The 107,447-nt window shown below is 41.1% G+C and overlaps 5 protein-coding genes across 13 annotated transcripts; 3 read left to right on the forward strand and 2 right to left on the reverse strand.

Annotated features, from left to right (window-relative positions):
• Positions 1-1,881: 1,881 nt before the first annotated feature.
• slc31a2 (solute carrier family 31 member 2) lies at positions 1,882-8,968 on the forward strand. Its single transcript, XM_030742389.1, has 4 exons — positions 1,882-2,332; positions 6,074-6,140; positions 6,621-6,849; positions 7,468-8,968. Exons 1-4 carry the CDS (start codon positions 2,327-2,329, stop codon positions 7,631-7,633), a joined length of 468 nt encoding a protein of 155 aa, XP_030598249.1. The 5' UTR covers positions 1,882-2,326; the 3' UTR covers positions 7,634-8,968.
• niban2a (niban apoptosis regulator 2a) lies at positions 8,571-38,330 on the reverse strand. Its single transcript, XM_030742388.1, has 14 exons — positions 38,101-38,330; positions 30,430-30,560; positions 28,446-28,574; positions 28,250-28,355; positions 27,355-27,516; positions 17,532-17,647; positions 14,244-14,348; positions 13,972-14,134; positions 12,853-13,040; positions 12,544-12,699; positions 12,212-12,325; positions 11,774-11,881; positions 11,271-11,382; positions 8,571-11,153 (listed from the first exon to the last, which is right to left on the reverse strand). Exons 1-14 carry the CDS (start codon positions 38,153-38,155, stop codon positions 10,255-10,257), a joined length of 2,544 nt encoding a protein of 847 aa, XP_030598248.1. The 5' UTR covers positions 38,156-38,330; the 3' UTR covers positions 8,571-10,254.
• A 3,371-nt stretch (positions 38,331-41,701) lies between these two features.
• On the forward strand, positions 41,702-77,041 carry stxbp1a (syntaxin binding protein 1a). 2 transcript variants are annotated; one of them, XM_030742188.1, is made up of 20 exons: positions 41,702-41,810; positions 57,798-57,847; positions 58,551-58,632; positions 58,719-58,795; positions 59,534-59,612; positions 60,188-60,291; positions 62,804-62,952; positions 63,081-63,165; positions 63,873-64,003; positions 64,147-64,254; positions 64,375-64,435; positions 64,723-64,788; positions 64,889-64,969; positions 65,128-65,266; positions 65,568-65,677; positions 66,460-66,561; positions 67,018-67,103; positions 68,385-68,539; positions 69,727-69,884; positions 75,446-75,578. In XM_030742188.1, the coding sequence occupies exons 1-19, from the start codon at positions 41,774-41,776 to the stop codon at positions 69,834-69,836; spliced, it is 1,812 nt and encodes a 603-aa protein (XP_030598048.1). In that variant the 5' UTR covers positions 41,702-41,773; the 3' UTR covers positions 69,837-69,884; positions 75,446-75,578. The 2 variants fall into 2 exon arrangements, with proteins under 2 accessions (XP_030598048.1, XP_030598049.1); XM_030742189.1 differs by lacking the exon at positions 69,727-69,884 and having other exon boundaries at positions 75,446-77,041.
• Positions 77,042-77,486: 445 nt separating this feature from the next.
• akna (AT-hook transcription factor) lies at positions 77,487-98,566 on the reverse strand. 7 transcript variants are annotated; one of them, XM_030742785.1, is made up of 26 exons: positions 98,006-98,566; positions 95,692-95,906; positions 95,442-95,555; positions 92,162-92,749; positions 90,352-91,099; positions 89,964-90,267; positions 89,131-89,205; positions 88,246-88,308; positions 87,141-87,267; positions 86,531-86,625; positions 86,354-86,413; positions 86,144-86,262; positions 85,862-86,033; positions 85,018-85,193; positions 84,693-84,845; positions 84,285-84,525; positions 83,226-83,332; positions 82,783-83,051; positions 82,554-82,695; positions 81,804-81,956; positions 81,485-81,603; positions 80,794-80,919; positions 80,316-80,426; positions 80,051-80,149; positions 79,679-79,805; positions 77,487-78,530 (listed from the first exon to the last, which is right to left on the reverse strand). In XM_030742785.1, the coding sequence occupies exons 4-26, from the start codon at positions 92,502-92,504 to the stop codon at positions 78,281-78,283; spliced, it is 4,179 nt and encodes a 1,392-aa protein (XP_030598645.1). In that variant the 5' UTR covers positions 92,505-92,749; positions 95,442-95,555; positions 95,692-95,906; positions 98,006-98,566; the 3' UTR covers positions 77,487-78,280. The 7 variants fall into 7 exon arrangements, with proteins under 7 accessions (XP_030598645.1, XP_030598644.1, XP_030598646.1 ...); XM_030742784.1 differs by lacking the exons at positions 95,442-95,555; positions 95,692-95,906 and having other exon boundaries at positions 98,006-98,260; positions 98,366-98,566; XM_030742786.1 differs by lacking the exon at positions 95,692-95,906.
• Positions 98,567-98,996: 430 nt separating this feature from the next.
• LOC115789541 (piggyBac transposable element-derived protein 3-like) lies at positions 98,997-101,661 on the forward strand. 2 transcript variants are annotated; one of them, XM_030743000.1, is made up of 2 exons: positions 98,997-99,168; positions 99,367-99,733. In XM_030743000.1, the coding sequence occupies exons 1-2, from the start codon at positions 99,126-99,128 to the stop codon at positions 99,597-99,599; spliced, it is 276 nt and encodes a 91-aa protein (XP_030598860.1). In that variant the 5' UTR covers positions 98,997-99,125; the 3' UTR covers positions 99,600-99,733. The 2 variants fall into 2 exon arrangements, with proteins under 2 accessions (XP_030598860.1, XP_030598858.1); XM_030742998.1 differs by lacking the exon at positions 99,367-99,733 and adding an exon at positions 99,795-101,661 and having other exon boundaries at positions 99,002-99,168.
• Positions 101,662-107,447: the final 5,786 nt, after the last annotated feature.

Consider the following 107,447-nt stretch of genomic DNA (forward strand, 5'->3'; position numbering starts at 1 on the left):
CAGAACTGACAAACTGAGGTTGAAGATACTTGTTGTTTTGATGCCATGTGACGCATGTGTTTTGCATCTTGTTTTGAATCTGAATCAGGATGATTGTTTTATTTTTTTTTTCCCTTTGTTGCCTTAAATTTCTTGCAGTGATTTGAGCGTTTCAGTCAGTGCAGATGGCAACACATCTGGACAATTTAGCGTTTTTTCCACTTTGTGTGTGTGTGTGTGTGAGAGAGAGAGAGAGAGAGAAAGTAAAATATCATTTTACTTGATTTCAAGTCAATCCCTGATTCGGCTTCTGTTTTAAATTGAAAAAACTTTCTTTTTTTTTGTCTGTTTCTGTTTGCTCGTGCACAGCAGTGGGGTGGAACTTCATTGTATTTTGTGTTATTGTAACATGATATAATCTCAGCAGGCAATCATCTGCAAATTTCTGTTGTATTTATAAAGAAATTTGGTCACCAAACTTTTTGTTTTGCACATACCAAAACCCTTCTCTCATGTCATTCACAGCAATCAAACAGACTTCAGTGCTGCAGTTTCATGTGATTGCATACATTTGCCATATTGTGTCATATGTTGATGACATCTCCCAGACCTACTAACACCTAATGCCATTGAAAATCTGAAGCACAGCATCTGCACTGAATGTTTGTGTCGCTGTTTATGTGTTTGTCTTCTCATGTGTTTAGAGTAATCCCCAGTCAAACTCCACTTCAGATCACAGCGTGAGTTCCTGACTTCAAATCACGTTATCGCATTTTCAGGAGCTCCTAAGAAACAGAAATTTAGTGGCTCTGCATTATTGTGAAAGCATGCCTTAAACAATCTGGATACCTGTCAGCATTTACACGAGCCCGTGGTGGATGTTATTCTTCTCTGGAAGGACATCGGGATACGCTCCTCCTGTTTTGTCTCCAGTGGACTGTGCGAAGTGCACTTGATGTACGCAGATGTAGCTTTCAAAAACCACGAGACACTGGACTTTAAACCTGCTGAACTTTGTTTTTAACTTTTTGTTTTAGAAAAACATGTGCAATTCCTTCTATATGAAGTCATTTCACGCTGCCTTTACCAGTCCTTGTTCTGTCGAAATTCCCTTCACCAAAAGGTACCATAGCTTTATGAGTCTCCTTCATGTTGTCCCCCCCCCCCCCTACATATTGATGAGTGGTGTCCAGTTTTGTATTTTTCTACTATATGAACTGTTTACAGGTGCAGTAGGAATAAACTAATAGTAGCACCTCAACCAGTACATGTACAGTTTCAGCTTACCATGCAGAATCAAAGTTGTACTGCACAAAATAACAATAAACTTATATGACATGTCTTTTGATGTTTAGTTCTGTCTGGCGCTTTATATAACAGCATGCGTTTTAATTTGTTCTCATGTGGACAGGACTGATAGAGAGCCACACAACTACTTAGGGAATATGGTGACGGGTTCTAAGTTCTCCTCAGCCATTTGAAGCTACAATAAAGGCTGAAAAAGAGTGTGGTGGCAGTGCTGAAGATGCTCACTGGGAGTGACCAGAATGGGCCTGATTAGAAATTAGTATATCAGAGATTATAGATCAGTTTGATCACTTTGGAGACAAAGTTAGAGAGGCAAAGCTAAGGGAGCAGACAAAAGAAGAACTTGAATCTGAATGGTCACAGAAGTAGAAAATGTTACCCCAAAATGAGGTTTTTAGGAACCCCCTTCCCCTTCCCCTTTTTTTTTTTTTTTTTTAAAGTAATGGTAAGATGAAAATGACTTAACTGCAATTTTAACGTCCCCCGGACACTATTTGACACATCTGTGCTACAGAAGAAGTCGAAAATCTACGAATACTTTCGGGTGTTTCCGTCTGTCACATGACTGTAGCCTTTCTGATTTACGCATGCGCAGTGTATCAACGCTTTGAAAGGCAGCATTAGCGGCGATTTCACACTTTGTTTAAATGTGTAAACTCGGTTGTAGCCACTCTCCTTAATGTCGACGGTTACGGTTGGGTTTGCAGACAGGCGTAATGGCAGCGGGACTCACTATTTCGACTACGCAGTCGCACAGAGGATGTTTGCGTGTTTGTCCCACATGTTGAAAAACTACATTAACCGTCAGCCCGTGTTTATCGTGTGAAGTCACGGGGTAGTATAGGTTACATAGCGTCGTTCCGCTGACAGAGTAGGTGGGACACTGGTAGCTTCTATTGTGTGGTGTTTGAGAAGCGCAGGGTGATGTATAGAAATGGCTCGTACTTGAATGCCCGGACCGAGGGTCGTGTGTGATGGGAACTGCACTCAATAACCGCTGAAAGTGTGGTGTCAGCGTTTGCTCAGCAAGATCACCAAGATGCGCGTAAGTTGTGTGTGTAGTGTAGTTTGCCACTGTATGATCTGGCATACTCCATATTATGTGTTGCTTTAATAAGCTGTTTTGCATTTGGGACGTTTCTCTGTGGGTTAATGTGCGGCATTGACTCACTCGTGGTGAGGGAAACATGTCATACGCACTTCAGGGAATTGGCCACAATAAACCCAGAAAAGTGGTATAACCAGCACATAAAGGTGATGCATCTAATGCACCCTGTACGGAGAATATGAGATGATCTGCTGTAAAGGTCCTATTTAACAAACTGCTACTGTCTACAGTGAACGTCTGGGAGATATGGCTTACCTGAAAACTAAGATGACTTATTATGTGTTAACTTTAATTTGCACAGTGAGTGTTTTATAGTTAGTGTCACCCAAAGCTGGACATTATTATATCTGTAGTTATGGTTGACCTGCTGATTTCTTTAAAGTGTAGATTTCTAATAAAATTGAATTCAGGTCAGATAAATTCAGGCATTGAAATTGTCAGGTGTAAATTTATGCTCTTTGAATTCAGAATAAAATCACTCATTGCATTCAGGTCTTTTGTGCATTTATACTGTTCTGGTTATTTGTTATTTTATTTTAATTTTTTTTAATGAAAGTTCTCATTTAAACCTGAATAACTGAAGCACAGACTTTAAATTGTTCTCTGTCTGTGTAAAAGGCCAAGAACACAGTTTGGGGTAGTCCTTTTGAGTGTTTGTAGTAGCAGCACTGATTACGTTTGCAGTCTCAACTGTTACCTTGAAAACAAACACCTGGTTTTTCCGAAGTGTATATCAAAGATAAGCTCTCGCTGATCTCCAGGTCTAGCCTCCAGTTGGATTGTTGAACCAGCTCTTTCTCTTTCTAGACATTTAAATTTATTACAAATTGGATGTTGGTTTTGTGGGGTTATTCATCATCTATATGCAAAACAGTTCACTCAGTGAGTTCATTCCTGAGATCTGAGCAAAAAAAAGGTGAGCTCACTAAAGAGGCAAGCTGTAAGGCAGCTCACCAGGCAGGTTTTAAACAAACCAGATGGGTTTAGAACTAGAAAATGAAGGTGAACAGTGAAGTTAAACCCAAACTGAATAATTTTAACATTCAAGCAGATGTACAGACTGACTTCATGGTTCAGTTTTGGATGTAATTGTACTCTCACTCACTGTTTCCCTGTGGAACTGGGGATTAATACAATTGAGGTGCACTTCCTTCAGACTACCTTCATTTGGTAAAAGCCAAAGGAAGTGAAACAAAGATAGGGTAATACTGTGGTGCTTGGGTTAATGTGAAATTCATGGTTGGTTGAGACCTTCCAGTGTAGAGTGAAGTTTCCTCCCACAGTCCAGTTAGGTCAAATAGGGTAATAGGCAGCCTGTCTGCAGGAATAGGAGTGTCCCCTCTAAGTCTCTACCACTTAAGAGACCCTCAGCTAGTGGGTGAGTGGATGGATGGATGTTTCTTACCCTACTCCATATTGTCAAGCTGATATGGAGTTATCCTTTGATTTAATTTTCTTAGTCTTCTATAGCCGAGTAACTGTGTGTGGTATGAGAAGAGTCAAATGGGCTCCTTTCCTAGTGCCCATTATACCTGCAGCATTGGTCGCTTTGTGTGCTGACAGTGACATCATCATGTTTCTAATTAGCATCTGCCTCCTCTGAGATCTGCCTTGTTGTGCTTTGTCCCTTGTTAGGTACATATTCTAACATGGGGCCATTTAAATTCAGCCACCAAGTTCTTTAGGGAAGAACTTTGCATAAGTTTGATTGTCAGCGCCGCACTGTTGAGCTTAGTCATCTGGTCGAGCTGTATATTTGAGATTTTATAAGGCCGGAAAAAAGGAGGATTGAGGCATTGATTGTTTTCACGTCACGGCCACCATGCTGAACAAAACAACAGCTCTGGTTTTATGTTGGACAGATGGGCCTTTGTTCTTAAGCTTATTGATTTGACCTCCGAATAATCCGGATAATCCTTGCTCTGATAACCTTTTGTACTGCATTGTCTTTGCTGACAGTAGTTCCAAGATGGCTAGACTCATTTCCATAGTTAAGAGTGTAACTGATGTATCAGTTACACTCTTAACTATGTCTGCTGGGCATTATTTTTTCTGTTGCCGTTGAGCGTTCTTTTCCAGGATCACCAGCGGAGTCTAGATAGTGTAGAAACTGGGAAAACTGGCTCCATTGGATTCCTCAGGTTGGTGGTTGTTGCAATCCTATCAGTGGCACTCAGGAAGACATTAGAGGACAAAGTGCAGCCCTGTCCAGTGTGACACTCCACCTTTTAGGGAGCCTTTCAGATAGTTTCCCATTGACAGTATGCTGCATTCATAATGGCCTTATGCAGGGCTTATGGTCCCACATTGGTGTTCATTTGTGTAGGTCTTTGACTGAAGTATAGGTCCCTTTATGACCCTGTAAACACTACAAAAATGCACTTGTGTGCAGTCCTCCAAGAAGTTGTGCTTCGTTTGAATAATCATTGGTTGAAAATTTTGCTTGGGCAGGAAAGAGAAAGACCAGAGTTCACTCAGGAAGGGGAGAAGCATGGAAAAAAACCCCATCAAAAATCACATGAGAAGCACAAAGAATGACTGTAGTAGAGTTTAAAAAAAAAATGCTTAAACACTCAGATTTATTCGAGTACAAAGAGTGTGATTTGATGAATGAGACTTGTAGTAAGAAAGCACTTTGAGTGCTCAGCTGAGTAGACAGGAGCTACATAAGTACCAGTCAAGTTATTCTATATACATACGTGCTACATACATATATGGGATGGATTTCTGTGGCTCTCGTGGTCTTCCTCTCTTTCCTTAAGTTGCATGGGGTACTCCATTCAATGCGTTACTTGATAATCTACATACAAAAAATTTTTTACAAGCAAAACAAAGCAAGAGAAAGAGGCAGAGAGAGATTAATGAGAAAGAAAACAAACTTGGAAATGATAGAAGCAGAAGGCTGATGGTAGGCTGTCCTAAAGTTTGGGGGCATGAACGGCAAAAGCTGCATCTCCAGTTTTAGTGAGAAATATTGGCTGTCTTAGCAGTTTTGTCATTAGAAGATTGTGCAAGGAGACATAAAGTGATAGATGATCAGAAGTGGAAGAATTTCCATTTTGGCTTTATTATTTATTTATGCTCTCATTCATTTCTTAATTTTAGTTTAACACAGTGCTTCAGAATTTGGTTTTGTGTGTGATAAGGCTGCAAAGTGGTTCATCTTGTCTATGCAGACCTTTCACTTTCCCCCCCCCCTCTTGAATCCTGCCTGTTGCTCTCTCAGTTTGGACTAGCAGGTCTCAGTTAGGCTGTTTTCCAGTGTGCAGCTGGTGAGAGGCACTCGTGCCAAGACAGGTGGTGAATTATGAGGGAGAGCGCCGGGCTGCTGAACAAGCAACAGACACACACAGTGCATTCCTCTATCAGTCACACAGCCACAGCAGCAAGGCTGAACAAAGTGTGCTTTTGTGGGGCAGTGTGTCCTCTAATTGTGGGCCAAAATCAGCGGTATAAACAGCATATTTGTGTAAAATTGTCTAAATAAAATTTTTTTATGTTTTATCTATATGTATGACTGTAATCCAAGATATTTGGAGCATTACTGTACCAAAAACACAAAGCACACAGATTTAATTGAAATCTGTTCATAATTTTCCAAGTTATCCTACTAACAGACGGACTGCTTGGTTCAGTATTTGTGATGCCCTTAACCTAACCGTTCTCATCTTTCTTTAGATGACTTTTGGAACATCGAGCAGTGTGACGCTGCTGTTTGACTTCTGGGATGTGCACAGCCCTGCAGGTAAGCTGCAGAGTGTTAAACAGTCTCGTGATAAAACATAATGTTCACCTGAACTGTTGGCAGAGGAGTGTTTATGTAACACTGCCCAAATTACTGTATGAACTAAATCAAGCTTATCTTAAATATGTTTTAGCATCTCTAATTGCAAAGTGTTTATTTTTAAACTTGAAATAGCAAGCAAAAATATATTAATTAAAGTTAGATACACTATGCACCAGAGTACCTCAGGTTGAGGACTAATTTGTCAAAATATGCCAGACTTCCAGTGCGTCTATAGCGATATCTAAAGGATTTGCAGCTACATTAAGGAGAGGTTTAAGGAGCGAGAATTAGTTAGCCAATGAGACTTTGAATCAAACTTGTTTAATGTTTTTATATAGTGGTGTTCTAGTTATTCAGTGCTTGACACATCTTGGCCTGTAATGCACAAAAGTATTGGCACTACTGTGTGAGTTAACATGTGTGTTATTGTACTTACAGGGATGGTGCTGTCAGTGTTGGTGGTCTTGCTCCTGACTGTCTTTTATGAGATGCTCAAAGTATGGAGAGTGTGGCTGGGGAATAGCTCCAAGCTGGCCCAGCCTCAGTCTCCATACGCCGCCCCACCTTCCTCCCGCTGCGACAGCATCTCTGTCCTGGACAGCAGCCCCTCTGAATCCTCACTGACCCCTATAGTATCACATCCTCCAGCTCCAAGTACCAGGAGCAGGTTAGTCTAAGTGAACGTAGCCAGTTATAATAGCTTTGTACTCTTTCTGAGCTTCTTAAGGGACATCCACACAGGAAGAACTTAGGAGGGATGTAGCGACCAAAGACCATCGATGAAATTCACCATGACGCGTGCAGGCCCCAAATTAAGTTCAAAGCAACTGAAACAATTATGAGTGGGATTAAAGGATCCTGCTGATTGACATAAAAGGGGTGAAAATACAGTTGATGGTTAGCTACACAAACGCAGCCTCGAATGTCAGCTACAATAATTTTCTCGTCATCTGTTGCAGCTGTGCGTTGGGTCCTCAGTGACCTTATTATAATGTAATGCAACACCTCAATTTTTGGACCACAGTTTTGGTTCCTGCCTCTCAAAAAACAAGGTGTCCAAAGAGATTGGAGGACTGGACATTTATAATCACTAATAAATAAAACTTTAAAGTCATTGAACGTTCTTGTTCTGACATGGTAGTAACCTCTGCACCACTCTACACCCTTTTATGTTAAGTGTCCTCGATGACACCATCACACATTGGCAGACTGGCTCTGTAGTGCTTAGCGGAATGATGTATTTGAAGTATTAATCTGTTTTCACTGGCCCTCTCCTTCTCATCAGCTGGTTGCTGCATGTCATCCAGACGGTCCTCCACGTGCTGCAGGTGTCTCTGGCCTACATGCTGATGTTGTGCGTCATGTCCTACAACACCTGGATTTTTCTCGGGGTCATCGTGGGGTCTGTCCTCGGTTATTTTGTCTCATTTCCTCTCCTGGATCGGATGTGACGGTACGGATATTTAATATGGTGTAATGAAGACAAAGGACAGATTTTTTTTTCCCCCCACCACCTGAGGAGCTCACACTCTGGATAATTAATGAAAAACTAATGGCTACATGACACTAAGCTTTGCCTAAATCTCATCTGGATACGAAAACTGAAAATGTTTTAAGTTTCCAGAAAACGCTACATTTTATCATTTGTACCTAATTAATAACTCTTTTGTGTTAAAGTTACACAATGTTCAGAAAATGCTCGATTTTTCAGTCTCTGAGGATTAGTTTTACTTCGCTTTTAAAATCAACAGACTGCGTGACTAACACTGGTGGAAAAATACTTTTTAATCTCCAAGGGAAGCAGTCCTGTTCAGTTCCCTTTTTTTTTTTTAAATTATCTTGAAAATGTACACAGTTGATTTAAAACGATGAAAAGCATTGGAATCGCCCGCAGCAGGGTACCACAAAACCCAGAGACAGGAAGCCTTCACAGCTTTCCTGTACAAGTTTGATAGGCGTTTATTGATACTGCATAATTTGTTGTTTGCTATGTGAAATGAATAACATGTGTAAGGAACTTGATGTTTAATCGAGTGCTCTGGAGTGAAATCTTTAAACAGAGTTGCAGCCGGAGCAGACATTTACAGTCACAGGTCAGGAGGCGGTACTGCACTGCGCTGCGCTCAATATGAGGAACTGATTCATGTGATTCTGGCTTATGAACCCATCTGAAAGATCATCTTGGTTTGCGATGATTCACGGTCATGTGGTTCTGTGGTAATCCACCACAAATCAGACAAAACAAAGTGCCTTGCAGCTGACAGTTAAATGTTTCAGGTGTGCTGATCTTTTGGGACTGTTTTTAAACCTGATTCTGACACTAAAAACTTCTTTTTTTGTCTTTGAATAAAAATCTCTAAAGACTTGTTTAGAAAAAAAAAAAGAGAATGAAGCTGATGAAGTGTTTTTATTCAGACATTTTGATACATGTTTCAAGAAAAGGTAAAAAGTCCTACAAATACAAACAGAAGAAAGCCGTTTACACCTGAATGTTAGAATCCACACAGGCTTTATAATAAATAAAACAAGGGAAGGTAGGCCTCAGCTGCGACTCCGGGTCCTGATTAATGTGCCGTGGATGCGTTGGCAATAGTTACATTAACAATTACAACTCAACATTTAATATTAAAATACAGCCTGGGCTTTTAACTACACTACTAAAGTGGACATATTCCCAGAAAGGACTGCAAGTTTATACTCTGCATTGTAAAAATAAGGAGTTAAATTCTATGCATGTGCTTTATTTACTTGGAGTTTCATCCTGTTTTCTTGTCTAACCATAATTAAAATCCAGTGCTGTGTATGCGTGTCCTCGAATCTCTTTTGCCGCCTTCTCCTCATTTTGCCCCTTCTCAAAGGCAGTTACTGGTCTAAGGACAGAAGGTGTTGTTGTTGACAGAAAATGTGTAAATTCTGCTCTTTATAATTAAAAAAAATATATTTTGAGTGTTAAAATGTGGATTATGTGCTAGTCTAACCTTGAGTCTTTTAGTTAGTACAGAGCAGTAGCAGACAAAAATGACATTTCCCAACAACAACCATATAGTTTTGTCAATAAAGAACATAAAAATCTCCTCCTCCCCTCCCTCCTTGCCACATTTAGTACCAAATTAACAATTTGTTTTCATGAAACCACGTGCAAAACTATACCAAAATTATATTATATGGAATTAAAGCCTGTTATTCATTTACAGTGAAACTATTTGTCACATAAAACACAAGCTAAATGTACAGCTTGATCCCACTACAGCAGTCTGTATGATTTTATAATGGATGGACTTTTAAATAAAAATCATGAAGCAGGCTTCTTCCAGAGCTGTTATTGTTACTTGGTCATCTCTAGAACCCAAAGGCAAAGTCACAAGAAAACAATACATTTTTGATATATTTAAAAAATAAAGACATCTTGGTTTTAAAGTTATTGTTGCTGTATTTACCAACCGCTGCCTGTTTGTACTGAAATGCATTGAAACATAAAGTAAACAAATGGCGTGTTTGTAAAATAACATTTTATAAAAAATAGATAAATACAGTTCAGGATGAAGCAGAAAACTTTGCTCTAGCACCCCCTGCTGCCCAGATAGAGGCTAAGCTCATTAGGCAAGACTGTTTACCTGCAGTGAAGTTGCAAATATATGAGCATAAAATCGTTAGAGATATTCAAATGACCTCCCGCTGTGTAAACAAATCTCAAAAATACCAAAGACTTAGGTTTAGTTTGCTTTTCTCTCCTGCTGTGCACATTTTATAAAGTGTTGATTATCATTTAAAATTTATTAACAGTGTAACGGGCCCCAGCCTGCTGTCATGACATGGAGAGTTGATATAAATCAGACATGAATTTACTGACATACGCAAAATACGAAGAAAATCTGCGCTCACCAATCACCAAACGTGTGTTAAAAAACTGGAGGAGTGGGTTCTGGAGTTTCTAATATCAACAGCAACAAAGAAAAGGCATATTCAATCCCTTAAATACAAACCATATTCATTCAGCTTCTCAATAATTATGACATGCATGTTGCTGTTTGTCTCTGCAGTTTTCTCCAGTTTATGCAGAAGAGTGCCCTTCTTATGATAAAACAACCTCCACTTCTACAGGGTCGATGATCTTTGTCTCTCCACTCAGGCCATTTGTGATTGGCTGAGGCTCCCCATCATCCAGCCCCTCACTGGTGGGTGACTGGAACCCGCTGTCCTCATGCGAGCCAGAGTCTGTAACCAGTGGTGGTGAGGACTCGTAATCTGATTCCGCTGCAGAGATCTCGGCAATGTGTTCACTTTCGTCTCCCTGCACTGCTATCTCTAGTTCCTCGATGGCGTTCTGGATGGCTGCTTCCTCCTTATCGACTTCCTGTTTCTTGCCTGCTACCAGCTGCTGGAGGATTGCTTGTGGGGAAGTCTTCTCTCGCAGAGAATTCCTGGGAACGGTCTCCACCACAGCGGTGACATGAGTCACGTTCTCTGGGACCCCATCCTCCATGGTGATGGTGCCAGTGGTCAACTCTGTGCTGCTGGAGCTTTCAGGATGCTCCACCTTGGACACTGGCAGCACCATCTCAACCACCGGATTAATCAAGTCCCTGATTTCATTCACGCTATCAGGAGACTTGGGGTTCTCAGATGGGCCTAGGTCCTCCTCTTTCTCTAGCTGGTCCTCCTCTTTGCTCTGAGACATCTCAGCATCCTCCTCGGGGATCAGCTCCACTCCTGGGACCTCCAGGCAGGACTCATAGGGCAGAGGCACCCCTTCCACCTGTATCATTGACACCACCTGCTTGCGTCTTCTCCCAGAACTCCTTCCTTCATCTCCACTGCTGACAGAGACATCATGCTCATCACCCCCAAACTTGGTGGCCCAGTCTACTTGGGGATTTTCCCCAAGCAGGTGCAGGTTGGGGTCGCTGTTGGTCAGAATGATGCTGTCCCTGTAGAGATTATGTCTCCTCTGCACAGCTGCCTCCTTCACAGCTGGACACAGGAAGAGAGGAAAAAAAATACAAGACAAGACATGTTATTACTGCTGCTAACCTTCAATGCCATCATCATAAAGACGGTTTCTAATTCTTGGTGTTTTCAGGCCCTTACCCATCATTATGTCTTTGGAGACAGACTGCAGCACCACTTCCTCAAATATATTTTCTACCAGCACAAAACGTGAAAAGTCCTCGAAGATTAGCTCGTTGAACCGAGGCAGTTCCTAAAGAAAACAGGATTCAGATATGAAGCAGTTATCACCAGCATCAGGCCACCAGTTTGGATTTCATTTCTAGCAGCAGTCCTCGTAGTTGGTCAGCAGATGAGGCTGAAATCATGAATATCAAACATGCACTTTAAATGCATCCCTCAAACCATTTGCTACCAGATTCCTCTTAGAAACAAAGTCTCCAGGTGATCATTATGAAGCATTAAAAGCTAAATTACATTTAATTTCAATGGCCACAGGGACAAAAACTACGTGTATAGAATTATCAGTCAAATCAGATGAAAACTGCTTAAAACGTCTGTGACTTTGCTGTAAAATGTGCTTTTCCATGCAGACTTAATTTCAGGATTCATCAGGTTCCCTTGTATTTGTAAGTGTTACTCACAGGTGCACAGGATGGCGAGAGGTTCTGCAGCATGTAGGGGATGATGATCTGCAGCAGAGCCTCTCTGAAGAACTTCTTGCGAACTGTGCTGCTGTCATAGTCATATTTCTGGCAGGAAAAACCAGAAACACAAACATAGCTCAAGGACATAAATTATTTTTAATGAGTCATACCTTTCAACGCTTAATTATGTTCTGCTGTAATTTCAGCTTCTCCTTAGATATTCATCGAATATACTCATTTTGAGTTCACTTGACCTTTGACCCAAATATCTCATGAGCAATAACAGGTTTATCTTGGAAAATCTATACTGAAAACTCAGCAATATAAGAATAAATAAAAAAAAAAAAAACTTTCAAGTTAATAAGTTTATTTGACTTTCTCCTTTGACCTTTCCATCTGTTTGTCTACTTTATTGCATAACTGGTTGTGTTTTACCTTGAGAACTCTGTCCTGGCATCTCTGGATGGTCTTGCACATGTCATTGTCTCCCTGGGCCTCTAAAGACTGGTGAAGCAGCTGCTCAAATGTGTACACTGCATTGTCCATTTGCTGTCAAAACAAATAATTAGGAAAGGTTAGGTGTGCCACAGCCCAGCTTTAAATTGCCACGTTCTTCTTCTCCACCAGGTGGAGGTAGAGAGGTGGCATGGATGCAGGTTTGTCATATTTTTCTAAGGAGTAGGGAGTGTTTTCAGACATCCTGACAGGGGTGTGTGATAAATGTAATATTTCCTGTCATATTGGAGAGGCGGGCTGTAGCACCTTACCTCCCTCATAAGGATCTGAGCCCTGCTGATGAACACAGATGGACTGGAGACGTTGAACCTCTGCTGCAGCCCCTCCAGGTTGAGCTCCTCCACCTTCTCGTAACAGCTCTGCATTTTCACTGGATGGAAGGCAAGCATGGATAGCCTCTCCATGTTCTGAGGGAAGGATGAACAGAGGAAAGGAAATGATAAAGAGGGGTGGACCGAGGATGGTTGTTAATTTACCTAATTTAGGATTGTGTAGGTAACATGTCTTTTCAGCCACTTATATAGTTCAATTAAAAACCAAAAGTAACACTCATAACTAACCTCTCCGATTTTTTCTTTGCCCCCGCCATTGAGTGAGTTCTTGCTGACCTCCACCACCTCCTTAAAGAAAACGTCCCTGACCTCGGCAAACCCTCGGCTGGTGGGCTCCATCAGGGCCTCCAAGATGGAGTTGATGTAGGGCTGGATGTTGGTCCGCAAGATCTGCTCTGCCTTTGGCAACACTAGAGCTGCACACCAGAAGCAAAAGATGAAAGAAAAAAATGACTGAAGTTATTTACTGAAGCTTGTGAAAAAAAAAGAAAAAAAAAAAAAAGCTACACATGGTGATGACACGAAAACTAAAGGCTTGGCCCTGATTTCAAATGAACTGTGCTAGAAGGTCATAACAATAACAGAGAGAATATTTGATACCAAGTTGAAATGCTTGGTATGCATGTGGTGACAAGTAAATATACTTATGCTACTTCCATGGAAGCCCTGCACCTTTATTTGTACCCACTGTTAAGCTATGCAAATGCAGGTGCTAAAAGATATATATAAGAAATCATAGCTATAGTTACACCTGATAAACTTATGCATAACCCTCATAATACATAACCCTTTGTTGTTTTGCACAGTTGATTTATAAAGTCAGAAATGACCTATGCACTGCTAGTGAAGGAATCCAGTTCTTCCACTTGAGCTCAGTGGGAAACCATGAAACAAGCAGCCTGCTCTAAAGCCCGGCTACTCCGGTGCTTTAAAACCCAGCAAATCAAACAATGGGTGAGTTACAGCGGGCTAAGCGGGCTGTGATGGCAAAGTGCAAACAGCAGAACAAGAAGTGGAAAATGTCTGCTAAGGAGGGAGGGTTAGTTACAGAAGAAAAGGACCTGTTGTTACCAGATGTCCAAACAAAGTCATCAGAAATTTGAGCATGCAGTGATCAGACTAATCGCTTCCCTGAGCCAGAGAAACCACAGCCACATGTCACTGAGGCAAACAGCAGGGAGACAATGGAGTGTGCATTTAAGAGGGTTATGTTTCAAGCCAGAGCGAGTAACAAGTGAAACATTTCGGATAGCATGCTGTGTGGACTGAGGCATTGTGCGGGGGGGGGGGGGGGGCTTTTTATATCTTTGAGACATAGTTGAAACTTGAATGTCTTCTTGTTGATACCTCGTATCTTGCTGATGATGTGTTCTTTAGACGCAATGATCTGGTCCATGTCGGTTCGCAGGCTGGCATCCAGCGGGCCTCTCTGGGCCTCACAAGCTTCCACCAGAGCTGCATACTGACCGGTGGTCTGAGACAACACCTGTTTGTACACGGCATCAGAGATCTGGAGGAGGCAGAAGGGTTTAAGAGCATAAATGGTCTGAACTTGTTGACTCACGTGTGTTTTTACAGCATTTTTTATGAGTGTGCCGTACAGACTGATAGAAACTCACCAACATCCAGTTCCTCTGCCTCTGCTGCATCTTCCCCTTCAGGCGAGGTCCAATCACGTCTCTTAGCTTGGGGTAGAGGGTCTCCATCACCAGATTAGCCAAAATCTGTACACACAGACACACAGACACGTAGAATTCATGCATTTAGACATGTTATTTGTATTAGATTTACTTGTAACAGTCTTACACTGAGCTATCAAATCATCTACCTTTCCACAACTAACAGGATGTTATAATTACTACATGCCAACATGTCAGCATTTTTTTTAATATGTCATACAGTAGTAACAAAAACAAAGCGTCCACCAGTCAAAGAAAAACAAAAATGAAGCCTAAAAAAAAGGCTCCTCTTTCCTGTACAGCTACATGAACACAGCTGGACACTGAGAGGCAGGAAGGCTGCTTTTAGTGGCACTGCCCTCACAACTGACAAACACCGATGAAGCTCAGCTCCTCCACGAAGCTTTAACTAAGCTAAGCTAAATATTTGGAGATGGTGATGTTGCTTGGTCATGAACAGCCAAGACAAAAGCAGAGTAGATTTTCCACACAGAGGGCTTTACTGTACCAGTAACAGATACGTTGTAGCCTGAATTACAACAGTGTTTTCTCTGTATAATTGCGCTATTGATTGCTGATACGTTATCCTTGAGTGGATAACTTCAGTTTGTACCTAAATAAAACCGCAAGGCCATAAAAGCTGGCCCTGGTTCAGCCCATATAAAGTGGAACACCTGGTCACAGTTTGGTGCAGCTCAGAGAGGCCCATATTCCTGAAGCGTGGGTCAGATATGGCCCAAATTTCACAACACACCTGACCTCCTGCCAATTTAAGATGGGATGAGCCAGAGTCAAAATTACAAATGGGAGCTACATTTAGATGAAACATTTGTTGCTATTTGGGTATTATTCCATATTTGTCTCTATATTTAACAAATATTTAAGTAAATAAATAAGTTAGATTTGTATTTTTTTTTTAAACAATGGTGCCTAAAAACAGCACTAGCATGCTGCCAGAAAGATATTTTTAAAAAGCCACAAATAAAACCCTCCTAACTAGCCCAGACATACACCTGCAATTAGTAGCCATAGTAACTTTGGGCCTTTTGTGGAAGGCAGTCATTTTAAACCACTAAAGGTGCGCTCCTCTGATTTGATCCTTCATGCTAACCTGCTGCTGCTAAAGTTACATTTCATTGATAAGTTAGGCTGCTGCTTGGAGGTCTGTTTTGTGGGAGAACTGCTCGGATGTTTTGGTTGGATCACCTGTGGAGTTCAAATAACACCTGAAGTTTTTGGTTGGAGGTTTTCCCGGCCATCTGTGCCTCCGTGAGACTTCACTAAGGTAAGTAAATGTTTGCTTGTGAACTGTATTCTTTGCCTCTGTTGATGTTTGTGGGCCTGCAAGTAAATATAAAGCCAACAGCAGACATGACCCGTGTGAGCTTGTTTCATGCTTCATGGATTGTTGATAGTCTTCTATTATGGTGCTTCCATCTACCTGTGTGCTGCATTTCCTGTTGTTGGATTTAGGGCTACAGTATGAATAATGTGTCTGAATATTGCAGCAAACTCTGTTGTGTGTCCCCCCCCATTTTGAAACATTTCCTACTGGCTCAGTGACAACACTGGTGTTAAGTAGAAATTCAAACAGCTCATTTAGCATGAAGGTTAATCACAACCGCAGCAGTACTGATGAGTGTTTGGTCCATATTTTCCCTAATAATAAAATGTAAAAAGCCAAGATATATAATAGGAATAGAAAAATAATTAGGCCTGAAAATGTTGAACTTTGCATAATGGAACAAAGAGGAAATTTTATCTGGAGCCATCGACTGTGTTGAAAGTCTTTTACATGAATTTCACAATTTCACTTTTGCTTGTTTTCACAGCAAAGAATAAAAGTGATTGAATAAACTGGCTTTAATTCTCTCTCTAACCACTACAGAGGTTTATCTTAAAATGAAGAACTTGAGATGCACGTGTCTGTAACATTAAGAGCACAAGCCTAAATGTTGATGTGTGGAGTAAATACTGTAATGTTGAGGAAAACTAAAGATTAAATGGACATTCAGACTGAAAAGGTGGCTGCCATAAACTCGGAGCTGAGGCTGAGTCCTTGTGAGTGCTGGTATGTGGGTTGGGGTGGTGTTGGCCTCTTTGAAGGTTCTGTGTAGGTGCATTCTTGCTCTGTGGTGTGAGCTGAGCGTGTGTTTGATGTACATGCAGTGTTTCCCTGAGCATGTCATTCATCATTGAGGCCTCTCAGCCCTGACCTGCACTCTGAGCTACTCGCAAAGAATGAACGACTGCTCCTCAAAAAGTCCTTTAACTGTAACGCGCAGCAGCCTTGTTAGTTTGAGTTGGTGTCGGTGCACCGCCCAAGGAGGAAATGAAGGTGTGGCACCGGAAGGCCGTTCCTTCAGAGAGTTCAACTTCCTTATCATTAATTCTTTGTGCCCCAGCTAGAATTTTTCCATGTTTTTTAATATTAATCTGCCAGCCACAAGCAATGCCAGCCAGTTGTAACGGTTTTCATATCCAGGCTGCAGTACTGTGCAGTATGGACCAAGTTAATAATTATGGATCATGGTTTTCCCACACAGGAAAATCCCTGCAAGTAAAGTCTGACTCAGAACAGGGGGGGGTGGGGGGCGGGGGGTGAGTAAGCACATGAACACGACTAGTCTAGTCTTAGTTAAAGCTTCTGTGTTACTGGACTTAACACAAGTCATTGTGTTGCTTTTGGCCATTTATTAAACAAAATGTGTTTTAAGCTTGAATAAAAATTAAAACCCACTTATAGAAACTTGTAAAAAAAAAAAAATAATACATTGAAAAATCAGATTTCCCTTTTGTGTGGGGACAAAATCTTTGAGAAACATGTTTGAATTGGACAGGTTGCCTAGGTACATTGACAACTGCCCAAGTGTATTTTGTGACTAATTGAGAGAAGGATGTCCACGGGTAACTTATTAGTAAACTAAGCAGCTAGCCTCAGCCCATCATATTTACCTACCGCTAGTTTCTTTTGTGCCAGTCTCCCAAAAAGTCTTGGGATGAGATGGACTCCAATTCCATCCTCCAGGTTCATGTGCTGAAGTTCCCAGCACATGACCCCCCCCCCCCCCCCCCCCCCCCGTCTATCTGCTCATTAAAGAGGCAGCTGATTATCGCTCCACTACTTATTGTCACAAAGTATATAAAGTACCATACCCCCGTTACCACCACAAATGGAAACTACTCCCAAGGAAACATTGTCGGTATTGTGATTAATCTGTGATTAACCTGCGGTGGTGTTCCACACATCATATCCCAGGTCCCGTAGTGTCCTTTGGCTTGTCTGTGAAGCCTCACAGAGTCAGTGAAGGCTGGTGTCTTAACAGTGCAGTCCTCCGGCAGATCTGTTGGGGGCAAGAAAGAAACGGGCACAAGTTGAGAATTAAGACATCATCTTTAAGAGAAGACTCAGTGGACTGAAAGTGTCTTGGTAGCAAGATGGGCAGAGGATAATCTATTTGTATTGCACTATAAAGGGCGTGCCGCCACTTTATCATATTTGTTTCTGCAACCCTAACAACTGTTTCCATCACATCTGAGTCACTGTGTGTGACGGTCTGGGAGTCTAATTCTGGTCATCAGTATATTCAGTCACAGTTCCTGGAGTGTGCATAGCGGGCCCCTATCATGCACAGCTGTGTCATCTCTCAAAACAGGAAGAATCTGGGTTGCTGGGGGACAGATTTCACATGACTGCTCTGGTTACGACCCCTCCCAGTTGACAAGACAATAGATATAGCGCAGAAAGCGCTCGGCGACACGCGTGCGTTTTTAGGAAGTTTGTCCTTATCGTGTGGCTGGTGTGACGAATATACAGCAGGAGTTGAAGTCAAGAACGGCCTCTCTCACTCTCTCCCAAGGCCGGAGCATTAAAGGACTCTGAGTGCTGAAGGTCACGCATCCCACACAAAAGACTATAAACAGGTGTATGGAATAAAACAGGCCTATAATTAGCAGTTTCTCATTTAGAGCAGTTCTCCCTTAAAATAAAGGTCTCCAAGGGTTTCAGTTGTGTTTTCTCTCCTGGCAACAAGAAAGAGTCAGTTCTTTGTAATTAAGGAAGAGATTTACTGTTTTTTTCCAGCGATGCCTTCATCAAAAGTACATAATGTAAATTCCCATGTTTAAAAATACTTCCAAAAAGGAATTAAAGCCATCAGCAGAATGTGAAGAAACAACCGCTATGGCTTTGTCAAAAGCATCTGTGTATTGTGGTGGTAAAATATCAAGTAAAGTCAGACTACGGCTGGGCTGTACTTTCATGTAATACCACTTTTTAACTCATTGTAATCTTTGTTTAATCAGGCAAAAAAAACAAACAAAAAAATGACAACAACAACAAACAAACAAATGTTATTCACATCCTCGCCACTTGAGGAAATGGGTTCAGAGCTAATAATTAATCCATTTTCTTCCACTTATCCTTTTCAGGGTCGTGGGTCTAATAATCGAAATGAAAATTTAAAACACCATACCAAAAACATTCAACACACCGAATGGCTAAATGCTGCCCCTGGTGGTGAAGGTTTTAGTTAATATTCGCTGAGAGTAAGCCCTGTACTACTGTACCATTTTCTATGATGGTAAATGCAGCTTTTCACTGTGCATAAATAATTAAGTACTGTACTTGTAAGACGAGGTTCCAGCAGATCCTTAAAAATGAAGTTAACATCTAAAGTTAAAACATTACGTTTGATTAAAAAAATTTAAGGTTCTTAACTCTAACGGTGAAAGGTCTTAACTTTTGAAATGCTGCTTATAACTGAGACATGTCCCTATACATGCTCAAATATACTCTCACCAGCCACTTTAAGTGCATTCGTGCAAGTATCCAATTATCCAGTCACATGGTAGTAACTCAATTCATTTAGGCACACAGACATGGTCAGAACGACTTAGTGAATTTCAAACTGAGCATCAGAATGAAGAAGAAAGATGATTTAGGTGACTTTGAATGTAGCAGGTTTGGTGCCAGAATGGCTGGTCTGCTGGTACAAATAGCATTTTTTTTTTTTTTTTTTTTTTAAAGGAGACCTGCATGTCCCTAAAATATTTGGGACAATGGGAATAATAACAGCTGAGTCACTTTTGAAACCAGAAAATCCCCAAAGCAGCTTTTCCCCCTCCTCTCTCTCTTTTCTCAGGAGATGCGAAGCCAAAGGATTTTTTTAGTGTCTGCTGCTTCTGCATCATGAGGGCCAAGAGCAAAGGTGTGGTGGGTCAAGCTGATCCCATTCCTGCAAGGCCACGTTTCCTGACTCAGGATACATAAATTTGACTTGAGGCAGAGGTATTCTGATATATTTTAATGTATGCTGCAAGCCTGGTACTAATATTTATAACTAATACATCATTTGAAGTAGATATACTGCAATTACACAGATTCTTCTAATAAAATGATCAACTCTAAATGCTCCATGACTTTTTAAAAACTACAGATGTACTGTGAATATCTGGGTTGATACCAGAAACTTTTAATTTCACTTTGAAATGAAGAAGTCTTTATTAGAAAAAAAAATAACTATTTTAAAGTCTTTCAGTTCCTCATCACATTATTATTAGTCACTGACATATGTAAACATCAGCTTGTTTGCTGTTACCACGTTCAGCTAAAGGGTATAATAACTGAAATAATGAAGCCTCCTGCTCCACAAATGGATCAATGGTTTTTTGGCTCCAGAGTGCCTGAGTAGTGAGTTGCTGTCTGTGAAGTATATAGTGCACAAGCACCACCGTCCCCATGTGAGTGTTTCTTCTGTGACTGAAAGTCTGACTCAGAGGAGGTTGACAAAGACAGGAAGTCGGGGGGGGCAGACAGGAAGCAGTCTGTGCACCCAGCTCACAAATTCTAATGAAACGCTAAGGTCTGGGGCGGTGTTTTGTTTTGGCGCATGTTTTTATGAGAATTTACTGAGTGCAGTGGGGAAAATAAGGTGAGATTGCTGCCATGCTGACAGGCGACTAGCCGTCATTAGGATGTCAGATGTAATGAAACACCCAAGAAATGTCTTATGGATTAACATCCTTATACCAGAGGTGATGACACCGCCCTGCAATCTTTATTTAAAAAAAAAAATTCCAGAAAAAAAGTTGAAACTACTTAATTCAATGATGCTGAGCTGAACCAACAAAAATAATCAATTTTTTTTCCCCCATATGGTCAATTTGTGCTCATTGTATTTCAGCTCCTCTAACACCATTTGCATATTTTCATAGGTTTCTTTTAGCTGGACAGAATGACCGGTTGGCACAGATGCAAAGTAGCTGCCATTTTGCAGTGGGGAATATTTTACGCTGGCTTTTGAGCTGTCAGTGAATAGCCTCCCCTCATCTGCATCACACTCACAGCCCATTGCACCCAAAAGACCTTCAACATCAACACAACAGACAAAGTCTCTGAATAAGACCGTTCTCACAATGCCTACAAAAAGAAAACACGGTTCCTGGAGCCAGGAGGTTTTCCTCACTGAGCCCAGACCCAAGAAGCTCAACTGCTTCTTTTCAAATATTAACTCATTTAACTCTGGCTGAGTATATAACCGGGGGCAGCTGAGCTACTAGAAGATCTTCAAAGTCCTCGTCAGACTCTTGTCTCTCATTAACTACTACAGTAAAAAAGGGATGTGGTACAGGTCTCATTGCTGATGGCAGGTTTAGTTTTGGAACTGTATCCAGGAATATTGATTAAACAGAAGTAGCAGTTAAAAAAAAAAAAAAGAAAAAAGAAAAAAAGTGATTCTGTCCAAAATGCGAACTTACGATTTCTGTCAAAAATTTTGATGAAGCTGAAGTTGAGCCAGATTTTGCTTTTGTGTAATACCAATTGTGTGAGTCAATGTAACCTTTATTTAACCAGCAAATTTCTCTTTACAGGTGTGCCCTGGCGAAAGGCTAAGCCTCCCGCAGAAATGCGGATAACTAAGAAGAAATATTAGCAGCACACAGCTGAAAACATCTCACAACACCCACAGGTAAAACGCTGCCCCCTGTTGAGGGTAAATACAAAATGTACCTTTTTTTTAAAAAAGTTGGTTTTCTGCACTGCTGCAGTGTATGCTAACATGAGGCACAATGTCACAATGAAATTGGTAGAAGCCCATCCGAATGCGGGATGAGACACTGACTGTGGCCATTGGAGGACCTGCATCTCCACTTGCATCTCTCTAATCTCACGGTATCACAGACCATTAGGCATTTCAGTATAACAACACACACATTAGCCTGTACCTCCAGAATTCACAAGAATCACTACTCATTTAGAGTAACAGTAAGGTTTTAGTGAAACTGGACATGACTGACTATGAGACTCCGGGACTTCTCAGTGAATTAGTTTGTGCAATACAGCCAAACCATGACAACAAAACTCATAACTTTCTTCACACATTACAGCACACCCACTGAATTGTGACCGATCATGAACTGGATGAGCTACTATGTCACTGACGCTCGTGCTAACTCATCTTATCCCGCTGACAGTAACGGGAACACAGCACACGCAGGTTGAGCAGCTACGTCAACGCTAACCAGCTGATGACCTTGTGTATTTGCAAATCTCCTGTTGTGGGAAGCTGAAATAAAAGTCTGACTGCATGAATTTATGCTAATTGGCATGTATAAAACACCCAAAACCAAAATTAAGTTAGAAATAATCATTATTTTGGCCCACCAGGTTGCAACATGTGGACTTAGAAGTTGCTGTTTCTTTTTTATCTTTCTCCATATTGGTTTATTGAAGCTGAAGAATAGATGGCCGTTTTCTTCCCCCCTTAAATATTATTTGAATATTTAAAGGCACACACTGGGATCAGATCCTCAGTCTGATTTGCTTAAAAGCAAATTTGCTGCACTCTCAGTGTGTTGCCCTTTTGAAGAGAAATGTCCTCTTGGTGCCAAAAGAGAGAGAAGAAATATTTCTCGACAATCTGCCAGGCCAGTAAACCGCTACACATTCGCCATGTGTCTGAACCAAGCTAGATCAAGGAGCAGATTACAGTTTTTTTGCTCTGTGTGTGTGTGTGTGTACGTGTGTGTACACTGTGTATAAATAGCACATGTGGCAGCACTTACCACGGTCTTTTTATTTAAGGCATTTCCCCTCCCTGCCTTTCTCACCACGCTCTGGTTGATGGGAGTTCAGGAGAAGCCAGGGGGATAAGTTCCCAGGACTTCATATTCACAAATGTTTCTCTTTTTATTTATTCGACATGGCAAATATGGTCTGAGACTTCAGCTTCAGACCACCTACCTTCACAATAGATCAGTTTTCAGACATTTCTTTTAGTCAGAGTGCTGCTGCTGCTGCTTCCACTGACACGCATGAGTAGGATTTCCCCATATGGTGCAGCCCTGTGGAATCAGCCAAACCCACAGTACAGTAAACACTCGCTGAAACATACCATCAGCTGCAGACTTCACAACCATGACAGAATAGGTCCTAACATGCCATTTTAAACTCCTGTTGCCAAGAGCAGTGAATGAGCAAATGCAGATCTCCTGCTGGCACAGTGTATTGTTTGGTAACAGTGCCACATAATCCATTACGTCTCCACTTGAAATGAGATCGCACGCAGAGAAGCCCAGTCCTCTGCTGCTGGAGTTATAAACCTGGATTTATTGTTCTCTGAATTTGCCCATTGTAGGCCTCTTCTTGTTCAGTTAATTAGACTGTGGTCTGTGGATCAGAGCAGAGGATGGCTGGGTTTAGAGGCTGTGGGTGTGGAGAGCTGGCCACGATTGATGGGTCTCTAGTGGGCCAATGACAGCTCGGAGCAGTCTTTGACTATATGGCTGTATAGTTGTATAGTCAAATTCCCTGCAACCTGGACAGCTTTCTGTGGGCCAAACAGCAAAAACTGAACCAATCTTTAATTATTTGAATTATAAAGAAATATTCTGATTTGTGTTAAAATGATTAATGAGCTGTAAAGTAATGTGAAATTCTGAGCACTGAAATCCATGCCGATGACGTCAAAGTGTAGTAAAAATAAAATCTGCAATCCTTCATTTTTTTTGGCTGCTGGATTTAAATCGGTAGTCTACCAGATTCACTTTCAGTCACTGCAAAGTTTTACTCACCACAAGCTTAACTACAGTGGAACGGGGGGCAGGGACACTCAGTTCATTCCTGCGAGTCAAGCAGCCAGACTGTGGTTGTGCACTACATTTGAACACACGACTTAACACCTTATAGTGGAGCATTCACGCTCAGTTCCATTTTTATTCTTGGAGTCTCCTTGTGTAGTGAAGATTCCCATTTTACTTACCCTGTCCTCATTTTTTCCACACTTCACTTCCTGTCCTCTTTAGCTTAATCACCGCACATTATTTAAGGAACGCTCCTTTTCACTCACTTTTCCACCTCCATCAATTACGCGTCTCTTTTTTCCTGAAGTAGTTTAACTAATTATTTTACTTTAATGCAATTCAGAAATGTAATGACTAAAATCTTGTGTTAGTTTCCTTTCCAGGGTAAACAAACTCTCACAAGTAAATAGTGTCTTTAAAATAATAATTTGGATGCATTTCTTTATGCACGTCGATCGGACGCGCGTAATGATACCAAATCTCAACCTCTGAACCTTATTAACAAGTTGAGTAGCTTTGCATGATTTCCAGTTAAAAAAACAGTCCTTATTTTTCAGGCACTGGGCCTTGGCACAGCCCCTCGGTTCATCCACTGTCTGATACAAGCTCTCCCTTAAAGCCACCTGTCATCTGATTGGCTGCCCCTCATAAACAAAAATGTTTAAACAGCTAGGTGATGGTGCTGCTGTGTGCCTGAGATATTACAGATATCTGCTCTTTTTGACGTCATAAATAGATGTTAGATGTTAGATTCAACTCATTGTCATTGTGTGCACAAGGCACACAACGAAATGTTCGTTCCAGATCACCAGAGATGAGCATCTGCGGTCATGCAGCCAGAGACCGGCGCTAAAGTGTCAAAAGTAGAAAAACATTCACTCACAGGTGTCGCTGTATATTTGAAACGTTGGCCATGTTGAGCCTGAGCCTCAGTGACAGAAAATCAAGAAAAGAATCATCAATTAAGGTCCTATTTAACTTTCCAACTCTGTGATCAACATTGATTGGCTGGCATTTTATCAACCAAACGATTAATGAATTGAAAACGTGCCCGAAAGCATGCCTGGCTGCCGATCTCTTATAGTGCCTGCTCAATTATAAGGCTGAATTGCCACATCCAAACTCAGTAGAAGAGCTGGTGCGTAAAATGTGGCAGACTCTGTAGTCTTTAGCAATTTAACATGTTCAGACCAGCTTTTGGTTTTATGCATACACACATCACATCACAAGCCCCTCTGACACTGTGAGCGTGAACGTGCGGCCTTTGCAGGTCCGTCTGTCAGCAGCATCATGCGCGATGATGTCACCTGTTACCGGAGCTGATTAGCAGGGCACTTTGCAAATCATCTTGTTAAGCTGATGCAAAGCAGTGCCCAATTGTTTTATAGGAGAATTATTAAGGCTAAAGCAACAAGAACTTCAGTGCATTCAAATAGACCTCTGGCGTGTCAGCGTGAACATTTAACTTGTGGTTTCCGCTTATCAAAGCCAGCTGACTGGTGTCTGTGTTCAGTTAAGTACAGCTTTGCATGTAGCATCTGTGCTGATACCGTTTTCCTCTGTCCTGTAACTAACATGGTCTGTTTGATATAGAATTGCTAAAATCAGTCATAATTCCTCACCCGAGTGCATATGCTTACACGCTCTATCTTCATATATGTCAAAAAGAGACATTTTAACATCTATTCGTACGCATGAATGAACATACTAGGAAAGAACTGCAGAAAAGGGCAGACCAAAACCATATATCCTCCTTCCCAGGAAGAGTCTTTTATTCTTTCTGGTTTTCCTCAGAGCACTGAGGTGAGGCAGACTATGTGTACGAAAGCAGAAAAAGTATGGATTCCAGTCCACACACAAACAGCAGTTAGGTGACCTTTACCAGCCATGGAAATCCTATGCTGCTTACAACATATTCCTGGAGCCCAACCTCAGAGTTGGAATGTGTGGCCGGGACTGACATTTATTTAGCATGCCCAGACAGGCAGAGGAGTAACGGGTGAGATAATACACAGAGTTGGTCAAAAAAAAAAAAAAAAGTTAGTTTTTAGCTTCTGATTTCATCCTGAGCTACTTTAGGATAAAACACACGCAGAAACTATGATGTACTGGATGTTTTTAAACCGATGACAGCTGTGAACATTGTCCTGTGTAGTTCAGCAGAGCGCTTGAATTCATGCAACGTGGTTGGGTGGTGCAATGGTTGGCGCTTATGCCAACCAAGTGACGAACAAGACTGAATCAGGTTGAACAACTTTGTCAGCCTAGTTTTTATTTAAGAGCCAGGGCACTTTTTTTTTTTTAGTGCGTGAATGAAGTTTAGTTGCATTAATCATGAGGCAGAACTGTTTCTTTAAGTTGCATTGGAAACATTTATACAAACTATAGTGCACGGGTGATTGGCATCTTTCTGTAGGTGCTGAGTGATTTGATGCAGTTGACTTGATTACTACTATGACTCCCAATGTGATCCATCAACTTAACGCAGATTATATCTTCCTAATCTGTTTGCTAAACTTTCAGCCAACTGACTGAAACTGCACGCTCACTGGCTAATGATTGGTGATTGACAAGTCCTTTTTAAATGTGTCTGTTAATAAGACATAGGATCCACAATGCAAATGCCCTCTTGGCTGGATCCCTCTTGAAAAAGTGATTTTCAATCTCCATAAGATGTTGAAATAGATGAATGAAGGATATTATAATAGCTACATGGACAGAATATTGTTTCTGGTGTAGTCTGGTAGGTATTCATTGTGTAATTAGAAGTATCTTAGATTCAAAAGGTCCAGTTTCTCTAATACAAAAAAAAAATTACTGTCTTAATGCATAAATTATGTGTAATTAAGTACATAATCTATGCTTGAACTGCACTCTGTCAGCACCATTTGCCCTGGTCCTGGGAAAAAGGTGGGCCATTTACAGTATGTCGCAGTACTTCCAATACTTAAATCTCAAAATTGTCCTGGGAAGCCAAGAGGTGCAAGACACACAAAAGAAATGTATTACACTGTTGTTTGCTCATCCTCCAGGATGTCTCTGCTCTGTGTCTTAATAACAATCACACATGAGTCACACCGTCGCAAGAAGAAACTTTCAGATGAAGATCAGTCCTCCGCCCTGATTAAACAATTGAGCCTTTGAATGTGAAATGAAATGCACGGTCCTGTATCTTCCTGAATACTACTAATGCACAAACAAAGCTCAAACAAAAGCTATGATCTCGGGGAAAGCAGCAACTGATGCAGAAAAACAAATAAACAAAACCCCGTAATGTCTTTAACTCTGTAATAATGAGTTTCAGTTCACTGATTCACTGCAATTAGTGACAAATTGGTTGCCATGTTTAGAAACCTGACACTTCACAAAAAAAGTAAGGAGGCGGCACAGCGGTGCAGTCACCTCAAAGCAAAAAGGCTCTGGGTTCAAACCTGCCGCCCGGCTGGGACCTTTCTGTGTGGAGTTATTTAGCTCTCCCTGAATCTGAGTTTCCTCAGGCTACTCCAGCTTCCTCTGACATGCATGTTGAGACTAGAAAACTACTTTTCTCAAAAACAGAACCGAGCACTGTTTCTCTTGTATGTTGTGTTGATGCCACTGTTGTCTGTTCTCTGAGTGTTTCAGATGCCTGTCTTGACTGTAAATGATGTACCAAGTGTAGCTCTGATCCAATGGCAACAGCATTTACAAAACAAATACACCTCATTCCTGTACTCAGACCAACCAGCTCACTAAGATGGCATGTAATGGCCTCACACTATGACACACCCTCATCTGTACCGTCGACAAAGGTACAGAGGAGGAGAGGTTTACCATGGTGGAGAGAGAAACATACTGTTCATATTCAAAAGGTGTACAAATAATCCAAATTCCATTAACGTCAGCCTCACAGCCTCGCGCTCTGTTTGTTTCTGTCACTCCTGAATATGGAAAAAATATGTGAGATGCTTCGTGCTTGCAGCATTACCATTGTTGCTGTGTCTGATGCAATCCTGCAGCACAGCGTGCCACTTCTTCTGCTCCTTCTCGGTCACCACGCAGAAGTAGTGGTGGCGGGCGTACGGGTGCCACAGGATGAGAGGGAACTTGGTTGCACACTTGATGAATGTGTTATTGTCCACTTTGGCATCTGCAACAAACCAAATGACAGAATGCACTTTAGAGAGATACTCCTGCTATCAGTGGTGAGGTTTTGCAGATGTGTAATAACCTGTCTGGCATTTTGAATGTGTGACAATCATGGTCACATTGTAGAGTCAAGCGAACAAGGCCCCAGTCACACAGGCCTACAGACCTGGCAACCAGGGGAAAAATGTGTTCCCCAACCAGTTAGCAAAATCACTTGCGATTGCTTTGGTTGCTGGCAGATTGCCGCAGTCAGCCGTACTTTGCACCCCCAACCAGTTGTGGTGGATGGCTGCTCCTCCCTGAGCCTGGTTCTGCCAGAGGTTTCTTCCTATTAAAATGGGAGTTCTTCTTTCCCACTGTTGCCAAATGCTTGCTCACAGGGGGTCTTGTGACTGTTGGGGTTTCTTTCTAATATTGCAGGGTCTTTACCTATAATATAAAGCACCTTGAGGCGACTGTTGTTGTGAATTGGTCCTACATAAATAAAATTCAGAGATCATCCTCAACATAAAACTCAATTTGACACAAAACTGAAGCTGCTCTCTGAACTTCTGCTTCAGGGCAAAAAATTCAAATGGTTAGAACTGGATTTCTAAGGACTGAATGGCAGCAGTGTTAGAAGAGGTCCAAAGGTGCACAAAGAGATGACTTTGAAGGGGAGACAGGCTGGATTTTTAGCCGAAAAGTTAAAAGCGCAGTAAATTTTAACAACTCTCTGCCTGTTATTTCCCAACCTGGCGGGCTGTTGTTCATCAGCTCCATGTACTCCTCCATTGAAGTCAGGGCCTTGTACCCAGCACAGTTGATGGATACTTTCGGGTGCAGATGCCGATCGTGTGCCTGTTAAGACAAGTGGGGAAGTGGTTTTAATGCAAGTGCCCAAATTGTGTAACTGGACACAAGTCTAGTCCAATAAGTAGGCTTACTAACCGTTTTGCTGTCATGGGTGTTTATGGTGTAGTCGTTTGGCACGGATATAAAACGGTTCTTCCACTTTCGATTCTCCTCCAGGTAATGAAACAGGCTCCCCGAGAAGATGGTCCGACCTGCAAGAGGGTCCTGAAATACACACATGTAGTGTAAGATTTAATGTGTTACTGCACCTTTAGGATACAGAATATAAAAGCTTTGTATATTATGTAGTATTGAGACAAATGGGTTTTGTTAGACTCACAATTTAAAAATCTCCTATAACTAATCGAGCAGAAGCTTTACAGGTTTTTCCAAACATGCCAGGGTGGAGTTTTTACTGAAAAGTGTTTACAAAAGGATACACACCACCCACTTTGTTTTCCTGTCTTGGATTAAACAATAATTGCTCAGAGGAAGAAAATAACACCAGGAGAGACAGACCAGAGTAGCACGCCTGAAACATAATGATAACTATAAAATGTTTTGGCTACTGTTTGCTAACAGCTGCAAACTGTTATGTGGATTTCGTGGGCCATGGGGGGTGGGGGTTGGCATTTCAGAATAAAAGTGTGATCAGCTCAGAAACTATTCTAGTATGAATATAAATATTAAAAATGGGATGTGCAAGTTTCCTGCTGCGTGCTAGATCACACAGAAATAATTTTTCACGTCTCACAATCTGCAAGTGCACACACATCCTCGAGCAGCTGTCCCCCACGTGGCGACCAGAGAAGATGAACCGCAATAATAGAAACAGCATCTCTACTCGTGTGTGAAATGTGCTCCACCATCCCTCCAGCGTTAGAAAACGTGGACAAAAAAGTGAAGCCTTCAACGAGTCCAACGAGTAACAAAAAAAGATGAAAGGAATCTAAAAAAAAATGCTGAGCAATAAAGAGGAGGGCTCGCTCATTAGGCAATGTCCTGCTGCATTCCCAAACATGACCTCAATCACGCATTCTGTGCAACATCAAACTCTGCTGGCCTAACAAGGATCACATGGAGGTAGTGTGATGCAGAAATAATTTATCTTAAAAAATAGAAATCACTACTTCTTTGGTTTTAATGTCACAACATTTGATTGTTTTGGTGCCACTCTTCTTCTCTCGGATCCTCCGTTTAGGGGTTGCCACAGCGAATCATCTGCCTCCATCTCCCTCTACCCCTCCTCTGTAACACTAACACTCTGCATGTCTTCTCTCACTACATCTATGAATCTTCTCTGTGATCTTCCTCTTGCCTAGCAGCTCCACTATCCCTCCTCTGTACATGTCCAAATCATCTCAGCCTTGCCTCTCTAACCTTGTTTCCAAACTGCTTATAATCTGAGCTGTCCCTCTGATGAACTCATTTCTAATCTTGTCCATTCTGGTCACTCCCAAAGCCAAAGAAAATATGAGCATCTCCAGCTTAGCCACCTCCACCTCCTGCTCTGCCTCCTGTCTTTTTGTTAGTGCTACTGTCTCCAAACCATACATCACAGCAGGTCTCACACTTATAAACCTACCCTTTCAGTCTGGCTGCTATCCTTCTGTCACAAATCACCCCTGACACTCATCTCCACCCGCTGCACTCTGCCTGCACTCTCCTCTTCACCTCTTGTGTGCACTGACACTGTTGCTTTGGATGGTTGACCCCAGGCTTCTCTGTTACACCTGTCTTTGTTCTGTCTTGCTTCTACTGAGTTTTATTCGTCTTCTATCCAACACATACCTCCACCTCTACAGGCTCTCCTCCACCTGCTCCCTACTGATCACAATATCATCTCCTGCCTGACCACACAACCTGTCCATCACCCACAGACATCAGATTGGTGATTTTTGCTGTTGATACTATGAGTGCATCCTATTATATTGATGTTTAATGTTGGTTCATTAAATATACAAACATTATTTTTCAAAACATCAGCTGATTCTGAGGAGGTCGGGTGGAAACCACTGACTGAATTTTTTTCAATCCACCTTGTGACCCAAGCGTGGCGTTTCAGACTCACTGCACTTACCTTTCTGTGAAGCAGCTGAGACTGCGTACCTCCTCCTCCTTCTATCTCAAAGCGGATGCTGTTGAAGAGAGCGACTTTGTACTGCTGCTCGTACACTTCGCTGAACTCTGCCATTAGATCTTTGGTCCGAGCTGCAGGAGGAGACACAGGCATGCACACACACACACACACACACAAAAAAAAATTAACACAAACTGTCTTATGGTTATTGATAACGTAAAAAATATGGTGGGACAAATGATCAGTTCCACAGTTTTCTTTAACAAGGTAACTTTAGACCTTTTTAAAATCAGAAATGGACCTATTCACAGTACTTCAATGCTTAATTTTGGTTCTGGAAACCCAAGTCAAAAGGGAAAGAAATCAAACTGTTTTTATGATTGCCAACAGGGCAGACTTTCTCACTCTGTTCTCTGCATGTTTTTCAAAAGTCAGCAGTTTAAATTTCATCGTCAAATATTAACCGAGTCAGATAAAGAGCTGTTATTCTCGCCCAAAGACATACCGTCTCTTTAACTTGCTAATTTAAAGCCCTCAACCTTTACTGCTGCTATCGGTTCTTTATCAAAACTGCCATAAAATAAAATTTAAAGTGGACTTTCGAGATAGTGATTCAAGTGCAAAGCTCCACAAAGAGGTGCCTCTCGTGTATGATCAGCGCAAACAGCTCTGTGGTGAAGCTCTAACATGTAAACGACGTATTTTATATTGTTCCACGTATTCTTTGGATCTTTATTGAATTAAACTCTGAAACACTTCACCGTCATTCTATAGGCTGGATATACTGGTTTTACATACATAATCCTTCAAAAGTTGATAGAATTCAAAGTAATTAAAGAACTATATGATTACAGTTATTGTGCATTTAAAAAAACTCAAGTACTTTCAGTTAATACTATGTAGTTTTCAGTGTCTTCTACAAAAAAAGTGAGTCCAATCCTTTATGCATGCATATGTAAATATCAGTCTTGAGCCACCCCTCATTTTTTTTTTTTTTTTTTGGGGGGGGGGGGGGGGGGGGGGGGGGGGGTTGTCTCATTGCTGCCCCTCTGCTACTTAACTGATCAGATTAATATCCCAGAAGTTTAATTGACTTGATGCTGTACTCTGATTAAAAACAGCAGTATATTTTGTGAGGAAAATAGGAAACAGGTGCAGTGATTTATTGAAATTTGTACAAGCTGTAAAGTCAATATTTGCTATGATCACATTTATTCTTCAACACATCCTGAACTATCTCAGGCAACTTTCTTATAATTTCTTCAAGTAGTCTTCAGGAACAGTTCTCCAGGCTTCTTGAAGGACATTCAAAGCTCTTCTTTGGATGTTGGCTGCCTTTTGTTGATTCTACACTGCTTCAGTAATAAAGCCCGGGCTCTGGGGAGGCCAATCCATGCCTGATAGTGCTCCATTGTGTGTTTTTTCTATCCAGTATGCTTTCACTGCATTTGTAGTGTGTCTGGGATCGTTGTCATGCTGAATAATGAAGTAATTCCCAATCAGACACTTTCCAGATGGCACTGGATCAAAATCTGATGGTACATTTCTGCCTTCATTCCAACAATTTTGACAAGATGTCCAACACCACTGGCTGAAACGAAGCCCCAAACCATGACAGAGCCTCCATCATGTTTTACAGATGGCTGTAGACACTGTTGCAATTTCACATTTGGATTCCTCAGTCCATCAGACCTGTTCCCATTGTTTTTTTTTATTCCACTTCTTCCACTTCTGTGATTTGGGCATACCTTCTTGAAAGCCACCGTCCCACTGAGACCATTTCTGATGAGACTTCAGTGAACAGTAGCTGGATCAACTGAAGGGCCAGATGCATCTGTCAGGTCCTGAGTGAGTAAATGTCTTTACTGAATTGTTCCCTTATTTTTTTTAACATGACATGACTTTCAGATACTGTTCACCTGCTGTAGACTTCTGCTTCTTGGGAATTACCTTGTTGATACAAAAATACTTTTTATGCCTGTCAAACTGTGATATCTTTGATTTTTTTTGTAGATTCAACTAAATAAATTAGAATAAATTGTGGGTTTTTTTGACAGACTGCTAGTAACAAATTTGTTCTTTGCTAAGTTGTCTGTTCTGTATAGACACAACACTGTTTCATCCCTTGAGTTAGGCACCGTTTAATGCTTAAATGATTCAGTATTACTGTATGTGGGCTGGACTGAAAATGAGTGAAAAAGCAGCCAATGACCAAAGAAAAACTTTGAAAGACCTTCCTAAAGGTTGGGGAGCTTTTGCTCAAGACCACTTGAATTTACAAGAAAGTCCGACTCATTCAAAGTAAAATATAAAGAAATGAGGGGCGGATCATGACTTTTGCAAAATATTGTAAATATGACTCAACCTGAGTAACTGAAGTGCAAAATGATGCAGCAACACTGCATGTGTAATATTTTAGCCAGTGTTCATAATTTGATACCGGCACACTACAGTAGATGCACACAATAAGGAAAAAACCTCTGAAATGGTCCTTTAACTTTAAGCTTCCTTAATTTGTAAAATATTTTAAGTTTTCATAGTTGAACCCTTTTAGCCTCTCTGAGCATTTCGGTTCACAGTGCACATTTGTTCATGTAGTTTGGAGGTTCTGGACTACTGATGGGACAAACCGAAACCTTGGAGACATTAGCTTGGACTCTAGTAAATAGAAACCGGTTTCACATCACCATTTTCAGACATATATCAAATTATTATTAAATTCTGAAAATATTTGTTGGCTAAAGTCCCAGTCTGTATAGAAGCATTGCCTCCCAGTGTTGTTGGAACATTTTTCTATGGTCCACGTATCTGCATTTGTTATCTGTCTTCAATCAGCTTCCTAATAAACAGACCAAGAACCTGCTGGAGGGGACGCAGTCTTTTCCCGTGTTCTAGTGCTGGAAAAGAGTCCGTCTGCGAGCCGATCGGTGTCTTTGGCTCAATCAGCAGCAGAGAGTGTTGACTATGATGTGTTTATGGAAGGAACGACACAGGAAAGAGGGAGCTGGCCTGCAGCGGGAGAGCAGGAAGGAAAGAGCTGACAAGACAGGATAGATGGATGTGGAGGAGACTGAGGACAGGGACACATTTAAAAACACAGTGGCATACCAGGATGAGGGGGAGGACAGGTTAAGGGGCTGACAGATATTGAGACACCTGGAAAAAAAGAAACATCAGCAAGTTCTGTAAATTGTGAAGTTTTGGCCGGTGGCTTTGAATCTCTTGTCAGGTTTGTCATTCTGTTTGTTTTATTGAAGCATATTCTTCATCCCCAGGGGTTTCAGACAGCTGACATATTTCCACCTTCAGAACAGTTAGTCTGACAAAAATCCAGAGGATATCTGATTTTGGATGGAAATTCTCTTTATCCTGGGTAAATTTCCTCTAGATTAGGCTCTGGTTAATGTGGCCTCTACTGCAAACACGCAGAAACTTGGTACTTTCCACCGGTCGCCTTGCTGAGCCAAAGACAGCAGACTGTAAATGAACACTTAGATATTAAAAACAAAGAAGCCCGTATCATAAAACACATACTCAGTCCTCTGTTTCAGACTATTTAACTATAAACTATATACTGTACTTGTTAAATCCCTCCATACAGCCCATCACTTGTTTACTATTTACTTTAAATATAACAACATGGAATTGAGTAAAAATGGAAAAACCACTTCTGGCAAATTTTGTACATCATACTTGGGAATTTTCCAATGTGTGCATGCCCTTTTAGAGGACTGAATGAAACAGGAAATAGTTAGGGTTAGGTTAAGTCTCAGCTGGAATGTAATTTATCACAAATACCTTAGAGGAAAAAAAAAAAAAGGCACATATTTTAGCTTTCTTGTATGAGCATTGCAGACTTTCTATCAGTGCTCCCTATGTGCACTCTCAAACCTTAAAATGTTAAGCCCCATAACCCCGCTATTAACTTTGTCCCAGATTCACACCATCCACGTCAACCTTTCTTTCATTCTTTCACTTCTTTTAGTGCATTTGAAACAACTACTAAATAACTGTAAGCCAGGAACATGGAGCTGAGTTAACACATGGAGGAACTGATGAAATAGGAGACTGAAGACAAAAAGGCATTGTTCAGCAGACGCACACTCAAGTGATTCAAAAGGACAGCGGGGCCCATAATCTTTACAAATAGGAAAAGTGAAGAACAGCAAAGTAAAAGCAGTTTGCAGTCACACAAACCTTCTGGAGACAAGTCTTGAAACTCTGCAGCTAACTTAAAATGCACTCGTGCACTTCTACTTTGCAGCTATTTTGGTGCATTAACTGAATTAACTGAAATTTTATTTAAAAAAAAAAATGCATGTATGTGATCATGTTTAAAATATGGGTTTTGCTGACTTTGCTCCAAAATAAAGTTTTTTTTTTCTTCCCTGGATATTCTGCTTCTACCACCATCTTTGCTCTCCCCAGAGATTAAGTTCAGGATTCTTTGAATGCCATGACTCTGAGAGCAATGACCTCCTGAAGCCAAGTCTGATACTTTTGGAGTAAATAGATGATGAAGAAAGACGAGCTGTTATGAAGTCTCTCAGTGTTTAAAGAGCAAAATTAGCCATTTTTACAGAAGTGGATTTAATCAGAGGTCAGTTTTGTGAAAGGGATAAAAGGAAACAGCAGCCTGTCTCATAAGAAATACTTCTATCCCAGATTCTTCATCAGCCACCAGTCAGAATGTTTAATCATCATCAATCAATCATCACCAGTCATTGTCAATCAGTTATCACCAGTCATTGTCAATCAGTTATCACCAATCATCAATCACTAACCCTCGTCACCCACTATCTACTGTTTAACATCAGAAGGTGTGGCCGGAGATTAGTGAAATATTAATGGAACTTGGTCTACATACAAAGGCAGAAATATACACGATCATTATTTTCATCAGCTTTATAAAACCATGTGCGCAAATGATCTAAGGTGTGCCCGAGGCAGGCACGTTCTCGCTGCACCGTCTCCCTTTATAAATACCTGTTTTATGTGCACATACAACTTGTTTCTATATCCACTGACTGGGTTTGAAACTGAGCGCTCATATAGCACAGCCCATGTAGCGGTGTTCAGTCTGAATAACTGTTTAGCTTCTGGTCTCTAGCTGCACTGTTGGTCCAGTTGGCCGTCTACTGATCTCTAAAAGACAAATATCTTCTAAAGCTGAGCTTTTAAACATGTTGTTGTCATGGTGATGGTTTATCAAGTTCATTTGCACCAAATTTCAGGGCAATACTGGCAAAAAGCTGAATATATATATATATATATATATATATATATATATATATATATATATATATATATATATATATATATATATATATATAGGCCAAGGTTTCCTGTTTAGTGTGCTGATTAGATTATATTTAAAACTTTGTAAATGATAAGCTGTTGTTGGATAGTCGAGGATGGTTTCAAACTTAAATTTTTCATCTCTTGTTCGTCACATGTACTGTTTACCCGCATGTCATCACAATCTAATCACATCTCACTAGTCTCCTTATACAGCCAACAGAAACGATGATGCAATGGTGCTTCTTCATGTTAAGTCATCTTATCTGCAGCCAAAGCAGACCTTATCTATCTTAAGCTGACAAAGGCTGGATGAACGTGTGGGTCAGCCGGCAGTTATGATTTGCATGTGTGTAGCGCACACATGTGGGTCCTATAGGGGAGGTGAGCATTTGATGAGAATGTGCTTTGGCAGCAAACATGGAGAAGTCACCTCTCTGGGAGTTAGACACAACAAGAAATGCTGACTAGTCTTCTCTCTCTCTCTCTCTCTCACACACACACACACACACACACACACACACACACACACACACACAAAAGGTGCAAATGCACTACAAAGTCAGACCTGGACAAATAAGAGGTTTGTTTTCCTTTTGTTGTAAAGACATGCACAGGTGTTCGCTTGTCGTTCAAAGACGTGGGTGTTTTTTGCTTTTTTTTTTTTTTTCTCACAGTGTTTATTTGTAGAAGATACTGGCAGGAACAACACAGAGAGGGGTGTGTGTGAGAGCCAGGCAGTGGTTTCAGCTATTAAACCTGTGACATGTTTCTACCTGCTTCACATGCTCTCTTTTCCCCTCTCTCTGACTCGTCTCTGTATTGATCTTTTTCTCAGTGGACTCATAAGTAGGAAATAGAGCTTTCCCCAGTCATATTAGCCTGCATCAGAATGGCAACAACACAAAATAAGTTTGCATATTTTATCCTTAACAGCACTTAAGCCAGTTGATGATACTTGAGTGAGCACCTTTCAAGAATGAAGCTCAGCAGATGTGGCTAAAAGCTCCAAAAGTCAATGAGAGCAGGTTTCTTTGTTCCTAAGGTCCAGAGCGTTCATACTGATCACCTCGCTTGTTCTTTCTAAAGGACGACATTAACTTTGAGACCATACAAGGAAACAAAAAGCACTTTTTTTTTACTTCCATCTATCCATTTTCTTCCGCTTATCCAATTCAGGGTCACAAGCCTATCCCAGCTATCACAGAACATGAGGCAGGGTGCACCCTGGACAGGCCGCCCATCTGTCACAGGACTAAGGCGGAGAGACAGACAACCACTCGCACTCACATTCACACCTAGGGGTTAATTTAGAGTCCTCAATTAACCCCACTAACTGCATGTCTGTGAACTGTGGGAGGAAGCTGGAGTAGCCGGTGAGACCATGCATGTCAGATGGTGGATTTGAACCCAGGACCTTCTTGCTGTGAGGCAGCGGTGCTAACCACCACGCCTTCTTTTTCAGCAATTTTTCAAAATGGTTTAATCATAGTTTCCCAAAGCACTTCCCAGCAACCCAAAAGGCAACAAAACCCTCATATTTAATAAGTTTGACTTGATGTTTCTCCTTTTACAAGTGACCTGTAGTTGTTTGTTTGTTTGTTTTTTAAGACAGAGAGGAACCATACAACAGGCAGCTACTAACTTTTTTCTATTTCTGCTCACAACACAAACAACAACCAAACAAACAAACAAACAGTGTCTGGGCCTCTAGAGCATAATTCTGGGTTTCCTCACAGGAGCAGATCTGCCAGCGTATGCACACAAACACAATTACAACCCTGAAGGGACATCCCAGCTGAGGCTGACGTGACTCTGAAACAAAGGTTTTAGGAAAGGACACGTCTGGAAATTTGAAGTCTTTCCCCAGTTCCTGAAATGCTTTTGATCCTTGAATACATCAAGCTACTCCTAAGACAGGGATCGCGTTTTACCCATTGAGGTGTCTCAGTCTCTGTATTGCTCTTCTGCTGGCAGGCCTTTTAATAGATGCACACAGACCTGCTGCACAGCTCCTACTGTAGAGCAATCTGGGACTTAAACAGCAGTCAGCCAAAACTTATGCAAACACGCTCCCCCATCCGAAACCTACTTATTATCTCTAAGAAATAGGGCTGCAGTGGAGTTGGGTTTCAGGGGAAGTCTTCGGGTAAAGTTGAGCCACAAGGCGGTGGCATAAATGTATGGATTCATCGGCATTTTTGCAGTTTAGACGCTAAATATAATGTAAACGTCGTTTTTTGTTTTTTGTTTTGGTTTTTTAAGTAAGCTCGTAAAGATTGTGCAATGATGACGCAACAACACGGTAAAAAACAAACAAACTAAATAACTCAATAATAAAGTTGTTACAAAGCTCAGCGGCACTCCTCTTACCTGTAATCAACTCCCGCCTGTTCTCATCCAGGTGAGAGGAAACCACGTCCCCCATGGTTACAGGAGAGCCTCTGATATCCTCCAAGTATCCTAGTTCGTCAGGTTGTATTCCTAGGGAAAATTTCCAGCAGTCTCCGAGCAGTCCCGCTGGGAATACGTCTCAGTTTTTCCCCAGAGAGGCGCACACTTTTGGCGTTGCTGCGTGCCTGTACCTCCAGCTTTCTCTAAAACCGCGGGGGAGGAGGAGGAGTTGGTGGTGAACACTGTGGCGTTTCACAGCAGCAGGACACACCCTCTGGGAGTCATCACTGGTCCAACGTGTTCAGTCGGCCCTGCTAAGGGTGTGGCCAGAACCAGCAGCTTATGAGTATCACAGCCTAGTCAGAGCTGACTGTGCATGTGAAAGTTTCTGTTTGTTGCAGCCCACTTCACTGGTGTTTCAACATGTAAGATATTTAAAACACATCTTAGTGCGTTTAGTAGTAACGTCTTTTAAAATGTTTCGTTTACTAATTTAATTATTTGCATATTGTCAATAAAGGGCGAGAGAAATGAATTCCTCAAGGCGTTTTTGCTGAGCGCACGCTTGGCTCAGCGTTGGGGCCCATCATAAAGGCTGCGGTCTGTGGTTGGACCCAGCAGCATTTTCCCACAAAAGATAAATGCTGCCCCCTTGTGGCAAGTCTGTTTCACTGCAATGACACTGAAGCAGGCCTGTGTCCGGGCCAAGCTCCTGTATCCAAGCTAGGTCTTCCATGCCGGAGAAGAAAACCTGACAGAAATATATCCATAGACATACACATCTAGACGCCGCATTGAGCGCTGACTCTTACGTCAACGCCGCCGCCATATTGGTTGTGGCAAAGGCAGCCAACATAACTTGACAGAAATGCTTCAGTCGTGTGCTGCGTGGAGTTGTTCGAATCATTTTATAGTCGAAACCAGATCGCATGGAATTACGTGTCACAGATAAGACTGAAGAATTAATTATTTTTTAATCGTATTTGGCCATTCTAACATTTTAAAAGCAGAATTTGCAGACGCTGCAGTGATACTCTGTAGGCCCGAGGTGTACCTCCAAACAAGGAAGTCAATCTAATTTAACTATATTGGCCTGAACTAACCAGTCTGATATAAATAAAGACTGATTAAGGTCAAAGCCAGACCTTCCGTTTGCTGCTGTCTGCACGAGTCTATTTCTGCATGTTTTGTTTCTTCGCCCCTTGTTTTTGTATAATAATTATAATACATTTAATTTATGAAGCACTTTGTAAAAGTTGGATATAGCGCTTTTTTTTAATTGTTTTACCCTTTTAACCATAAAATTTTATTGTATGCAATAAAACATGCATCTATAATTTTAGTATAGTTGTTTAAAAAGGGTAGATCAGTGTCTCTTGCAGTTTCTTATTTTAATTTGTAAACTTTGTTCATTTCTTGCCTTAAAGATCGTCATTAATAATACTTAAAATTGCCGTAAACACTAATAAAAACATTAGAAATATACGCTGGTTTGATGCCTGCACCCTAACATACGTGGATTATTTAATATTTTTAATTATCAGAGAAAGTTACGTTATTTTTTGGTGCCTATCAGTTTCCCAGTGTATATTAGTGCATATTTGAATGTGTGAATGAGACTCATTAACTTATAGAACTTTATAGAAAGGCGCTTTATGAAGTTCAGTCTGTTCACTTTTATTAGTTTGCAGCGCAGGTCTGCCACATCCAATATGGCGGACGCGCTGACGTGTCACTGCAACAGGCCCACCCGCTCAATGCAGCGTCTACGTATGTATGTCTATGAATATATCACTCACAAATCATAGAGCAGATACATGTTGAATAAATCAGTAAACAAGTCAGCCCTTTTAAACATTTAAAATGTTGCATTTAAACATTTCTCCTCTGTAGGCATAGGAAGCGCAACCTAACAGCAATAAACTGCAGTTTAGGCTTTTCACATCTTTTATACTGTTTGGGGAAAAACAAAACAAGCACACAAAAAAATGTCTTGTTTCTGAAATTGGCCACTTTGTTAATAGCAGCCTGTCACAAAAACATATGTTTCCATTTCTTTAGTTGAATCTGCACACCAAAACGCCAAAGAGCACAGTTTTACCTGCAAAAAATAAATAAACCATGTCCTTAAGAATTAGGGGGAAAAAAACAGTAAGATGCATCTGACCTTTTAGTCGATCCATCTACCGTTCACTGAAGCCTCATCAGAAATGGGCTCAGTGAGAGGGTGGCTGTCAGGAAGCCATTCTTGAAATTCTTGTGAAATTTTGGTTCAAATTGTCAATATGGCAGTCAGGCGAGGGGTACAACAGTGAGTGTCTACAGCCATCTATAAAACATGATCATGATCTGGGGCTGCTCTGTTTATGGCTTATATTCTGTATTTCCATGTGTTTCAATAAATAACTGCACCTATTTCCCATTTTCAATACAGCATCAAGTCAGTTAAACTTCTGGGATATTGATCTGGTCAGGAAAGTAGCAGAGGGAGTTGTTAATCAGTTTCAGCTGCTTTGGTGTTAATGAAATTAACAACAGGTGCACTAGAGAGGCAACAATGAGACAACCCCCAATACAGGAATGGTTTTACAGGTGGAGGCCACTGACATCCCCCCCCCCTCCTCTTTTCTAACTGTTTTTCACTAGTTTTGCATTCGGCTAGGGTAGGTGTCACTTCTGGTAGTATCAGGCCATACCTGGACCCTACAGAGGTTGCACAGGTAGTCCAACTCCTCCAGGATAGCGCATTAATATGTGTCATTGCCAGGTTTCCTGGAGCCTGGCAGTTATACTAGGAGAGCTGAACAGGACTGTAGAAGGTCCTTCACCATCAGCAAGCCCGGTATCTGCTCCTTTGTTCAAGGAGGAGCAGGATGAGCGCTGCCAGAGCCCTGCAAAATGATCCCCAGCAGATCACTGATGTGAATGTCTCTGACCAAACAATCAGAAACGGACTTCATGAGGATCAGACCAGAACTGGCAGGCCCACTGGGACCTGTGCTTTTCACAGATGAGAACAGGTTCACTCTGAGCACGCGTGACGTGAAAGGGTCTGGAGAAGCCTTGAAGAACGTTATGTTGCTGATGTGTTTTAAAAGTGTTCCTTTAATTCTTTTGAGCAGTGTATAAAGAAATAAGGGGGTGACTTGGGCCTTTTGTAAAGTACATTTCTGTATAAATGCTGCAATATTAAGGATGCAAATATGGTATTTTGTACCATATTTAAAGCTTTGGTTACTTATTATTTTGCAGATTTTAAACTATAAATCTATTATCCTATCTGCTTAAGGTAAGAAGTATAAATATTTTAGTATAATTTTGTTTAAGGGTCTAAATACATTTTTTTTGTCCGTGTATTTATTTCCGATTCTTTAGGCCAGATTACCTGTAAACAAAAGATCTTTCCCAGGAATGTTAAATATTATGTGTGTTAATGAGGGGGGTAAATGTCTGTAGTAAGAATTCGATTGAGCTAATAAAACACAGCCATAGCCAAACGTCCCCACATCAGCAGCGTGGATGATGCGGAAGGATACGCGGTGACGTTTCTAAGTGGAGGCTCCTCCGCAGCGGTGTGACACGATCAGAGAGGAGGAGGAGAGAGGGAGGAAACTGAGGGTAATCAGTCTGTCCAGCACTCAGCAGCAGCATCATGGCACCTATCGGATTAAAGGCGGTGGTCGGCGAAAGTAAGACTTCTTTTTCCTAATTTATTTGCTGAGAATTTGTGTGGGAATATGGTTTTCCTGCTCCCTGACGGAGAGAGCATTTTTATTTTTATTTTTTTAAAAGCAGGATGCGGATGGCTGCTAGTGCATCTGAGTGGTGGTGATGATAATGATGAAGGTGGTGCTGTTAGTGTTGTATTGTATAACGGTGTAAACCGCAGCCGTGTAGTGAGGAAGCGGTAGATGCCCTGCGGAGGCTGCTTCGTCTCGTTGGTCTCCTGCGGTGCGGATGCGCAATTGCATTTCTAGCGACGGAGCGTAGAAAACGCCGTTGACAAGCGATGATTAGCCCACTAATCAAAAATGTTGGCATCCTTCTCCGGGGGGGTTGAGAAGCCACAGACAAATGTAGCCCGTGTAGTCCCCCTTTTAGCCACAGTCCGCTTTCAGTTGAGGAATAATCTGCGCTGCTCATGAGCTGCATCATAATCTGGTTCTGCCAGAATATTGTGCCACAACATGCTGGATACATTTAACTTCTCACACTGGCGAGCCAATACAAAGTAACGCAATGCTGTTTATTACAAAATGAATGAAGATTAGCAGTCTGCATTCGTGGGATTCCCTGATTTCAGCAGTGCCTCACCCCTGTGATGGATCATAAATCAGTTGCGTAAAACACCCTTTCTCGGCCGGAGCGCACGAGAGCTGAAACAAGCTGCTCATATGCTCCGTTTCACATTAATGGCGGAGTGTATCAGAGTCAAGAAAGTTGCCTTGAAACGGGCGCTGCGCAAGAAATTCCGCATTATTTGTTCGTTTGTCCACCGTCCAGTAACAATCAGCGGATGCCCTTTCGTCACCGTGCCCTTTTATTATCGGCGGTGCGGCACTGGCGGTCTGTGCAAATCTGCATCATTAGGACACTGATGACTGGACTGTTCAGAATCCGATTTTGTTATTTAGGCTCATTTATTCGGGCTGGTGCTCTGGCTGTAGGTGCGTGATGATGAAACAGGCCTGACTATGGAGGAGACGCAGCTCCGATTCTCCCCAGCAGGGTCACTGGGGTGCAAGTGTTAGTGGTCGTAATGGTAAAAAAAAAGCCTATAAAGGCTGACAGCGATGACTTAATGTGAAGCCAGGTGTCTAATTCATCACTAAATCAATCTGCTCATGCTCTTTATTTATTTTTTTTTAAACGTGCCCTACTCGTGCTGCAGGATTTGGTTCATTTGGTTGTTCAGTATTGATTCCGTGTCACATTTCACTAATACAAATCCACACGGCTGCTCTGTAGGAGCTAATGTGCCACTTTCTGCCCATAACATTGCCGAATCTGAAATTTCTTAAGCCAAATCAAACTATATAGCATATTATATGTGCCTCGTGTCCTGCTGCAGAACTCCGGCTGCCACCCACCCCATCTCATTAAACACGTACGGATATACATCCCATCTTCTGGGTCAGAGAGATTTCTGCTCTTCCACAGAGTAAAAGGTTTTGTGCTTTGGCGGAAAGATGAGTCTGGGTCATCAGTGATTACACATCTACTTTGTAGCCAAGTGTACAATTTCCAAAAAAAAAAAAAAGAAAGAAAGAAATATATAGATAAATGAGTTCAAATGTGTAAATTTGCTATGGTTATTCTGGCCTTATAAGAGCTTCTTGATGAGTTATTGAATTATTGCACTCCTGCTGTGAGGAAATACTGTAGCTGAGGTGAGTCCACACCTGCATTTTGTAAGCCTTGCATGGCTGGTAGATTTTTCTTTCTTTTTTCTTTTTTTTTTTTTTATTTTAAGACCACAGGACTCAGTTTTGATAGAAATCATATCATCTGTACACCCTACTACATTACACAATGCAGATTTTATCCACACATGTTCTGCATTCTTTAATTATTTAAGCACTCTAACTGGCAATTACATAACCCAGTTTGCAAAAGCTGAAGGCAGACCGAGTGAATCATCTTTTCCTGAGCAATGTAAACACTGCGTGCATGGTGCCCAGTAGGTAAAGAGGAGGACGCAGCAAGGCAACACCTGCACCATGTTTGGCTAAGGTGAAACAAGGGATGTGATTGGTGGAGGTGGCGGTGTTGGGGGCAGAGAGTAAAAGAGGGAGGGTGACACCATTGTGGGTTCTCTCTCTCTGCGCAGTGGATGTAGCAGCCAGAGGAAGGGAGGGGGGGGATGGGCAGCAAGCTGAGCCTCACCCTCCTGTTTCATGCCTGTGTATGAGCATCAGTCCCACAGAGCAACAGAAGGAGAATGAGGCTGAGCGATGAGGACCTCATCAGTCAGCAGTGACCTGAGTCACTTAGAAAGAGTTGAGCTGCTCAAACTGAGGGAACGCAGCAACAAGAGCGAGGTGGAATTCTGTATTTAATTATTCAGACGTGCACACTTTACTGTGAGATGTATCTGGGGTCAGATGCGGTGGATAGTATTGTGTTTTGCAGGTTTTTATGGAAGTCTGTGCACTCCTTCTTAGAAGGCAGATGTCACCCATTACTTATTCTGTGCTGACCCGGACAAAATCATTCAGTCATTCAAGCAGAGGCTAAAATCCTTTATCATGATGTTATTTAAATCTGTGGTTCTCAAACTGTGGGACTGGCCCCATAGGTGGAGACAGGATGACCAGGTGAAAAATGCAAGGTGAAGTTGAATGATTTAAAATGATTATTTTCTTGTTAGGGAAAGTGAACAAAGGTTTTAGGAGCTGTTACATTAACCTTTAAGTAAATGGTAAATGGACTGGTGCTTGGATAAAATCTTTGGGATGTGTGGTGTAAACTTTGGCCTTCTGAAGTGTGGCATGCCAGGAAACGTTTGAGAACTACTTTGTTAAACTGGCACTCATTCAGCCTTCAGCGTACATACTCATCATCACCATGCAGCCGTTTCAGGTTTAAGTAATGTGATTTGTCTCCTTAAAAGACAAAGTAGTGCACTGAGTTAAAGTTTGGGGGTCTTAGGAGGTAGCTTCTTATTGGACACTGACTGAATGCTAGACTCACTTTTCTTTTACCTTTTAAGAAAATTAAAGACAAAAGTCTGATTTTTATATATAAAAACAACTCGTGAATGTTTCTCATGCATGAGTTTCAGGTACAGTCCGCAATTTTGCCTGTGCTTGATTATGGTGATACTGTTTATATGCATGCTTCTATAGCGCCACATTGAGGCCTCTTGTGTCTGTGTATCAGTGGTTCCTTTTCTTGCTCACCATTGCAACTTATATGAAAAAGTGGGGCGGCACTTCCAAGCGAATCGAAGAGCCGCATTGTATGATGTTTGTTTAGATGACGGCTGCAAAGATTGCCCGCCTACCTCTGCTCCTTGATTGAATTTAAACACTTTAACATTAGCTGTACCTCTTGTTCACAGCGAACTCGGAAAACCTGGATTTAAATATTTTGATGCCTATAAAAGGAACGAGCTACAAAAAACGATGAATGATGATGCAGTCTCTGATTTCACGGGAACATTTTAAAGCAACAAATACTCCTGCACATTTGTGATCGTGTATAATGTGGTGTTTTACGTGGCTTAATTTTATTTTTCTTGTACACAGGCCTCACAAAAGAGATTTCAATCTCAATGAGGCTACCTGGTTAAATAAGGACTTTGATAATAATTTAATAATATCTTTCAATTATGTCCACGATAGCCACAAAGTACATGATTGTGGGTTTTTTCTTGCCTTTATTTGACAGAACTCACAGTAAACAAAGGTGGAAAGATAAAGTGTGTTAAAAAGTTAAGCAACACTAAAAAGTAAAAACCATACGAGATTTAAATTTGACCAGACTCCCCTTTAAGGGAGTCTGCTTGTGCATCTCCAGTTTTCAGGGCAGCTGCTGCTGCTCTGAAGGCCGGCTCTGACCACTTGCAGGTCCGTGCTAGATCTCCTCCAGTGTGCCAAAATAGTGACCTTTCAGTTTGAATATGATTTTGGGGGAGAGCACCAAATGTGGTGAGTAGGTCTGACTTACAGAGCAGCTGGCTTAAATCAGGGACTTTGCAATAACTTCTTCAGAGATCAACAGGAAGTTTGTTAGTAGTTGTGGATTTAAATCTGGTTCTTCTGAATACTGAAATCAAATCATATACAAAAAGAATATAAAGCAGAAAGTAATCGGGAAGTACTCTTGGAACAATCTTGAACAATCAGTAATAAATGTGTAGTTACTGTTTGGTGTTTGGATCAGAGGTAACCAGCAACAACTTGCAAAGAAATGTGGAGTTAAATTGATTTGCAGATAATTATGAATCTGTGATGAACTGCTTTTCAGGTTGTTCTACATCCATTCCTCTAATTCTCTTTAGTAGTGCACTTTATTGAATAGAAAATAAAAAACTGTAATATTTAATGCTGTAACAGCTCAAAATGGTGCCGGAAGGTGGCTGTTGAGGCTTTTATCTTAATGTTTTTAGCATTTCTCTGCTTTCGTGGTGAGACTTTATCAAGTAATATCATTTCTGAGATATTTTCTTTTGCCCGTTTGTTTTCTTGTACTGCTCAAACCGTTCGCTTGTCATTGATCGTGTCTCCACCTTCGTCCCTTGCGCTCACTGAAATGAAGTTGCAGTGCCTGATTTGTTTGATTAAATACAAAATGAGCCCAGATGCTGCCTTTTTTAAAAAAAATTTTAATTAAAAGATGAACTAAAAGGTAACTTAAGTGGCTGTGTGCTGTAGGGTTGCACTGACATAGTATAATGTCTTGTTGACGATGCCGACGGGAGTGGTTGATGTTTATCGGTTGTGTCACATCAATTTTGGGCCAGCTAAATGCTCAAAAAAGACTTTAAAGCAAAGCTAGGAGATGTCTTCAGCACTTAGGGCTGGAGTAATAAACACAAATATAGACACATCCCAAAATTTTTGGAAGTTTCTGGAAGCATGCTATATTTACTCTCCTCTGTTTGGGATTGTGTGAATAAGAGGAAGAAGGAAGGTGGAATGGAAAAGGCCTTACATGTACTTATTTGCACACACACGCCTTCTATTGACCTTGGAAGCATCACTGAGCCACAGCATCTCACACACACACGCGTGTCTGGATTCAGTGTCTGACGCAGTGCCTGCAGCCCCTGGGCCTCTGTAAAACACGCACTTCCAAACAAATGCATTCTGAAATGTCATGTCGCTGCGGTTACAGGGCATGAAGAGCTGGCTGAAATGGGGCTCTGTAATGCAGGGTCACAGCGACTCTTAATCTTAATGAATTCTCTTTCACTGACGAGGAGTGCTGTGTCAGAGCTGGCAGAGACCCTCTACCTCCCACTCTTCTGTGCAGCACGTGACCGCGCTCTCAGTCCTTTTCTTTCATGCATAAACACGTACAGTGGAGACATAATTAACACAGCGTTACAGAAATATCCTCTTATGGAGGATCGCCACAGCACCAGAATGTAGATGCTCTAGTCCCCTGGTGATGCAAACAAAAACAGGAAATATAGATTAAAGGGTAACGCAGATGGAACGGCATCACGGTGATGTGTCAGAGACTGCAGAACGTCCCGAGCCTCAGGCATCCGGACAGGTTGTTGTAGCATCATAATAAATATTGCTTATTTTCAGTGCCCCATCTTCTCAGATCTCTCTGGCGAGTGCAGGAAACCTAGTTTGTCTTGCTTTCTTATTACACTCCAGAAAATATTTTCTTGAATTTTCCAGCAATTGCATTTCTGTTTTAGTTTGAATATCTTATGACAGGTTGGATAAAAGTGGGTTAAATGTTTTGTGAAGTCCAAGAGGAGGCACTTGGCACTAATGGGGAGAAGAAAAAAAAAACCTCCCTTTTTACCAGCGACCATTTTGATAAGTGATTACTTTAAAGTCACAGTGAAACAGCTTTTAGATCATCTTTAGCTTCTGAATGTGAAGGATTCAGATTAAAGTGGAATATTTAGCAGAATAATAGCGGCAGGGATTTGCTGAAGTCATTCGGGATTTTATTTGATTGCTTGTAATGGGTGCGACTTACGAGCGTCAAGTCTCCGGGGAGTCGCTGCAATTTGGAGCTCGATAGCACCGCTGGGCTCCGCACATGCCGCCCTCACCCGTGTTTTTAGATCAGCTGGAGGAAGGCTGAGGGAGAAACAGGTACTTTTCACCTACGGCTGCTCAGTGTGGCCACAAAACCTAAAGGCAGTTTTGGTCAATACTGAGATCATGATTATTTGAGACGGTTTTCATAGATGTGGGAAAAGCAGTGGATTCATTAAACGTTATAAAAGAAGAATCGTGACATTTTATTGGAGCAGATTTACTCAAACTTTAATTATAATTCAAATTAAAATGAATATTAGGTGAATTAACGCGGGCGCAGTCTGGCACTGTGCATTTGGACTAAAACAAAGAAAAGGGATGTGCCAAAATTTATTTAATAAAGTTACTATGAGACATCTGTAATATTATTTTAAAATGTTCTCTTAGGGGTTGTCATTGAGAGTAGATAACTTTTTTTTTTTTTTTTTTTTTTTTTAATTTTCTCTAGGAAAACAAGCTCGGAGGTTAGCCATGAAAACAAAGAGCTGCTGCTTTTCCTGCTTTGAAAACAGTTTAATATCAGATTCTTGTTAAAGGGTGTGTAATGTTTCTTCCCCAGTCCTTCCATTTATTCCAGTCATCAGTTAACTGGTTTTCAAAGATCTGCAATACATGAAGAGGAATGTTGTGCCATATTTTAGCAGATGCGGCATTTTGTCCGTTTCACATGCAAAACGCCTTCGGTCAAGGTACCAGCTTAGAGCTGCATTCGTTCCCTGGAAGCTGCCTGCTGCTTCTCGTGCTTAGAATAGCTTCAGTGCAGATAGTGAATTTGCTGCAGGTCAGGTATCAGTGAAGAGTTCTTTATTTCTTCTTTCATGTTCTTGCTTATTGTGTTAGTAATATCTCTTGATGTTAACAGATGATGTTTGTTTTCTGCTGGGTTTCCCTCCTTGCTATCAGGGGAACAGAGGTGACAGCCAGACTCTTTGAGGTTTGTGTGTAAACTAATCAATGTACTGGCCACACACCTCATCAGAGATCAGTCCACTGAGACAGCGTTTGTGGGAGGAAGATTTCTCAGTGGATTGGAGTACCCCCCCCCCCCCCCCCCCCCCTTCCTTCCTGTTCCTGTGGATCACCTCTCATAACCTCATCAGCACAGGTCATGGAGAAGGGATTTTTCATTTTGGCTTGCACTCCTGACCTCTGACCTCTGTCTTAATGTGCAGTGGAGGTCATAAATCCCCTTCTTCTGCTTTCATTACAACCATTTTGTGCCGGTTGAGGCTAGTTAGGGTGTTATGTAACTGCAGCTAGATCTGAAGAGGCTGTGAATGGAAGCCTAGTGCTGCGTGACAACGATCTCATGGAGTGTTTTTAGGTTTTGCTGAATCTGGTTGGTATCTGTGCTGAAGAGCTGGAACAAAGAAACCATTTAAGTCTTATTTGTGAGCTTAGCCTCATCATGAAACTAAGTATTTTTGTTGATACTTAAGTTTAATATCATCTTTTAAAAATGTGTGTTTAAAAAAATACCAGAAGTTGTCTCAATTTAATAACCAATTGATGTTTAAAAAGAGCACAAAAAACAATAAAACCCAGCATATAACATGAATTTAATCAATATTTGCAACATAGGACAGTATAGTAGGTTTAATTATATTATCAATTCATTTTCTAATTGGTCAATATTTATGACACCATCTTTTTCTCCTGTGTCTTTATAAACTGGTGACGGCTTTCCTTGGCTTTCATTGCCAGTCCGGTCTGATTTGTCTGCTTGTTTCTTTAAGATCAAGCGTGTCAGATTCCCTCGGGAAGGATGCTGCTGTGAAGACGAGATCCTGAGAAAAAATGGGTCATGTACTCATAGGTGAAAGTCCCTGGGGGGGGGGGGGGCAAGGCAAAGGGAGAAACTGTAAGCTCTTCACTGCCAAAACTGTGGGAGAGTCAAAGCTTGGGGGAACAAGTGACATCAACACAATCAGCAAAATCATTGAATTTAGCTCATCATACTGCTTCTTGATGTGGCTAACTGTGGTCAGTTTGTCTGGGTTTATCCAAAAAAAAAAAGAGTATGTTTTTCCTTATTTTGTGCATAGTAAACATCTAAAGAATATTGCAGGTACACTGACCTCATTTATAAATAATCCCAGTGAGCCAAAACCAGGCTCCAGGATCTAGGTACCCAAGCATGATTAGGTTTCTCATCCAAAAATGTGCCACACTAACTAGCCAGTTGTTGCTTATTCTGAAGCTACAGACCATCAGTTTAATTCAATTCAATTTTATTTACGTAGCACCAAATCTCAACAACAGTCGCCTCCAGGGTCTTTATATTGCCAAGTAAAGACCCTACAATAATGCAGAGAGAACCCTCAGCAATCAGATGACCTCATATGAGCAAGCACGTGGTGACCGTGGGAAGGAAAAACTCCCTTTTAACAGGAAGAAACCTCTGGAAGAACCAGGCTCAGGGAGGGGCAGTCAACCTGTTGGGGGGGTGAGGGGAGGGAGACGGGACAAAAGACACACTGAGGGACCTTCAGTCTTGACAGTAATGTTTGTAGTGTGTATTTTGTGTTCTTCAGGCCATATGGGAAAACCAGTAAATGGAAGTTTTTCCGAACCAAAAAATGAGCCTTGTTTTCTTTCTTTTTCTTTGTTCTTCATGATTTTTTTTCATGTTAATGAGCAGTTGGGGGTGGGGAATAGTTATTATATAGTAATTTATTCATTTTTCTTTGTTTTTGGATGAGGAAATGGTTTATCATTTATTAAGGTACCAAACATTTGATTTCTCAGATTTTCTACATTTAGCTCTGTATGATGTCACAGAGGCTATATGGTCATTTCAGGCATTCAGCTCTGGCTGTGAGCACAGAAGCCTCACCCACCTGTTTAAACCTTCTGTTTGTGAGAGGCAGCCAATCAGAATTAAAATGGCTAAAAGGGAGAGCAGCCTTAAAGCAACTCAAGTACAGTCCAAGAATAAACCTATGGAGGTGTAAATCAGCAACAGTATATCCTGCAGTGCTTTCTAAAAAATGAACTTGCTTATTCAAAGACAGATGGGGGAGTGAAGTCAGCACATTTAAATACAGCAGGTCAAAGTGGTGGACAAAATAAGACAAAGGTTAAAAAAGAAAAAAAAAATGCAAATTAAGCCTTAAAAAGATTTTACACACAAATTACACAAAAACCATTCTGTGGATTTATTTATTTTTTTCTTAAATGTGACAGAAATATTCATTGGGGGGCCTTAGTGGTGAAGCCGGCGCCTTAGTGGTGAAGCCTGGACCCACATACACATGCCGCGTTGCGGTGCGGGCGGCGCAGGTTCGAGTCCCGGCCTGTCGCCAATTTTCCCGCGTCTTCCCCTGTATCTTTCCCCCATTTCCTGTCTCTCTCCACTGCCCATAAAAGCCGCTGTGGCCAAAAATGCAAAAGAAAAACCAAACAAAAGAAATATTCATTGGGCGTCAGAGAGGAAAAGGCTATCTTGGTGTTCTGATTAAATATCTAGTAATAATAGCAATTTTCAGACACTTTGCTTAACTGTACAAAAACTGTTCAACCTTTTTTTCCATAAGTTTCCATGATGATTAGTAATTATAATATCTTGTATGTAGTTATAATACAGTTATAATAATCTCTTTTTTGTGCCCTAGTGATTATTGCTAATAATATAAAAAATATGATGGCATTGATATCGTCTTACTGGCACTATGAATGTCCACAGGACTTCAGGGTCTCTGTGACCCTATTTTTTTGTTCATCATGTTTTGACTGAATATTTATTAAACTCTGTAAAGTCTAAACTATGTTTGACTTGTTTGACAAAGAAATTGTGAACTTTCTTCTGTGCTCTGACATGATTTTGTTGCATCTTGTTTAACTGGATATGAGATGAGGTGTGTGTTTCAGTGTCTGTGTGTTTCTGAGCCTGTTTGGTTGACACAGCTGTTGCGCTGTGTTTGTTCAGGTCCCTTCCCTTCTTTCTGACCCGTGTGTTCCTGTGCTGTGCCTCTATCAGGAAAGTGCTGCCTCCTCCCAGCGTGCTTTCAATTTTCATTCTCAGTCTTCAGTTAGTGCGCAGTCCCTACCAACTTCACTATTTTTCTTTTTCCTCAAAACACAAAATGAAAGAGGAGTGAAGGAGTAACTTTAATATATTTTATTTCCCTTTCACAAAAAGAATAAAATGACTCCTTTGGAGTTGGACTGCTCGTGTACAAGCGGTTTACCTAAGCTGCCCGCTGCTTTGATTTTCCTCAGCTCTGTTTAGCTCCGAGGAGAACTGCAGCATTGGGGGATAATAAGCTGTTGGTTTGTCAGCACAAGACAAGACACCTTGTTTAATTTGATTAGTGTAAGTTTTTTTTTTTTTTTCTCTTTTTTTCTCAAATTTAAACATTTTTTTTAAAGCTGAACAATGAAGCCAACATGCAAGTGCCAAGAACTGCACTTTCTTTAGTGGCCACTTGAGGCTGGATTCAAAAGTGATCCAGTACCCATAGAGTTCCATGTTAAACTTCTCAGCATTAAAAAGGATATTTACAACAAAAATGCTTTGGTCCCTGTGGATCATTTCCCCCTTAATAAATCTATTGGGGTCAATTCTTTTATTTATTTTTAACTCTTTCACTTGACTTGGGGATGTCAAGTGTGACGTGTATCTCGACACAGGCAGATGGAGCCAGTCAGTGTCTGCTAGGCCTTTCCTTGGCTACCTCTTTTCTGAAACTTTGACCTGAGCGTCTTCGCTGTCTCCATCTTGGCAGTAGCAAAACTAAGAAACTGACACAGCACACTTAAAGTTTAGTAACTTGTCAGTCACAAGTGGAGCAACTTTGTCCTCCTTTTTGTCTGTAATGGTACAAAATGTTGTAGGCTTATGTTTAGCCAGGCTTAAAACTCGTGACTGTGCCCATAAATTTATCAGGTAAGTGTTTACTGACATCAGAGCAGGGACAGTTTTCCCATAGACTGCTGTGTAGTAGAATCTTTTTGAAACCATAAGAGTTGCCCCCTGCTGGCTGTTAATAAGACTGCAAGTTTAACACTTTTTCACTGGCTTCGCTGTTTAGAGCTGGAAGCTTCGTGCAGCTTTTTTATACAGTCTATGGTTGTGACTACAGCCATAGACATAACTGGGATCAGCTGGTTGTTGTTTGTGGCAGGTGTTGCCCTACGGGCAAGTTGCAGAGTGCTCTCTGGTGGACAAAGTATGCAACATCAACACATGTAACATGGTTGATGGTCGTTTCTCTTGTCTATTTTTTTTTTTCATTCAATTTTTTTGTTGCGTTTAAAATTTTTATCAGCCATTATAATACTGATATATTGGCCAATAGCCAATATTTGCTGGTTTCTAGTTATACCTCACAAACAGATACTTTGTTGATCTCATGAGCAAAATTAGCAGCATAAAGAATAAAAATAAAACAATATAATCCTCAATAAAAAACCGCATATTTAAAAGTGTCACAGGCCCATATTGAAGGCCTTATTATGTGAGGTAATGCAAAATGTTATTACCACAGTGATGAAATAAGAGAATAAAAAATGAAGATACAGAAAAATTTTTAAAATAAGGCTGAAATTGTGTGAAATAGAATTTTAGCAAAGAGTATGGCAAATGGCATTAATAAATAACACGCACACTATGAATATAAGAAACAGTGGCAAGAAAGTTTGATACAGAAATGCGCTAAACAGTGAAGTTATGGTTTTGTTTTTAGTCATTAATGTTTAAGAGATTCCTGGACAAAAGCATTTGGACCCTGGGAGAAGAAGAAGAGTTAAAAATACTACTTTATACTAAAATACCTGAATAACTGGAGCTGCTGAGCTCATTCATCAGAGAAATCAGAGGAAACACATTCATTGCAGCAGAGGAAAAGGGAAGACGAGTCACGGATATCCTCAGTCCTGCTTTGTTTTTTTGAAATGTCTCATCCTGTGGCCTGGAGCCTCTGCTGGATGAAACGCAAGTCGACTTTTCAGGAATGAAAGGAAACCTGCTTTAATTTTGCAGCTGTTACTTTGAGCGTTTTGCAGATTTGTCAGCAGCTCCACAGTGACGGCCTCGGCTCTCTGGGTGTATAAAAGTCAGTTTTTTGGCTTTTTTTTTTTTTCTTTTGGTTACTGGTACTGCTGCTTGGCTGACAGAACAGGACAAAGGAGATGCTGGAAATAGACTGAAGCTGAGTTGGGGAATGTCTCATTTAGACTATATTTCCCACTGGAGGTCAAATACAGTTCGTCTGACTCACAGGAGGTTCAGGATAGGCTCTGTCTGTTTCAGTTATAGTACATATGCTGATTTATTTATTTATTTGTTTTATGCACAACATACAATCTTTCTATATTCGCATGCATTCTTTCTTTCACCCTGTCTTACATTTCTGGCATATTTCACCTATTTGCTGAAAAGAGTCAATGAACTGACTTGGAAGAGAGTACCATTTATTGTTTTTGAGGCAGCAAACACTAACATCCCCTTTGCTCAAGCCCTTTTTAATCTGTGGTAATCCATCAGTATCTGCGTGGCCGGAGGTTTTAGCTGTGGCCGGGAGGGCTTAGCGGCTTATATTCACTGCGATCTAACATGATGTTCAACAGCAATTCACCCTTAATAGATTTATCCTAATACGGCAGGCAGATGGTTGGCACATGGATCAGGCCAATATTGGTATTGCGGCACAAACACAGCCATCGTGCCATAACCTCGCAGTGGATAAAACTGCCTTTCATTTGTGGGTATTCCTTGTGCTTTTAGACTCTCTTCATTGAGAGAACTGATTCCACTGATAAAGATCTGTGATGGGTAACCTTGTTGGAGGTAAAATACACGTACTTGTTGTTGTAGGAGTTGATTACTGGATTTTGAAATGAGTAGAATTAAACAGTTCAGGGTTCAGTTGATTTGCGTTGAGTTCAGTTTAATGAAGTTAACCAAGCTAACTCAAATGTTTAGGCTTGGTTCTCTACACTAGTGATTCTCAGAGTGTAAGAGTCTGAGACCCAACGGACCTGCATAATAATTTCTATCAATCATAAAAATGGTCTGCATTATTAAAATGTTAAATTATAAAGACAGGGTCAATTAACCCTCAATTCAATTTTATTTATATAGCGCCAAATCACAACAGTCACCTCAAGGCGCTTTGTATTGTGGGTAAAGACCCTACAATAATACAGAGAAAACCTAACAGTCAAAATGACCCCCTATGAGCAGCACTTGGCGACAGTGGGAAGGAAAAACTCCCTTTTAACAGGAAGAAACCTCCAGCAGAACCAGGCTCAGGGAGGGGGGGTCATCTGCTGAGGGGGGGTCATCTGCTGAGTCCGGTTGGGGCTGAGAGGAGAGAGACAGGACAAAAGACACACTATGAAAGAGAGACAGAGATTAATAACGACAAATGATTAAATGCAGAGTGGAGTATAAACAAAGTAAATAAGGTGAATGAAAAAAAAAAGTGCATCATGAGAACCCCCCCAGCAGCCTAGTCGTATAGCAGCATAACTAAGGGAGGGTTCAGGGTCACCTGATCCAGCCCTAACTATAAGCTTTATCACAAAGGAAAGTTTTAAGCCTAATCTTAAAAATAGAGAGGGTGTCTGTCTCCTGAATCCAAGCTGGGAGCTGGTTCCACAGAAGAGGGGCCTGAAAGCTGAAGGCTCTGCCTCCCATTCTACTCTTATGTATCCTAGGAACCACAAGTAAGCCAGCAGTCTGAGAGCGAAGTGCTCTATTGGGGTGATATGGGACTATAAGGTCTTTGAGATAAGATGGTGCCTGATTATTCAAGACCTTGTATGTGAGGAGAAGGATTTTAAATTCTATTCTAGATTTAACAGGGAGCCAATGAAGAGAAGCCAATATGGGAGAAATCTGCTCTCTCTTTCTAGTCCCTGTCAGTACTCTAGCTGCAGCATTTTGGATCAGCTGAAGGCTTTTCAGGGAGCTTTTAGGACAGCCTGATAACGAATTACAATAGTCCAGCCTAGAAGTAATAAATGCATGAATTAGCTTTTCAGCATCACTCTGAGAAAGGATGTTTCTAATTTTAGAAATGTTGCGCAAATGCAAAAAAAGCGGTCCTACATATTTGTTTAATATGTGCATTGAAGGACATATCCTGGTCAAAAATGACTCCAAGATTTCTCAGTGTTACTGGAGGCCAAAGTAATGCCATCCAGAGTAAGTATCTGGTTAGACACCATCTTTCTAAGGTTTGTGGGGCCGAGTACAAGAACTTCAGTTTTATCTGAATTTAGAAGCAGGAAATTAGAGGTCATCCAGGCCTTAATGTCTTTAAGACATTCCTGCAGTTTAACTAATTGATGTGCGTCATCTGGCTTCATGGATAGATAAAGCTGAGTATCATCTGCATAACAATGAAAATTGATGCAATGCAGCCCTCATAAAACAAGCATTTTGTTTCTGTTTCTCCCTCTCATGTTAACTTTGGGCACACAGACACTGTGTGGTTAACTGAATTTAACTTAAATTTAATCATTGGCCTCCAGTGATTTATTAAGGCAAGAAAATAGTTTTTTCTTTCAGTACCCCATTTCCTCCCTGCCAGGCTGTGGCATTTTTACTTCAGAATATATTAGTTTCTGCTGAATTTTAATTAAGATGCATTAAATGTGTCTTTTGTTCAATAAATCTATTTTTTTTCCCCCAAGTCTGTGAGTTGTCTTCTTCTTTTGGCTGCTCCTTTTAGGAGTCGCCTTAATGCATCGTCTGCCTCCATCTCGCACTATTTCTTGCATCCTTCTCTCACACAGAGTCTCTGCATGTCCTCCTTCACTGCATCCATGAATCTCATCTGTGGTCTTTCTCTTTTCCTCCTGCCTGGAAGCTCCTTATTCAATATCATTTGTCCAATGTATCCACTGTCCCTCCTCTGCTCATGTCCAGACCATCTCAACCTTTCCTCTCTAACGTTCTCTAAACTGCTCAACCTGAGCTGCCCCTCTGATGTACTCGTTTCTAATCCTGTCCCTCTTGGTCACGCCCTACAAAAATCATAGCGTCTTTAAGTCTATCAGCTCCACTTCCTTTTTTTTTTTTTTTTTTTTTTTTTTTGTCAGTGCCTTCCAAAGTCTGAGTGATAGTTTTAAATAACAGTCTCAATATTGTTGTAAATAATCGTGCAGCCCTGATTAGGAGACATCTCAGTAATCTGTCCATGAAACCACTAACTTCCTTTAGGGCACCATGAACTCTTTCTGCTGCATGTTTGGTGAGAAATATTTGAGTTGCTTCACATCCTGAGATGATGTTCAACCCCAGCTTGCTAAAAGTGTGGAAATTTTAACCCCTATAAGGGTGTGTGTGTGTGTGTCCCCAACCTGTGCTTTTACTGTGTTGCAAAGTGTTTATATGCCAAGGGTCTTTTAAACTGGGGAACACTGCTTAAACATTTTTGGGTCATTCCTTCTTAGAGTTAATCATATTTTTCTAGTGTGAGCATACGTCATGCTCCACAGTTGGAATAATGAGGGACATAAAAACACAAAGACATGCGTCCATATTGTCTTTTGTTTCTTGCTATTTAATGTTTGTATGAAACAAAATGACCAAAACAATGTGGCATAAAGATATTTGTTGCCCTAAATAAGTCACAATCAAGTGTGGCTGTAGCATATGTATGTGGTGAAAGGAAATAGGGCAAATTTTTAAACAGAAATGAAAATGGTTTTCAATAAATTCAGCACAGTATACTGCAAGATACGTACCCTTGACAGACAGACCGTCTATCCCAGCTGACATAGGGCGAGAGGCAGTGTACGTACCAGACAGGTTGCCAATCTGTTGCAGAGCTGAATGTGTTTGTGTGAATATGAGAGCACTAAGGCTAACCTATGAGCTTACTGTGCAGGAATGGTGCATGACTGTGTGTGTGTGTGTGTTCCTTGTTTACAAAATGCTTTAAAACATTTTTGCTCATCAGATTTCTGATGATTCTTTTTCCTTTGCAGAGATTATGAATGATGTTATCAAGAAGGTGAAGAAGAAGGGAGAATGGAAGGTGAGAGGATGGCACTCTGTTATCATACTAAAAAGATGATTAGCACACCTTTATCTAGAACAGCGTTGTCAAACATGTGGCCTGTGGACCAGAACTGGTCCTGTTTGGTCCACTGAATGGACACTTTGTAAAGTGTGAATAAAGCAGTGAAGTAAATAACTACAAATTATGGGGATGCCTTACTGTATAGTTGTAAAAAATGCATCAAACCTGTTTCGGGGGAAAGTTCTTTGAATCATAAAGACGTCCAGTATTGTTGTTTAGCTGCATGTGAATGAAGGTGTTGCTGCTTTCTGCTGTGATCTGTAAATCCAGGGTCACCTGCAGTGACTGTAGATTCAGTGAATGTGAAAAAACTGAGGTGTATTCTTTTTATATTCCACTTACTTTTCTTAGGATACTTCAGACTTCATCTGTGTTATCTCACAGAATAAGAATAATAATTTAACAAGAAATCTCTGAACTAAATATATTTTGATAATGCAAATTGAAAAACTGTGTTTTCAATGGTGCATATTAAATAAGCCAAAGAACTAAGACACACAGAAGGCCTTCAAGCCTGGGTGTGAATAAACCTGAGTCATCACTGTGTGCACGAAGGACACACAGCGCCTGTAAGGGCTTATTTGAACCAGACCGTTTATTGTCAGCTACGTGTAATGAGAGTAATTTAAAAGTAGTTCCTGCCTTGTTGTGTTGCTAGGCTCTGATTGTGGACCAGCTGAGCATGAGGATGTTGTCGTCCTGCTGCAAGATGACCGACATCATGACAGAGGGCATCACCAGTAAGAGCTCGCCACTTTGAACCATTTCTCTGCACTGTGAGGCTTTATTTTGTGACTCTTTGACATGTCCGTGTCTGCTTCTGTAGTTGTGGAAGACATCAACAAGCGACGAGAGCCTCTGCCCAGCCTGGAGGCCATTTACCTGATTACACCTACAGAGAAGGTAAGCATACCCCTTCTCTTACATATATAGAGGCATATCTTTTGCAGCAAGTCTGATTGTAGAGAGATCAGAAAAGCTGCCGTATGTACCCTTTGTTAAATGTTGAAGACCATGAGAAAGAGAGAGGGTGAGGAGCTCGGTCATTAGGAGTGGTGGTTACTCCTCCACATTAAAAGGTGCCAATTGAGGTGAATGCCTCCTAAGGTGATTTTGGGCATGTTCGACTGGGACGAGGCCCCTTCTCCAGGACAAATCCTGCCGTCCCCTCGGAAGAGCTAGAGGAGGTGGCTGGGAGAAGAGAGATCTGGGCATCTTTTGCTTAGACTGCTGCCCCTACAACCTGGACCCCAATAAGCAGTGGTAGATGGATGGATGGATTTTTCTTGTGGAAAAAATAGTCAGTAATTTCACTGACACCAAATTTCAGAATGTAAAGGCCGGCTTGTTGTAGAGCTCTCCACCTCAGGAAGCACAGGCCAGTGCTGACTCTTTGTCTAAATGCCTTTTTGAAGCTGAAGAATGTAAACGCAGAGGAGGGTGTGAAAGAAAGAGACTTGCCCACATCAGCCTCCACTTGTAGCACGACTGGCTACCAAAATGTTGATCAGAGAAGCTCAGATTACAAAATGCACATACTGTAGGGAGTGTCTTTGCTTTACTGCATCTTTACTTTACTGTTGAAATTATTAAAATACAGAAACTTTATTTCTCACATTTTCTCCGTGCCTCTTTCTTCAGTCTGTCCACACCCTAATTGCAGACTTCAAAGACGCTCATTCATCTAAATATAAGGCAGCCCATGTTTTCTTCACTGACTGTGAGTACACACAAAGACTTTTTTCAACTTTTATTCAACCTTTTATTTGATAAGGAGTTGATGCTGCTGAACAAGAATATTTTGGATATCAATTTTTAATTTTTTTTTTTTTTTTTCATTTGTTGTAACTTTTTCTTTTGTAGATGAATATGAAGCTACTGTCATTGATGATCTAAAATATTTCCAAATCCCAGTTTCCTCACAGCTCTTATTGCCTCTTATTGTCTGTTGTTTTGAAACTCATGTGAGCCAGGTAGAAAACATTAGGTGAAGTAAGATGGGTTCTTTTTGTGCTAATGATGCTAATGATCTCTTCATAATAAGAGATCGAGTGGTTAAAGCATAAATGTCTTGGCCTTAGAGGTGCCTTTATGCTGGAAGCTGGTGTTCAAGTAAGAATCTGCAGCTGCATCATGTTAAATGAAGGATGAACTTGCTTCCATAGCAGTACTCTGTCAAACATAAAAAATAGATTATATGTTTGAGGAAGTGCAGTCAAAGATTGTCTCAGAAATGTCATAGGTTGGCTTGAACCCGAATGTGACTGAAGCCAAGCATTCCTTGATATTTTCCAGCCTGCCCCGATCCTCTCTTTAATGAACTGGTGAAGAGCCGCACTTCCAAAGTCACCAAGACTCTGACGGAGATCAACATTGCCTTCTTGCCCTACGAGTCGCAGGTAAACATACTGTGCAGCCCTGCATGGTGATGGTGCATAATGATTGCTGTACTGCTTCTGTTAAAAAAAAAAAATGTCCTCAATGCATCATTAATCTCTATAAAGTTTCTGCATATGAATATGCTGAATCGGTAGGAAAAGGACTTTCCTGATGGAACCTTTCTGATGGTGTGCCTAACATGCTTAGTGAGTGCTTGAAAATAACGGCTCTTCATTGTGTTCATTAAGCTTAAGATGAGGCTTTTTTCATAGCAAGTCATTTAAAGCTTGCAGCAACATATTAATGACTAACCTCGTGTTGACACGGGCTCATCTCAGATATTCTCTGAGATTTTATCCATTTCTGGTGTCTTCCTGCATTTGTCTGTACTTCCCTGGGACCCTCAGTGGACCTTTGAGAACCTTCATCCTACATCTCATCTGTGCTAATGTGTTTAAATGAACCTAAGCATAGTTCTGTAGCCAGCCACGATTAACTAGAAATAATCTAGTCAGAATTTGGAGTAGGAATTTGGACTCTTTCTTTGCTCTCAGTGGTCCCTCGGTGCTTATTTGCTTTTGGGAACTAAAGAAGCATTTGGTCATGAAAATGAAGTCAGACTTAACAAGCAGTCTGAGCGGTCACATTTGAGCATGCTGTGCAGGTAAAAAGTCCACGTGGAGCGCAAAAGAAAAGAGGTCTATTGTCTCATTGCAGTTTAGCTTTTTGTCAGCTTTTTAAAGCACATGCATTTGCAAACACTGACGGGTTTGCAGGGCAAAAACACCTGGATCCTGGATACCTGTCGTCTCCAATGGAAGTCTGTAAAAATGGGATGTTGTCCTTGACTGTGGTCTAAGACATCCATTCATAGCCATTTATAACTTTGTCAGGGTAGAATATTGTTGCAGAGATGATTCACCTACATTTAGGAGTGGAAATCAGGCTTGTGAAGATGCACTCATATTTACAGTGACTGAAATTTTGATCTAAGAAACCACACTCAGAATTTATGCCTACAACCCCCTTCCCATGTTGATTTTCACCACACTTTTCTACACAAAGCTGGAAATGAATGAACCCCAGATGAGTTTTATTGTCTATTAGTGACGAGAGAGAGAGAGGGAGGGAGAAAGCCTGAGCAAGTGCAGCTGCAGAGATCGATTAAGACAGGTGGGAAGAGAGAAATGCTGTTAAGGACGTGGACAGGAATAGTAACAGCAAGGTTATTGCTTGTTAGGGTCAAGGATGGCTAAAGAGAGGCAGAGCGAGAGGAGAGAGAAACGCACTCAGGTGGCCGCTTGGCACAAAGCTGCTGACTCACCAGACTCTCTGTTTACTGGCAGACTGTTCCAGAAAGGCTCACATTTATCACTGACTTCTCTCCCGCCCACCGGCTTCCCCACCCTTTGCTAAAAAAAAAAAAAAAAAAAATGCTGCCTCCATCTTGTCTTTTTCTCTGCCTCTGTTTTTATATATATATATGAAAACAGAAGCTTTTGCTTTTTTCCTCTTATTTGTATTCATCCTTTGCTCCAACCATTTTCCCATCTTCCCCACAGCAACCACGCCTCTATTTATCACATCTCTCTTTCTGTCCATCCTTTACTCTCACAATCTAAAGATGCTTCTTGGCCCACAATGCTTTGCTCTCCTCCTGTCTACTATGATTATTTCAGAGTCAGTGGTTTTCTGCTTCAGGCGAAAATGCTGCCTCATAGCCCCGCCCACAGGCTGATGCGCTTGCCCAATTGGACGAGCCACATCCACACAGTGGGCTGTAGCCAATAGTGGCCGTCCTAAGGCAGGGACCCTTCTGCAGCACAGGAGTGTGGTCATGTGACTGTGGACAGATGGGTTGGGAGATGGGAGTGGTAGTGATGCAGGAGAGGAGGAAAAAGAGGGAAGGAGAAAAAACGAGGAGCAAGAGGATAGAAAAGGGAACAGGAGGAGGAGAATAGATAAGGAAACAGGAAAAGATAATAGGGAAGGTGTAGAGAGGATATGGTGAACATAGAGTTGAGAAGAGAAAACATTAAAGCTGTGAAGCCGAAATGGCAGAGAATGGAGAAAGAGAGGAGAGAGCATGACAGCGATAACAGAGATCAAACAGTACATTTGTGTGACAGCTGAAGCAAAACACATACAGATGTTAAAGACGCTTCTACACGAATGTCTCCTTGCTTCCTTTTTCCCTTCGTGTGTGCAGCCCTTAATGCTTCTCGAGTAGTCAGGAAGAGAGGAAGCTTCTGGAGAAGCTTAGTGTGAGGAAACACAGGTGTATTTTTCCTTGCTTCTCTCTCACTCTCACGCTCTCACACACACACACACACACACACACACACACACACACACACACACCCTCACTGGGAGGAGCTTCAATGTGGGAAGAGGTGCTCGGAAGGGAAGCAAGGGAAAAATCACCTTGTGTGTATGAGGAAAAACATATATCAGACAAATCAGTTCAGAAAGGCTCAAATCAATGTAGTTTGCTGAAGCAAAAATGACATTTCCTTATATTTGTGTGCGCAGGTGTATTCTCTGGACAATCCAGATGCCTTTCACAGTTTCTACAGCCCTCATAAGACCCAGCTGAAGAACCCAGTGATGGAGAGGTTGGCCGAGCAGCTGGCCACACTCTGTGCCACCCTGAAAGAGTATCCTGCTGTCAGATACCGAGGGTGAGCAAGCAGGGGGGTGCTGCAGTATAGACTGCTTCCCCAGCTGTAAAACTAAATGTCTTTATGTCCATATTCCTCTGTTCTCCTCTTTACATTTGCCTACCCTTCTGTCTTCCAATGTCTGTCAGGGAGTACAAGGATAATGCCACCCTGGCCCAGCTGGTTCAGGACAAACTGGATGCGTACAAGGCTGATGACCCCACCATGGGAGAGGTGAGTTCATGAGAAATGTCGTCAGTCTTATTACCATCCATCCATCCACTTCCGCTTATCCTGTTCAGGGTCATGGGGGGTGGGGGTGGAGCGCGGTGCCTATCCCAGCTAACATGGGTGAGAGGCAGGGTACACCCTGTACAGGTCGCCCAGACTTCATCATCTTATCCCCACATTGTCTCTGCTCTGCTGTGCTATTTTTGACACTTTAAATATAGTATTTTATAGTGGCTTATTTGATCAATAATTGGTAGCCGCTCAGCTGCACCGGGAAGATAATAAATTTGCGCTAAGCATTAAAATATGTAGTGTATCGAACATAAAACATGCACAAACTAAACGAACGTAGCATGCGCACTCTAAACGTCAGCCAACGTGCGCACGGTAAACATGGTCGTAGTGTTGCCGTTCGGTGCTTAAATGAACTGTCAAATGTACAAGTATATAAATGACTGTGGGATTTGTATAAAATATCTGTATATGCCATATAGATGTTGGCACTCACAGCACCCTCGGCAGTGTTTATGCAAAGTTTGGTCTACTCATTTTACAAGAATGTTACTTCATTATATTATTGTTGAATTGGGTATAAAATATGCCATGCTTCTAAATGCAAGATAATCACGTACATATTTGCTGTTGCACAGTTCAGTTCTACACGAGAGCAGATGTGTGATTGACTAACTGTTGTACGTCTCTCTCTGTAGGGTCCAGATAAAGCTCGCTCACAGCTGATCATTCTGGACAGGGGATTTGATCCTGTGTCACCTGTCCTGCATGAGCTCACCTTTCAGGCTATGGGCTATGACCTGCTGCCCATTGAAAATGACGTCTACAAGTATGAGCAGAAACTAAGAAAAAAATCAAAATACGCCAAAAAAAAATAAAAATGCTGATGGAATTTTGCTTTAGCATCATTTGTTTTAATGAGAAATTTGTATGTGAATGCTTAAAATTTCTCTTTGGTTGATTCATCTTCAGGTATGAGACCAGCGGCATCGGAGACTCACGTGAGAAGGAGGTCCTTCTGCATGAAGATGATGACCTGTGGGTGAGCCTGAGACACAAACACATAGCTGAGGTGTCCCAGTGAGTACTTTTCATTATATTCCATTTATTTTCCTCAATTTTTTTTTTTTACATCAAATTAAGCAAATTACCATCCTCTCTCTCATTTCTTACTGCTGCTCATTTTCTTTTTGTCACTAGGGAAGTGACACGCCAGCTGAAAGAGTTTTCTTCAAGCAAGAGGATGAACACTGGAGAGAAGGTAAAGGGTTGATTTGTTGAGTGAATGTAAGGTTTTGTGAAAATGTTGGTGATGTTCTGTTCATATAATATCTGTGGTGTTAAACACTGCTTTGTTCACAGCTAAAGGACGTGGAATAAAAATTTGGTGGTGAAAAATGTTTTTTGTGCTAATTTAAGAGCAGTTAAAACAGATTGGTCAATTTTGACCAGGAACACTAAAGTAAGAGGCGGGAGGTGAACACGACTGGAGGGTTAATGATGACATCATTGCTGTTTTTTGGACATTAATCGTGTTTGTTTCAACAGACCACGATGAGGGATCTGTCCCAGATGCTGAAGAAGATGCCTCAGTATCAGAAGGAGCTCAGCAAGGTTTTTCTTTTCTTTTTTTTTTTTCCTTCACAAGTGTGTGTGTGTGTGTGTGTGTGTCTTCCTGTGTGTGTTATACACTGACCTGTTTTGTCTTTTTCAGTACTCCACTCACCTGCAGCTGGCTGAAGACTGCATGAAGCATTACCAGGGAACAGTGGATAAGCTGTGCCGTGTGGAACAGGTGAGACACCGGCAGAGAGTTGGAGTGGGAATGGAGAGAGAAAACCGGAGAAGATAGGAAAGGGCATGAGGACAAAAGTACAGTGCTTCATAGTGACTGGAAATGTATGTTTGGGGTTCTTCAGTAAGAAATGACAAATGAGAGGTTTCCTGTTGCAGGACCTGGCTATGGGCACAGATGCTGAGGGAGAGAAGATCAAGGACCCCATGAGGGCTATCGTGCCCATCCTGCTGGATGCCAATGTCAGCACACATGACAAGATCCGCATCATCCTGCTTTACATTTTCCTCAAGAACGGTAAGCAAGAGACTGCACAATGAAGTTTGTTTGTATTATTATTGCTTTAAATTGTTGCTTTAGCTGATGTCTGAATTGAAACTTTACTGCATGCGCTTTCCTGTGTGATTAAGTGGCTCTTGAAAATGTGGCGTTATCAAATATATTTCTTTAGCATTTACCAATAGAAAGTCTAATGTGACATTTGACAGTGATATCAAACTAAACAATATTGAGTTTTATAAATAAGATTAAATGCAAACACAACATGTATTCATTTACAGTCATAGGATGTGAGATGTGTGTATGTGTTTGTGTCCAGGCATTACGGAGGAGAACCTCAACAAGCTGATCCAGCATGCTCAGATTCCCCCTGAGGACAGTGAGATCATCACCAACATGGCTCACCTGGGCGTCCCCATCATCACAGATGTAAGCGCCTCTTTTCTGCTTGTTTCGGTCAGTCTGATGCGCCCCTTCACTCTTCACTCTGGTTAGGATGCCTCCTGGGTGCCTACCTTTTGGAGATTTTCTGGGCATGCCCAACTGGGAGAAGACCCCCTAGGGTAGGCCCAGAACACGTTGCAGGAGATTATGTATCTCGTCTGGTCTTGGAATTCCTTGGCATCCCCCAAGAGGAACTGGAAAGTGTTGGTTTGGAGAAGGACCTCTGGACATCCACTGCTTAGCCTGCTTATGCAGGATTTCAATCATACTGTGAGCTGTTGGACTTTTTTAAGGTGGCAGTGGCTAACTGCCACCTCAGTTTAGATGATTTTTTTTTCCCTTTCTACTCTTGGCTGTGTGCAGTGCCACTGAGAGCGGAAATTCTTGATGTGGTTGTGAGCACAGAAGTTCCACTTATTTGTTGTTTAAACAAGGTTATTAGGTTATTTCTATAAGATTAAGATTATTTTGACCTGTGAATCATGCAAAGCTTCTCTAATAGAGTCCAAGAATAAAAAGATTGAGCTGGAAATGAGAATAATGTTTCAGTCTTAATCTTCTAGTGCCTTAAAAGCATAAGAATGAGCCACCTTGGAGATCTGTTCACATCATCTCTGACTGAAAATGAAAGACTACTTGCGTGTTTATGCAAGTAGCATATCAGCATATAGCAGATCAGTTTGTCTCGTGTTTACTGAGGGCTCCAGCTGAACATCCTTTATTTCTACACTTTTTCTGTCTTCCACATCTCTCCTTTCTTTTATCAGTCCACCCTCCGCAGAGGGAAGAAGGTCGACAGGAAGGAGCGCGTGAGCGAGCAGACCTATCAGCTGTCCCGCTGGACACCGCTGATCAAGGACATCATGGAGGTGTGTTTATAGGCACTTTTTTTGTGCTGTTTTAACAACATAAGAGAACCATATTCAACTCGCTGTCTGGTAGGTGCATTGGGGCTTCTTTGTGTGCCAATCTCAAAAACATCTCTACTTTAGATGCTTTTCTTTTCCCCTCAAGTAATTCTAAAGGAAATATCCAAAAAAGCTGTTATTTATTTTTGACTTTACAAACACCCACAACAGCCTCAGTCAAACATCAGCTTTTCCTGCCTAGTTGTCATCTTCTATATTTAGCCCCTTCATTTGTGCAAAGCTAATTCTGTAATGGACCTCCTCAGTCGAAGTTGCTAAGAGATGTGAATCCCCCTATTTCAAGTGTGTGTGTGTGTGTGTGTGTGTGTGTGTGTGTGTGTGTGTGTGTGTGTGTGTGTGTGTGGGAGAGAGAGAGGGAGGATATTGCTGACAAGGATCTGTTTTGTTCTCCTGCAGGATGCTATTGACGATAAGCTGGATACCAAGCATTACCCTTACATCTCCACCCGCTCCTCCGCCTCCTTCAGTACCACTGCTGTCAGGTACCCACACATGAATGCATTTTCACACTGCATAGCATTTTATTTTTTGCTTGTAGCTTTTTAAATTACAAAGAGAGAAATGGTGGTATGGTATCAGTATTAATTTAGGAAGGGAGATAAGTCTGACGGGACTGAGGAGAAATAAGAAGAGGGGTTTGCGGACTGGCAGGTTAGTGAGCTACATATAGTCTTTATATGCTTTAACATCATATTGAAGAAACGACCACAGACAGTAATATCTTGCTATTACTTTCTGATTTTGGATTTTTTTTCACTGCATTGCATTCATAGAAAATGGTATAAAATTAGCAGCATTTCCTTATAAGGAAAAGCTGCTAATTTTATACCAACAGTCTGTGTGGCGTGTATCGATTCAGCATTACATCCTCTCCTGCCTTATTTACTGTCCCTCCCCAACAGTTGCGCACACACACACACACACCCAGCATGGAGTGTCTTGTTAGGATGCATGCAGGTTGTTGGTACTGTAGAAAGAATCAGATAAAACCTGCTATGTTTGGGCATAGTCTTCATCTCAGCTTATTTGATTTCTGTTGGCTATAATTTAGTGTTTTTATATTAAAGATGTGTGATATAATGTAGGATACTCACAGTAACAAAGCCACTCATAAAAGATCACCTGTCTCTGCAGCTCGCTCCCTCCCTTTAGCTCTAAAACTTCAACTCTTTGTATTTTTCTAGACACTAACAGAATGCTCTCATTGTGTTCTTTTTAGTCTAGTCAGGTTCCTCCCTCCAGTGGAAAATCTCTAAAATGTCACCTTTATGGCATGAGATGGCACACAGGAACAGGTAGCACATGGCTGGTGAACAGAAATGAGCACATAGCTGCTTTAAAAAAAAAAGAAAGAAAAGAAAGCGAGGAAGACCCAAGCTCAAGTTTGTTTATCCTGGAAAAACTCTAAGATTTTTTTTGTAACTCCAAAAACAAAACAGAGTAAAATACCTGAAACTGGGCAGTGCTAGAGAATTTGAGAGTTTGTTTCTACGAGGAGAACATTGGGTTCCCATGCTTTTTGGAGAGCACCATCTGTGCATATGACCTTCTGATTATTAAAAAAAGAAAGGAGGACAAACTAAACAATGTTTAGTTTGTCCTCCTTGAATGAACTGACTTAATATCCAGATGTAGGATTTGTCATGAAACATTTGTACAGAGGATTTCAAGGAATGATTATTCCATTGACCTGAATGGGGATTAAAAAAATTAATAAAAAAAGGCCTACACAATTACATGACTCGTGTTTTCCTTCATGACAGTGCTCGGTATGGCCACTGGCACAAGAACAAGACACCTGGAGAGTACCGCACTGGGCCACGTGTCATGGTCTTCATCATCGGCGGCGTTTCCTTCAGCGAAATGCGCTGCGCCTATGAGGTCACGCAGGCCAATGGGAAGTGGGAAGCCATCATTGGTGAGTAGTGTTGCAGAAGGTGCTACAGAACGCAGGAAAAACACGAGGCTTGGTGTGTAGGCTGTGGGCATGGCTACTTAAAGACACAGCCACCACCTTACAAACAGAGTGAGTGTGTCTCTGAGTGGACATGATTTAGTGGAAGCTGAGAAAAGCTGCGTCCTGATTTAGAGGCTCCATGTTTTAAGATTAAAGAGGCTGGACGAGAAGCTGCAGATTCAGTCTGTGATCTCTGAAGGGCGCGGGAGGCTTCTCAGTGAGGACGTGGCTAAAAAAAATTGAAGATGGGCAGGTGGAGAAACATGAAGGGAGTCAACAAGCGGAAGTGAGCTCCTGATGTACAGTAGAAGAATGCATAAAACGAAAAGCTACAATCATGTTATGATACATTTAAAATTAAAAGAATCAATTTTTCTTAAAGTATACGGGGAAATCAGACTTTGAGAGTTTATAATAGACGAATAAAAGCAGTTTTCTGAATTCTGAATATTTGGGGCTTCATTGCAATGTTTTTGCCTTGAATATTACACAATAAATTTTAAATTTTTTTTTAACCCTTTTAATTTCTAAAATTCCATTTTATTTCTAAATTTTCCAAATGGAACCCATTTCAACACACACACACACACACACACACACACACACACACACACACACACACACACACACACACACACACACACACACACACACACAGAGGACGTCAAACATCCCACGTTACACATTAGTGCCACAGCTCTTTTTTTAAAGGGTGCAATTATAGATAGCAGGTAGCCTATTGTGTGCAATGTGTTGTGTTAAAATAGCCCTCTGTGTCATGCTCCTGTGTACTGTTTATTTGATGTCTTAAAGCTTCGCCGGCCAGTCTGTGTTATAATGTTACGTTAACAGAAAGTGTCTTTTGTTGTGCTCTGCTTCTGCTGTTGTCTTTAAAAACAACTGTTGTCTTTAAATTGCAGCCACGCCATGTCTTTCTCTGTGTCTGTGCGTCCCAGTTTGTGTTTGTGCAACTAGGTGTGTGTGTGTGTGTGTGTGTCTCTCTGGGTGGGTGGGTGTGTGTGTGTGCTCTGTATGACAGTTTGCTTGTTTTTGACCCTTTTGTTTTCTGGAGAGCGCGTGTGGAGGAGGGGAGGGGGCATGGCATGTGCTGTGAGACGAGTGGTGAAGCCACTTCTGTTCCTCCACAGGTTCCACCCACATGCTCACCCCCACCAAATTCTTAAAGGACCTGCAGCACCCCGACTTCCGAGAGTCCACTAGGGTGTCCTTTGAGGACCCTGACCCCTCAGCCGAGTGAGGCAGAGACAGATTGGGAGGGAGGGAGAGAGAAATCACACAGAAAAAAGTAAAGGCAGCCGTGCAAAGAAGCCCTTTCTGAACCTTCACAGCACAAGGGCTTTCTTCCTTGTTCCTTCTTCTTTGAACACTCAGTACTGTTTTATGTAACTCCACCCTCCTCCTCCCCAAGTTCCTCAGGGATGGATGCCCCCGACATTTCCTCACTGCATGGACCGCTCCATCAGACTTCACTCCCTGTGCATCAGTAACTCAACCATGACTCCATCACGTGTTTCAGGCTCAAACCATATGTCCAAACAGGTGTATTCTCAGGAAGTCACTAAGTGTAGGGTTCATGTGGACTGCAGACTTCATGGGCTAAATTACCCACAAATCCAGTGCAATAAACATATGATTCAACTATTTCAAGTAACACAAGATTTGTTGGAGCAGTCTTTAGCTCAAAAAGTTGATGCAATGTGTGCACATTGCAGTTCCTACATCCGAAGTCTGTGCTGATTAGCGGCCATGCCTGAGGAGGTCGTGAACCCATCCCTGCTGCCTCCTCCCACCATCTCTGCAGGGTGGATTAAATCGCCCCTTGATGGCCACCCAAAGGCCCTTTTGATCTTGTTTAAAACTCACTCCAGATTTAATCTGCCCCAACATCTTTATCAGTTATTACAGTTTATTTTCTGTTATTTTCCCTTTACATTAAAAAAAAAAAAAAAAAAAAATCACCTTTATTTGTTACCCCCCACCCCCAAGGACAGGCACTTGAGTTGAGTTGTTGGGTTTCAAAGAAGCACTTTATAAGTTCTTGTGTTTTTCCCCCTTGTGCATATTTTTCTTTGTTTTGACTGCTAGTCCTTTGACTTTGTCCACTCAGCCCACCATCACATGCTCACGTGGCTCATGACCTGTCTGCAGAGGGTACTGGATATTAAGAGAATATCATCATGATGATACAGTCAGAGAAAACGGGAAATCAAGCAGCCAAAAACAATTTCATATAAATTCATATGAATATTTGCCTTCGGTATTACAGCCATCACGACCCCTCTTTGCAGACAGTCTGAGAATGTTGCATTGTTCCACCTGATATGCTTTAGCAACCCACATGAAAAAGAAATAGATGCCAAATAACCATTATTACTCCCCCTCTCTAGGTGACTATCCATTTCTTCAGAAAAATCATCCTTCATCTTAGTATTCAGCACATCACCTTTTTCATGCAGGAATATATAAATTAGTAACTGAGAATACTCTCAAAGTAGCTCCTGTTAGACAGCAGCACACTTACCTGGACCTGAGGTCCAGATCTGCATCAAAATAATCACACTGATGGATAAATTAGTGACTGAAAAGTCTTTGCTTTTGTGTCTTCTATTGATTGCTCAAAAGGAAACCTGTTACCTAAATGTGTGGAGAACCAAACAATGAATTTAAGACTCTGTAAAATTAGCAAAATCTATGACTAAGGTGTGATTTATACAGTAAATTCCTCCATAACGGTATGAGAGACTTATAAATTCATACAGAAAATTATTACTTCAAGTTATTGCTGCTAAAGGTGGTTCTACAAGCTATTGAATCACGAGGTGTACCTCACAGGACTGCAGAGCAGTGTTAATTTCGTTGACGAAATATTTTCCTCATAGTTTTCGTCAACGACCCTTTTTTTCATGACGATAACGAGACGATAACTAAATAAAAACTACCTAAAAGGATAAAAACAATAACGAAATGAATTGACACTTTAGTTAATGAATGAAAACGAGATGAAAATGCTTGGCGGGGACGAAATCCAATCAGAATTTATTTAATTTTGTGAAAGGACGGAAGAAGTTAGGAAAACATTTAATCAAACGCACAATTTGCTCTAAACCCGGGAAGAACAAACTAGCCTGTAATTTGTCGTTACTTCCAATATAACTAAGTTATGTAAACAATGTCAGCAGATAGAAAGAGAAGAGCTGATGTATGGACACATTTGTTCTTTGACGTTGTGACAAACAAAACGATGTGTAAACCTTGTAGGGCGACAATCTCGGGTAAAAACACGACAAATCTTAAAAGACATCTGCAAACCAGTCACCCAGATCTCCATGCAAAGGTCAGCATTTTAATGGTGTTTAATGATCAGAAGCAATCAAAAGGTGTGGTGATTGGCCAAGTTTTTATCAGGCATGTTTTTTTTTTTTTTAATCGGTGCAGTCGTGTGCCTTTTTCTTACACTTTGTATTGAAAAAAGGGTTCTTGAAAGAAACTAAACAATTTCCCTTTGACAAAGGGTTAAAAGGAAAACATTTTATGCTTTAACTGTTAATAAAAAGACAAAATTCCTTTAAGCACCAAAAAACATGCCTCCATGGCAGACGTAATGTTTTTCTATAAATGTCTGACTGGTTATCTCTAATTAATTAGTAAAGTGTTAATATATAATGCAACCAGTAAAGATTATTAGACTAGAATACTGTAGTCTGAACATCCATCTCACGCATGACTAATCTGCTAAAGCGATATCATTTAGAAACCAACTTTAAGGTATTCTCAGTAAGCTCTCAGAGCTCTCGCCATGAGCAGTATGACGCCTCCCTCCCTGCTTACTGCTGCATTCAAAGCTTCCTGATCAAAAATGGCCGTTAAACAAATCTTTGTTTTTGCAGTGCTGTTTTGGTGCAAACCCAGTCATATACCAGTATTTTGTGGTGTTGGAGAGCAACATCACAGTGTTGTTTCTGGGGCTAAAAAGTCTCACCAAGCTGTGTGTTTGGGGAACAGAGAGAAGCAGGCGAGGCCAGTTCGACATTCCACTCTGACCCCAACTTTAACCCACACTAAACCCCCACTCACGATCTCCGACTCCTGCAACCACCGTATCACCTTAATAACCCAATATGAAATGGGCTTGCCTCTTTCTCTTCTGTTTTTCCCCCTTTTTTTTTTTTTTTTGCCTTCAGCTACTTCCACTTCACATCCCCACGTTGGATCAGGTTTAACATTTAGGTAATTGTGTTTGAGGCAAAGATGCTAAACGAGCCAAACTGGAAGAAACATGCAGCTTTGCAACAGAAACAAACCAATGTAGGTCGATGTTGAACAGGTGTCTGGAGTAAATCAAATTCAATATCTTCACGATCAGGAATTAAGGCAGCAGTAAGTGTTTGCTTTACTCCAGACCTGCACCTTGCAAGTTTTATAATGTCTGAAATGTGTCTTCAGCTGTCCATTCCTGTGTCATTAGGTTTACTGACTTTAGCATTTCCATTCATATTTAAACTTGACAACAGACTCAAATCGCTGGATTTGGATTTCAAGACTTGACTTCTTAAAGTATTCTTAGCTTTTTCAGCTGTCTGCATGCCCTTTAAGTAAAGGTCAATACAGTCTTGCACATTTTTGGTGGTTGTGCATATTGAGGTTTCTCACATGACATCATACGCTCGAGAGTTGTCTGCCATATTGGATGTGACACAACAGTGGATTGCTAGCGAAACGTGTATCCTCCAGCTGGTTGGCAGTGGTTCCTGGAGGTTGCAGGCTCTCGCTGTGACATCGGTTGCAAAGAAGGTGCTGCACCAAAAACCTTGGTTGCCAGCAGATTGCTGCAGCCACTTGTAGTCTTTGAAGTTTGTCTGCAAATACTCGCTGAGTAGTAGTACAACCTGACCAAGTGCAACGCAAACTTAAAATAGAGGTTTGTCTTCAAACTGCAGCCAACATTTTTCATATGGTGCAACTTTTACTTTGAAGCCACCCTCCATTTTTAGGTTGCACCGTACTTTTCACAGTTTCACTGAGAGTAAGTAGGCCAGTGTTTGCAGACAAGTCTGTCACTTCTGCTGAAACTACGACCACAGTAATTTGCCAATGCCCAAAGCAATGCCAAGGTGGTTTTTGTCAGCTGGTTGGGGAATGCAGTTTTTCCCCCTTAGTGACAGGGGATTGCCAGGGGATCACTGACTAGTCTGTAGGCCTGTGTGACTAAGGCTTTAGTAATCATTTTCCCTGTGACTATCAACCTCCAGCAGCCACTTGCAACTTTTTGGGGAAAATTCATTTATCTACTCACAAACAATGGTTGCTGGATGGTCGCGGACCAGTGTGTCTGGGGCCTCATTCACTTGGTCCCGCATTGCCACCATGATTGTCACATCCAAAATGGCGGACAAGTTAACATCGCGTGGGTAGTGGTCACGTGTCTGCAGAACCTCAATACAGATTTGGTGTTGCAGGTTTTCAGCTAGCCCACCACCTGCTTTAAGCTAATAGAATCATAATAGTTGTGTGGCGCCATCTCTGATCTATGTGCTCCCATTGTGTTCAGCTGCATGTGATTTAACACTGCCTAATAACTTGGTATCCGACTGTATGTTTGTGGAGTGAGAGTGTATTAGTGTAAAGTAGTACATTACATGCTCCTGCACAAGCTAACAAAAATCCCACAAATTAAAGGGGACCTATTGTGATCAATCCCACTCCATCTTCATTCTTGGACTACACAAGTGCAGGTTCATGTAATTTACAGTTAAAAAAAAGTCTTTGTATGTTATACTGGTCCTATTTAGAGCACCCCCCCCCCCAAATCCATTTAAAGGATCCACCAGCAGGATAAATGGCGGCTCAGATAGACTACAACTGTTAAGCTAGTGAGCCTAATATTAGCCTAATGTTACCATTAACTGCGTTTCCAAATACAAAAACAAAATGGTAACAACCCTGTTATTTCAGTCATCAATACAAGACAGTCATTTCAGTGATATAATGTTACCTACAGCTTGAAGTTATGGCCCCTCAATTTTGCCCTTAATAGATAAAAATCCAGCGTCATAATGGAATTTCCACTATTAACTTTATTTCACAACCAAAAAAAAAAAAAAATCCCTTTATGTAGAGGTGCAGTGCTCAGAAAACAGCTCTTTCTGTGACCATACTAGGAAATCCCCACATCAGCTACATCCAAGATAAAAACTGAGCAGTGTGAAGCACGGGGATTAGCTGTCCAGTATTTGAAAGTTTGGCCATGTCCACAACTGTAACAGTATATGTATTTATATATATGACGGAAAATAAGGAAAAGCAAAATAGGTCCACTTTAATGTGTAAGACTTCTTATACCCAGAGAGGTTCTAGGAGATTCTGAAAATACCAGTATGCAAAATTTGAATCTGCAAAACAAAAGTGGCTTAAGTATTTTGCAATACAGTGTAACATAACCTTTAATTCATTCATTTTCTGATTTACGTGAAGTGGCTGTAACGCTTTAATTTCCCTTTTGCGATTACGATCTGTGGTGCAGTGAAGAGTAGAAAGCATCAAATTTGAAGGGTGAAAGAACAGAAACACCCAGAAGCACTTAAACTTCCACTTGAGTACAGTGAAAATACCTCCCACCCTAACATTGTTTTAAACTCTAATACATAACCCATTTTTACCTGCTGACTAACAGATTCTAATTCCATAACTTGACAATCTATCCTTACATCCAACATTACGTAAGGCTGTCCTCATCTAAAACGTAGGCATTCATAGCAAGAGCTGAAAACACATTTTTCATCAGTTGCCTTGGAGTCGTGCAGATCTAACGCGCTGTGTTTGTGTTTCTATGCGTGTGCGTGTCTCCAGGATCGACCCACATCTTCACTCCCACCAGCCTGCTGGAGCAGCTCAAGGCCATGAACAAACCAGATGAGGAAGTGACGAGCTAAAAATCCTCCACTCAGTTTCTCTCCTTTTAACCTTACCCCCACCCACCCACCCGTCCCACCCCATAGCATCCCCAACCAAATCCTACCCATTAACTGTGTATGCATCTTGCTTGAGAAGAAAAAAAAATTTAGACAATTAAAAAAAAAAAATGTTATATCAAAGAATAAAATTGTTGCAAGTATTCTCATGTTTTACAATGGATGCAACAAAATAAACTTATTTAAAATGGATTAAATATCAGAAAAGGCCATTTAAAAGGGAAATGACCAAAATGTAATATTGTATGCTATGAAACCTACTAGGTTGTGTAAAAGGTAGATATTTTCTCGTTTGTTCCTTTTGGTTACCTCCATGGTGTGAATTTAACTGTAAGCAGGTAGAGGAGGGATGTGCAGCCTGAGGGTTTCATATTGTAAAAATGCATCAGTCGCCATACTCGCTCTCTCTCGGCTCTGTCCTACCCACCCTTTCCTTACCCATTTGAGATGTTCGTGTTCAGTAGCATGCTTGGACTTGTGTGGACCGTTACTGTTTGTATCCAGTGTGGATGTTCTGAGAGCCGCATGTAAATGTTGTGGTTGAATACGCCACTGAAAAACCTCGTTTTTGAGCATCAGAAAGAATAAAAGATGCACTCGGTAACTTTTTAAACTATTTAAGACTGATTTGATAACTCGAGAGACCATCTCACTGGCCACTTCATTAGGTATACATTTTCAACTGTCCAGTCACATGGCAGCGGATTGATGCATTTAGGCATGACAATAGGAAATTGGAAAAATGTTGCTTTGTCTATGACACAAATGTCCAAGCAAGGCTGAACTAATGAAGTGGTCGCTGAGTTTGTATGCTCAAGTAAACTTGGTCCTATATACTGAGTTCACAGGCTGGCAGTGCTGCAGAAGTGGTTATTGGTAGTGTTTGGGGATGTTTTAATGGTGAGTTTTTGACACTAAAGCAAGATGATGGTTTAGAGTATTCATTTTAAGAGCTTGGTTAGTCTGTTAAAAGCCAGAACCATCCCTCCTCCGGCTGCCGAGACTCAAGTATTTTCTTTCCACAGTCTTTTTCCTTTCCTCCGCAGAGACGTTACGTTTTAATGTCAAAAAGGCCGTTGCTTGCTGATATTTAATAAATAATCCTCAAAAAGGGCCAGTTGTATTTCAGTATTGTATCCTGTCAGATTAAGTCTTATCATCGGTTAGTAATGATGTTTAATTGGGCCATGCACTGAGTAGTGTTGTGTATAATGCCATATGTTGCTGTTTTAGCGTCTCACTGTTGAATGGTGACTTTTCTGACTGTGAAGTAGTGATAACTTTTCCTTTTAAAAGAAAAAAAAAAACATGCCAACGTGAAGCCGCCGTGTTTGTGGTGTTTTAGCTGTAGCTGTTTAGTGATCCACTGGGAAAAAGAAGTAAGATCTATATTTTCTTTGTCTGTTTTCCTCCTCTGGTGCAATGTAAAACCCTCCAATGGTGAAATGGCTTTGCAAGTTAAAAAAAACAAGAACCCTGAAACCCCTCGCCACTTTTCTGTCCTCCCTCTTTTGCCTCTTTCCTGGCCAAACAGTTGTATATTGCACTCTGATGCGTTTTCTGTGATGCAAACGCTTGTTTATTTTTTTCTATTATAATTTGCTGTTGTATAGGGTTTACACTGTCAAATCAATTGAGTTATATCAAAATTATTTATCAGAGAAGATAATATTGAAACAGTAGTCTGTCCTAAAAAAAAAAACGTTTAACTTATTGGGATTGTATGTTTGCGAGTGTTGAAGCACAAACAATACTTCCATGTGTACCTAATATGTACTAAGGTTATCTAATAAATTGGCTTCCATTACACTCAAGACTGAACTGTTTTTTTTTTCTTCCATTATTTCAGTAGTTTCTTAAATTAAAAAAAAAAAAGAAAATCAAACACACCATCATTCTTTTTGAGATTTACTTGGCTCATTATGAAGCAATCAAAAATGTTAAGACACAGGTACAAAGATATAAAACAACAAAATTACCTTAAACACTGACTCTCATTCCTGTGATCTGTTAGTCCTCGGTTTTCTGTTTGTCATCCCAGCAGTATACGATGCAGGATCAACATCAGCACAAATGGGCAATGACTCATATTACAGTAGACATGCCTCATACCATCTACACATACAAAACATCTTTGAAGACATCCAGCGTCGCAGGCTCTTGTTACATAAAATGATGAGTGGTTTGAAGAATGACCGGCCGAAGCTGAGCTCATCGCAGACTGCATTTCAGTTACAGCATAAAGAGTTACTACAGCAACAGGAAATTAATTTCTACAGCAATTAAAATCCTTCATTTCAGATTTCTGAAAACTAGAGTCACATGATCAAAAGATGGCTCAAAGTGGAGCAGTAGCTCCTGAGAACTGCCACAGCTGTAAATCATCATGTACAGTAAATGTACAGGTCTCTATAGTACATCACAGGTTTGAATATTATCTACATACATGAGTGTAAACATGTTGTTCTAAAGTGTACCAGCACATCATTTAATATAAATAATCTGCATTCTATTAAAAATATATATTTGGCCACCTGGGAGTTACAGTAAAACTACCTTTAAAAACATGAGCAAAGAAAATTTACAAAGAGGAGAAAATTTTAGATTTTTATTCACTTTGGTCTGACTGCTCATTCTTCTGGCTGCTGCCTTGTTCTGCAGCTGCTTTGGAGTTAATGATTCTCAGTCTTAGTGCCTCTGATAATAGTTCACACTAGTAGCTGCAGGACTGAGCAAGCAGCTCCTGGTACTGCAGTCCAGATGCCAAAGAGCGAGCCATGTGCCTGGAGGTGTGTTTCATGTGTCGAGCTGCCCTGATGGCTTTGTTCAGTGAGCTGTCCAACGAGGGCTCCCTGCCAGCAGACAGCGAGCGTCTTTTTGTCCTCCTCGCCTCCCCCCGCCCTGTGACCCTGGAGGACGTGGGATTTCTATTAGGAGAGATGTAGATGGGGGACGAGTACAACCTGTAAAAGGTAAATGAAGATTAACTGCTGTCACTCATACAGTAGGTGTTACCACAGATATACTATTTACTACCATCAAACCATCTCAAATTGTTTCATATACAATTTAGAGAGGGGATCAACAGTGATCAAGCCCAAAGGAGCACCACGTCAGGAGCATCAACATTTACCTGTGACCTCTGTTATTCGGCCAGATTCACTGTGACGTCCTGAAATGTTTGGGAACAGCCCCAACTTCAGTGCACATCATCATGCATGGCCACAAAAAAAGCATGATCCTTGCTCGCCACACCGCCTTACTTGCCAAATTTGCCTCCCTGAGTCTTCCTTTTCTCCAAAATGATATTCATGTTTATTAATGGTTGGTGTAGCCGCTACAGGCTTCCACTAGTATTTGCGGCTCTCACTGTTTTTTCTGTTGAAACCGGGTTCAAATGGCTCTTTCCGGATTAAGGTTGCCGACCCCTGGCCTAGGCTGCAGGGGGGGTTCCCATAATGCACTGTTTCTTTTCATTCACCTTATTTACTTTGTTTATACTCCACTCTGCATTAACCACTAATCTCTGGCTCTCTTCCACAGCATGTCTTTTTTTTTCTCTCCTCTCAGCCCAACCGGTCGCAGTAGATTTCTGCCCCCCCAAGCCTGGTTCTGCTGGAGGTTTCTTCCTGTTAAAAGGAGTTTTTCCTTCCCACTGTCACCAAGTGCTGCTCATAGGGGGTCGTTTTGACTGTTGGGTTTTCTCTGTATTATTGTAGGGTCTTTACCCGCAATACAAATACAAGGTTTGTTGTGGTTTGGCGCTGAATTGAATTTGTTAGATTTTTACTTATTTAGCTGTATTGTTTTGGATTTTATTCATCAAACACTTATTATAGATAGATGGATAGATTTGTAGTTTGTTTTTGTTTTGTGTGATTTGGTTTTGTCACTATTTCATTTTTGAGCTGTTTTACTTTAAGCTATACTTATAAGCTGTCTTTATCTTCAATTCAAAAATGAAAAAAAAAAAGAGATAAATAACATCTGTTTTTACATATTAATGTCGACGTTTTGAAATTTTAGGAAATGTAAATAAGCAGAAAATGACATTTTTGGGCCTGGTTTCCACATACTGTCACATACGAGCATGTGAGGGTAGCCCACTTACAGGAGTGGTGGAGGGCACACTGGCATGCACTGCAGCAGTGCAGGTGGTGCTGCAGCTGCAAAGAATCTTCTCTCCGCTGCTCTGTCAGGGGACTCGGTTGGTTGGAGGTCTGAGAGTCTGCGACAGTCTGCGAACCACAGAGAGGGCCAGGAGCTCCATTAACACTTCAAATAATTAAACTCATTTCATTTGATGCAGACTGAATTTATGAGCCGAGAGCAGTGACGGGGCAGAAATTTGCACTGCTGACACTCAACAACCAAACTCAGGTGAAGTCATGGATTAACCGCACAAAGATAATACACCTTTCTTCAGATAAGGGTTTTAATGCTCTATAACTGTGCATCTGAAAAGCACCACAGGATCTCTAACCTGGCTTAATGACTTTGTGCGTTTCCAGGCGTCCACAGAGAGGACAGCGACAGCGGCAAGTGGAGGAATGGCACGGCTCTCTATTGCCACCCACTGGTCCTGATGGTTCAGAGACATCGAAGGAGAGGCTGGTCAACTTTTAGCCATACATATATAAAAATCTGAATATGAAAGTGGCTTTAAGACAGTCGGATTTTGCACTCTTTGCTTGCAAAGATGTTTAGCTGTGCATTAATCTGCTGCTCGAGATAAAAGAGTGACTCACGTTCAGCTGGTTTTCTGTGAGATGACAAACACCGAGAACAAAGAGGAGCGTGACTACCTCTGCTGTCAGGTTCGCCTCCTGTTTCAGACACAGAATCAACAGGATGCTTCCCTGCAACACAGAGATACAGATTTCCTTCAGCTCAAGCCCGTATGGAAAGACCACAAGAATCCAAAGTCAGGAGTTTGACATGTTACAAGTGTGTGCTTAATATAGGGTTGTGTCCCTGTTGCGGTGCAGTGAGTTTTGCATTTTATCTGATAACCACTTCCAACTGCTTTTGCTTGAATTAATTCAGTGCCGTCTCTTCAAATACTGCATTACTGGCACTGTCACGCCTCTAAAAACGAGACACTAAACTCTCACCTTGCCTGTGCAGATTGATGTAAATTGGACCGGAAGCTCAAATTTCTGAAGTGGCATTAAAAGTTGACTGAACTTGTCTTTGCATCTACAGCAGTGTGGCGGGTGTTCTTACTGTGCCGTGTTCGCGTCCTGTGGACAGCAGTTGTGTGGGAAGAGCAGCTATCTGGTGCTGCGGATGTTTGAGTGCATTTGGACGCATGAGGCTGTGGTGCGAAGGGCTGCGGCTCTGATCTTGTCACTGAAAATAAGAACAATGATGATGCAGTAAGTGATGTGACATGTCGTCTCTGGAGCTTGAAAAAAAAAAAAGGGTGACTGACTTCTTTTTGTTTCTTGAAGATGTTTCACCTCTCATCCGAAAGGCTTCTTCAGTTAAGGTTTGACTATGACCTGGATGACTGAGAACCTACACTGTTACGGCATATCATTAAAAATAGGAGCTACTGAACACGACAGGCTTCATGATGGAACTTAAAAGTAGAGGCCACTCTCATGAACTGTGGCTGAAAGTGCAAGTCCCTGAGAGTGAGGCGAACCACATCAGAGCAGGCCTTCAGCTGAAACCACACAAGCTTTTACGGTCAGTGAGTCTATGTATTTATAACTTGTGCATCTAAATCAAAGTTGTGTTATGATGCGACAAGGTTTGATTTCTACACATTACTCCCCTTGGGCCATCATCCAGTGCTCTCACGGTGCTCTATACAGGACTTTCTCATGGCTGGAAGAAATAAACTGCTTGTGTCTCTCCGTCTCCCTCCTCCTTGAGTTTGATGATCAGTTGTTAATTCTGATGAACTCACAGTAATCATGTTGAGGCTTTGGTTGGTTCGCAGAAGCAGATTTCCTCCTGGCTGTTGGTCTCAGTGTAGAATCCTCCTCAAACTCGTCCACACCAACATCACTCTGTTGTTCTCCGGGCCTGAGAGCGGAAGGAGGCTAAATTAAGGGCAAGCTCAAAAGAGCAAAGTTAGCTAGCAGGGCTGCTGTGAATGCATTAAATTGTGGCCTGACTGTGAAATTTCCAAAAAAGGTAACAGATAATGATGTGTCATTATGTTTATTTACATAATAGATTATGCAAATAAAAGGTTGAATTAAAAAAAACAAACAAAAAAGCACCTTATGCCAGGTGAAGCGGTGCTGTGGTTGGGGCTCTTTTCCTGAGCTGAAGGAGCTGATCTAGTAGCGCTGACGGGCTTCTTATTTCTCAGACAGACTTCTAGTCTCTCCTTTAGTCTGGTTACCTCAACCTGCAGTGTCTGCACTGCATCACTAAAAGAAAAAAAGAAATGTTAAAAACCACAAAATAATTCACATTTGCATTTAGTGCATAATTTGAGCTAATTCACCACCACAGAGTTTTGTGGCCAAATATTAGTGAAATCCTGGAGATGTGACCTCTAAAATGTGGCACTGTGGCAAAAATGATACTTTAGCAAGATATTGATGCAGATGCCAGTCCAAACACACACACACATTCTGAAAAGAAAGAAACAACACCACACCATGCAGGAAACAGAGGATCCTAATATACAACCTGATTCAACAGCAGCAGATTCTGTAATAAAGTACATAAAAGAAAATGATTATAGAAGCATTAATAATTCCTGGAGGTATCAAGCCAGCTCATGTTATTGAATTATTGTAATGACAATTATCCTCATCCATCAGAAGTCATCAGGATTCACAGAGACACTGGAATGACTATCATCTGCCACAATCTCAGAGCGGGGACAGGAAGTTACTTTCTGGAACAGGCCATGTACTGTTCACTTGTTTGTTTCAGACGTCCTTGCAGGGTGACATAAATTTGGCCTTGCTGACCGTTATTACCAGGGCAGCTGCTGCTACACACAGACACACACTTACTTGCAATTCTGACTAGAACTCCCTGCTCGAGGAGAATCATCTCGATGATACTGCGCAGCGGTGGAGCTTGAGTGTGAGCTGTGGAGGGAATTGATGGAGTCGGTGTACTGGTCACTCTCTTCACCTTCAGAGCCAGTGTGAGCTGTAGAGACAAGAGGAGGACAACAGGTTAAATACATAAAGAGAAACAGCACAACTGATCAATAAGTAAATCAAATTGGAAACTCACTGCTGTCACTTTCCAGTCCAAACTCACTACTGCCACTGTCCACCCTTTGTTCTCTCAGACTGACCCAGCGCTGTGGAGAGAATGAGAAGGTGGGTCTCCTCAGTGTTCTTCTGTTTCTTGGCGGTCGGTCGAGGCTGAGCCGGGAGCGCACGCTCGGCTCCTGAGCTGTGTGACTGTGTGATGGCGAGGAAAAACGAGATGGTGCAGAGACTAGGCCTGTCTGAGGACTCCTCTTGTTTCCTTCCTGCGACACTGAAACACTGCCGCACCTTAACAGAACATCCAAAAGACGTAAAACACAGAAGACCTCATTTTAAAACAGTCACTGAAAGAAAATCACATCAGAATGCTTTGTGTACGCTATGGTGTGGGGGATGGCACACAAGGTGACATTATTAGTGCAATAAATATGTGCAGAGGGAGGCAGGCAGGCAGTGTTGGACCTCTCTGATGCCCTCTGGTGGAGAGGACTGGAAGCTGCTGCAGGAGTCAGGCGGCTGCTCTCTGAACCAACAAACCCGCTGTCTGTCTCTGGAGAGATGATCCCATCCTGAAAAAAAGAAAAGTTACACAAGATTAATGTTGTTTATCACACTGGCAGCTTTGTGGAATGAATAAGTCAAATCTTTTGATATAATGGAGGATTTTATTAATCACTATATGATAAAAAAAATAAATTATATAGATTAATTAGTTAGTTAGATAGATAGATATGATAAAATATCTAAATATTTTTCCATATATGCGCTACAGTTCCAGTAGCAGCTGGAATAGTGTAGTGGTAACATTACAGTCTTTGGAGCAGGAAAATCGGGGTTCGAATCTAGACCAGGGCGTACTTCCAGTGTTCCAACATACGAAAGAAGCAGCTGCTATCGCAGCTAAAGATTGATGAGGTACAACACAAATGCTACGGCAAGGGGTAGCCAGGACGACAGGTCGGGGGGGGAGATTTCATCATCCCCACACTCTCAGATTGGGTATCAAGCCAATCCAAGAAACTCACTGCGACTACCAAGACTATGTACAGTTGATGTATAACACACACATACATACATCCCAGAGGATAGAGCAGTCACTCGAGACTGACCAAGACTGACTGAACCAGGTTGTAGTCAACCTGATTGAAAGCCTATGACTCGATGCCACATGGATCCTACTTGTGCCCATGAAGTGAAGTGTGGGATTTACCAAGATTTACCTGTCCCCAGCAAACAAGTGTACTATCAATGATTCACTGCCTAAGCGAAGGGCAGCAGAAACTGTACCACCGGCAAATAGCGATATCAGAAAGCATCTACTGTAAATGCGTCTACTGACACTACTACTCCCTCCACTACTACTACTATTTTCACTATTGTGGAAAGCTCAGCTCAGCTCAAACTTATCAAACTTTTACAAATACATGTAAAATATGGTGAATAATAATAATAAAGAAGAAGAAGATTTATTTATTTATTAATTAGAAAGGTTTTAAAAAGGCACTTTACAACATAACGAACCTGAGAAAACACTCTCCTGCTTGCAGCCTGAACCTTGGAGCTCCTCCTCTCTGATCCTTTTATATCTCCGAGGCTGCTCTGACTGCTGCTGTGGGACTTTCCCAACTCTACCCTCCTGCTGCTAGTATGAGGAAAAACAGGGAGGATCATGATCCGGCTGGAGGATGGAGGAGGACTGGACCTGCTGTTCTGCTGTTTGTTCACGTCAGAGGGAGAGTCCTGATGGTCTGATTTAGTGTTCCTGTCAGAGAATTAGAGAGAATTTAGTCCAGTGAAATTAACCTCCTCTTAATTAGCTATACTGTGTATTCAATTCTATTTCTTTGTTTATCAAATAGGCGACTGAAATAGCAGAATGCCAGAACAAACTGTGCTGCAGACCATCTTATCTACTTCTTCTAGACTAACCTCTGTGGGAGAGTTTTCCAGAATTCATTGTTTCCAGTTTCCTGTCTGTCCTTGTCCTCAGGCTGCATGTTAGTTCTTAAAGCAGCAGAGAGGAGAACCCTTTCCTTTTTGCTATGGTCCAGAAGTTTGGGAAGCTCCTTGATGCTTTGGTAGCTAAACACAGGGAGGAGAAACAGTTAAATAATAAAGAGTCCCAGCTGCAGGGCTCATCAGATTTCATAATATTCTCTTATATGATTACAGATCCACAGCAAAGATGCTCATCTCATAATTAAGTTTTAGTGATTCTTGTTCCACAAACAACAGTTTAAACATCACCACTCACTGATTCGCTGCCATGGAAAAGTCCTCTCCAGTGCATTTAGTTTTGCCTGTCAGAGGATTGAGGTAGAGAGTTTCTTCATCATCTTCCTCAGACTCCACATCATCATTTTTACAGACTGAGCTCACGTCTGCTTCTGCTGCCTCGACAGGATCAGCGCGCAAAGGCACAAGTACGGCCTGAAAAGAGATGAAGAGAAAAGTAAATGACTGGATAAAGTCTGGTGCTGCTGTGAACAATAAAAAACATATTAGTATAGAAAGTTTGTTTCAGTGGGATTTTCTTTATAGGTCCAGACACGCTGTTAACAGTTTAACACTAGATGTATTTCACAAATGTCAGAGTTCAGGGACAGTGCATTAAAACAGCAGTGATGAAGGGAAAGTAACTGGTATCTATACAGCAGATTTCTAGTTTTCTAGACTCCTCAGGCAACGACAAGCCACATCAAGCAATTAAGCACTTTATCTATCACACACTCACGGAAGTCGGATGCAATTTGAGGTTCATATTTTGCCTAAGGACTGTTCAGCATGCTACCTGGAGGAGCTGGGATCTAACCACCAACCTTATGACTTGTGGAAGACACCCACTCTTCACAGCTGTGGCAAAAGTCTTTCTGGGTCCAAGTGGCATAAATTTTGTAACCAGAGAGTGAATGCATGGCTGGATGCAGACATCTGGGTGCCCACCAATCTGTGGTGACTACTACACTACCTGCTAACTACGAAGGCACTAAATACCCACGCCTCCTCCAAGCAGACTAGGCTTATTAAGAACTACATTTCATGGTCACAGAGCTATAATAATCCTGGCCATAGACAGAATAAAATGATGGTGTTGCCACCTGTGGGTGAGTCAGGGTTTCTACATCCACGGAGGGGGCAGATGGTGAGGTGGGTTGAGGAGGTGGAGAGGGAGGAGTACCACAGGTGGGCTGATCCCGTTGCATCTGTTCCACCTGCTCTTTCAGCTCATCCATACGCAGTCCACACTGAAAGATCAGCCCCTCTAACTCCCTGTTGCATAAAAGAAATGCAAAAGAAACCCAGAATAAAAACAGAGTAATGAGCACACATGAATACAAAATATAAAATGTATTAAATGTAATACTGGATATCAATCTTACCGTTCAGGGTCAAACTGGCTGATTTCTACTCCTCGCTGCTGCAGGAGTTTGTGCTCATCCCTCGCTAACAAGTATCCCCTCTCTAAAGATTCGAGCCCCTCAGCAAGCTGAGATGTACCCTGAAAAAGAGCATCCGCTTATCCTATTCAATAAATATTCCCATTAGAAGTCATTTTTAAAGAATTCAGCTGAGCATTTTTTTCTTCTTACCTCAGTTTGTTCAAAAGGTTTGAGTTTCTTGCTCTTAAGGAGATCCTCAAAAGTCTGCATCTGAATGAAAAATCAAACGCTTTATCACATAATCACGTCTTAAATCGCCATCACCGTCATCACTATTCAGCAAATGTGATTACTTTAATCTATAAAAAGGTTTCATTGTCCAGTTACCTGCTGCAGAAACTTGTCAGTCTGACTGAACAGAATATTAGCCAGCTGCTGTCCAAGCTGAGCGCCTGGTTCAGTCGGACCCGAAGCCGAACTTCCTGCTCAAAGAACAAACAGATTAGAGGGAGCCAGAAACCATTCACCCCCAAAAATCTAATGTATGTGTTTTTTTGTTTTTTTTTATCTGGCCTGTGCAGTTATTTTGCCATTTACATTATTGTATGAGCTGCACAGACATCTGCCTTGTCTTGAATATAATGGAAGCAAATGACACACGCCCTCTGGTGCTTAAAGCACAAGAAAAAACCGAGCAAACAATGTCCCCTCAAAAATAAATCAATCTATAAACTTTGCTGTGAGCAGTTTAAAATTGGAACTGTGCTCTTTTTCATCCTACATCTCCAACCAAATGAAGGGTGAGCAGCTGAAGGGGAACACCATAAATGTTTACAGCCTGTCATGCTATAACTAGTATGAACCTCGTGCCATAAGCGCACTCTTTTCTGCAGAGTCATAGGGTTGAGTGGTGATGTGTTGAGCAGTGAAGGAAAACTACTGACATTAATACGACATTTGGCAGCAAATAAGTAAACACTGAATAAAAATGAGATACCCTGATGTGTCCTGATGTCTGCCTTCTGAGCCAGAGGAAAATCCAGTTTTAGGAACTTTGAAGCATCACAGTTCAGTCCTGACTGCACACTGTGGCCAGGATTTGGTGGGTCAGAGTACAGGTTAACCTGGAGGAAACATGAAGAATAAAAAACACAAGTGATCTCAATAATTATTACCTCACCTCCTTATATGAGTACTTCTAAATTTTTAACATCTCAACACATTCTTTTACCACAATAAACTGAGACTTCAACAGCTTTAAATCACTGGTTGCTCTAATTTCTCATTCCAGAAATCCATGCTGTGTGTGTGTGCACACACACAGCAGGACAACATCCCCATCTAGTGTCCACAGGTTGTGAGCTTTCACCAAAGCTCCACAACTGTTCTAATTAACACAAGAGGAGGAATTTAGGTCATTTAAAGGGTGAGGAGAGTAACTGAATTTGAAAAGAGAGGTTAAATATACTCGTGATCATTCCACCAAAATGTGAAAATGAGCGTGAATGAACAGATTCAGCTCTCTGACGGTCCAATCTTAATGACCTCAACGATCCTTTTACACAGACATGTACACACACTGGGATCGTAAACAGCTGTATTGCACCCAGAGAGACACTTTAATATGCAATTAAGAGACAACACAAATTAATCAGAAAGACCCCCACCAAATTCAAATCATCAATCAGACTGGAACCAATCAGATTTCTTATTAAACTGAATGCAAGCTCAGGCACAAATCCCCAAAGGACTGAAGATAAATCTACTGGAACAGATTTCTAATTAGCACAAAGATACAGTAACAAATATCTGTAAATTTTCAGTGTAAAGAAACTCCTCCCACCCTGCCAGGGCGATGTTAAATGGGCAGAAGGGGACAGATGGTGGTTCAGAGTTTGTAGTGAAGGAGATGGAGGAGAGGCGGGGAGCTCAGCAAGCTGATTTTAATTGGTGCTGAATGTGGAGCCCTGCTGCACAAACAGCAACGATCCACCAATTCTTTAAAGCAGCAGTTTCAGAACACTTCAGCACTCCTCCTGCCTCTTCTTCATTTATTTCTAACCCCACTTTTCTGACACTTCTGATCATCTGCAGTGACATACTGCTCTGCCTGTGATGTGCTCACACTGTCTGGACCTGGGCTGCTGATTCTCTACAGCGCTGTCCTGCAAAAATGAAGTGCAGACTTAAATAAATATTAGAACATAAATCTGTAATTATATTGCACAAACCTTCATTTAAAATGTACTTATTTATAAAACAGTTCATAATTCTAATGATCCTCTTTTTGCATCATTGTGAGTTCACTGTTGCACAAACTTTTATCCCTCCACATAATTTTTTTTTTATTCTTGATGCTGGAAATGAGATCTCTGCCCCTTTTCTCTTGTACATTCAGAGGACATCTGAACAAAAAACAAAACAAAACAAAAAAAACAGGCACAAAAATTATGGATATATGCTCTGGACTGTAGTTTATTTTACAGGATGCTGTTGTAATCATATTTCAGAGGAGCGCCTTCTCCACGCAGCATCTTTTTAACTGTCTGGTTTTTTTAATAGAACATGGTGGCTTTGATATTTCTCACATAAACCTACAAGATAAACTGAATGAATGGATTTAATTTTGGGGAAAACTGAAAAAAAAAAAAAAAAAAAAAAAAAAAAAAAAAAATCAAGATTTTCTGGAATTTTTAATACTTTTAGTTCATGTGACCTTTAATTTTAAGCTGTTCCATTATTTAATTAAAGCTGCATAATTACTTTTTGTTTACAAGAAAAATTCAATAAAAATGCCCAAAATTGAAGTAAATAAGTTGTCCATCATTTTGAAGTTTTGTATTAACTTTAATAATAGTGGCTTAATGGTGAGACCAATAATAACTCTATATGATAGTGATATGTACTGTTTTTTTTTTACATCCCTGAGCTCCAATCCACACCATTAAAAAGGTGACAAATTACAGCCGGATCTGTAGATTAACTACCTTGGCTTCCAGACGCAGACGATCAATTGTGTTCTCTGCCTCGGCGTACTTAGTCAGCAGTCTGTTGTAGTCTTCCTGCAGCCAGAGGAAATAAACGAGGAGGTGGTGAAGAGAAGCAGAGTGCAAAGGAAATGTGACATGAGGGGGGGGACGAGACAAATGAAAAAGAAAAGGAATAAAGCAAAAACGGAGGCGATGAAAGAGAGGAATGAGAGACTGGAGCAGAATTTAGGTCCCATTCGGACTAATTCATCCTGTGAGGCTGTCAAATAAAAGCTGAAAACAGGAGGCCAGCCATGCAAAAATATTTGTGTACTTTTTGTTCTGATTTGCTTTTCCTTTTTCTGGCTGCTCAAACGTGCCAGTTGAGATGGTTTGGGTATGTGACTGGGATGCCTCCTTGGTGATGTCCAACTGGGAGGAGATCCCAGGACAGACCTAGAATACGCTGAAGAGACTATGTCTGTTGGTTGGGTTGGGAACGCCTCAGTGTCCCCCAAGAAGAGCTGGAGGAGGTGGCTGGGGAAAAGGAGGTCTGGGCATCTCTGCTTAGACTGACCCGGATAAGCAGAAGAAAATAAATAAATGGATAGATTGGATCAGTTTAGATGAAGTAATTAGAAAAGTAATTCAGGTTATTGCTATAGTAAATCTAAGTGAAGAGAAATTTGTGTTGGTTCAGCAGACTGATTAACAACAAATTTAACAAGCCCATGCTTAACAAGTTCAGTCCATATCGGACTACAGTCACACCAACCTGAAAATTAGACCTTTTCAGGACATTCTGTCTCGATCTCATCCAAACTGAAACACCTCTTAGCCTCTACCAGTACCTGAAGCTGATTGAGCAGTGTGGTGGCCTGCTGGCGGCATCTGAACTCCTGAGGCACAATAGCATTGGTGGCACTGGTCGGCTGTCTGTTGCACTCCGATGGGGTAGGAGATCCATCAGGGGTGTTCAGCAGGATGTCTTTCACAATATCAGCAGGGGATTTAAACACTACAGGGGGCTCAGGTGATAGGGACTTCCCTGTTAACAAGAGTGTGCTCTTGGGGGGCTTGTAACCTCCTCTGGGGAAACGAACTCTAGGTTCGACCTTTGAGAAGTCTGGTGTGTGGCAACTCAGAGACCCCTTCCTGGAAAAGGAGAATCAGGATGTAAGAAAACAGAAAAGAGCAATAAGACTGCTCAAATGAAATGGTTAACAGAATGTGTTTTACCTGCATTCATCCACTCCAACATTAATCCTGGTTCTAGGAGTCCTGGGCTCCCTGTCACAACTTTTGTTCTGTTTGGATTTTGAGGAGTCTGACCTGACTGTACTGAGAGAATGGGTCCTTGAATACGTAGCCTCAGGAGAGTGCTTCCTTGTTCTTCTTGGTTTGGGAGTGGGCTGACTAGGCTCCTCATCTGTCTTTCCTGGTTCTTCCCCAGAGTTATTACTTAATCTACCAATTTTTGAGATGACTTGTTCAGAAAACACTGCTACTGGAGGAGGAGAAGCCCTGAGCTTTATCTCGGAATAGCGAGAACTGGAGTTGAGGCTCATGTGGCTGCTGTATGATTCTGGAAAATCTGTGAAGCTCATTTCTGGAAAGGTTTCAGCGTCAATTCCTGGGGCAGTATTTAATTCTTTGGCAGTGAAATGCAGAAGATGTGGCAAAGTTGTAGCAGCAACGGGTAAGGCAGACTGGGACAGTGGAGAGGAGACTCCGACAGGGTCTACAGCACACGGCTGAACACTGGAAGGCTGTCCTGACCTGATCTTCTTATTCTCTTCTTTACCAATATGAACTTTGGCAGGCCACACCATAGCTCCAAGCGGTCCTGATGTGCTGGTGTGTTCAAATCTGTCACTCCTGTGGCTCTGCCCTCTCTCTTCTTCTCCATCTTTTTCTTCCTTGATCATGTCGAGGCGCTCTGCTGCGAGCCTCTCCTCCCCATCCTCTGACCACAGTTTTAACTTATCTACCATTACAAAGAGAAAAACTGGTTAAGGAATTGATTTGAGCACTAGCACAACAAAGGATTGCTTTAATGGATGACACTAATGTGTCCGCATGCAAAATCAGTTCCATGATGCTGTTAAGAAAAACCAAACTCAATTTAAATTGAGCAGATTTACCCTTTAGGTCATCACCTCGGGCACCTCTAGCCCTCTCCAGCACTGCTATTTTTAGCTTTCTCTGTTTCAAACTGACCCAACTTTCAGGTTAGGGATCAACAGTGGTAATGAGAGCTGGGCCTCTGACTATGACTCAGGAAAAAAGAAGCAGTTTAGTTGATACTGTCCAAACCCTAAGGTGGCACAACAACTGAGGAGAGTAACCAGGAGCATGATCAGCTTTCTACCCCCCAGGTAGAAAGCTGTCAGAGTGCAGAGTGCTACTTAAATTTAATGTAAGCAGAAAGGTCACAGCCCCAAATTAAAACATATTTTGTAGCGTATGCAGTGCTGGAAATGGTGCAACACTGCCCAAGAAGATTAGGGGGAGACAGAAATGGGTGTGGTTTTTGATTTTTAAAGCTGGAGGGGATCAAATTCTTTGATCACACCTTATTTACAACATTACCATATACCTGTACTATGTTTACCGCATCACTTAAGTGCAAACTAGTCTGTAAAGTAGAAACAAATACCCGTTTTAATCACCTGATGACAAAATAATCGGCATTTTGAGAACAAAAAGAAAAAAATAATCTGACAGAATTAATATTTCTATTTTCTCAGGATTTTTTTTTGTCTTGCATTATATTAAGCACATTATTTTTAAGTTTTAGAAAATATAAAACATGAAAAACAACAAATCTGATTTTTAAATTTTGTTTTTTTTTTAATTTCAGGTATTTTATTGTCCAACTGACTGGGAAACCATTTAGTCCAGCTCATCATGCAAATATTCTGCAAGCCCAGGTAAAATAATTCAAAGGTCTCAGAAATAAATAAATGAATTCAACTGCATTAGAACAGGAACAAAATAAAACAAAAAAAACTTGATAAATTAAATGATAAATTAAATTAAGGCTCACAGGATGACGGTTTTCCCACATCCTCTGCTGCTGACTTGTAGCTCAGCTCCTCAGATGGCCCATCCGTCTCACACCCACTAGGATGTGCCTCCTCTGGGGTGAAGGATCCAGGGTACCCATCTGAATTATATTCCTCCAGTTCCACATCTTCAAGTGCCTCTGCCAATCCAATGATGCCATTCTCATCCATCTGACTAACAAAGTCATCCTCTCTTTCTGCCTGTTCTTCATCATCATCAACATCCCAATCATCCTCCGATATAACAGTGCTACTAGGTGAGGCGTGGGCTGGGGCAGGGGTCCAGAACAGAACCCCTGCTGTGGTGTTCTGTCTTCTTTCCATTCACCTTGCAGCCTCCCTCAGTCCTTTGTCTTGGCTTCAGTTGCTGTTTCAGCCAGGCACAGGAACCTTCAGCATATTTTGTAGTGTATTCGGCTCTGCAGTGAGAGCCACTTTCAAAACCATGGTGGAGGAAGTTTACAAATTCCAGTAGAAGTCATTAAGCTGGTGACAGTCCAGCGGTAACGGCTACAGACTCAGTGATTATTCTTCAGTGCTGGGGAGCAGGAAGCCTCTGGATTCGATACCTGAAACACAAGGAAGCAACCAACACTTATTTCACTTCATGTAATGCTTTGCAGTGAATCAAGGCTAACAGATTTGAGCAGCAAGATTTACTGCAGAAGCTTTGATGCTAACCCTGAATCCTAATCTATTTTGCATTAAAATTATTTTTAAAATTTTTATATTGTCACAGATAAAACAAACACCCTAGGTATAATACACAAAAATAGAGCAATGAAAATCAATAAATAAAGGACCACGCTGTCATGATGGCAATGATTTCAAATTAAAGTAAACAAAGGACAAAAATTAAACTTTGTCATAATGCAGAAACATATGCAATTAAAAATATTACTTAACTTCACTATAGATGAAAGACATAAATGATCATAAATTACATAAATACCAGCCAGATGCTGTTGTTTTTAGAAAAAAAAAAAGGTTATTGATTTTTTTTTTAAGTTTAGTTGAGGGATGTCTAACTACAATATGTTAATATTTCCTGGGGAAATGTGCAGTTCAAAAGCTGACTCGTGATATTTCAGGCAATCAGAAGTAAGTATATTTGCAATGAAGTACATCAAGACCCATTTCTAACCTGAGATGAACTTGTGTTAGTCTACGCCACTGATTAAGCATTCCTTTTTATTGTTCCCTGCTCAAATCCTGCACCATCAGCTCACAGCACCAACGCCAGCCTATTCATCTCAATCATGAAACATGCACAGTATACAGGTAAGAGAGCTTGGATTAGACTGCTAGTTCAAAATGTAACACATCAAGTCCCCCAAGAATTTGCCTGGAGCTGTGACGCTCACTATGGCAACTCCACAACATGAACTCAAGCTGTGCTTTTAAACTTGCGCTATTAAACTTCTCTGACAGCTACACTGCTGCTTATTCATGTGACCCTCCTCGCTGCCCACATAAACATATAAATCGTATATAAACAAATTCTCAAATCTCAATTGCTTTAGCAGCAATGTCACAGTGTAATTATCACTTACTTCCATTGTCGCTGACAGAAGCGCTAAAATGATTTAACCTGATTACTTTGGTTTTGAGCCATCAGGTCAAGAATGAACTGCATAGCCAGTCACAGACCTTAGCATGCATCAACATCAGAAGCAAAATCTACCTATCAATCTAATGTGTAGCATTTTAAAACAAAGCACAAGTGAAGTACACACTCTACAACACTCACATTTCCATTAAGAAAAGTGGTAACCATGGTTGGTTGCTTCTTTCATCAATATCCCAGATTACCACAAGGGGATTATGAAGCCTGGCGCTTCTTTCATCTCTTAACTAACATACAAACTGTTACACAGAGACACACTCAGATTTATCTGCAGACGCACACTCACAGACTCGCATCACGCTGAGCCCTTTCATACACAAATTGCCAGTGACTCTCCACACTGGCCAACATGGCAAACTCACCATGCATTTAAACTAGACCACAACGAACAAGAGCACGCAGCTCTGCAGATAAACAACACGAGAGGCAGGTTTACAAAAACAACAACTTCAGAATAGAAACACTTGGAGAAAACAGTGTAATTATGGCATTATTTCTATGGTTTCTTTCTCCTCCTCAGACACGCAGGAGCTTTCTGGGACACATGAAGACCACAACTTAATATGAGGCAAATATATGTGCCACCTTACATTTTGGTTGCACTAGATTCACAGCCATAACACAAATTCCTTCACCCAAGATTTTACACACAAAATATGACTCAGGATAAATTATAATATGATATCACTTAAACTATGCAGCACACAACTGCATGCAAACATCTGAACAATTGCATGTTTTGATCATTTTTGAAGGAAACTCAAGTAAATGCAAGTCTTGCAGCAATTAAAAGATGGACATTTTGCCAAATGTTAGCGCAGTGTGATGATTTCAAAACAGAAACATCGCACAAAATAACAGTTTGCAATTTACAGTGTCTGAAACGCAACTCTGGATGTCAAGAAAACTTTCAGATCAAACTGCATGCCCACCGGGCAGAAAGGTAAAGCAAAATCCCCGATGTGACTGCAAAGTGGCTGAAGGACGGTTTAGCTGACACAGTGGTAGTGGTGCTCCTTTCATGCAACATTTATGGACAAAAAGGGTCTACATAAAAGAATTATCAGAAGGACTTTACCTGCTACATCATCACAAAAGTTAGTACAGCAGCACAGTGAACAGATAAGCTCTGTGGCGACAATCATTTTGGAGAAAAGGAAGGTGGGGAATTTTATTAAAAGAACATCTTGCCATCTCAATCGCGGACTGAGGCTGAAGTGCTCTGGTTTAGGTTTGTGCTGCAGAAAGAATGAATTTTAATAAATATCTACTAATTCCAGATGGAAATCTCTTGCAGTCGGTCCAGAAAGGTAAAGTCAAAAGAGACAGAATCTTTGGGATAATTATTCATGTAATAGGAGGAAGTAATAAGATTAACTCTAGCTCTGCTCTGTCCTGTGACTGTGTGCCAACCAGCCAGCTAGTAAAATCCAACACCAGGGCACTAAACTGCAAGCACAAAAATGCAATTCAGCCATCACTTATTTTACTGTGTATATGTGTATAATTTAACTGACACTCCTAAAAAAAAAAGTCCAGCCCGACTGCCTGCATGTAAATACAAAATATATAAGATACTCTATATTGCAATGTGTATGGATAGTGCTTTACTTTTAAAAAGGTAATTTGTGTACCATATTGCAGAGTGGTTTTGATAATTCCATTAGTAATGGCCCTAAGCTGCAGGTAACCAGCTGTATCAGCCCATCCAACTTATCAGCCCAGCAGCGAGTGAATAAGCAGTAAACCTGAGGACACAGACAGAGCAAACAGCAGCCAATTTCTCATAAGATCAAAGCTGGACCTAAATTCATAAGCTTTTAGGTTATCTACAGCTGGAACTTCCCTTTAGGTGAGTCAAAAAAAGGCAGAGAAACAACTCACCTGTTGCTCTGCTCATACTCCATGTTTATTCCGAGGGGAACTAAGGATTTAACTCTGCTGCCAGATGGGGGGAGTTAAGCTGCTCCAAATCCCTGACAGGGGGCTTCGCCGATCGTAAACAGACAACAATTATCATCCAGAACATGTGACTGGCCAAACTCTGTGCTACAGAAAGACTAATCACCACTAGACAGTGAGGCACACTGAGAACACATCTACGATACACAGGTGAGTTGGAGGTTTAGGAAGGAGAGAGGAGGAATGACAGCACGAGGGAAAAAAGAACAGGTGATACAGAGGAAGAGGAGAGAAAAGAGGAAGAAAAGCTGTCACAAAATCAACAGGGAATATATATGTTTTCACAGGGTGACACACTTGCTGAATTTTGAGCACACAGCGAACAGAAGTATAGGTGGAGCTGCCCCACAGAGCACCGATCTGTTTAGGAACGCCTAGTGAATAAGATATGGCAGCTAATCTTCTTAGGAGGCACAGGAGCACTGAGGACACAGGCTGAATTATGCAGAAGGAACTGGTCAAGATAGCGATTTCATCAAGTTTTACAGTCATTTCATTTTAAGTTCTACTGAACTGGAATGGACTGGCATTGAACTTTAGACTACAAGCCACATTTCACAACACATAGACTCACCAGGTAACCTAACTCATGCATACTCTGTGGACTGTGGGAGGAAGCCAGAGTACCAGAAGGAAACACACCAAGGAGGGAAAACATACAAACGCCACACTTTTGACTATCCAGCCTCAATACTCTGCTTTGGCTGCAAGACCTGTATGTTACAGCGTCTCCCATTTTTGTGCCTCTTCTGCTGCATACTCCGAGTGGACTCTCAGTTCAATAATAAAGACACACTAACAACATTTGCAGCTTCCCCCGGCAGAACAAGATGGAAATTCTTTCTGCAACACAAACCTAAACCTTCTACTTTTGCTAAACACTCAAGGGCATTTTTACACTACGAGGCGCACTCACGCACACACTGAAATACCTTTATCACACACACTGAAGAAGTGCACAATTTGAGATTCAAGGACACTTCAAGATGAAGACAGAAGGAGCAAGGGAGAGAACAACTGACCTTCCAATTAGTAGATGACCCACTCTACTGCCTAAACAGCAGTGCTGTCAACTTGCTGCTGGTTCGCAAAATAACATTTATCATCATCTTATGTAATGCTAAAAATCAACTGTTGAGAAACTGTAGCTGGAAAAATGATAGTTTTAAAGAGACTTAAGACTCAGGGAAGTCTTTTCCCACACAAGTATATTTTAAGACGTGATTTAAGGTAAGTCACTGACTGAGCCAACCTGATTTCAGAGCCCTGATTAAAAACACTTTGTCCTCTTTAGTTTTCAGTCTTCCCCCAGGAACAGACAGAAGACCCCTGTCCAAAGAGCTCAAAGTATGAAGTATATTTCATGGCTGCAACACTTATTTTGTTGAAAAACAGGGGACAAAGTGGGGGCGTGTCACCAAGGCAAACCGGTAAACAGAGCTTTATATGAAGACAGTTGTTGTGTTTGAACCCAAACCATGATCATCTTTTTCTTAACCAAACCAAGTATTTTTTACTAAATAAACACAGCAAGAATATAAGTCTGTTATTAAAATCTAGGTAAAAATGAAACATGTTTGGATCAGCCACCTTCCACGTGGTGATATGATCTATGGAAGTTTACCCAAAAGGCACTTTTTAAAATAATTTCTCCATCAAAAAACAGATATATCATCCAGGATACCAATGCTTGTTTCTGTTACTCTGTGTTTACTCTATGTGCTGGAACAAAAACAAAAATAGTTGCCTTTTAGATGGTGACACATGGGGTGAATATTAAAAAAAAACCTGTTCATTCTGAGGGTTCTAGTGGGAGAACCCACTGATTTTACATGAAATGAACCCACTTTTGCTGGTAAATATCTATCAGAACTGTATTCCAAAAATCTGTGCTGCCAGCTAGATCTGATTCTGTACAGATCCTGTAAAAACACATTGGAGAGCCATGTGAGAAAACTACACAGTCTTACTTTGATCCACAGTTTCAGGCAGCATCGATATACTTTTTTTTCCAACTTCCTCAGCTCTGCAAACAAGCAGTTCCGGGACTATAAAGAAAAAACTTGTTCAGCTACACCTACAACCAAGTCCTACCAGCCAGGCTGGGGGGGGGGGCACATAGCAAATAAAAGTGGAAAAATAAACAATGCCTTCGCCCTTCTGAAGAGAGTGCACGGAGATGCATTCAAAGAAACACTGCTGTGAAGAAATCTAAGCGCATTAGCTTACAACTTACCTCGTACAAACGCAGTAATTGGTGGATCGTGAAGATGAGATGAACAAAAAGACTTCGGGGATGTCACGATGGGCAGATTTAACAACATGGGTCGGTTGCCTTGAAAACGGCAAAACTAAAGAGGAGAAAAGACCCACCCCCCGTGTCACCATGGCACACGCATCACAACAAGCCGCCGTCAGTAAACAGGTATCCGGAGCTTTGAGAAAGTCGCTAAACAGCTCACTTCACGGTTTGTCACCGTTTGCTTCTTCACTGCGGAGTAATGTTAGAGCAAACCGTTAGTAACTGTAAGCTAGCTCCACAGAAGCCAGTGTCAGTTTCAAAACTTAGTTATCGTTACCATCACTTACTCCTTACTTTAAGATTAAACAAAACAACAAACAACCCCCGTTCCGACCACTTTCAGCTACACAACGTGGGCACCTTAATTCATAAGCTGTTACGCTGGGTCATTAACCCAAAGAGAGCTGGGGTTTCTGAAATTTATAAGGCTAATTATAAGCCTTTAAGGCTTGTGAGTGTAGCACTGATTTAGCAGGCAGTCCAGTTTTACCCGAGGCGCCGTGTTTGGGTTAATTTTAACCCTGAGTTTAGACTTCAGGCCCTTTATTCTCTTCCACCTAAGGCGTACACGTCTTGGCTGTTTTTTTAAAGAGTGACTTTGACGAGAGTTAACGCCTTCTACTCAAGCCTAAACACAGTAGTTGAATTATGACGTTTATTGCGACTATCAATACCTGACAGGTAAAACTGAGGCGAAAATATCTACCAGAAGCTTCCAAAGCTTGAAGTCAACGTCTGAATAGTGATTGGTCACGATGCTGTTCAGGGGCGGGATTTAGGTTTGATTGATATTGGAAAGACACCTAAGGGAGGGTGCTGTTCAAGCATGAGGCCACAAGAGGGCATCATTATACATAGTATAAATCCTCCTGAGACCCGGTAATTCATTTTTGTGCACTGTAGTACACATTTAGTTTTTGCTTATATCTCTCATACTACACGTGCCACTCTTCTACATCCTGATGTTTCTTAAAGAGGACCACTGTAGCTTTAAAATGATGTCACATGTGTGGGGGTGTGTCCTTGTCAACTCTCCTTTTCCTGCCTTTTCAAAATGGCTGGCATCCCGGCAAGCTCGTTTTATGGAAGAAATAAAGGTAAGCATGATTTTCATATTTAAAATGTTTTTTAATGTCATATCTTGATTAATTTTTCAAAATGAGCATCTAATAAATAATTTGAGTGATGTTTCAGAACTCATCTTATTTAGTTTTACAGTAGAAATTACTAATCTATTAATGTTCACTGTAGTGCACGTCAGGACTTCGTACTTATGTTTATTTCACTTTTTGTAGTAGCCAGCTCTTTGACAGAGGCAGAGAGAATTCTTAACAGAATCATTGAGGGAGATTCAGACATAGATCTTTCAGAAGATGAGAGTCAAGTGAGCCAGACAGGAGAGGTTGAGAACTCAGATGAGGAACCAGATGAGGATGACCTACAAGATGCAGGGCCAGATGTAGTGGACAAAGACACAGGGCTTTCTGAAGTGTACCGTCGTCCTATTTGGTCCAAAACCAACATGTAAGAATTTGGGATTTTTGACTTTGAGCAAAAAATAAAGGGTAAAGTACAGAAATGTGTTCCAATAAACTGATTTAAATTATAATTCTTAATATAGTGTTAAAATTTTGTAAGAGACGTATCCAAGATATCTGAGAAAACATTTCATATGTTAGTTCTGCTAAATTTTGTTTTGTTAAATCATTTTTCTATCCCTTAGGTTCATGCCTGTTTTGGAAGAACACAGATTTGCAGATGATGGGACCCTAATGACCCGTAGCGATTGGAGCCCACAGCAGTACTTCCAACAGTACATTGACCAAAAACTAATTCAGGACCTGTCCTTCTTCACCAATCAGCGTATGGTACAGGATTCAGGGTCTAGTTTAAACACAACACCAGAAGAGATCAAAACCTTTTTAAGAATTTCCATGTATATGGCATGCCTTGGATATCCAAGAATCAAAATGTACTGGGCTGCCAAAACAAGAGTCGCAGTTATAGCAGATTCCATGACACGTGATCGTTTCTACAAGATCAGGTCTTTGCTGAAAGTGGTCAATGATCTAGTTGTACCAGAAGACGAAAAGAAAATGGATCCCTTGTGGAAAATCAGACCAGTTCTAAAGCGAGTCCTCCAAGGTTGCCTTGGCCTACCTAGGCCAACAAAGGTCTGTATTGATGAACAAATTGTTCCATTCACCGGCCGTTGTCCAGTTCGTCAGTTTGTGCCTGGGAAACCAAATCCAACAGGATTAAAGGTTTTCGTTCTTGCAAGTCCAGGTGGCTTGGTACTGGATTTTGAAACTTACATGGGAAAGAACACCTTCACTCAAGTTCAACAGATGGGCATAAGTGGAAATGCAGTCCTGCATTTGACTGAGACACTTCCCAGAGGATCACTGGTCTACTTTGATCGATATTTTACGACCGTCAAGCTTCTAGATGCACTTCAAGAAAGGGGCTTGTCTGCTACAGGAACAATTCAAAAGAATCGAATCCCAAAAGAGTGCCACTTCACTGCTGACAACATCCTGATTAAAATACCAAGAGGATCATCAGAAATGATTGTACGGAGACCTGATGAAATAGCAATCACCAAGTGGATGGACAACAAGCCTGTTATCATGGCATCAACTGCCCATGGAGTTGAGCCCCAGGATACCTGTTCCAGATGGTCAAAGAAAGAACAGAGACAAATCCAAGTCCCGAGACCTGCAGTAGTTGCAGAATATAACATCAACATGGGAGGAGTTGACATGTGTGATCGCATGCTCAGCTTCTACAGAATGTCCAGCCGGACCAAGAAGTGGACTGTTCGCACCATGCTTCACTTCATTGATTTGGCCATCACCAACTCATGGCTTCAGTACCGACAAGACAGCCAGGCCTTGCAACGGGCTGCAAAGAACACCTCCCAGTATCTGGAGTTCAAACTCCTCTTGGCAGAGGAACTAATAACCCAGGGACAAACATGTCAACAAGACCTGAATGTTTCAAGTGATGAAGAGTTCTCTCTGGAAATCAAAAAAAGGAAGCCCCATCCAGATGAGACAGTAAGAAAATATGGTGCTGTCCACTTGCCTGAAATGGTTAACAGTCCAAGGCCTTTCAGGTGCAGAATGCCTGGGTGCAACAGTAAAACATATGTGAGATGTGTGAAGTGCCAAATGTTCCTCTGTGTCTCCAAAAAATCACAGTGCTTCCTCAGATATCATAAATGAATGAACTTTTGTGAAATAGAAGTATAATCAGTCGTTCCTAGTTAAATGGCCTACAGCTGGTTAAACTAAGTTCTCAGTTGATCCATGACCTACTTTTCTGATATTTTTATGTAAATATTTTAAATATGTTTTGGTATTCTGCTCACAATGATTTCAGTGGAGCTATCAATTTTCATAGTCAGCTCTTGAATTTTATCAATGTTTCACACTCGTGATGAATGAAGTCCTGTTGTGCACTGGAGTACACATGTTGCAAAATTTAAAGAAAATGAGTTAAAACCAAAATAATCTTTGCAATGTGTTTTTTACCATTCCAAAGCTTGATTTATATGAAAAAAATAAAAATAAAAATATATTTTTTTTCCTGGGTCTCAGGAGGTTAATCTTTTCCTCCTTCATTAAAGACGAATTGATCTGATTGATCCTCAACGCAGATTTGCATAGACTTAAAGGCACAAGTAAACAGAAAAAAATATACGAACAAGTTTTTTAATTCAGTATTTTATTTATCCATGAACTACAGTGCACTATATATATATATTTTTTTTTTTTTGTTCTTTTAAACTGCTTAACACTGACCTATGAATCATTCAAGCATTAAAAAAAACACATAATTCAAGGGATGGACCAGTGTTGTGTCTACACATAACAAACAACTTAGCAAAGAATCAATTTTAAAATGTATCTTCAGACACTCACTATGATGTATGGTTTGGACATGGTGGCACTGACAAAAAGACGGGAGGCTGAGCTGGAGGTGGCAGAGCTGAAGATGATAAGATTTTCATTGGGAGTGACCAGAATGGATAAAATTAGAAATAAGCACATCAGTGGGACAGCTCAGGTTGAGCGGTTTGGAGACAAAGTTAGAGAGGCAAGGCTGAGATGGTTTAGACATGTACGGTAAGTGGTATAGTGAAGATTGACAGGAAAGCAGGGAGAGAAAAAAGGGGGAGACACACAGCAAAGGGCCATGGGGCAGACTCAAACCTGGGGCAGCTGCATTTTGGCCACGTGGCACACAGTCCCCTGAACCAAACCCGCACCCTAGAGTGAGATTCTTACGTAGCACTTTTTTACTCTACTCGAGCATTCAAAGCATTTTATACAACAACTTTTTTCTATGCCTAAGTGCTTTCTATCAGACATTCACACTCCGATGAACACACCAAAGAGCAACTTGGGGTTCAGTATCTTGCTCAAGGATTCTTTGGCATGCAGACTGCAGCGGCCAAGGATTGAACAACCATTAGTAGATGAACTGCTCTACCTCCTGAGTGATAGCCACCCATGGAGGCAGAGATGGAGACAGATGGTCTGCTGTGGTGACCCCTAACAGGAGCAGCCAAAAGAAGAAGAAGAAGGCACTTTGTTACTAGCAGCTTGTTGTAAAAACACATTATTTGTTGCAATTTCTTTAGCTGAATCTATGAAAAATGCCAACAATAACACAGTTTGACATGTATAAAGTGGTATTTTTTGCACCAGCAAGGTAATTCCCAAAGAGCTATTAGCTGAAAACTTGGCATATCTCAGTGTGCTGTGCAGTGTGTCCTGAAAACATCGGAGGAAACTGGACAAGTGGAAGAAAAAAAAATCCAGGAAGGACCTGACACAGGACCTGAGAGCTGCAGGTGGACCTTCAGATGATCCGTCTACTGTTCACAGAAGCCTCATCAGAAGTGGTCTCAATGGACGGGCGGCTGTCAAGAAGAAAGCTTGCTTAAGAAAGTTTCTTATTGACTTTCAAGCTTGTCAGAATTGTATTATTTGCTGTGTTTCTGTGTATGACTTCATGTTTTAGTAAAACATATTTCAGTGCATCCCTTTGTTAGCAAAGTATAATGAAATGAGGGGCGGTACAGGTTAAATAGCAGTTTTCATCTGCATTACTTAGTCTATATTTGTGAACTAAGTCATATATTTTGGTGCTAGAGAATAGGTGAGAACATCTGGACACTGAAAAAACACCTCTATAGTATACATAAGTAATAAAATGTACTGCATATCAGAGCATACACAGATTTTTTTGTGTGTAACAGTGACTTCTCTGCAGGATCTGAGAGACTGAACTGAGAGAAACAGAAAGACCACTAAGCTGGCCATCTCATATCCTGGATCATAATCTGGTGCATACAAACTTTTTCTTGTTGCTGTTGTTAAAAGAAAAACAGTAATCCCTTTTGGTAAGTAGCAGCAACAAAAGCCAAACTATGGTAGATTGCTTTCTGGCTTTAATAGCGGGTGCACAATGGCAGAGCTTTATGTGGTCCCTGGCACAGAATTACCGGCTGCCAGGAGAGATTACCTGTATGTTCACTGCTTCCAGGAAAATACATTTAAGGGCTTTTTTTTTTTTTTTTTTTAAGATAACAAAAAAAAGTGAAATATGCCAAACAACAGAAAGTCAGAACCCCATAATCATCTTTTGAGTTCAGGCATAGACATGCAGGCGGGTGAAATGAGGACTTTCAATCATAACCTTTCTTAGAACCAGGCAGGTTATGGCTGAATATCTGCACTCTTCTAGGAATTTGTACAACGATTACAATGTCACATCGCTAAAGGGGACGTCTTCAGATTACAGTTCAAAATTGAGATATGTCAAAGTCACAATGATAAATGAAATGCAGAACAGAAGCAGAAAATATCTGCGAGCCTGGAACTTATGGGTGCGTGGCATTTTCTTTATATAAAAAAACTTTGGTCACTTATATTCAGATGACATTTTTGCTCCTACCTGAACAAAAAAAATCTAATAATAATGCAACATCATTCACCATTCCCTTAACCAGGTTTACATTATCAATAGCTTAAATAGAGCTCTCAAAGCACTCGTGAGTCTCAGCTGGAGACAGAATCAGATTTGTGGCTTGTCTGGGACGTGCGCTGCCATGTGTGCAGCACGTGTTAGGGTAGGGTTCTTATCCTAGCAACACTAAAAAGGTGAGCAGTTTAAAAATACAATTTAGTACAGGATGTTCTGATCACAGAATAAAAGCTGTGGTTTTCAGCTAAAGAAGGGATTCACCTGCTTCCAACGCGACCTCAGCAAAGCCAATAAATGCTTTGGTCCAGCAATAAAGTTGTTTTATAGGCGACATGTGCTGCTGGCATTTTGACCTCTTTAAATGAATGTATTGTTGAACTTGGGGAGAGGCTTAAGTTTTACAGATAATTGCATTTTCTTGCCGCTTTCATATCTTTGCTTTGGAGTTGAAGAACATCAAAAAACAGTAATATTGCAGGATTTTGAAATGAAATGAGTTGATAAAGAGCTTAAAAGAACCCAGGCCAGTTTGCATATTAATGGAAATAAAAACATGGTTCTTAACTTGGGGGTCGAGGGAAGGATGCTAAACTGATTTTATATGAAATTTTATGATGAAACAAATGACATTATTTTAAACCCAGTTTTGATTGATGTGTGTGTGTTGTTTGGGTTTTTTTTGTGCTGTCAGAGGTGCAGACATATTGTATACTCAGCAACAGAGCCATAATCATTTTCTCAACATCTACTGAACCCACACACGCCAAATATAGAAATGCTGGAACATCACACCAATGTTTACATTGGATTTTTCACTCCTAAATCATGAGCACTAATTGCGAGCATGCAGAGCAGCGCAGATTTGCTTCTTTATAGCAACACGAGCATTAGTGAGGCTCCGGACTGATGATGACCGATGAGGCCCACAGTTAGTATTCGGCTTTGTTCATGTGTTGGAAGGAGTTCAGGTTCATGTGGGCCGGAGAAATTCTTTCCCACTAAAAAGAGTCTTTAGGGACAATTATGTCAATTAATACTTTAAAACCTTTGCTTTAAAGTTGTGGACACTCTACTGTAAAAACTGTATGCTTTAGAAATTACATTTCCTCTTATTAAAACTTTCAAAAGAACCAAGCTGAAACTTAAAAAAAAAAAAAAAACAGCCCCAGAGCACAAGTGTCAGGACATGGCTGTCCATGCACTTTTAGACAGTACAGTGTAGGGGACATTCAGGAGGGCTGCAACTGTTTAGACCAGCCAAACCATATTTTCATAAATTAAAACTGTCTGCAGGTACCCATGCCAGAGAATGAGATACCTCATGTCAATTAGAGATTTTGTTCTGTTTTTTACACTCGCCACAGAAAAAAGTTAGATGCAGCAACTAACCCCAACCCTAACGGCAGCTGCAGCATGTTAAAAATAGACTGGATTTCACTCATTTCCTGAACAACACACACTGTTTTACAATATTTAGTATTATTTAGCTGTAGGCATGCAATAATGTTGCAGTATTACTGTATTTGGGAATATTTACTAAATAGCAGTCTTCTTTATGAGTGGAGTAGTCAGTAGTCAGTGTGTGAACATGGACGGAGGAAAAGTGTGTGACTTGTGCTTAGTTTTTTTTTCTGCTTTGCAGTTCTTTCACAAATCTTTTGTAGAAACAGATTGTTGTCACATCTGCAACGCATGTGAATATAAACCTGTGTTTTTTATTTAAACGTTGTTTTTTTTCACATTTCATGGAGCCGATTTTGTCCCCTTACACAACAGATGCAACAAGTCATTCTGTTTCATTTTGTTCATCATTAGCTGTCGTTGTGTTATAATGTACTCTCACCAGGTGCTGGAAACCTTCCTTTCAGACTTTGGTCCTCATTTACATGATAGCGTCACATAATTGCTGCAAATTTGTTGGCTGCACATCCATGACGCAAATTCCACCACACCTCAAAGATGCTCTATTATACTGTGATCTGGTGACCGTGGAGGGCATTTGAATACAGGGAACTCATTGTCATGTTCATCTGAGCTTTGGGCATAGAAAGAAAATATCTTTGCTATATATATTTGCTTTGAGAGCGTTTTGACTGGAGGAATAAAGCCTGTTGCAGCGGTCCCTAGTTTTCCCTACCACTGATGTAAACAGTATGCCTCCCATCTCAAAATAAAAGCAGAGCTTTCTAGTTTTGGTTCAGTTATCTTTATTGAAAAATTAAGCACACTTTCTGTATAAATAGCAGGTCGGTTCTTCTCATGTGCAGCAAATAGGTTAAAAAAAATGGACTGACTGGGAAATAAAAAAGATGCAGCTGAAGAGCGTCACAGGATGAGAATCGTGAACATCATCAAAATCCACTTGTGCAGCTGCTAAAGTCAGAGGCACGCTCAGTGAAACAAATAAACATTATCAATAAAGTCAACAGGTGGTGCTGGTCGCTATATGAGTTTGACATTTGCAGAGGAGAGTGGAGGGGCGTAGTGTTGCACATTGCCACACCGCAAGCAACAAGTCAGCGTGTGAGCTGTGGCGTTTCATGTCAGAGCCAAGGCCGGCACCTTTCAGTCTTGGAGTCTGATTAATAGTGCTGTCAGCTGCTGCCATCATTTCTCTCCATCATCCCTTCCCCCTGGATGGCCCTTTAATATCAAACAGAATACCGAAGAGCAGGCCGAGCTGCTGCTGACACGTGTATAACAGATGGGGAGTTGAGTCATGAAAAATTTCAGATTTTTCAGTTAAAACATGGTTTTAAATGTTTGTTTAATGTAATAATGGCTGTTAAGAAGAAAAATGTAACAGCAATTTATTTTCTATTATTATTTGCTGCAATAGCTCCAAGATTAAGTTTTCATATCATGAGAAATTGAAAATTGAAGATTTGTAACTAGCGATATTGGATATTAATATGTCTGCACTTTTTGTACTGACATGAGGATTTTGCTGCTACTATCTCTCTGCTAATGCTGAGAGGCACTAAAAGGAGTAAAAATGCTGTGTTGTTTTGTTAAGGTTTAGATCAGGGATCCTCAAATCCAGGCCTCGAGGTCCGGTGTCCTGCACCTTTTAGATGTGTCTCTGCTTCAACACACCTGAGTCAAATATAGAAGTCATTAGCAGGACTCTGGAGAACTTGACTGCATCCTGAGGAGGTAATTCAGCCATTTGATTCAGGTGTGTTGGATCAGGGACACATCTAAAACCTGCAGGACACCGGACCTCGAGGCCTGGATTTGAGGATCCCTGGTTTAGATTATTCTACTGTGAATATTTCCCTAATTATAAATAAATCTGAGGAACAGACCAAAAACCCATAATAAAGGTATTTAGAAATGAATATAGCCCTGAACAGATCCACTGTCAACCACTATAGTA

Source organism: Archocentrus centrarchus, chromosome 12 (assembly GCF_007364275.1).
Source record: "Archocentrus centrarchus isolate MPI-CPG fArcCen1 chromosome 12, fArcCen1, whole genome shotgun sequence".
In the NCBI taxonomy this organism is placed as follows: Eukaryota; Metazoa; Chordata; class Actinopteri; order Cichliformes; family Cichlidae; genus Archocentrus; species Archocentrus centrarchus.

Excerpts from the sequence above, each read along its gene's own strand:
- slc31a2 (XM_030742389.1), top strand. Across the intron at positions 6,141-6,620 it reads GGATGTGCACAGCCCTGCAG|GGATGGTGCTGTCAGTGTTG; the intron begins GTAAGCTGCAGA and ends TTGTACTTACAG. Across the intron at positions 6,850-7,467 it reads GCTCCAAGTACCAGGAGCAG|CTGGTTGCTGCATGTCATCC; the intron begins GTTAGTCTAAGT and ends CCTTCTCATCAG.
- niban2a (XM_030742388.1), bottom strand. The coding sequence starts at position 38,155 with ATGGGGGACGTGGTTTCCTCTCACCTGGATGAGAACAGGCGGGAGTTG. Across the intron at positions 14,135-14,243 it reads GGCAGAGGAACTGGATGTTG|ATCTCTGATGCCGTGTACAA; the intron begins GTGAGTTTCTAT and ends TGCCTCCTCCAG. Across the intron at positions 11,154-11,270 it reads CTCCAAAGACATAATGATGG|CTGTGAAGGAGGCAGCTGTG; the intron begins GTAAGGGCCTGA and ends TCCTGTGTCCAG.
- stxbp1a (XM_030742188.1), top strand. The coding sequence starts at position 41,774 with ATGGCACCTATCGGATTAAAGGCGGTGGTCGGCGAAA. Across the intron at positions 62,953-63,080 it reads CCTGCTGTCAGATACCGAGG|GGAGTACAAGGATAATGCCA; the intron begins GTGAGCAAGCAG and ends AATGTCTGTCAG. Across the intron at positions 68,540-69,726 it reads GAAGTGGGAAGCCATCATTG|GTTCCACCCACATGCTCACC; the intron begins GTGAGTAGTGTT and ends GTTCCTCCACAG.
- akna (XM_030742784.1), bottom strand. The coding sequence starts at position 92,504 with ATGGAAAGAAGACAGAACACCACAGCAGGGGTTCTGTTCTGGACCCCT. Across the intron at positions 86,414-86,530 it reads CTGACAAGTTTCTGCAGCAG|ATGCAGACTTTTGAGGATCT; the intron begins GTAACTGGACAA and ends TTTTTCATTCAG. Across the intron at positions 81,604-81,803 it reads ACCGCTTCACCTGGCATAAG|GCCCGGAGAACAACAGAGTG; the intron begins GTGCTTTTTTGT and ends TTCCGCTCTCAG.
- LOC115789541 (XM_030742998.1), top strand. The coding sequence starts at position 99,799 with ATGCCTGTTTTGGAAGAACACAGATTTGCAGATGATGGGACCCTAATG.